This window comes from Ammospiza caudacuta, chromosome 2, assembly GCF_027887145.1.
Source record: "Ammospiza caudacuta isolate bAmmCau1 chromosome 2, bAmmCau1.pri, whole genome shotgun sequence".
NCBI lineage: Eukaryota > Metazoa > Chordata > Aves > Passeriformes > Passerellidae > Ammospiza > Ammospiza caudacuta.
In genome coordinates this window covers 87,994,657-88,136,600 of record NC_080594.1, presented here as the reverse complement: position 1 = coordinate 88,136,600, position 141,944 = coordinate 87,994,657, and the positions used below count along the sequence as shown (strand labels likewise).

Here is a 141,944-nt window from a genome sequence, read left to right as displayed (position 1 = left end):
CACTATTTACATCTCAAAAAGCTTTAGTGTAGACTGTCCCTTGTGTGGTCCGATGGACCCAGCAGTAGCGAGAGCACATCTCTTGGTTAAATCTCAGCTGCAAGTCAAGTTTGTGCACTCTGAGACTCTTCCTCCACACAAACAAAAGCACAGCACTGGGGGGGTGCTGTGGAGATTTGGTTCCGATAAACACTTCTAACCCACCTTCCAATGTGCACAGTAAGACTGGAACTGACATCCACTAGTCATATAAAATGGAGGAAAGGAAAATGTATGAAAGATTAGCACACACATCCCAAAGAGAAAAAACTACAAACTTGCAACACACAGCTAGTTAAGAACTCCTGAACAACTGTCCTCAAGGATGGATTGGAACAAGTCATCCTGTCCCCTCTGGCAGATGCAGATAAAACTGCCATAGATGGTGTGAAAAAGTTCACTGCTTAGTGGGTTTGGAGAGCCAACAAGGACAATGCACAGAAAATGTCAAGGACAAAAAGAAAATGCTTTACCATATGGTACTTTAAAAAACCCATATTAGATTATTCATTGATATCAAAGCTCATATTGTTCACTGAAATTACTCAGGCTCCTTCTTCAGAAGAAAAATGTTACAGAATTGTACAATGCTCAGGAGGAAAGGAATGCTCCTTAACAGGCTGACACGAAATGCCAACACATCAAAGGTCACCAAGGTTACAGGCATAGAGCAACAGCCCTTAGATTCTTAAAACAAATGAGAGTTCAAACTGTAAGTACTTGTGTATGTGTGATTGTTATATCTCTTTTTTCAAAGATGCTTCTCTGAGTCTAAATTCACATTTACTTGTTTTGAACTCCATGCATTTCCTGTTTTTTATTTTTACTCAGCTAGGAAAATTGCTTGGAGGCAGGAACAAGCATGATGCACTAGCTGCTGCCCAAACTTGCATATGAACTTAAAAGCCTGCAGCTGAACAAAACAACAAATACACAATGACACAAGAAGCTCTCCTTTCATTCCCTTCCTCTATTGAAGTATTTGCAAAAATATTTCTACTCCAAAACATGTACATTAGTAAGACAGTCATTAGGATACATGATCATGTGAGGATGTAATATGTGTAGGAAAAACCACAGCACTGCTGCCAAAATGCAGCGAGATTAAAGTTAAGGCACTACTCAGCAAATCTGCTCATAGGCATGCAATGCCATGCCTGGAGACTGTCCATCCCAAAACAGCTCATAGCTACATTCCCTCTGCCCTAAATCCCATATCCTGCCTTCCCCAGCCTACAGAGACTTGCAGCTCCTCAGCAGATAGCTTTGTTCTCCACAGCCCATTTGGACTTCCAGGGCACAAACACACCCAGACACCTGGTGAACCCATGAAAACACCAACCATCCACAACTTCCTGCTCCAAGGAGCTCCTGACCCATGACACTTCATTGCAATTGGTATTTTATTAGAACAAGGTTTTTCCTAGACAACTGCAAACTTTCTGGTTAAAAACAAACCAAAAGAGGGACTCTAAAGTTCCTCTTGGGACTTCTTTGGGAGACCATTTCTACTTGGAAATAGAGGGAAGTTGGGTTAAAATGTCTGGTCCAAAACTAGATTTGCATTTGAATGTCCCACCAGACCAACATTTGACTTGATGTTAGATAGTCTCCTGCTAATATGTACCACTACAAGCTGTTGGAACTACACCAGTTTCTGCAAACTGGTTGACCATACCAGTTTCTGTGTATGTCTTCTTTCAAAGAAAAGGGAACTTGTCAGCCAGTGGTCATGGCACTAATCCTGTGGGTAAAATGAAGCTTGAAGTTTCTTCCCTGGAACATCAGAAGCCATCTGAAGCCTCACTGTTGGGGAGGAAATAGAATCAAGAACAATCCAGACCGGAAGGACCTTTTCAGATTACCTAGTCCAGTCCCTGCTGAAACCAGCCCTGGCTTCAAAGTTAGCCAAGGCATATGACAGATCACAGTCCTGTCAGCTGGAGTACCCAAAACAGATCAATGTTTGGGCCAGACACTTCCTGAACATGTGAATCCAAGAGAAGGGAATGGGCTCCCAGTAGCCAGTACATTTCTGTCTCCTGGGAGACACAGATATGAAGTTTGTGTATCTTGAGGCCAAGTTCAACCATGAGAGTGTCACTTAGAGAATCTTCATGATGCCTCCTATTTCTGAAATCTTTATTCTTGACACCAAGACACCAATGGCAAATGTTTTTGAAGTGTCTCAGTGTCTAAGGACCAGGAACCTAATCCCCTCTCTCTAAGGGTTTAGGTCTCCTTATCAATTCACAAGGTCCTTATTTTATCAAGTGACTCATGAAAATTATTCTTCACGCCATCTCTGCAAGCCACCACCTGAAACTATAGCACAGGCATGGAGGGGAGGGCCAGACCCCCCCATCACACAGGAGAACAGCCAGAGCACTTGGCTGACTGACACTCAGCCCTCAGCTGACCAGCCAGACCGTTATGTAAAATTCCTCAGAGAGCAGTGAGGCATTCCTGGCCACACTCCAACAGTCTGAGGAGCAGCTGGATGCAATACCCGTTGTGGGAGGAGGTGGGGATCTACAAACAGATTCCTATTTCCCCACATGCTTCCTGAAACCCCCCCTGGTTCCCTGCTCTGCCAGAGCCTCCCTCAGGCTGCTGCATGAAGAGACATTTGTGGGCAGTGACTTGGTCCAGCTCAGATAAAAGATAACTGTCCACTACTGGCTATAGTTGAGCACTTTTTCTCCTGTGCTTCTGAGCTTCTTCATGTAACACTAAGGGTATACAAGCACAAGACTGCCAATTTTGGGAAAAAAAAAAAATAAATGTAGCAGTTATAAAAGTGAGTATGAAACACCAGCAAAAAAAAGCCAAAATCAAAAACAAACAAAAAACCAAAACCAAACAAAAATCCACCAACAAAAACAACAACAAAAAACAACAACAACAAAACCAAAAAAACAAAAACAACCACACCAAAACCTAAGGTGCTTTTTCTTTCAACAGACTGTAAGAGACTTAGCCTATTGTTGAAAAACTCAGGTCTTTGACTGAAACTTGAGCCATGTTTGAGGATATTTAGGGCTCTCCTCACAAATTGTCTTGTGCCTATTAGTAAGTGTGTTCAGCTGCCTCATTTTTTACAGAAGCAGTACTGAAGTATTTCTGCCTGTCCCCTCCTTGCCAATTTTCAGAAGCTTTAGCTTTGAGGTACTCAGCTCTCTGTCCATGTATATTCCAAGGCCTAATTTCACAAAATAAGTGAAATATCACTTTCCAATTGTAGTGATATTTTATCAAAGCTCTGTAATTAGCCCCTGGTCATTCACAACTGCCAGGTAAATTTCTTCCTGCTACTGGTGAGAGAGAGCAAGATTAATTACCTAATAAGGAAATTAGAAGACAACAGTGATTTACAAAGATACACTTTGTCCTTGAAAAGGTAAAAGAAAGTATATTGCTGGAGCTACCAAACACGTAGAAACTATTTTTTGCTCTAAACAGCCCCTTAACCACAAATCCTCCTGGATGCATTCCTAAATACAAATGACAAACATTCAAAAGTGCTTTGAATGAACATTGTTGATGATGACCATTGCTGATCAAAAGTGATACTGCTTTAACAGATATTTCTGCCTCCAGAACTCTGATTAGACTGATTAATGCAAATTTCCAAACTACTCATTTATCATGGGATCTCCACAGTTTTGTGGAGTTTATGACAGCTTTTATAGCATGAATTGTACTAGGAACTAAAACTAGAGGCCCAAATTAACAGACACAGTTTGTAAAGATAAAGCAGTACAGACAGGCATGCAAACACTAAAATGACTCTTTCATAATCATACATAATCATTGGATGATGTCTCTACAGATGAAGAAATATTACCTCAATTATGGTTATGCCTATAGACTGTGATTAATGTCTGAGTTAAGAGAGGATGTAGTTTAAGAGGAGTAGCAGCCTGTCAGCTAGATCCTGAACAGTTGTGACACCTCTCCAATTTATACATAGTGTATCTTTTGCTATTTATCACCTTGTCCCTGCACTGTTTCCAAGAAAATGGAAATACCTCAAATATTTGTTATGTTTGTGCTATGAACTAAATACGGTTTTCACAAAACAGTTTAACCAATCCAGCTGTTCTGATTAAAAAGCAAATAGCAAACTTGTAAAATGACAGTTATAACAAAAATGCATTTCTAGGACAAGCAAGTACAAAATGCTGTATTTCTTTACTTCTCTTTGAAAGAGAAGCACTTTCAGAGGAAAAATCACCCATAAATGCCCTTTGATGGTGTTCAAGAAAAAGAGTCTGGCACCAAATATCACACTTATATTTCTGCTTTGATTTAGTTTCAAACAAACCAGTAAACTTCCCAGCACTCCCACATGGTGCAGCTGGAGCTGTGCTTCAGTGCCCTCACTGTGCTGCTCCTCCTTTCAGAGCACAAAATACATCCCAGCTGTGCATCACACCCTATGGGATAGCTGCTTCCCTGTGCAGTAATTAACAAATCTATGATAATCACAAATCCAGAAATCAAAAAGTCATGCAACTGTATTGGCTTACTGACACTGGACTGGGATGAAAATATACATTTCAAGTCCTCCTGTTCTCATAACAGGTAAAAAAAAAGAGAATTTTAACAAATTATCCCATGAACAATAGAAAAGAAAATATTACACAATTAGATGCAAAGCCTGAGGGCAGAGCAAGCCTCTGTTTTTGGGTCAACCTGGGACTATCCCAGCATAAGAGAGCTCCCCTCTCCTTTATACTTGAGTAAACATTTCTCAAGAGTCATTATAGCAGTCAGGGAAAAGCAATGGCACCACTTCTAACCCTGCTGGTAGAGTGCCCTGTAGGGCACCCCTGTTAGGCTGCTGAGAGCTGCAGCCCAGCTGTGGCATTAGCTGAATAAGGCACTACCTCGTTTTCCAGATCCAAACCTCTGGTGGCTGAGCTGCAAGCTGCAACACCACAGCAATATTAACAGAAAGCAGTTTTGCTGGGGACAAGCAGAATTCAACATATGGAAACCAGTGGGGAAAAAAAAAACCAAAACACAATCCCTCCCCCCCCAAAAAAAAAACAAGAAAAAACCCCAATCCTATTGTCCCTTTGTGTGAAGCAACCAGAAAGACCAAAGACCAGTTTATTAAAAAAGAATAATCAATGTTGTTGTCAGTTTAGAAGCTGCAAGTTGTAAGACTCATCATGTCTAGATTCTTTATTTAATTCAAAAAGGAATGTAGCAGATGCATTGTCCATGTTACCATAAGCCAAAAATTGTAATTATATGTGTAAAAGCGGTGAAGTTTTCTGCTACAAGCATTTGATGTCAGAGGAGAGAAATGGTTAGAGAAGGCTTCAAGCATGGCATCCACAGGGTGTGCTGGCAGTGCCATAGATCAAATAAAAGCAACAATTACCTCCCTCCAACAAAAGAGTAAAAATTTGCATGAGTTTATGCAAATTAACAACAGCAATGAGCATCAAATGAGACCTCTACAGCGCTGAGCTGCTTTACGCTGCGAGGCTCTGAAGTGACATATCACCACAAAAGAAGATAAGGACATCTGCTGTCAAGGGATAGAGGGAGAGAGGGGTGGTAGAGATGGCTGGGGATTGCAAGCATACTGAAAAAAACCTATGGAGGACAGATGTCTCCATGCCCTACTTGGTCCTGTGCCATGTACCTAAAGAGAAACCTCAATAGCCCCTTGTCCTTTTGCACTTTCAGATGCTCTGTTTTAAAAGCCATCTTCTCTGACAGAGATGTCCAAAGCCCCAGAAAACCTCACTGTGGCTGTTGCTACCAGTTATCAAGGACTCCTCTTAAATACTTGTTTCACTTTTTTTATAGGTTCCTGAAATACCACAGACCTGGTACCTAAACCAACTGAATGCTGCAGAAGGATTTTGGCCAGCCTACACCTTCTTTTGATTGGTGCCATGAAGATGGCTTCAACACAAGCTGATGCATGCAAGAAAAAGTCATTCATAACCAGAAGATACTGTACCCTGCACAGAAGCATCCATTCATTTGGTGAACAGGAACACAACTTTTATTTTATTCCAGGCTATCTTTACTCATCCAAAAAGACACCCATTTTCTGCTCTTTTTTGATAGGAGAATGATGGGTGCAGTCATGTTTCTGCAGAAATCAAGACATTCAATCTTTTCAGCAAGATCACAAAATCAGGGCTAAAGCGTGGAAAATATGAAAACCCAGATGTTGATTTATGGTTGAACACATTTTTATGGTAATCATATCTGAGACTGAGTGGATGGTTTTGGCAAGAATTATATAGCTTTTTTAATGGTCGCAGAATGGTTTTCTTTCTCTCAGGAAAATTAAAATATCACTGGGTTCACTTCTCTTTCCTGTTTGATCTATTCCTAGCTGAACACACAGACTTTAAAGGAACTGATGATCCTACTATGATCACATTAAAAAAGTACATCTGCCAACCATTACCACCAAGCTTTCTGGGGCTTCTGAGATAATGTTCAATTTGTCCCTGCTCAGAGCAATGACACACAGAGTGTGCCTGTCAGAAACAGCAGAGTTATTGCAGTATTCTGTCTCCTTTGCCCAAAAATTGTAGGAAAGGTCATCTAAACTTTACCACACAGATTTCAGCAAGTTTGTTTTCTAAGTAGGGTTTTGTAAAGCTCTTGCAGAAGAAACCAGGTCATCACTGAATTGATAGGCAAACTTCATTGCACTATTAACACAATGTGCTCAGAGCAATATTTGCTCGTCTCAATTCCAATTTTTGCCCTTTGTTTTTAATTCAATGAAATTAGCATTAATTAATACAGTTCCTACCTTTTGCCTAAAAAATATACTGACTTTGTGGCTATCCTACAAAATGTACGAAAGCAATTTACCAAAATCCCAGCAGTTTAATCTATTATGTGAAAGAGCAATGGCCAAATCTTAACAGTAAGAGCCTGAAGGCTTTCTGCTGTAACAGGATTTAGCAATAACTTTTAATTGGCAGTTCAAAGTTAATCCACAGGGGAAAATGTTCTCTGGCAAAAGCATTCAGTCAAAGAATGAAGAAAAAAAAAAGAAAAATAAACAACCTACAAACTGTGGGATTTTTCTCTCAGTATTTTTGTAGATATTGTTATTGAGAAACATTATAGAAATAATTGCTGCATTGTCTCAGTCTAACAAGGTTCTTCTTCTGTGATACATTTTATCCCTTTTGTACTTTCCCAGTGAAAAAGTGGGCAAAATTTAACTTTTCAGTTCTCCTAGTATATATATCTATTTTTTTTATATATGTAGCTTTATTTAACGTACCTTCTGAATGAAAAATCATAGAAAAATCCCTTAGAATAATGCTCTCCTCTTCCCTATTTCTCCTTTGACATCAGGCCACGAGCCTGAATTTTTCTTGTTTCTACTCAAGCAGAACCCAAAATGTTTGCAGCGAGGAGCCATTTCTCCTCCTAGATTTAGCCTAGGAAAAGCCCATAACACAGACAATTTTTCTAGATTGTACTCACTAGGATCTGTTCAGCTCTAAATGTCAGCAGTTCTGCCATCCATGGTTCCTCTTCTTTGTTCCAGTGTTGTTTCAGACTAACTCATGGTGTCCTGCTTAACACAGAAGACAACACAAGGGTGCCTCAAGAGAAAACTGAGGAGGTCCAAACCAGCCCCCCACCATTAGACCAAATTCTGCATTGAAAGCTGAGTTTTGGCAGCTTATGGCAGTTGCCCTCATGGAAACGACCAGCTATTTTTGTGAGAGTTCAGAAAACAAGTGTCTGTGTTCCATCTATGAGTGCATTAAGAAACACAGAATGTTTCCTACATGTTAGCTGAGCAACTCTCAAAAGCTGCAGCTCTTCAACATCTATTTCACACGAGTTACAGATTATATTTTAAAAAATATATACATGTAAAAGTTGCCCTTATAAAAGGTTATAACTACATTTAAGTGACTGATCCCCTGACTTCTCACCTCAAGTCCCATTGAAAACCAAACATCCAATTTATAAAACCTCAAGCTCTTGGGAAGTGGGCAAGCTTTGCACTTTTACTCTTTCAGCAAAAGCAGGGCTGAGCAGAACAGACCAGCCCATTGTTGGTCTGCAGACTGCTTCCTTGCTGGCAAACTACTCCAGCAAGGTGACTGGAAAAATCACAACAGCTTGTTACAAATACAGCCAACATGAGTAAAATCCATTAAAAGGAATGCTTAAAAAAGTGATTCAATTTTCACTAAATCATTTTACCTGAGAGATATATTCAGTCCACATCAATGTGTTATCTCCAAACACAGAGATAAATAAACTTTTTTTAGCATGAGTTTATGCAAAAAATGCATTGTTTATGCACAAAGCTTCATGTTTTACAGAATACCACTCCAAAAATAAGCCTGAACTTCATCCCTTATACATAAATGGAGTAAGAAGGGCAACAATAAACTATACTAACAATAGCAAGAAGTGTGAGTCCTTGAAGAATCTACAATCTAAAATAAGTTAAAACAACATTTTAAATATAAATATACTAAGAAAGGTTCATTTTTGAGAAATTGAGTAATGGTAAATAGGAATACAACTAAAAAAATTTAATATTATAACATACACTCCATGTTTTAAAACACTCACTGATGTTTTAGAATGCTGAACACTCAGTTACACATAAATGCTGTCCAGAGACCTTTCACTAATTGCAAAGTTTGATCAGCTTTTAATATGAAATATTTTATTGCACATATTAAAAGTTATCCTCACAAAATAAGAGAACAGCATTAAACTATTCTAGGAAACATTTCTTGTAGAAAAATTGCATTTTACCTGCTCTTTTGAAGAATTCTTGAAGAGGTTCTTTTGTTTGGAAAGAAAAACCTAAAACAATTTTAAAAAAAGAAGATGCACAGATGTCAAAAGGCTTGGTTCAGCTGCAGGAGTCAAGAGATGCCCCTTGCTTTCTGAAGAGAGAGTTTATTTAGGTAAATAACTTTGTTGCTGTGGAATCCAGCTCAGTTCTTTGTAGTAAGCATCTCTGGATGGGGAGAGAGTGACATTGCACTCTCTGCACACTCATAAATGAAGCAGGAATTCCCAGATTTGCCATCATGTGATTTCAGTGAGGAACTAGCACTCGACTTTCTCCCAGCACCCGTTACTCCCTGCCCAAAGGCAGCCCTTCCAAAGCCTCCCACGGCTGCAACAGGCAGCAAAGAGAGAAAGAGCACACAGATCAGGATTAGCCTCACTGAGCAGACACTGAGACACTTTGGGCATGAAGCAGGAGGAGAACAGAGCAGAAGTGCCATTGTTAGACTGCCACAGAAATTAAAAAAGAACAAATTTAGCAATTTTTACTAGGAAAAACTGGGAATATTGGGGAGGGGTGGGTGGTGGGGTGAGATTTAAAGGTGGGGCAGAGGGGGAAATTCACTTTTTCAGCCATCAGAAATTACTAACAAGATTATCCTGACAAACACTCATTCTTGTTCTTTATACCAGAATTTCAGAGATTTACAAATGCCACTGCAGTGCTCAGTGGGATAATAATTAAGCACTACATCAGGCAAAAACTTTTTGTCTGTATCAGACAAAAGCTGATAAAAGATAATATAATCTACACTCTGCATATAGTATATGCCAACTGGAGGAACAGATGCTACGGTAATTTCATGGCTACAAGCAGAATAGAGCAAAGGAAAATAATGCAACATTTCTTCTTCATAAAGACAATGATGCTATTGACATTTTGCCTTGAATAGCTGCATGTTATTAAACATCAATTATGGTTTCTGCTAGCTGAGCCTTCCTAAAGAAGCAATTGTTACTGAAAGATGAATAACCATTTTTGACCTTCTAATATTTAAATATGAGATGAACACTTCCAGCTCCCTCAAGATTATCCATAAGGTCATCAATAGTTATCTCCAGTGTTCTCATTTGACGAGCATCAGGGATGTACATCCGTGGCCTGTCTCCCTGGCTTCTGGAGGGAGCAGCTTACTACAGGAGTCTGGTGAGAGGATGCAATAAGGTGAATGGACCATTGTGCAATTTCTGTTAGTGTTCCATTTGTGCTGGGGGTAGTTAATCATCAAAAAGTGTGTTTTTCAAAGCTTTTTCCATTCTTTTTTATATTTTCCCATAGGCTGTAGAGTACATGCAGCAGATGCAACACAAGTTCCAGTTTAATCTAGTTGTCTACAAACACCAAGGGGACAATAAGTCAAGATATAGAAATTTATTTATATTCCTGTAACTCAAGAAGTACCTGTTCATGTTTTGTGAAGGTGAATCTATTTATATCTATCCCCATTATCACAATTCAACTACCCCCTGCCTGCAGTAGTGGGGCAATAGATCTGCCAGCATGAGAAACATCTTTTTAATCACAGAAAATATAATTTCCATTATGTACAGGTGTCCTCCCATCCAATTTTAAGCAGACAAGTAAAACAACTTCTTCTTTCAAAGATTATTCTGATACCAAAAAAAAAAAAAATCCCTTTATTAAGATAAATTATTTACCTTCAACTTTATAATAATTCATTTGTGTTTCCATTGCTTGGGTGCTTCAGCCATGGATGAGGACCACAGAGCTGCAGATGCTGTAAAAACATTAAAAAAGGTGAAATGTCCCTCTTTAAAATCATGTAAAACACAGAAGACAGCACAGCAAAGAGCAAGTAAGACATCCTTGATTTGTATAGTAATTGCAGGGTTTCCAGAGGGCACTCATCCAAGGGATACAGACTGTTCTGTGTACTGTGAGAGTTCACCAAACAGACACCACCCCATTTAAACTACATTTTCATTAAGACTCATGCTACATCACCAAGTTAGCCATGATAACACTGAAGGCCAGGCAGAAATCCAGAGTTAGCTGGAGGATGCCACACACGATGGAGCTGGCAGAAACACTCCAGTTTACTGGCAGGTTATTGGCATGTGCAGTACTGTGGCCTTTATTACACTCATGGTAAACATTTGTGATATTCTCATTTATTCTGGGAATACACTGGAATTGTGAAAGCTGGGGACACAGTGTTGTTAGATGTCTTTGTATTGCTAGGAAAAAGTCTTCCCTAATTCTAATATTAAATTTTATATTCATACAAGACAAAGTGGTGCTTGCTGCTGATGTCCCAAATGGAAGGAACATGAGCCTTGCACTTGCAGAAGAATCTGCAATGGGAACAAAAAGATGCAAGAAATACTAGTTAATTATAAAATCATATTTAGAAAAGACTAGTGAAAGAAAGCAGTGATGCTACTCCTTTGATTAAAGATTTTAAGTCTGTAAATCTGTAGAGTGAAAGAGGAGCTAACTGGAGTCTGGACTCAAACAGATCATTTTTGTAATACCAAATTCTTACACGTCTTGGTTCCCACAGAACTCGCCAGAGCTGTGTGGCAAACCAGGGTTGGTCCTGGCTGTTTGTCTTTTCAGAGCAAAAATGGGGGTTCCAAACCTGTATCGAGGTTTTTATGGAGAAAATTCTGGGTTTGAAGCTGAGATGGATAGCCAGGTAAATAGATAGATTAGATAGATAGATAGATAGATAGATAGATAGATAGATAGATAGATAGATAGATAGATAGATAGATAGATAGATAGATAGATAGATATAGATAGATAGATAGATAGATAGATATAGATTAGATAGATAGATAGATAGATAGATAGATATAGATAATAGATAGATAGATAGATAGATAGATTAATAGATAGATAGATAATAGATAGATAGATAGATAGATAGATAGATAGATAGATAGATAGATAGATAGGATTATAGCCCATGCATTCTAAACAAGTGCCTGCTAGAAGTGAAGTTCGCACTCATTTCTCAGTAGGGAGCAAGTTCCTGAAAGCAGGACGGCTGTTGTGTGAAGCTGCAGAGCTCAGACCAGCGCAGAGGGGCTTTGGCATTCCTGCGGGGCTTTCCGGGGGCAGCTGTGCCCGCCCAGCCCGAGGGGCCGCAGGGCCGCCCGGCAGCGGCGCCTCCCTCCCCGGGCAGCGGCGGCTCCTCCGGCCCGGCCCCTTCGCTCCCGGCGGCGCCCCCGCCCTGTGACACCTGGGGGCGAGCAGCACGCCTCTCTCCTCGCCACACCGACACCTGGAACTCAGGAATTGTGCCAGCCTGCCGCTGGGAGGAGGCCGCCTTCTGGCAAACCTTGCACGGCTGCGCGAAAGTCACAGGTCTAAACTTCCCCTTGCAGTCCCTGGACATGAACGATCAATAGAGTCCAGAACTGCTCAGCAGAAGGATCAGCAGTTTAAGAAAAGACACCCTGACCACGGCTAGCTGTGGTCACCACTGCAGGATGAGAGTAAAAACTTTCCAGAATGTATCAGCTCTATTAAATAAGCCTCCACTCCCAAAATGTGGAAGATAGACCCTGAGTTCGCCTTCGGCTTGGACACCTGGCTTATTCCCCCTGGGTTGTGATGGTGGGAGTGTTGCCACTTTGGACTGTACCACCCAAGTCCTGCAGCCTAAAGCCTGCCTCACCAAGCTGCCCAGCCTGCTGCCAGAGATTCCTTTGCCTTTTCTAGACAGGTGGATACCACCACTCCGAATAGGCTGTAGTATTTCTGAGTAGCCAGTTGTAGTTCTTGAAAAAAAAATGTTTCAAGTGGTCAAAAAATGGGATTTGCTCTTAATGGGCTTTTAGGTGCAAATTCCTAGTCTGAGAAGCAAAAGGAATCAACCTTCCAAAACTACATTCAAACGCTGCTAAACAACCTTTGAATAAAGACAGAAGGTCATTGAGTCCCATCAGGGAGTTTAGGGGATGTGACCCATTTATAATCATGGTATATATTCCTTAACATATTAGTGAAAAAAATCTTCAGGCCAGTATATACTTGCTTCCCCTGCAAGCATCTTTATCAGCATATGTGGAAAAGTGAATCATGCAGTACTCTTCTAGAAAAAGCAAAAGCAGTGGATTCCAAAGATCTCATTGATAAAGCATTTTCCCTTTTTAAATCAAAGAAAATGTATAGATGTAGAGTTTCTTACAGATGTTGCATTTCAAGGCTAATCTCCCAGCAAACCTTTTTATTAAAAATTGTGGTGTTAACTAAAGCATGCTAACACAAGTTCTTTTACTCAACTGGAGTTGAAAGGTGTGGAATTGGTGGAAAAAATATTCATGGTGTCATGTTATTGTCCTAAGGGAAAACTGCAGCAGAGCAACACAACTGTGAATGTGACACAGAAACTATTTGTGAATTGATGCTCCTGATACTTGGAAAAGATTCTGCTGATCTGAGTATCCATCTCAAATGTGAATGCTACTGGTATATCTACAGGCACCACTCTTCTTTGCATTTAGTCATCTGACAGTCAGCGACTACGATTGGGCAAAGATTACTCCAAAAGACAGAGTAGAATTGTTTCAGTTGTTTCCTGACTCTGCTCATCTTTGATCAGCTCTCTCCATGGAGTTCACGTGTGGTGCACTAGCATCATATGTGAAAAAGCTTTCAGCATAAGCATTTTGAGAAATTTGTTTGGAGAACATGGATATACTGTAAAATACTCTAGGACTCTCTTCTGGAAATGGTCAGTGTTTGAAAAGAAACTTTAGTTTTACTGGGCACTTGCATGTACTTATTACTGGCAATTAGCCATAATTAGGGTGTGGTACACCACTTCTAGAAAATAAAGTCTAAGCTAGGAGTATAAACCTTCTTGTTTACCTGTGAAAACTTCATCAGTGTGTGGGGACAAAAAGTGCCAATGTGGTTTGCTGGTCAGCTGAGCTTTGTTAAGCTCTTTGGCAGCAACACATACGAGAAAAAAAGCAATAAAGTGTAACATCAAAATTTTGCAGGTAAAACTACAGGCAAAATGTGAAGGTTTCTCCTAAACTGGAAAGACCTTCTGAGCAAGACTCCTGCATATGTCCTTCCTGCTTCTGCTGCTTCTCATGTTTTTCATCAGTTTCCTCACATTGACCCAGCAACATCCTGGAGAACAGGGTTGATGCCCAAAATTAAGTTGATAGGAGAAGTGCTGTCTGACCTGAGCAATGCAGTAGTCAGTAGGTTATGAAGTGCTGTACATAGCAGGAGGAAGAAATGAAATGCATTTAATATCTGTGTGGGTATATGTAGTGAGATTTGGGCTGCCTTGGGTGAGTTGCTCTTCCTCCATGGTCCTGCAGAGGACAGGGATGCCTGGGCAAAAACTGGCTGGACAGAACCAGGAAAGAAATGAGCTTTGGAGTTCAAATCAGACACCTTCCTTCTTGTGATCCTGGCACTGTTGTCTCCTGGCAGAGACACTGACCAGGCTTCAGTCTTTGGTACTTGTGACCAGAGTTACCCATGTAGGGCACCACCTTTGGAATTTTTCAGTTTGGGACAAAGGAGTTAAAGACCCTCAACTGTTCCAGCAGTGATGCCAAGGCTTCACTTGTGCCAGCAGCTAGCACCACCTTTCCCACACAGATCTCACTGGTGTCTGGCATTCAGCCCTTGTGACTGAGTGTACACATGGGATAGAGAGTGCAGTCATGGCAGAGGGAGAGTTACTAAAAAATTTAAAAAGAAGATACAAGACGACAGGACAAACTGCCGGAAATTACTTTTGGCTTCAGACCTGGTTTTGCCTCTCAGTCTGGATTCCACAAAAAAAATACTGCCTTGTGTGCTGCAGGATGTCAGTACTGCGTTGGTGGTTGTTTCCAAGATGGTCTGGCTTGGTCTCAGGCAGTTTGCAGTGTGGACAAAATACCCGTGTATAGGGGAGGAAAGGCCCGTGGGAGATTTTCAAGCTTCCTATGTGGTTAAGGCACAGGACCAGGAGTCAGGAGATCAAAAGTTCCTGTTTTGTACAGAAAGGCTGTTTCATCACTTAGGCTGTGTTGATAAAAATTATCTGTACACACAATTCTTCGACTCAGCCAAGGCTTCATTCTTGCCATGCAGTATCGCCTTCTCATGCCGTATGGAGTGGTAACAGTTGCTGCTAAGGCCTCACAGGAGATGGTAAAACAACTCTTTGTGGCACTTGTGGGAGATTCAGTTATTTTATGGCCTTGATACAGCTTTGAGGCAGCAGCATTTGCAGGAATAGTCAGTGCCCCCTCTACCCATCTGAGCCTGCATTCACTTCTGCTGCTTTTGGGAAGGAGGTGAATTGAAACTACTGAGCACTCATTTACTGACATGGCTGGTCTTGTGGCAATTTCAGTTTTCAGAAACTTGTCTGTTTCTGATGAAGACAGCAGTTCTTAATAACATCATAACCCATAACCGTGGTCCTGCTGGGTGGGGAGGGTTTGCAAAGTATCTGCCCTGGGTTAAGCATCCACTAGCCTGAAAAGCCAACTTGGGAATGACAATCTGCTCTGAGAAGGGACTATTCTGTGTAGGGGTGCAATTTTGGCATGACAGGGGTCCTTCATCTGGTGAGCTATCCATGTTGTGAAGTGACATGATGCTTTCCTGCCCCTGAGATGGACTTTGCATTGCCAGGACTGAGCAGTCCTCAGCACCCTGTGTCATCAGATCCACCCTTCAGAGACGAACGTGTGTGCAGCTCAGAAATGCAAAGTTGGCCAAGGTCCCTGGAGGTCAATCCCTGGTGATGTTGCAGAGCTGTTTTCCTTTCAGTATGGCTTTCTGGTCTGATGGATTTACATCAGTGGAAAGTAAAGATCAGAAACAAAAAACTGTCAAGTTTTTTGAAAGTGAGTGTCTTGTGAAATATACCTCCTCTGTCCAAATCCAGCGTGGAGACAAGGATTTTATGGTGAGATGTTCTTACTGGTGAGCTTTTGGGAATCACCTCTTCTTTAAAGAATCTGGGAAAAAAATTCTTCTTACCAGTTTGGCAAATGCTGAGGTAGAGATGTTTCTGCTCAACAGAACTGACAGAATGGATTTTGTAAAACAGACTGGGACATGTTAAATATTATTTAATAATGTTATGACTTTCCTAGCAGAATCATATATAAAATAGGTGTGACTCATTAATTATCACAATGCATCGCTATTAATTATAGACATATTTTGAAAAAGGTGGTAGAGGAATATATAACTTTGAAGGGAGGGAAAAGCCTTGTTGATCACTATTAAACTTTACTGAAAAATCTTGGCAGTCAAGTAACTTCCTTCATGGAAAATTCAGAAAACTTCCCAGTTTAAGCAAATTAGTTTCACCTCTGCTAGAAGCATTATTTTCTGCTCTGCCCCACACACAGAAATAACGTCTCCATAACCCCATTCAAGACTAAGATTTGCCTCTGCATGGACACCAGTGTAACAGTCCTGGAGTAGTTATTTATCTTGCCCTATTCCACACCAGTGCAGAGTGGGAAAGTGGAGAGGGGGTGTATGTGGTTACTCTGGAATAGATGTGGAGACCAGCATAAGTGCAGTGAGATGCAGAATTTGAAGCCATTTCCTCTATATAAATAAGAGATCCACACAGAAAAAGGTTTATCTTTGTAATTGCCTCAGCTGATTTATGATTAATCCTAAGGACAAGGGATGACTTCTGGATATGAAGCTCCCCTTATGAAATAAGTACTGTCTCATGCTTCTTTTGACGTATGTGCTCGTGCACAAAAGGGCGTTCGCTCTTGTATCATCTTGTACAGAGAGTGATGTAGTGGTCCTTCCACTACAGTACTGCAGGAAGGTAGACCTTCCTGTATCACCTGGACACTGCTGTCCTGCCCTTGTGCTCCTGAGGCAAGGCATAAATGCCCAGCAGCTCCCTGGCCTGTGAAGACGGGCAGCATTTGGCCTGTGGAGCAGCTGCATGGCCAGGGGCTGTGGCCAGGAGCAGGAGGAGTGTCAGGCAAGCACTGAATGCCATGTTTCAGAGCCCAGAGCTGAAAGGGTACTCTTGTTATCTGCATTCCTTCCTGACCACATCCCATGACCTGCTGCATGGAGCCTTTCAGATCACATCCAGGCACAGTCAACAGGGCTGGGATGTGCGTCGGTGCCTTTGCCAGCGGCACACTGTGAGCAAAGATCAAAAGTTCATGGATGCTTTGCTTTTCCTGTGGCCACCCCACACATGCACCCTTGGTGCTGGCCTGAGCAGTGCAAATACAATCTTAGAATGATATGAAACACTCCGAGACCTCCAACAGCAGCAGAGTGCAGGGTAGGTTTCCTTAATATCACGAAGGATAGAATGAACCACTAGCTCTGTCTTAGCCTCATTCAGAAAACAAAAGTCATGGGATTGTCTGCCAGAGTTTTCTTCTCCTTCTCCTTGCTACGCCCCTGCCTGGAGGGGTTGTTTTTTCCCATGTTCTCTGGAAAGGTGAATCTTTCATTTAACTTTGTTGGCTCATAGAATAGTTTTGGGTTGGATGTTAGAACCCAAACCAACCCGAACCATCTAGCTCCAGACTCAAGCTGAGACAAATATTCCTCAGGACTAACCACCTCAAGTGTATGTATATCAATGCAAGCAGCCTAGGGAACAAGCACAAGGAATTGGGGCTCTGCACCCAGTCAGAAATTCATGCTGTCACAGGAATAATGGAAACATGGTGTGACAACTCACATGGCTGTAGGATCACACTAGATGGGTACAGGCTAGAGGAAAAGGGAATGAATACTCACTGAGAGCTACAAGGGCATTGTCAAGGTTTGCAGAGATGCAGTTAGAAAAACAAAAGCTCAGCTTGTCAGCTTGAATTGAAATTGGCCAGAGATGCAAAAAAAAAAAAAAAAAAAAAAGAAAAACACAGAAAAGGTTTCTTCAGGTACGTAAACAACCAGTAAAAACAGAAGGAAAACATGGACTTGCTGTGCAACAGGAAAGGTGAATTAGTCACCAGCAATGCTTAAAAGGCAAAAGTTCTCAACACTTTCTTCACCTTGGTCTTTACCAGCACTGTTAGGCCTCTGGCCTTTGGAACAAAAATCCAGGTTGATGCAAACATAGGCTCACTATCAGTGAAGAAGGAGTTGGTGTGTGAACTGCTGCAGGAGCTCAACCCCTACAAATTGATGGGTCCTGACATTATCCACCTGAGAGTGTTTGAGAGAGCTGGCTGACATAATTTTTGGCTTTCCACAACCTTGGAGAACTGTGGAGATCAGGGGATATCCCAGAAGGCAGCGAGAAGGCTAATGTGACTAACATGTAAAATAAGGTCTTAAAGGATGATCCAGGAAGTTCCAGGCTCATCAGACTTACTTAAGTCCCTGGGGAAATAATGGAACAAATCCTCCTGGGGGGCTATCACAAGTCAGATGAAGCCCATGACTGGGAAAAGCAAGCAGGGATTCATGAAGGATAAATCATGCTTGACAAACCTGCTCACCTTTTACAACACATTCACTGGCTTGGTTGGTGTGTGGCACGTGGTTGACATTGCCTGCTCAATATGAATGAACATATTGTGTGCTGCTGCAGCAAAGAAACCCAACCAGATACTGGCTTACATCAACATGGAGTCACCAGCACTGATAAAAGTAGTCTTTATCCCACTTGGCACTTACGAGACCACACCTGGAACACTGCACGGTTTTAGTTCCTACTGTGCAAAAAGATGCGTACAGGCTGCAGAGGATCCAGAGAAGGACCACAAAGGGGACCAGAGGATTGGAAGGCCTGTCATGTGAGGAAAGGCTGTAAGAACTGGGTTTGTTCAGCCTGGAGACCCTATCAACATGTTTCAATACAGAAAGGGTGCTTACAAAGATAGAGACTCCTTTTTTTACAAGGAGTGACACGGAAAAGGGATAATGGTACAAATTATTCTTGAGATTATTATTAGAAGAGAAAAAAGTTTCACAGCATAATCTCACCAGGGAGGTAGCAGACTTCCCCAGCATGGACACTTTTAAGATTCAGCTGGACAGAATGCTGAACTGTCTTGTCTAAACTGTGCTTTTGCCAATACAGGCTGGAACAGATGACTCTTGAAGCCCCTTCCAACCTGATAATCTATGAAATGCTGTAAGTCAGGCCACAGGTCACAAGCATCACAGTGTAAAAGTTGCTTGACACTCTTCTGTTAGGATGGGAAAGCAAAGAAGGCCTAAGAAACTTCTTTTACAGTTCAATGCAACTGTATGCAACAATACAATATTTAATGCAGCAATGCATGCAGATTCCTTTCCTTAAGCATGCTTCCTTTTTGCTTTTCTTGGATAGAAAACCCTGACATTGTTTTTCTTTTCCTACAGCAAGTTATAAACTCCATGTTACAGTAGTCCATTTGCTTCTGAAACGGGGCTTGAAATTCAAGAATGGCAATTGAACTAGGTCAAAGATCTTGTACTGAGATTTGGGCATGACTCATTCATCCCCTCTCCTGAAAAGCTGGCTATAGAATCTCTTTGATTGGGCTGGATGCCTACAGGGCTCTGGTTTTAGCCTGATGAGGGGCAGCAGACAACCACATGAGCACTTCTGTACTACTTCTTCACTCCTCACCCTCAGAAGAAATTAAATTCAGCAGCTAAGATAAAAGAGATTTAAGATTTTTGAGTTTTGCATCTTAGAGACTCAAAAAGACAGAGCATTTTTCAGCAGCAGACAGAGAAAATTTGGAGGACCAAGCACAGGCCTGAGTTCTGGAACCTCTGATGATACAGAAGATCAGGAAAGGGGCATTTATTGCACAAGATCTTTAGCATTAAACAGAGGACTCTAAAGGTAACATATTTCAAACCACTGACATCTGACTACCAGTAGTTTCACCACTATAATGAAATACCAAGTCTGTCTTATGAAAACTTAGTTCATGATCACAGTTAATATTTAATCTAGCTGGAACAGAAGTCAAATGCACTCACTAAAAAATAATGAATCCGCTCATAATTGTAAAATGTTAAATACTCACATATACCTATCCTAATAATTACAGAAGCAATGGTATGACATCACCTACTAATAGATTTTAAAGTAAAATATTAGTGCTTTGGCACATTAATCTTCTTCCATTTTGAAAAACTAGTGCATAAACTGTGTGGTCAGGAATGGGCCATGATCTGTGTGTCCTGTTCCAAGGTGTCATGACCAGGCGTCATAAGGGTAACTAAATTTTCTCAGTGGTAAGATGTTACATGAGTATCATCAGACTCTTCTCATGTTCAGGTACTTCATGACACCTCTCCCTTACACTTCCTCAATTTTCTTCCCCTAGTATCCAAGAATTCACCATTCACCATCCAGTAATTCACCATTACTGACAACAGCATCCTTGGGAACAACTGCATAAACAAGGTGTACCTAATCACTACAATGATGATGGTATCTAGACTTGCTCAAGTTTACTGTAGCTCACAAAATCTCTCTGGCAATGCACCTACTATTGGTGGAGCAGTTTGGTCAAAGGCTGTGCATTGCAGAAACATTTCTTAGCAGAGCTGTTTCAATGTTCATCCCATGTCCGAGCTGCATTACCACAAAAAAACACATCCTGGTTCTTAATGTGGCAGAACTTTTATTTAGAGGGAAATTATAACTTTTGCATTTACATGGCACCAATTATATACAGTACACTTTCCATGATAAGAATTATGATGCTGTTCACAGAAAGGTATCAAATTTGAGATAAATAATGCATAAGCTAAAATATACAAACCAGGGGGTGGAGGTGAAACTATTGGCCATTTTTAATTATCTATAGAAGAATTTCAAGGAATAATGTTTGTTCAATGTTCAAAAACTTTTAACAAACTTCTAGTAAAGTTAATTGAAATATTTATAATACTATTCCGTTGTTGCACAGTATTTCCAATATACAATCAAGAAGATGCACAGAACACAACACTTAATATGAAAAAAACCTATTGCACCCACAATTTAAAGGTTTCACTGCCTTTTGGACGCTGCACTACCATATTTATATAAACATTTACAACACTTCAGTAAACACAAAGGTTCTAAATGTAGTGCAGCATTATGGGGGGCCATTTTCAGCTCTTAAAATAAATGTTAAATGCCCATATACTGTGCCATTTATTTTAAGATGATGGATTAAGCTGTAATCCTTAAGTCCTACTGTGAGTAGCAAACACACTTTCCCCACGCTCAGAAGATTACCATCCCTCTGACTGTATAGTCTCTATTCTGAAACATAAACTGTCCTTGGCTTCATTATAATTTTGGCATTTTGCCTCAGTGTTTTTAACAACTATTCCTTATCCTACTTTTCAATGGCCTGTTAAGTAGTCCTGTGTAGAATCTGAAGCAAAAGAATCTGCATCCTCATTATCAGAGTCGTCGCTGCTGTCGTCGGCCGCCGGCTCCCCCGTCAGCGCAATGCGGGCGTAGTCATCCGTGTCGATGGACTTGCAGAAGTGGATGGCATACTTGAGCTTCTCCTCCAGCACCTGCTTACAGGAATACCTGGGCAGCTTCAGCAGAAAGAAGCATGTGTATGACTCAGGAAGGAAGTGGTCTGGAGGATTGTACTTATCCAATACCTGTTAACAAAAAAAAAAAAGAAAAAAAAAGCACTGTATTTTTGATTTTTGTTCACAGTCCAAAACACAAATAAGTATTGAAATAATAACTGCGATTGTTTTTTAGCACCTTGTGGTATTTTTTGATTCTGATGCTGAAGTTTCTTAAAAAAACCATGAAGATGCCAAATCCATTTTCCCTCCACCAAATCAATAAATAAACCCAGACATTTATGAGCTGCTTTGATTATGAATACGGGGTTGGGAGCAATCTAAAAAAGATCCTAATACTTCAGACAGTATCAAAAAGTGATTTGAAGATTGTGTGGTCTTAATTTAGCTGAAATTATTAACTGAACTGAATGAAATGCTAAATAAATGCCAGGAAAAACAGCTGCCTGACAGTGGAAAACTATCAAAATTCACAGAAACAAACAGCTGGAAAATTAAAGGAATATCCACTTGTCCAAGTCAAGAGAGAAGAAATAGTTCTATACATTATATAACTATCACAGACATCATTCAACTGTTGCACTGTTAAATCTACAATGTAAAGCTGCAGAACAGTTTAATGAAATCAGGCCTTTGTTATGCCACGCTGCTACTTCTCCACTACTAGCTTTTTAACTTCCCCATCCTACACAACAATACCTGAATTACCTGAATAACAAAGTCCCTCCCCCTGAAGTCTGCAATAGTCCTGGGCAGCCTCGTTCTGCCCCACACAAAACGCAGGAAGAGCGATCGCTCCGTGTTGGAGAAGGACTCCATCACTTCCCAGAACCACTGTATCAGGGAAGCTGTTGGTTCAATGCCTTTGTAAGTTGCTACAGATTTCAGGAGATGAAGTGGGATATCTGGGCTTCCACATACCTGAAAAATAAAACACAGTGATAGGCTAAAGAAGTCTGATCAAATAAATTACAGCTGATTTGTTCCCTGCCTTCCTTTAAAATATTTAATCAGCTTTTACACTGACAAACCTAGCATTCAGATCTTTGAGATGCCATGCATAGTCTCCTAGTACAAAAATAGTAAATATACATCTTCCCATCAGGCAACAGTAATGAACATTTTTCATACTCCTGAACTTAAAACAAGTATCTCCAATTTACTTTCTAGATCACTGGAATGAGATGACTGGCATGCGAGGTTTTTTTGGTTTTGCTTGTTTGTTTCTTCCTGTAATAATTATAATGAATTATTACATCACTGCTCAGCTATGTCAAAATAATTTTACTAGCACCAAGAGGGCAATTAAACATTTTCTGGTTCTTCCCTTGAACTGATGTTTTCAACCACACAGCAATCATTGTAAACAGCATGAAATGTGGGGTTTGTATTAGTAAAGCAAATGAATGAATAATATCACTCCAAGTTGATCTGTCAGAAGTAACAAAGCAGAAATTGATACCATAGTTTCCAGTTCATAGCCTGTAAAGAGTGAAAGTAGAGGAACTGGAACAACACGGGCCATCCCCTCACGAACTGCTGCAACTTGCTCATCAAACTCATGAAGCCTGTAAAGAAACATTTTCAGAGTTTCTGTGAATGTCATTTCTAGCAATTATTTATAGCAATTACTTTACTGTCTTATCAAAGCAACTTAAACCATTCTCCTCAAATGTCCAGCTATGTACCAAAGAACATTAACATTTTTTACACAATACTTGATTTACTACACCAATTCCTATTGCACAGCAAGCTCAATATGGAGGAGAGATCTCCCAATGTTTTAGATATTTTATTTCCAGCATTATTCATGTGCTATACTTGGCAAAAACAAAACAATATCCCATTTGGAACAATATACTCTTGGAAAAAAGAGCGCCTGTATCTTGAAATTCTAACTTCAAACATTCTCAGCACTAGACAGATCTTACAGTATAAAAACAAAAAAGGGTCTGAACTAAAATAGCATGTCTGAGGGGACAGTAGGTTTTTTTATTTCAAGACAGACACAGATAAGTAACAGATTTTGCTACTTCTGATGCCACACATGATTTGTGTTTGGCTTTTTTCTTACCCAGTCAAATAATTTCTGAGATGTTTTACAGAGCCCTCCAGAGCAGAGACATCTCTTACAAGTGCTGTCCTCAGGCTATTCATCATCAAAATAAACAAAGATGTCGGGACAAGTTTGATCTTTTGCGTCCACTTTTCAACATGGATTCTATTCAGGAGCTAGTTTTCCCTCTCAAGAGATTCATATAATTAAAAAAACTTGATACTTAACCTTTCAATGTTTCTCCAAAAGGGCTTTTAACTGTAAAATGCTTTAGAAATGCTTGGGTCCTCTGAGGACAGCCACAACTGGCAAGAGAGCAGACATTTCTTCAAAGGAATATCAGCTCCAAATGAAACCTCTCTCTTTTCTGTTAGAAACTGGTCTAAGAATTTTTCCCACTACTTAAAGTGGGAAAAAAAAGAAAAACTAAGGCTGTGATTTGTAATTGCTGGCAGACACTGTAACTATGAACTAATAAGCAAGCATATAAGACAGTGATGATACAGTCTTGCTCAAGCATTCTCTAAAGAAGAGGAATATGGGGGATTGAATAAAACAAGCCTGAACCAATTTCTTATCCAAATTACCTAAATTTACATATTTCAGTAGGCATTAGGCCCACTGCTTCAGAGACAAGATGCTTATGATTGTTTCTGAGATGCACTCATCTAGATAAGCTACCTGGCCACAGAAGCAACCAAAGGCCAGTCTTCTCAAACACTGAGCACCTCACTGATCTCTGTGGGGCACCCAGGGATGTGCATCAGTGTCCCACCCAAGGAATGAACATTTTGGTTTGTACATTGCAACTTGGAGTAAGAATTCAGCTGATACTGCCCTTGACTGCAGTTGATGATTTGAAAAAGTATGAATGCAGCAGTACTAGATCTAAGCTCTCTCCACAAGGAGCTTACTGATCAAGCCTATTACTTTAGCCCACAGGAAGAATTAGACACCTGGGACATTACTCCACCAATAAAACTGGCTGCCAAAACTGCTTAGTCAGGACAAATCTAGAGGCACATCTGCTCGTTCATTTTGCTTCCAAAAAATCAAGTTTAAGAATCTTCTCCTTGGATAAAATAAGTGAAACCAGAAAATCAACACTGTAATTACATGAAAATATTTATATACTTGTATGTAAAAGGCTAAAGTAGCATTGTTTAAAAGCTGATATATATATTTTAAATAAAATGCATATTCATATCAGTAGTTTTAATGATTTATTCAACAAACCTGTAGTTTATTGCCAGCCTCACATATTCTGCTCTGTTATCCAGTGTAATATGGGTGTACTTGGAACTCAACTGAATATCCTGACCACTTGCATTAGGCACAGTGAATGGGAGGCTCATAGCTTCAAATTCTTCTGAAGTAGCTTCATTGTCTCGAATGTACATAAGCCCAGGAATAAAATCTTTATCAACCTTTGAAAGCAAGAAACCCGGGTTAAAGGCAGTTTACTAGCACTATATAACAGCATCTCTTGCATACCAACAGCAGTGCATCATGTGTCACTTACCAAAAGCTTTGACCAGTGTCTGACCACAATTCATTTAACTTGAATTCAAAGCCATAAAATAGCCTAGTACTTTATAAAAAGCTTCATTATGTTGGATGGGGGAGAGTGCACATATTCTAGATGTCAATCTTTTTGGAGGGCATTTGCCAAGAAACTGTATCATACAAGAAAATTTATTTAAAGGCTTAAAAGCATAATCATCTCTCCCAGCACTGGATTTGGTACAAAAGGAATCCCCTCAATGACAAGTAAATGACTCAATGCTTTTATAGGAAATACATTTCTACATGACAGTATTTGAGAAGGAACTTTTCTTCATAATGAAGACCTAAGTCTGATTCCACATTTACCAAGCTCGGTAAGCAGAAACTGAAAGCTTGTGAAATTCAGTATGTGAGCACAAACTAGTAACAGACTGAACTGACTTTCTTGTACTTCAAATCAGTTATTGCATCTGGGTACAACAGACAGTAACAGCTACAGAAAGGTCTACTGGGAAGTAGGAACTGAATCACAAAGATTGTCTAGTCAAACCCATAGGAAGATTTGAGAATGCTCTAGAATTCAAACAGATTATTTAACTACTCTTGAACAACTTAATTTACAGTTTTAATAGTCAGTACAAATCACCCCTCTAAGGTGGCTCAAAATATAAAAGGCCAGTCAAAATACAAGGACATAAAAACCACAGAAACCAATCACTTGAGAAATTCATGCCAGAGTCTGCTTGTCTTCTCTAAGTTATATCCTACCCAGGAACTTTCTTCTCACCTCACTGAGATCAGCAATTGTGAGGTTCATTCCTGCAAGCTGTTTCCACACTGGCTCAGCCAGGTTGAGGCTCAGAGGGCTGCCCGTCCGGATAGCAATGCCCAGAAGTACACCTGTAAGTTTAAACACAGTCCATTGCTTTTGTTAGATTCCCAATATTCTGACTGCACATAAAGCACACAGAATGCCACAAAGTTGCTAAGAAATTACCAAGAAAGCGAAACATGTTCATATGCAGGAGTGACTTGGCAGCAGGATTTAACAGGAAACAATCTCTGTTTGCTCCAGATTCATCTCTTCCATTTGGAGTCACAATTAACAGAGGGGTCAGCCCATTCTGAAGTTCTTCACACATTTCTGCTATTGATTCACTATAACCTCCACCACAATCATCCACAGATTCACCTTGGAGAGGAAAAAAGACTAAAAGTTAAATATTCTTTCAAAAATAACTGAAACAAACTCTATTTCCTCTCTGGGGATAATTGTGTAAACAAAAGTTCAGTAAAAGCTACACTGTTGTATCCGTTCATATGAAAACCCAGAAGTCTGGCTCTGTATTTGATGCTTCCAGTTCACTGCAAAATGTGTCATTTAGATTATATGACATATCACAATGCCAAAAAATACTGTTTTAACAGAGTGTAGAAAATATTTTATGCCATATGCTAATCACAATAAAATAGAACAGAAATAGTATTGCTTTTTCATGAGTAGCAGTTTAAAGTAGGTATGTTTTATTTAGCCCATACACAATAGATAGAATGACTCTTCAATCAAAAGTATTTTTTATTAAAAAGCTCAGAGTGATACGTGAATTGTAAAAACTACCCTACCAGTAAAACTAGCTAGCCAGGATTATTTGCCAATTCAGACAGCTGAAAAATTAGGTTTATATTTTGCAGAATGTTTGTTGTAAGCAGAAGAGCTGCCCAAGACGCTGAAGAGAATTACAGACACGCTTCCATTAATCTTGAGGGGTTTTATAAAATTTATTTGAAAGGTTTTTTACTTCCCAGCATTTTAAACACCTTCCTCTGCCCACACACAAACACTGTTTTTCTGGACCCCTTTCTTCCTTCTATCAGGTTCTCCAAAAGAGTAAGCCCCAAGAAAACTGTCAAGTTAAGTGCCAAGTAGGAGGGGTGGAGTGTTGAGAATTTTCTTACCAACAAACTTGACTTTCCAAACACGATGAGGAAGCAGAAGGCTATCAGGGCTAAAGGAGCTCATTTTAGCACACATCTGTCCAAAGACTGACTTTGTACCATCAGGTCCAGCCAGTCCTCCTTTACTCCTGGAACGTTTTACCTATTGAGTAAGCACATTATAAAAGCCACTGTAAGACATATTTCAACTGGCATGACTGTGCAGATAAATAAGGAATTTTCAGTTCCCCCAGCCACCAACACCTTATCTTGAATTTCCAAGCATTCTTTGTTCATCTGTCATTAATCAGCACTATATCTGTTCAGCTTTAAAGGAAAATGGAAAAAGACAGAGGGATAGCAAAGATGAAGTCTGATGATAAAGACATCTCTTGTTTCTAAAGAAACAGCTGATTACTTGGCTAATTAGGTTTTTCTGATTTCAGTCCATTTAGTTAATTCATCCTATCTCTACTCTCAGATTCAACTGACAAATCTGGGTAAGTTTTTCACTCACAAGACAGATTAGAGACTGGGTTGTTGGCCAGAAATCTGAATGTGTTATTCTTATATTCATTAATAGTAACAGCTAAATATGCATCTATGATACTTACTAGAAGCCTCTAAAAGAGAGTAAATACTACTAAAAAACATCTGTATATAGATACACAAATAATGTTTTCTTACAGAAAAAGTGTATTTTAATATTTGATGGAGATCCCTAAGATTGGCATGAAAGAAAATTCCCATGGATTTTGCTGCAAGAGATGCACACAAAGAGGGTAAGAATACAAAAATCATTTCACCACTATTGAGAGGAAAGAAATGGAAAGTGAACAGAGAGCTGAAGAAACACAAGGCTTTTTTTTTTCACCATTTGGTGTTCTGCAATTTATCTTTTCAACCTGTTCTGACTGCAAATGGACTCCTACATGCACACAGATCATCAGTATCTGTGAGAAAATTCATTCAGAAATAGCTGAAACTTATCCCACTGTATTTAGTCACACTACAAGCTACAGTGCATCTCAAAATCCAGTTGTTCTCATGCTGTGTATTTCTGACAGCTCCAGATGAAACAACTACCAGATTTCTTTCAGGTTTTAGTGAAAGGCTGATACACCCAGATCCTCCTCATGTGTAAAATGCTCTATCAACAGCTGGTTTAAATTCAATGGATTTCTACGAAACTTGTATTCCCAAGAAGTTTTCAATTGAGAAACTTTTTATTAATCTTAAGCAGCTTGAAAAATACTGGCCATCCCATGAGACACTCTTCAACCCAGAAGAATTCTCTCCCCAGAGCAGAGAGAAATCTAGCACACAAAGCCATGCACTGAGACACTAACAAAAAAGGTTTACAAAAAGATGACAGCTTCTGAGTTGGAATCAGCTAAGGAAGAGGAATATATGTTAAGACAGATCTATGAAGGAAACACAATTCAAAGATGTCACAAAATCACCAGAAGTAGTAGAGAAGTATCACTGTAATAATTTCAAAAGTACACTGTTCTCACTTGTACCCTAAGTTCCATTTTTCTATGCTCAAACTTAAATGCTACAGAATAAATGACAGTATAAAAACATGAAGAGTACAGAAAAGACTATTCTACACAAGGAGATAAAAAAACCTTAGTCTGATCAGTGTACAAAAATTAAGGCTGTCATGAAATGAATGTTCTTTAAAGGGACATTTGATAAGGGAGGAGGCAATAACCAGGAAGGAGGGATGTTATTTAATTTGAAATAACACTCAAAAAGAACAAATCATTAATTTATTCATATGCTGTGCCTACTTTAAGATCAGACCATTTTTATTTATCCTGTTAGTGAGATTCCTATAACCTACATTGCATAAGAAGTCCTTGTAAGGAGGAAGAAACTCAAAGTGGTACTTCATATATCCATACATATCACATTCCTCCCTTCAGAGTGAAGAACATTAAACCATGAGATTCTTTGTCATACTACATTCATGAAAGTAGACATTCTCCTGAATAGCTGACATCTGCATCCTTTTGAGAAGGAAGAAATCCTTTTCCACTGCTGTGCAAAGATGTTTTAACACAGCATTATGAAAGTATCTGCTTAGAGGCCAAAACACACTGTCCAATTGACACTGCATGAACTACAGCACAACTTAAACACTAGGAAAATCTGATCTGAAGTAAGAGGGTGAGTAAGTAAACCTGAGCACTGTAACCCTGTCTAGTCATTTAACTGTTAGTTCACTTCTGGCTTAGTTTTTGACTATCCATATCACACATTTCCAGAAGCACAAAATATCAACACTGCATTTTATGTTACAGAAACACCAGGGTGGCACACAGTTAAGTTACAGTACAGCCACCACATTGTTTCTCACATACCCAGAGCAGAAAAACCACAGAAAACCACCATGTTGCACCATTACAAGGCTCCCAACAGAAAAGAGCCAGGGCCAAGAAGTATGTAAGGTGGATGTGATCTACCCTGAAGGAATCTGGTCCCTGTATCACTGGACCCCAGGAGAAAGGAATGTTGCTTTGTTGGGTTTACACTGCTGTTATGCTCAGTTCTGCTATTTCCAAAGAAACCACTAAACAGCAAGGGACACTGGAGAGTATTGTAAAAGACAAGTCAATACCTGGAAAACAAGTTTAAATTAAAAACTCATCTGGTTTTTTTTACAACAAGGAAGATGAAGAGAACTGACTGCACCATATAATCTATAAACTGCAAGAAGAGTCTTCTGAAAACCAAGGGGTCTTAAAGTCCAACTGCACTTCGACTTACAACTGCAAGGAAGATTTAACACTGACATTTAGCTTTTCTGAGACTACACAAAGCAGCCTTGAACCTTCAATTAAAGGATCAAACAGTTTCAGAATCCACATTTTCATTCTGAGCAAAAGCTAACTCAAGAAATTGTAAGCCATATTTGGTACAGTGTAATCAGGGCACATTATGAATATGACCTTTTTTAGCCTTCACTTGGCTACACTGAGAGAGTTAGTTACAGCAATATTTTATTTCCCCTAGAAGCTATGAAGAAGGGAAGCTGCCAATGCTTTCCTAGGGTTCAAGACAGATTTAAATAATAAACTGAAATGCAAGGGAAAGCCTGTCTCAATTAACAAAGGAGGACACTAGGAAACTATCCCAAAACCTACTCATCACTAGTTTCCTTCTTAAAATACCAGCAATATGTATTGGACTGTCTGAATTCACACACTTATAAAGTAATTTCAAAAATCTCTGCTACGCTCTTCAGCTTCCCAATTCATACAGTTGGACTCAATAAGTAAAGACTCAGCAATTCTAAGGTTCTAATAAACTAGAGCAACACAGTCACAGAACATTAGCACAAGAAATTTAACATGTCCACAGAAAATTGTAAAGAAGTAGAAACAGGGTCCAACCAAAACGGGATATATTTCTGTTCACTAACAAAAAATAACAAGTTTAAATTTTCACATTTTCTCCACTCTAACCTCACAAATGGTAATGGTTTTGCATATTAAGGGAAAAAAAAAAAAAAGAAAAAAGAACCCACCACAACAGGAAAGAAATGCATGCAGACTCTAAGATCAGGCTGCAGTCCATTTAAATGAAAACAGTGTTTTACTATTCTGTGTTACAGAAGTATCTATGGAAAAAAGGCACATCTGGCCTAAGGCACAACATTACATTTTCTAACATCAATGACAAAGAAAAAAGCCTTTTTGTATCAAAGACTTCTGCAATCAATATGACTACATGTGATGATCACCAAAGGACAAGAGTTTATCATCCTGAATTTTAATTATATTCAAGAGCTTTCTTTCCTTGCCTTTTTTTCCCCTCACCCTTCAGTTTTTTCTCCTTTTTTACCCTTCATTCAGCTGAGCATTAGGAAAGGTAAGAAAAGCATCAGAATCACTACTCTCTTAAACTGTGTAATGTAGTGAGCTCTGAAAAGGCAGTCTTTTATCAAGCATGACATACTTTGCTCCTTAAGAGCTTAAATCATTCACTTAACATTTCAACAAGTGCCACCCTCTCCCCAAACAACTGCAGTATGGATAAAAACATACTGAAAAGAATGTAAGCCGCCTTAAAACTGCAGTCACTTCTTTATTGCTTGATTCTCTGATAAAAATTCCACTCTTTAGCATTCAGATACCAAACAGCTGAAACAGAGAAAGGGCTTTGACCAACACAGCACTGTGGGCTAAACACACAGAGAGTGAATCAGAACTTCAGCTGAAGATACCTGTATCCTGTTGAGCTCCACGACTGGCCCATGCTGACGGTCTCTCACCATGGTAGCTTGCACAACTTTTCTGAAAGCTGCCTCCTAAGAAAAAAAAAAAAAACAAAAAAACAAAATAGCAAAACTGAAATCAAGCAAGAACCCTGCACATATTCTGCAGATTAACACATAGTTCAACCCAGGAAATAAAAAAGCACCAGAATATGAAGATGCAAGATGCAAGTCAATGATCATATTATTTGTGCTAATCTGTATCACGTCTAAAACAGCAGGGATGCTAAAAAAGTAAAGAAATCCCATCTGTATCACTTTAAACCATGGCTTGAAAGGTTGCACTGCACCCAAATACAGTTATAAAGCAACCAATGTATTGCTGAGTACAAGTATAAATTAGTTCATACCAGAAAAATGTAGGTATATAGAGGCTAATTAACATAGAGAACAGCAATAAAAAAAGCCAAATATGAGATCATCTTGCTATGGAAAGCAATAAATAAACAACAAATAATTTTTTTAAAAAGCAAATTCAAGTATCCAAGCATCCCACACTAAATATTTGGATATAACTTTGCAGTCAATTTCAAGCAAGATTAAGATGATTTTGAAGTATTTAGAATCTCTGAAGGTAATCTCGATTTAAATGCCTAGATATGAATATGGCATCACAACCTCTGATGCCTCGTGAATGTTTCTGGTGCATTTATGCCTGATATCCCACTTTTTCTTACATCTGAAGCATTTCTGCAGACTTGAAATCAAGGTCAATGTGCCTTCTGCACACACTTATATATAACATTATGCATGTAAGGACTTAGAATTAATAGCATTAACAAATAAAGGTCTCATGAACAGAACAGCAAGAATTTCCTTTCTAGTTTAGGTTTTGATGACTTCCCTTGGTCTGTGAAGTATGTACACAGCCTTGTTGTTCTACTACACAATTTTACTGGAGTCTAGAGAAAGAGACCCTGAGACAACAGATACTAAGTCGTCTAGTTACAGGCCATGTGTCTTATTTAAGGACACAGAACAGCACTGCAGGGGAAAGCTTCATCAATTCTCTTCTCAAACATATCTCTCAGCAATTCTCTCTGTATAATGTTTTCTTTTTCAGTTAGATGAATTATTGTGACAGTGAAAAAATTCAGACCCAAACCTCATGACTACACTGAAGGCAAACCAGGTTTTTATGGCTTATCCTGTCTGAAGTTCTGAATGAGTGTTGTGGCTTTGAAGCATTTTAGCAGTTATCTACATTTTCTCACGACTGACTTGACTTAACTACTAAAAACTCCTTTCACTACCACTTGGAATTGAACTCCTAAGTATTCTATTTTCACCTTTAGCTCAGTCTAAAACAAGTTTGTGTCTGCACAGAGCTTTGGTTTAACTAGTATATCACCTGAACTTGATAACTGAAATACAAACAGGTGTGAATTGATCATTGTCTACTATCTTACATTTTTTTCCAGGATATCACCCACTTAATACTCAAGAAGAATTCAGCTATACTACCAACTGAAGATTTACAGTGTAAAGCTATTTTCAAGATCAACACACAAAAGCACCATGATGAAGAACTGAGAAAAACACCGAAGAACGAACACAAATAAAGAAGTTTGCATCGCCAGATTGCAAATATCTGATACACAACTTACAGAACAAATTGAGCTATACAGCTCTTTTTTCTCCAGAAACAGCTTAAACAGCACTTCTCTGTTATAGTTACAAACCTCTCCCTTAGAGTTTGACACAATACCTTTCCCTGTGATATCAGTATTCCCCGTAATGTGTCAAACCCAACTGAGGGTCCTTGACCAGTCTCATCAAGTCTTCCTTCAAGATCAAACATTGGAATGCAAGGACAGAAGAGTTCTGAAATGTGATGCAGGAGCAGAAGCCTGTTTCTTAAGGAAATGATGGGAATTTCCTGCAGATGATTGTACTCCATAGGAACCTATGATAAGGCAATGATATCCAAATGTTAATTACAATTATTATACACTTTATTGTATTCAACAGAACAACAATCTTTAGATTTGTAGGTAAATTTGTATTAGAAATTCACATATTTGCTTATTCACACTGTTAAAACTTCATACATGGAGTTCAGTTGTTTATATAAAAGATACTAATAGTATCCATCTAAACTGAACCAATTATTTTATATATATGATGGCTAGAATACAAGTGGTGTTCCATATCTTAAAATTTCTCCATAAACAAATACATTTTACATCCTGTCATCAGTACTTCCAGGCATAGCTGAAATGCAGAATATTCAAAAAACAAGTCTTCTCAATATAAAGCAAGCAACAAAGAACTCCCTTGGAAGGCATAACATTTTCATAGCTGCAAGGCAGAACTAAATTCCTGCCAATTTTAAAACTGAGTTACTGTTCCACATTTGGATTAAAAACTGAATGAAGAGGCCTTTTCAGCTTAGAAAAATGGAATCCTTTGGAAATACAGAAGTAAAACAAAGTAACTGGCTCAAACCTGAAGTCAAACTAAAGCACACTGAGCTTATACAAGGATTTGTACATCTACTGATGTACAAGGAAGTACATCTACTGAAAGGTCAGCAATAAGCACACTAAGTATGCTTAACATCTGAATTCAATAAGCCAAAACCATTACCTGTGTAGGCAGCTTGCCAGCATTAGCAGGTTTACTGGTTGACCAAGCCAAAGTATGTGCTGAGCCACAGGCTACTCTGTTGATCTTTTTACCCTGAAGTGCAGCAACCAGGCGTGGTCTTTGGATGGCATTAGTTGTTCCATCTCCAAGCTGCCCTTCATCATTATCTCCCCATGTATACACTTCCCCTAAACCAATACAGATAATTTATTATCCAGAGGCTAATATACAACCTTTTATCAATTATTTGACCAGATAAGGCCTTGGGCTGTAAACAAGATTTCTGTGGCTGATGGCCATCCTGAAATCCACTATCTAGTGCAAGTAAATCTTGATTGACACAGTCAGATCCACAGTCTCTACAGAGCAGCTGCATAAGATGCATTTCTTTCCTCATAGTTTGTATAACAAAGGTTCTGGTCCAGAATAGGAGGAGATGGTAGAGCACTATACTCTGGAACAGAACATCAGGAACAGCCTCTATTTGACAGTTTCATAGCAAAATCAAAGCCAATATTAAAAAAAGGCTTAATAATTTATGAAAGACAAAAATCCTATAAAAAGCTCCATTACAAGACAAGATACTAAAATAGGTGCTTACTGTTGCAAGATAATTGGGAAACTTTAAAAGTAACAACCTCATTCCTGGGCATTTATTTTCTGCAGCTATATTCATTACTCACATTCATTTTCAGCTTGTATATTTCACTAGCACCTATAAAACACTCAGTTATTGCGCAGAGTTGTTAATTGTGGGAGCAAATCTCCTACAAAGAAGATTCACAAACTAAACCTGCTATACAAGAACCAATGTTGTTTGTGCAGTGCTTCATTTGGTACTTTAAACACTTCAACAAACCCACAGGACCCAAAAAAAGGCCAAGTCCATTCAATGCTACTGCTTGACCATTCTGTAATCACCTTCAGAGCTCTCTATTTTTCTTTGATCAGTGCTTATGCAACTTGAATTCTTTAATTTCCACTAATTTAGTTTTATGTGATCACTTTAATGTCATGCTTGCTGCTCAAGAAATATGCAGCATCTGCAAATACAAAATATGTCCATGCACACAGAATCAGCATTTTTAGCAAGGACAGCCTACCAAGAGTTGACTAAAAGACAAAGTTTTATTTTTTTCAAATTCAGTGCTAAGAACTAAGTAAATGATTGGATTTTTATACCATCTTCAGTGCAGCAAACACAGTGCAAAGACCCCGTAGCAATTGCAATGACTTTCTTTCCTTGCAGTCCCTGCACTTGGCGTGGTCTTCTAACGTGGTCATCAGATCCATGGCCTAAGCGATGGTAATCTCCCTTGCCCCTGCACAGAGAAGTAAACATTTAAAAACTGAGTTTTAACTGTGGAAAAAAAGTAATGACAGGCTATGTCTGACATTTGACCTTTAGATGTACTTATTAAGTCCAATACCAAAATATTCTCCAAACATTCCACATGAATCATCTCTACTTTGTATGGATGCAATTCTGCTGACTCAGTACAGATTCTTATAGCTCCAATACAATGTTTCTACTTAATCTGGGTAGTTCTAGTTCCTTTTATCACTTTCCCAGGGGGTGGTCTTTATTTTTAACGCTTAAAGGAGTCAAGTATTAGAAGCATTTATCTGCAAAAACAGTGTATTTACTATCTCAGAGACTGGAACTTCATACAGTTTAAGGATACCTAAATGTCATACAAACAAGGTAGCTGAGGGAAGTTGGGAAGGTATTTTGCTAAGTCTTTTTAAACATTTCAGTCTAGCAGTTTAAACTACAAAATTTGGAATGGTATAAGGATGATTAAAACAATGATTTCTAAAATCAAATTCTCAAACTACAGCCACAAGCTAGACCCAGTTTTGATAATACATGAGAACACTATTTATGTTACTACTTTCTGCCATGCATGACACTTCATGCTTATCCTACAGACCTCCTTGCATCTTGCAGTGGTCAGTGTCTGGATTGACAACCCTGTGCTTACGTTTCCAAGAAAAAATACCTGGATTTTTCATTCATGGCAGTAGAAAATGTTTCCCAGAGTGGGAAAATTTATTACTAATCAAGACTCAGGAACTCAATTTTTGAAAGAGAAGATCAAAACAGTGAAGGAAGTGTAATGCTTATATCTGTTAGAGATGAGGTGACTTCTAACACTGTCAAAATAACAAATATAGAACACTCACCATGTATACACAGCTCCAGATTTGGTAAGGGCCACAGAAAATTGTGATCCACACTCTACTTTAACCACTCCAAGACCTGTAAGTGAATCAATCTAGAAAAACAATATCAAAGTAAAATTAAATTAGTTTATTGAGGAGACTGTAGACTCAACTGCCTTAAGTAAAATATAACAACCTACTGTATGTCTATATGTATATTTACAAATTAAAATGTTTATGTAGATGATTTAGAAGAATTCCACTCCTGTCATCTTTCTATAATTTACTGAAAAGAAGCTCAAATTTCACAAACTGTTGAAAATCAGCTCTAGAATGTTTTGCCCACAGTTACTCTGCTATCATCCACAGCAGAAATGACAAGGTTTTGTCTACTAACACTCAATCATCCTTAGCTTGTAAGACATGGGTGTGATTCTGCTGACATAATAAAAATATTTCCATCTCCAGCAGACCCTTCCTATTTATTCTGTGTAGGACCTTATGCTGCTTTACCATCGGTCCTACAGGACTGACTGATGAAACATAAACAAGCTATTTTTACTTTGTTACACCATGCTGGAAATATTTGGAAACAGAATGGGGATACCTGTATCCAAGTAATTAAGTGTGATTATCTATTTAGGAGCTAAAATCCGCTGTGCACAGGTACACACAGTGACAGACACATTTCTCAAACACAAGCAACATTCACCTTCATAACAAATGCTTTTTGTTATGAAGGTGAATGTTGCTTATGTTTAAGAAAATTCAGTGGCTATGGGGATTTCATCCATAAGATGTGAAGAAATTCTAAGTCAACCATGCATTCACAGAAAGTGTTCAATATAAAACAACATTATTTTTCAATGAATTTATACCCCTTTCTGGACTGACCTTATGACTACTGTAAATTTATTAACACAAGGAAACATGAAGATTTCTTGACAAAACCTAATGTTTTGACTGGAACCAAAATTAAAATTAGCAGTTTTTACACCAACAATGCTTTCCAAAGTGCAACTTGGCAGTCCATTAAAGTGCAACTTTAACAGTCAGCACAAAGCTCACAAAGCTTAAAGTCCAGTTACTATAGTCTACATATAGTCTACTATATTCTTAACCACCAGAAGAATCCTGATGTTCCAGGATGGATGAAAGTTGGCACATATTGACAAATCTGTCTTCAGCATTCTCCGCCAACACCATAGCTTCTAAAGTGATGAGAAAATTACACAGAAATACCTTCATGGGTACTTTACAGCCATCACTGCCTCCTCTCCCAAGTTTTCCATAATCTCCATCACCCCAGGACCAGACTGTATCATCATCAGTGAGGCACAGTGTCTGTGCATCTCCACTGCCACAGGCTATATCAATCACACGGTAACCCTGGAGAGCTTCCACCTGGAACGACATCACCCAGTTTTGTTTACCTTAAAATACTCAGTTATTTAGTTTCACAAAAGATCACAAACTCAGCTTAGAGAGGTGATGACTGGAACTACAAGTTTGAAACAGCACAGGAACAAGGAAATAAAGGCAACTCTAAGAGCTTTGCTCTTTTCAAACAGCAAAATGAAAACTAACTATGTATTTTAAATACAGGATTTATTGTCTTTTAATTGGTGAACTAGTTGAATATTTTACCTCAGTGTCAGGGAGAACAATACAAAACACCTAAGGTTATTAAAGACTACATTCTGTTGAAATAATTTCAGGCACTCTGGGCTTGTACTGAATACGGTATGTGAAAAAAAAATCTTAATTTCAAGTAATCTTTTACTAGTTTACAATTTTTGGGCACTTGCATGATAATTTGAATTTAGTCGACATCTTTTGAGATGATGCCACCTAGTGATGAAGTATGGGATCTGGAATCACAAAGTAAAAGGTCGGTGACCCACACACATCACTCCTACCACACATCCTTCCTATCCTTGCCACTACTTGAAACAGATTCCAAATGGCACAATCCATCATTCAAAGCAGCATGAAACTTCACATATTTCTTTAAATCTTTAAAATAAATTCCTTGTAAGCTGTTTGGCGACCACAAGCAAAGTTTTGCAGCTCCTCTTTCATTTTATCCTTTCAATCACAGCAGCTTGTTCATTTCTTAAAAACACATGCCACTGTTTTGCCCTTTCATTCTTTGTACACAGAAATGCAAAAAGTTATAATCAGAAGATATTAACTGGACTGAGACTGCTGAGTGCTCCAAAGGTTTCTTACCAGTTTAGGCTTTAGCTGGTCCTCACTGTCTCCATGGCCAAGGCGTCCATACCGCCCCTTTCCCCACGTGAAAAGGTCTCCTGCAGCTGTAATGCAAGCGCTGTGTGCTCCCCCAGCAGCAATGTCAACCACTTCTATGCCTCTCAGAGACTCAATCACACGAGGGCGATCACAAGGGCTGAAAAGAAAACATCTGTCTGGACAAAACTTCTGAGATAGGCCATTCACATTCACCAGGGTATGGAGAACCCTCTCTTAAAATGAGAATGAGGACACCTAAAATCACTGAGTATCTGCTTTGCTCAGTTTAATATCCTAAGGATTTATTTTTGACTAGAAAAATTCATTAATATACATCAACTATAAGTATCCATTAATCACTTTTTTAAAGCAAATTTTCAAGTTAATCACTTTTTTAAAGTACATTTTGAAGTGTTACTTGCCTTCGGTTTCCATGACCAAGTTTGCCATCCTCTGCTTCACCCCAGGAATAAACTTCTCCTTCAAAAGACAATGCCAAACAGTGCTTTCCTCCTGAGTTCACTGCAACTTTCTTTATGAACACGTGCTGAATGGATTCCAGTAAAGTTGGAGTAGAAACTGATTCTGTTCCTCCAATTCCAAGTCTACCACCTGCTCCATATCCAGTGGCATACAGCTTTAAAGTAAAGAATAAAGTTTAGTTTTGTTTGTCTCATGCAGAACATTCCCTAGAAATGAACTCTAGAGAAGAATTCTTAATGTATAGGTGTCAGAATGCAGTTCAAGGGAAGTCTAAAAAAAACCAGTTTCTTACAGGCTTCTTATTTTCTCTTTTGGAAAATAAGGAAATAATTTTAAATACTTGACAAAAATATTTGGGAAAACATGGCTACATTCAAGTCAATAATAACTCTCACTGACTTAATGGATTTAGTGTGAAATATTAAAGCTTATTTTGTAAAACTATCAAGGGACCACAGCTTTGCTTGATAGCATTACAAAGTCACCTACTACCTGTAGCTCTCCTTCCAAGCAGCACTATTCTAGTTTTCTTTCTTTCTTCTGTAGAATATACATACCTAAACACAGTTGCTTCTCTCCCTTCCATCTCATAAGTAGTTTTAATTACTGTTTTTTACTCTTTTTGTCTCTCTGAAAATAATTTCTTTCAACAGAATAATGTCAAGAAATGCCACTAATCTGCTCTTTACCCTTCTGTGAATTATTAACAAGGATGATACTGACCCCAAGGAATAATTACAGTAACTCACTAGATGAAAGTAACTGTTACACAAAGCTATAGCCAAAATTCTCTATCATGTCCTTAACAGCTGCCATCTGCATAAAAATGAAAACTTTTCAAATTCATGTACTGATTTTTTTCTCCTACACCTTAGACTAAATTTCTGCACTGAGATTTTTTTTCACACAGTATTTCAGCACCAGGAAATTAGATCCTGCAATATCTAACTTACTTTTAGCCAACTGTGAACAATCTCACATTACACCTCTCCCCTGTTAGAGAGAAATAATCACCCCTGTTTTAGGGAACTCCGTGAGCATGCTGCTTGTACCCAACTTTGTTTGACAAAATCTGATCACATTTTTGAACTGAGAACTCAAATACATTTCTTGTTTCAACTCTTTAATGCAATAGTAACTGTAGTCCTAGAAAATACTGGTGGGGTTGGTACAGTTCCATTTCTTTAATAATAATAAAACAAAGTTACTACTATCAATAAAAATTAACCCTGTACTGTGCACACTATTTTTCATTTAGCCAAACCCATTCTGAGTGAGGGTGAAATATTTCAAGATAGTCAAATAAGCAATCATTTGTTATATCCTTACTTTCCCATCAGCAGTCACTGCAAACAGAGTCTGTTCGCCACCAATTAATTGCACTGGTCTAAGGGTGGCAAGAGCTTCACATGGAGTTGGGACTTTGACCTTTGCTCCTTCAATTCCACCAAGCTGTCCTCTGTGATTATGACCCCAACCATAAATGGTTCCACTGCCTCCAGCTGAAAGTGTCCAATCATCAGGTCGTCTGCAGGAAATGCAAAACAAAATCTTAAATGAGCTTTTTATAAGTCACAAAACCAGCAGTTTATCATTGTACAACAAAGTATCACAAGACCAAACCAGTAACAGGAGAAAGAAATTACCTATTCATCCACTGGACAAGCTGCTCATCCTGCTCTCTCTTAAAGACATCATGGCACTCATGAAGAACATCCATATTTTCATTATCTGCCATTAATTCTCGGATTTTCTTTGCCACCTGTGAAATATTGTGCATTAAACAACATTATTCATGTTATCAATTACTCCTATCACAGTTGGCATAAAATAACTCAAACTCATTGTATCTTTTTACATGAGACACTTTCACAGGTTCCATTAACCATGTGAAGTATTCCTGCAGTACCTCATCAAGGAACAGGCGAGGTAAGGGTGTCCTTTTATCAAGGGCCACAGCAACCCTGGATGCCATGCAGTATCTCCTGAACCAGGCCCATTTGTGTGTCTCTGCACAGCAAGGGAGTGTGTCCAACTCCAGATCACAAGCAAGAGCCACAAGCACCTACAGACAATTAAAAAATAAACATTTTAGAGAGGGATCAAAAATGCGCAATAAAAATCAGTAAGTGTTTGACATAGATGAACAGCTCATAGGCCAGTAGGGCCTGAAAAGTCTCAAAGACTTCAACAGCCTTAAAGTCACTAAGAACCATCTTCATTACCCTCATGGATGGGGTAACATCAAGTCTAGCCCCACTATCTCATATAGATAGGTATCTAATTTCCTCTTTCAATCCAAAAATTTTCATAACCTCCTTGTGAAAAACATTCCCAGATTAATTACCTTTTCCTCATCAAACCCCACATGCTTAACATTTTACCTTCCATTTCTAAACTAAGTCTCCTTTCTACAATTCAATTAATTTCCAATTGATTTTCAGTTTGACTCAATTTTAAATCAATGTTCCAGATTAATATTGTGAACAACATATTACTTCCTCCTTCTATAAACTTAAGATTTTCTTTCTGTTTAAATAGGTACACCCTCTTAGTTTCACTTTTATTACAAAGGAGGCTTTTTCACCTTTTGTTCTTCTTGTTCTTCTCTAGAATTCTTCAACTTGTGCATTTTTACTTTGAAGTACAAGGGTCCATTTAAGACATCTTCATTTTTTCCAACCGGATATTAAAAAAACCTTCAGAGTACTAAACTAACTGAATAGAAATATACAACACTCCTATTGGGAAAACTCAAAATCACTAACCAAAAAGTGTGCTTACAAGATGTTTTCCTGAGTTTCTCTGCCTAGCTAAGTAGTCTTTGTTTTTCATTTGTGTATTTGATTTTCCTTTTAGAAGCAGGATTCTGGTTTTGTGTATTTGATCCTCATTTTAGAAGCAGGATTCTGATTTTGTCAGTAAACATGACTGATATAGGAGTAAGTGAACTTAGCACATCTCAAAAAAATCCCACAACTATTTTAATGTGTTCTTTACTGATTGTCCTGCATTACCTTAAAGAAAGGGCTGTGGAGCAATTGTTTTCCACCTCTCACAATGGGGTCTTCATAATCAAACTGTCGCTGCAAAGCTTCTGGAAGACCTTTAACCAAAGCAGCTAAAGCACTCCCTGTGAAACTCTAGAGACACCACACAACAGGAAAGTTAAAGTTCATGTATTACAGGAAATACATTATTTACATGACTGTGACAAAACAAAAATAACTTCCCAACCTACAACTAGCTGTGTGAAATACCATTTCCATCCGTTTGATAAAAAAAAAAAATTATTTCTACCCTTTTTTTGGCAATTCAGAAAGCGCACCTGTTAAGTCTTGGAATTAGCCATTTTTTGCTTTCTAAACTGGAATACTTTTTACACACTTGCAGACCTGTACAAGAAGACTATTAATTTGCTCATTTCCTATATTGCCATGAACACAAAAAATGTTGTACATCCAGGCTAGCACTTGAATCTTAATGTGAAAATGTGGAGAGGAGAGCACTACTGCCTTCTCACCAAAGCTCGTGTTTCTCCCTCATTGTCCCCCAGGATGCGGTTGATGTTAATGGACTGGCCAAACTCCGTGGTGAGCAGCTTCCTCAGCCTCTGCAAGGCCCACATTCTGTGGCCAGCAGCTAAGGGAAAACAAGCACACAAAGAACATAATTATTTAAAACAAATCACCATAACTTCAAAAAAACAGACCTAATTTTAAGACTATACTCACCTAAGGCACTCAGCTGAGCACAAGCTGCAAGGGAAGCGGCCAAGCGAGGAACTATGCTCCTGTTGGAAGCAAAATTTAGGCGGAAATCCAACAAACACGTAACCAAATCCATTGAGGGACATGAAAGAATGCAACGATCTGAGAGAAGGTCTTTAGGGCCTGCAAGAAACAAAAAGGAACAACAGAAAAAAAAGCTGGGTAAGGTTTGTCCTCAGACTGAAATAAGAACAGAACACAGGCAGGACTCAGTTGACCAAACACAGCACTCTAGAGGGCTCATCTGCCTGAGTTATCTATTCTACTTCCCTTTGAAGAGATAGGAATAAAGATGCGCTATCATGACTTAATTTACATAATTTTCAAACCAGATGGATTTTAAAATATAAGGGCATTTCAGATGACTTGTGTCCCAGAGGTATCCTCTCTTCGCTTATGAAGAGGCAAACGAGAGTGGCTATAAAATATTTTTCTCTCTTCTCTATGTACAAGTGCACCTCTCAGGACTTAGTTGAAAATGCTTCCAAAGGATGAATGAAAATGTTTTGTTAGCATAAATGTAAATGAACTATTGAACTTTGGCACGTAAATACCATGCAGTGAGTGCAGTGTAAAAAGGAAACAAAGTAGTAGTAGTAAAATCTGCTCTTGGCCTCCTGCAAATGCTGTATGTGATACCTTACCTGCAGCTGGCATGATAGGATAAACTGTGAATCGCCATCCCCATCCATTCACAGACCCATCACTGATGAACTTCCACTTCAACTCATCCCCAGGAATTCGCAGCTCACTAGACCAATCTGACCACTCACGACCTGTCAGAGCAGGCAAGACAAACATACTCAGCTACACTGTCTGAGCCATACAGAGCCACTCACCAATAGCAACTGGTTAAAAAGTATAAACAGCACACAAAGGCAATAAATAAAAAAAGCTACGTAAAGTACATGAACATAAATGTAAAGATGTTACATTGAGTCTTAAGAAGTTCAAAACCAAGTCTTAAAAGGTTCAGTTAGCACTGCTAGCAGACAGCTGAGTACCACAAGCAGGAGGCAACTATAAGAGCTTACTAAAATCCCTTGTCCTATTTTCAAATTATCTTTCATATTAAAAAAAATATATAATAACCTGTACATTAAATAAAGCTTTACAGCTTCCAACCAGGAACCAACCAGAAATATCTCAGTAATGAAACACCTTCGAGGAAAAATGGGTCAACATGAAAAGCCTACATTATGACTGCACAGGCAATAGCTACTGAGAGCCTTGCACATAATGTAGTGTATGGGCAGGTTCAACACAAAATTCGGTGAGATTAAAAATATTCCTCTAAAATCTACTAGAAATTAGTAGTGCCTAAAAATTAAATCAGAGATATCAAGATTAAAGATGTGAAGAATTCATGTAGTGTCACATGCAAAAGCCAGAGCAGGAAACAGAAAAACCGAGCACCAAGTTATTATTTTGGACATTTGACAGCAGAAGAGCATTTTTCTTGACTGCATGAAAGCTGAAATTTCTTTAAGTACTACCTGAAAAAGGAGAAAGCTAGCAAAATAAATATCCTTTTCCAATTTTTTGATTATACTGAAATTCACACATGTTGGCAGGGGCGCTGAACACTGAATTTTACACTCCATCCACGCTTTGGAAGAACTGGACTACCTAACATGCACTTCCCAGAGATTCTCCATATCCAAAGACACAAGATCGAACTTTGTGTCTACATCCTGCAAGACTTTTTAGTTTAAAAAACACTACCAATTTACACAGGTTTCCTTTCTTTGACTAGTCTATCCCTAACAAGAGGTCAGTTAGCAGCAGGGGCACATTTCATTCAGCATTCAGGAGTGAATCCCACAGGACACTTTGGGAAGGCCTCTCTCTCCATCCCTACCTGATCGGACGGACACGATCCTGTTGACGCCGTCCATTATGGTGAGGGGATCGTGGCGCCGCTCGGTGGAACACTGCCGGTCAAACTCCACCCTCAGCCCCTCAGCACCTGAACAGAACAAAGAGTTCACACTTCTACAGCAATCAACAGCACAGACAAATGCAGTAGTTCACAAACCCACATGAAATCAAACAGTTATGTGGAAGCCATAGTGCCAATTAATAAAAGTAACTTCTTTTGATTTAATGACATTATTTGCCTGTAATTTCTTCTCATTCAAGGCTTAAATCACAGCAAGCTCATGTGAATGGGGCTAGCAGACAAAAGACCATACCAGAACATTCAAAACTAAAGTAGCAAAAGACAAAAAAATGCCTATTTACAGTTAAGGCAGATAGCTCTCTGTTGTCTGTAACTTTTGCTAAGTACTAGGTTATTGGTGATACTTTTGCCCAACATCCGGGAGCAATGATGTATCTGACTCCACTGATATCAGAAGGTTAATGAATTACTTTATTAAACTATACTATTCTATAGTATGTTACACTACATCTAAACTGAATCTGCACAAGCACTCAACTCAACTGCACAGAATCTCGTTACTGTCTGCTGACCAACAGTCTGCAGATGTTCTTGGCCCTGACAGGCCAAGGAAACAAACCACCATCACTTTGGGTAAACAATCTCCATATTGTGTTCCACTCTGGCACAACACACGAGCAGGGAATGAGATAAGAGTTGCTTTGATCATTCTTTTCTCTGCTTCTCTCAGGTTCAGAGAATGTGAATCCCACACTAGGTATATTACTGAAGGAAGCACTAAATAAAAGACAGCATTACAACAAAGAAGTATTTCCCTTGCTCAAGATTAGGAGATGAGTTTCCAATTACTAAATCTGAAAAAGACTCAGTCCTTCTCAGCTTCATAACTAAATGGAGAACAGAAATGATATGCAACTGGAATCACACCAGTGAACTCAGGAATACACACTGTACAGAATTGAGATCTTCATCAGCATGTAAGACATCAGCTTCAAGAAATACTTTTTTATAGCAACAGGATCATGGACATCAAGAGGACCATGCTACAGCAAAAGTCGTAACATGGCTTTAAAAGTTCAATACACATTTTTTTAAGCTAAAAAACAACTTAATGCAGGCAGGCTTCAAAATAATTGAATCTTAGCAACATAACTCTAAGAATTCTGTACCTGGTATTTTAACTGTGCCACTAGATGATGTATCATCAGTATATGGATGGCTGCTCTCTACCACAACTGGTTGTGAAGAGAGGCGACCACTTTGTGAATCAGTTGCTACATCTTCTAGTTCTGTGACACAAAGCTCCAACAACATATCAGCAACCTAGGAAAGGAAAAATACACATTTTATAAACTGTGTGTTGATTAACCCAAGAAATTTAAAATAAATAACTTGGTTTTGGAAATCTGATTCAAAACCATTATATTACCTCAAAAATACTCCTTTTGGTAGTGTAAGAGCTAGAAAAACTCCTAAAACTAAAGGCCAAAAAACTTCAGTTTTCAGTAAGTAAAGGACAACACAAATAATTGTTTTCCCTCACAGAAAAAGCAAACTATTAAATCTAAGCTATAGGGCATACACCAGCATGGAAAGGTATAAATATTTAACTAGTATGAACTATTGCAAAACCCTGTTTAGGAAGGAAATGCCAAAGGCATTAATCTTAAAGAGTTTCTAATAAAAACTCTAGCTCCAAAATGCTAAAAAGTCCACACAAACCCAAAGCTGTTCAGTTACTCACTATTAATGATAAAGAAAGCCAGAATTTATGTCTAAGTGCACATACAGCATGTACATAATTTGACTGGGAAAACTCAAGCCCAAAATAAAAATACATAGCTAATCACCACAAATTGAGCAGGAGGAGTAACAGTTTTAGAAATCTTAAAAAAAAAAAAAGTATTGTTACTCATTAGGAACATTATTAGTTGAAAGGTAAAGCTAGCAGAAATATTAAACAGCTTTCAGTTCATCACTGCACACACATATTCTAGAAATAATTTATGATTTGTTACATTCTGCCAGCTGTGTCAAAAAAAAACCCCAAATCCATGGATATTTTGTGAAAAATCAGAAGCTTCAATGCATGAAATGTACATCTTAACAGTTCAGAAGATTTATTGTATAGTTAACAATACAATATACTAACAGCATTTTTAGCTAGTAATAATGACTGCATCAATTTGAAAAATAAACTCAGATGCAAAAAAACTCCCATCATGGAAGTTTTTTAACTAACATTCTACAGATTAAGTGGATAGAACTTGGTTAATTTAGCTTCATTCCAATACCCACTGACACTTGGTCAATACGTAAATGCATTTTATCTTAATGTCTAATTGCAGCATAAAAAATGGAGAAATTAGTCTGTTACTGACATCTGCAGCACATGCATATATTCACATAGTATTTCCATTAAAACAGTTAAAGCTCACATGCATTTGAGCTCAGCTCAAATTTTCATGTGTAGCAAGTTTCTCAGGATGCCAAACTGCATTTCCATTTCAAGAAAGTATTCCAGCAAGCTAGTAATAAAAAGGGCACAGTTAAAATGCAACAGAAGCAAGAGCTGACCTGTGGGTAAGCTGTGCCCATGCCAGACAGCACAGCTGAGAGAACATCTCGTCCCTTCTCGCCCGCCCGGTTGGACACCGCAAGCTTCAGCAGGTCAACCATGACTCGCGTGTCATCTGGTACCAGGAGACTTGTAAACTCATCCAAGTACTGTGGCTCTGGGCCAGACACCTTACTCTGGCTTTCCACATCCTACAAAACAAACAATAAACATCCCTCTGTCTTTGCACAGATTTTTAAAATTGCAGTCATTTACAGAGTCATTTTTAAAGCGTAAAAAACAGAAAAACTGCTTGATAAAAGTATGGTAAGGACTTAAGTTTTGAGAAGAGTATTGACAACATTACTTCTTTGGTTTTTGTCATGGTTTCTGCAATAATACTGGCAGCTCCAGGATCATCTGTGACTGGAATGAAAGGACGGGAAGAGGCAGCAGCAGCTGAGGGAGTCACAGCAGATGGCGTCACAGCATCTTCTGAAGGAACAACCTAGCCAGAACAAATAATAACTTATGAAACCTTCAACAAGACACTGTAAAACCTTGAAGAGTTTAAATATTTATTAGAAGGTCTAGTGCTCAAAGACAGCAGCAATTTAAAACAGCCATAAGTTCAAAATGAACAGATTCACTGCCTGTATTTTTAGCTCCTATTTTTTTTCCTAGTGTGCATAAACCAGCAAACACTCCCCTCAGTGCCAGCTGCTACAAAAACATAAAAAAAAAATCAATGCCTGCAGAAAAGTCAACAAAGCAGAAGGCAAGCCCTGAAAATACACCCAGTTCACAGTTTATAAATGCAGAAGACCTGTTCAGTAGCAAGCCTTTTCTTTTTTCTGCTCTGTTAGCAGTTAGGAATCAATATAGTACAATTTCATTCAGGGCTTCATGTCTACATCAGTTATCTAAGTTTACAACTATATTTCATTCATTAATGGTCAAATATTCTGCTATTCTTGACTTTTTAAAAATATCACTCCTGCAAAATGAATTCAATACCTCTACAATATTGCTAGAAATCATCATGATTGCCTTTAAATGACACAATGCTTTCTCAAAGTTCAAAACTGATCTTACACTAAAAGTTTAGTTTTTTCAAATCTGACATGTGCAGAGAACCTAGTCCTGAAATTAGAGCATGAAGGCATTTTTTATTCTCTGCTACTATCAGACTAATTGAGATATTTGTCAGCTTTACAGTTAAAAACTACTGAAAACAAAATAAAGTGACACTTTACCTCCCCTCTCCTGTCCTGCCACGGGTTTGGGCTCAGCCTCTCCTCGATATCTCCCACAAGCACACACTCATCTCCATTTGCAGGGCTTCCTGCAGAAGTGGCATCTGATGGGGGGGCTGGTGATGAAGAGGGACATTCTACTGGTGCAATCATACTTGCAGGCATCAATGCTCCAACAACTGCATCCCTGAAATCATTTAGGATGGATTAACATAAACCTCATTATACTCCCTTGTTGAACTTAAAAACTTATTATTAGCTTGTCTTAACAAAATAAGGTAAGTTTTCCAAGCTGTAGAATCTAGATGGTAGTTCATTGATATTCTCCCTTGGGCCTGATGCTTCAATGTTTAATATGAGTTTCTCTTTATAAATTTTAGCACAAATACTCTGTTCTCTACTAACAATGATGGTACTGCAAAGTTTTATTGTTATTTCCACTCTGCCCTCTACTGCTTCCTCCATATCATCCATCATGATTTTCTTACACGGCTTCTACATTATTTACTTGAGCATTTCTGAATGAAAGATTTTTTTCTCCAGGCAATAAAAACTTCTTTAAACATAACAACATAAAGCTAACATCAACATCAAAAGAAAAGTTAGATGAAGCTTAGGCCCATCCTGAGGAGTTAAAACAATTTATACCTGATTCAAAAGTCCCTAATAGATGGTAAGCTACATCATCCTTTGTTCAGCAACAGAAAGAATGTTCCCATGCCTACCTGGCATACATGATCTGTAATGCTATCAGTATGTGAGACAATGCCTGCTGTTTGGCAACGTTCCCATCAAGTGACAGGAGAATCTTAGCAAGGGAAGGGCGATTCGGCTTGGAACTGTTTGCGCCACTGATTTTGTTACTGGCAGCAGAAGAATCTGCATCTGAAGGAACACCTAAAAAGAGGCAGGAGGAAGGAGAAGGTAAGCACTTTTTAATGGTATAATACATAAAAGGACATGGTTTATCTAATTTCTTGTTAAATCAGAAGAGATGACTGAAACTAACCCTACAGGACATTCGTAAACAGCAGTACCTACAGTTACAATATTAAAGTTAATACTGTGGCTTTGCAACAAGGGCTTTCATAAAATAGTATTTGGTCTTGTTACTCACTTTTGAGGATTAAGGTAATAACAGATAGAAATATTTTAGTGATCAGCATGTAAAACAAGTTTTACTAACACAAACATTCTGAAATAACAAGAATATTTATTAGGTACAAATTGCTTTGGTCATGAAAAGGCTTAATTTGCAAGATGCTTGATGCTTTCATACTCAACACAAACCACTGCTGTTTTGATTCCCTAATTCTTAACTCACTTACCTTAGAAACAAGAGGTAATGCATAAGATTAATACTAGTGTAACATTCATCTATCATTACCTCCATAAAGAGAAACTCCTTAGGGTGTTTGAGGAAGCATGTTGAATTTTAATCTAAAAATTCCGCTTCCATAAAGAGTTTTGGTTGACCACTTTTTTTTTACCAGAGACACATTTTGTTGTTTTGTGATTTTTTTTTTTTTCTAAACCTTTTTTTTTGCACTCTTCTATCACCTACTAAACCACACACAAAACAAACATACCAATGGCAGTAAAGGAAAAACAATGTAAGGAAACAAATACCAACCAAGATAAGAAGCACCTAAAGGGTCCCTGGCTGTCTGGAAAAGCACTGGCTCATGAACAGACGGTGTAGCTACATCCACCGTTGTCCACGCTACACTGTGGGAAGACCCACAGGCAACCCGAGTGATCTTCTGGCCTTCCAAGCCCTGGACAAGAGTGGGTTTTCTATTCACTGTGGTAGTTCCATTGCCTTGTTGCCCATGGTCATTGTCACCCCAAGCATAAACCTGCAAGGAAAAATGTCCATGTATTACTTGGCTTCACTGCTTATCTCAATTTAGTGCTTTCTTAAAAACTCCTAAAGAGAATGTTTGTGATTTGTGCTAGTAATCTAGGACACTTTGGACAGTCTATTGTCATTACATTTCCCCCCTCCATTAAATAATGCAGGCATTATCATACAGATCATACAGTAAAAAAAAAAAAAATCAAAGCAGCACTTTATCAGATAATTCATAAATTATCACCAAATTATAATTGATCAGTTGATTCCTAAATGACTCAATGTTCACAGTAAGTTAGAAGAATTAATTGCCTAGTAATTGCACTGGAGACCTGAAACAATATTATGATAAAGCTGAAAAATCTGTCCAGAATACTATGACTGCTGCTGCATTTCCAGAGTAAGAAGAAGAAAACTGATCATGCGATAATACAAGGAAAACACTACAAAAGCTACTATAACAAAAATATTTTAACTCCAGTACTAATATTTTAAATACCAATACATTTTAAATTACAATTGTGCTTATATTTATGCCGGACTTTTAAAAGCAAAGAATAAAATTAGGAATTTTTATTTCATTTAACCAATTCTGTTATAGTTCCCTTCCTAAACAGTTCCTTCCTTTCTGCATGGGGGAAAGGAGGGTGGCACACAACATACCTGTCCAGTGTCAGTCACTGCCAGACAGTGGAGGGCTCCCACAGCCACGTGCACAATCTTTTTGCCCCTCAGTCCTTCCACGACCTGCGGCTTTCGCACGTGCACATCTGTGCCATGGCCTAGCCTGAAGTAATCACCCTTACCCCTGCAACAGACAGCAAATGTAGCACTCAGAACAACGGGACTGTTCACACAATCCTCTTCAACACAGGTCCCAGCTGAATACACTTCATTTATCACTGCCTGAAACACACACACCCCAACTAGCAAATGCTTCAAAACTGAATTCCATAGGCATAAGAAGGAGAATAACTGCAGTTCTATAACACTGTAGCTTCTCACCTCAATACAGAAGAGCATGATTATGACTCTTTTTATATGCAAAGCAACTGGTATTACATTTAATTTCCTCTACTGCAATTGTAAACACTTCCAAAATTCACGTGGTTTGATAAGACTTGGGCATATTTAACTATGGAGGATAAACCTTAAAACAACATAACTTTTAACTTAAGTCTGCTCCCATGAAACTAAACTGCTCACAGGAAACTAAAATGTTTTGAGAATCGAGGGGTTTTTTCCCATTGTCGGAAGCCTCAATATAGATTCTGAAGTCTCCATAATTTAAATTTACCCAAAATTGTTATACACAAATGGCACTAAAAAAAAATAGCATACACAAAAGTAAACACCTTAAAATGCTTCCACCAAGAATATCAGTAAAGAATAAAAAAACCCTGATATTTCTTCCATTATGTTTTTAGTAACCACTCACTTGGTTCTTTTGCTTACCACCCATTTTTCTGAAGAAAGGTTATATTATGCTAGAGAGAAATATGCTATAGAGTACTGTTATTTACCTATAGACACAACCCAGAAGCTATGATTTTTTTCCTCAAACCATTAAAAAATTCAAGGAGAATAAAAGTTTAAAAGCAATTCAGCCATCCCCAGCTGAAACAGACCCAAAAATCTCCTTGTAGACCTGTAATGTCATGAAATAGCTGTGGATTTATGACTAGATGTAGCAAGCATTGAGAAAAAACTAGGGCAAGGAAGGAACAAACAAGAATTCTGGCATGAGTTCTTTAAAAAAAAAGATTGTCAAATTATCTTTCCTCTTGCTCCTTTTGTCACTACAAAAGAAATTTAGACAGAGAGCAAAGAAAAAAATACAATTTTCAGTGGCCACTCTAAAAACAACACCTCTGTTAAAAACTTCTCTTCCTTTTAACAGTAGTAGCAACTTATAAAAATGAAAGTTTTGAGGATTTCTCTTTATGTTATTCAGCAACTGCTGACAACACAACAAAAATGATTGGTTTAAGTCTGCTTAGTTTTGATATACATCAAATAGGTCACAGTCTTATTACACAAGGATGGGGTAAGACCTTGATCTGATTAGTGCCCTAAAGTTGACCTGCCATGCAGTAAGCTCTCAGATTTTACAAAAAGGTTTATAAATTCAAAAAGGCAGATTTGTGTTCAAAACAAAGCAGAAGCAAGCAGGCAAAGAGGAGAAAAATAAAACCATATCTGAGTAGCTCTCAGTGATCATCTCATAGCAATTCTTGCTCCAAGGCATCATTACTGACAATTCAGGGGCCTTCTGAGCAACAACAAGCTGTTGCTGTGCTCCTGTGCTCCCAAGGAAGTTCTTCCCATCTGCTCTGAATTTCAGCTTACTTCCTTACTCTCTGACATGCTTACTCTCTCAAGTCTCTGCTTTACCTGTAGGCTTCATAGTCCAGGCTATGGCTCTCAAGTTTTCTTTTTTCCTCTCCACTCTCAACATTCCTTTACATGTCTCACAGTGGCCAAGAGAAGAAATGATCTTCCCTTTCTGCCTCTAATTCAATAGGAGCCAGGCATTCTAACAGAGTACAGCACACAGGAAAGCATGCTACAATGTTAAAGTGATTGAATGGATGCAGCTCTCCTGGAAGAGCTGCCAGTTTAAAAGAAAAAGCACACAGGTAAGGCACAAATGGAGTTTAAAAAAGCATTAAATACAGCACAGAGCAACTGCTTGGAAGATACTTCCTGGCAAATTTAACATACCATGTCCACACCACTCCTGACTTGGTCAGTGCCAATGAGAACTGTGCACCACACTCGATCTGACAAACGCCTTGGCCGTTCAGCCTTTCAATGTTCTGAGGAATGTTGCATCCTTCACTTCCTCCTCGGCCCAGTTTTCCAAAATCACCATCACCCCAAGAAAACACCAAACCTAACAAACATCAAATTGCAGGTCAAACAACAATCACAGTATTCCCACATGCTAGAAAGCTTCTGGAACAAGATAATCCTACCTTCATCTGTCAAAGCAAGAGTCTGAGCATCTCTGCTTCCACATGCAACCTGAATGACTCGGTGGCCAAGGAGCACTTTAACCTACCAAACAGAAGGAGTAACAAAGAAGTTTTCAAAGAAATTATGTTTTAAAACCTTACAAACATATCCAAGGTCTTATGACTCATCTCAGTCACTGTGCCCAGCCTGAGCAAAGAAACACCCAGCCATGTCCAGAATCCAACACTGCTACATGGCAGCTTCCAGCTATGCATCAAAGTAGATGCAGGACATGAATGCTGAAAGCAGCAGTTGCCATTTTACAACACTTTACAAGAAAGAAACTGGATCTTTTTGATTTTTCTGAAATAGCTTAACTTTCACCAGAGGTATGGACACCAAAACCTAATTTAGATCACTCCAAAACAATGCCTTCATACAGCCTCCGTGGTTTTTGTTACTTTAGCTTCATGCTGCTTTCATTTATTTAACACGTTTGCATTTCATCAGAAACAGGAAACATCAATTTTACCATCTTAGGCTTCAGCTGTGTGGTATTATCTCCATGTCCTAGTCTTCCATACTCTCCAAGACCCCAGGTATACAGTTCCCCACTGGAGGTAATGGCAGCACTGTGGGAGCTGCCACAGGCAATATCACGGATGCGTTTGGTTTTCAACGCTTCGATCAGCCTGGGTTTATCACAGTTCCTGGAGAAAAGGAACAACAAACCCATTGTGTTAATCAAAAAATAGCCACACAATATACTCCAACTCTTGCAATACACATCTTGTAGTAACTAACAGCAATCTCAAGATAAAGTAATATGCAACATGATTCCAAGATATACTTTTTAGCAGCAGCATAAATCTAAATTTTATGCTGTCTTAATGTACTTCAAATTTTATTTAAAGAATATTTTATGTATATGCTGCCAAACTTAGGTGAGAAATTCAAAATCAATCAATTAAACAGCACATAACAGAAAGTGAAAACCCATTTCCTGTCACTGCCCAAAGCTCAGTGACTTATTAGCAGTGGACACACAGTAAAATTAGGAGATGACACTCCCATCCCAACTTTGCTCTTCACAACAGAGAAATCAAACTAGAATTTAGTGTTAGACTTCTATGTGAGTACTGCTAAGATTTATTCTTCATGTGGTTACAGTGTTCTCTTACTTCCACAAAAGGATTCAACTCAAGATTTCCTAATATTGGTGTACCAGAAGCACTAATAAGATCCTACAAAATTATGCAGGGCCTCTGGTAATATTTCTACTATGAAATGCCCATGAGTTCCAAATCTCACTTTCAATAAAATTACATAAAATATGAGTCACTTGAGCAATAAACAATAATACTGCTCTCATCTGGACTTCCCTTTCCATTAGTCTGACCAAGCCTTATAAAAATTTATTTCCTGTAACATATTAACTATCTGATTTAATTTTTAATGTATTATGGGCAGGTCCTCAAAATATATCAATGACAAAAGTATTTACCAATGGGCTTTTTTTTATCAGGGTTTTTTCTTTCAAAACATTGTTCTGTGCATACATATAAAGTAAAATCTTGTAAAATTCAAATTTTGTTAAAGCTGTCCTGTGGAAGGTTAAACTACCATTACTAAAAAGTGGAAGAAGTTAATTTCTGCCTAACAAGTTCACAGTCTGTGAACTGAAGTCTAAAGAAAGGGCTACAAAATGACAGCTTAAGTTATAAGCTGTTACAGCTCAGGAATACAAAATTGCTATGGTTTTACTCCTCAAGGTGCATCTGAAAACCATCCCTTAAAAAAGTAAACAAAAACTGTATGTCCAAAAGTATGGAATTTCATCAGTGAAATTTGAAAATACTAGTCAAGATTTTATCTATCTTTCTAAGTATTATATTAATTTAATGCCTCCTTTCTAAATGGCTGAAGCCTGCTACAAATGCTGCAGCATAAATTGGAATATACTGTGGGGGGGAAAAAAGTCTTCTTAAAAACCATTTTTTTATTTCTACTGTGTTTTTAATATGGTAGAAATTGTTGTTGTTTTCAATAGTGGTGGTCAGCTGTGCTGTAATAATCAACACAATACAGACAAATTTGGTGTCCTCACATTCTACTGAAGTGACCAAGTTTTCCATCATCTCCTTCACCCCACGAAAACACCTTTCCATCAACAGTCAATGCCATAGCATGCCGGCCACCTGAAATTGTAAACATACATTTACATTTTTGAGCTTTCAAGCAGGCAGCAGGTCTTAGCAACAATTTAACATTGCTGTTCTTCTACAATGCAACTGTATGAGCATTTCAGCTCCACAGACATTATTTATTTTCTTTGAAGCTTTCATATGATTTAATTTAAAATAAAAAATTTTTGTGACAGTAGGTCTCCTGGCACACTTAAAGACAAAAAACCACCAAACCAATAATCACTCAATTTACTATTTTCAGAGCTGCAAGAAAAAATAATGAGAAAAACAAACCCACCATCTGGAAATATTAAAAATGAAAACACCTTCTTTCAACCAAATGGAAACACCAAAGTTACCTTCCAGCAAATAAGAAAACTTGTATGGTCTAAATTCACAGAATTTAATAACAGAACCATTAGATTTAATCTGACATAGTATAAAACAGACAGAATTCAATCATCTGTATTTATTAAAAAAACAAAATCTGATATGCTAGGGCATCACAGCACCCAAGAAGACTGCAAAGGAACTATTTTCAGGTTTAATATGTCACATTTATGAATATAAGGACAGCAATAGTCAATACCTGAGTGAACAGCCACCTTCTTTACCACGTAGTTGCTGAGAGCTGTAATCTGGCGGGGAATAGGCACAGTTCCACTGGATATTCCCAAACCCAGCCTTCCATTTGTGGCTTCTCCACAGGCATACACTTTGCCCTCTACAGTCACTAAAATGAAGAAAAAAGTTTGAAACACCATTAGTGTTTCACAATTCAGAATCTGCTTCTGCCCTTAAATAATAACATTTATTTTAAACTTATGTTACCTGCAAAAAGGCTTTTGGATCCTCCAGCTACTTGCACAACATTCAAGGCAGACAGGGTTTCAGAAAAGGAAGGGACTTTTATCTAGAGCAGGCAGGAAATAGAAACCATTACAATTCACTTCAACATTTTACACTCTAAAAAGAAGAGCTCTTAAGTGATAAACCAGTTAATCTAACAGGTACTTTCAGATGCTTCACCCATGCCAATTAATATTACACCAGGCAAAGGACAAAAACCAATTAAAAAAATTTAATACTGAAACTATGATAAATATAAAACCTGATAAAAAATGAAAGGTTATATAAACAAGGATTTTCTTTTAGTAAAGTTTTCTTCAGAAAACTGAAGAATCCAGGAAAGGTTAACTTTTTGATTCTTCAAGGTACTCTACGGATACAATATTATACTTTGACAACATCAACTGAAGAAATGCTCTGAACATAATTTTTAGATGGATGAATGACATTTCAAATTGATAAGCATTTGGGATCTATCTCATCTTGTATTATATTAAAACTACATGTAAATGGCTGCACACTGGGCCTAAGTTCCTATTGTACAATTGCCAGATACAAGTAATACATAGGAAAGTTCACCGGAAGTTTTATTTTATGTGTGCAGACTCAATAGGAACAGAACATGTCAAGTGTTAGACAATTTTTAAACAATTAGTTCATTATGATCTAAAACACTGAGCGGCTGCTGAAAATCAAGCCAGATTTCAGACTACCAACCAAAATGCAAATTTTCTCCAATTTTCCACCCAGCAGACATCTACATGTCTTAACACTAAAAAGCTATCAAAACCTAATCTTTGTAGCTAATTTTAAGTTGTGTAACTCATACATTTTATTTTTCACTGTTTCTCTCGTACTTAAATGTGAAAATAACCTACCTTGGAACCTTTCAGCCCTCCCAATTGGTCTTTGTCATTCAGTCCCCAAACAAAAACTTTGGTTCTTATTGTAGCTGCTGATTCAAGCCCAGCTGCCTTCTTTCTAACAAGACTGAATATATTGAGAAAAGAAAACAGGGTCAGTTTAGTAAACAGCATGCTGTAGCACAGGCACCTTTTTATAGTATTTACTGGTTTTTACAGTTGGGAACAGTTTCAAGACTCAAACTGCACTACCACAGTTGGGAAAAAAAAAAAAAAGAAAACCAAGTATCAAATATAACCACATCAAGTTTTTAGCTCAGTTTCCAACCCTAAGTATCCACCAAAAGGGAATGAGTCATACAAAATGTTACACCTCACCAGTGTAATCATCTCAGAGAACTTATTTCTTGAGAAAGGATCTACTTACAACTCCAATAAACTAAGACACCGATTTCTCTTTACTACCATTCAACCTAATCAATGTGTTCTTCCTCCAATCATCTCCAGAATTATAGGAATATATAGACACTAAGGTTGTTTTCCATTTCCCCCTGCCTTCGCACCTGCAGTTACCTACCTCCCAGTGTTAGCTTTATCATCATCCTCTTCCTCATTATCTGAAGCCAGGAAAGGGACTGCAGCCAAATCTTCATCCTCAGCACGTACACGTCCCAGTATGCTGAGGCCGTGTATTTTGCAATCAATGCCAGAGCTTCTGCACTGCTTGATTGCAATCTCAATGTATCTGTGGTACTAACAAGAAAAATACTCTGTTAACATCTTTTGGGTTCTATGTAACGTCATAAAACATAGGAAAGAATTAGATCTTTTGCTTGACTTTGTCACTTTAAGAAAATGAATCTGTCAATTTAAATGCTTGTCACTTCAGCTCTAAATAATTCATGCTTTATCATTAGCATACGGCCTCATTCATATAAAAAATTTCACTCCCTATCTCAGAAAATTCATTATGCATTTCTCCTTGTTGTTAGAAAAGATCAGAACTGCTATCCAAAATTATCCCAAACATTTAAGTTTATTGGAATGTGTTACTGGTTCTCAGGTACATCAATTTACATAAACACCCCTAAAATATCTATTCTAGTGTTACTTTGTGATTATGGTAAAACTTTTTAGAATAATTAACTTGACTAGCTTGCCAGAAATACTGTTAAGAGTAAAAATAAAATATCAGGCTTTAATGATCACAACAATACTTTTCATTTATCTCTTGCAGCACAATATTTTTCTGCTGTACACAAGAGTAATTCTCACACAAACTTCACTTACTTCAGTACAATCACTGAGTAGAGGCACTGTGGTGTCTGTAGGATTTATATTGATTGTCTTTAGCTCTATAAGGTTATTTAAGGAATTACCCCCTAGAAAAGAAAGCACAGAATGAAAAACATTTTAGGATATAGTGTTTGTTTCACATACAGGCATCTGTGTAACAGATGACTGTCAACAAAAACCAGATAAATACCTGCTATTGGGTGCAAAAAAAAAAATTTGACTTCTTAGAGAACATACACATACCTGAAACTACAACTAAGGAGGGCATGTAGCTGCTGTCTGCAGGGTCCACTATCATCTTTAGTCTGTGAACAAGAACATCTGGAAAAATCTCCAAGCGAATCCAGTGCTAGTGGAAACACAGAATTTCATCTTTAAATAGTATTGTTATGACCACCATATGATTAACAAGAATATATATGTGATGTTTTTGAAGAAAGAATGGGAAACATCTCTGAATGGTACACAACAGCTGCAATATATGGCAGCTGGCCAAAGGGAAATGACCTTGTGAACTTCTTGTTTGTCCAATGTTCAATTACAAGAGAAACAGTTGTAGCAAACAATTTATTTCAGCCAAGACCAACACCACTGAGAACACAGAAAGCACAGTACCAATGGAGGTTAAGTAATGGGACATAATGTAACTACTAGGTTACAGTCTGTAGAAAACCTGGAGTAAGAGTACTTAGGCATACTCTCAGCATGGCCATCAACAGAGCATCAAAACACACTGGAGAGATGCCCAGCTGCACATCCTGGTGCCTAGGCTGGTCACAAAGCACTGCTGCAGGCCAATGAAACTGATAAACCATAAACTAAGGAACACCACATTTTTTAAGTTATCTGGCTGCAGGAGTCAAATGTACATTAAGTAACTTTGTCAAAGACACTAAACCACGAGAAGCTGTTGACTCCATCCAAGGCAGAGAGGCCTTGATAGACCAGAGGGCTGAGTAATCAACAATTGTATGAAATTTAACCAGGACAAGTGTGGCATTCTCCATCTGGGATGGGGTGATCCTGCTCATACTAACACTCTGGGGGATGAGGCTGGAGACTGGCCCCACTGAAAGACAGCTGGGGGTTCCAGTGGATGAACAGCTGCACACAGGTCACCAGTGTTCTCTCACAGTCCAGAAAGTCAACTGAATCCTGGGCTGCATCTAAAGAGCTGTGACCAGCAGGTCAAGGGAGGGGATTCTCTCTCTGCTCCTGTGAGACCCCAACTGGAGTGCTGCAACCAGCTCTGGGGTCCTCAGCACAAAACCCCTCATGGGCCTGACAGACGGGATCAGAAGAGGGTCACAAAAGCAATCAGAGATGGACCACCTCTCCTACAAAGACAGGCTGAGAGAGTTGGGGCTGCTCAGTCTGGAGAAGGGAAGGCTCTGGGGAGATCCTTTTAAGCATGAAGTATAAAAGCATTTAGAGCTTAAAGTTACCTTTCCTTGTGAACCAGAAGACTGCCAGCACTGCTCACTACCGTCAATGAGACGGGAAGCCTGATTCACAGAGGATGAGACATTCAAATTCTTGACTATCCTTGACCAATCATCCAGTAACATCCCCCGCTGGCTACTGTGCCGTCTCTTCAGCTGCTTTCCAGAACGCCCACTGAACACAGGAGACTGACCTGCAGGGTTAAGTGACACATTTAGCATGCCCCTCGCAAAGAAAATTGCTCCTTTGAAACCCATAAGCAGGTTGAAAGGCAATGTAAGAAATTTTGGAGATGTAGGGGTACCCATTTTGAGTATGTAGGCTGCATTTAGGACACAGGCACAGATCACATTAGCATGTTGATGCTCCTTTTTTTAAAGAAGTTTTAACTTTCCAAGTTCTTGACTAGACAGCTACTTGAAAAGGTCATTCCCTTTAAAACAAATCAGATCAAAACTTAGGATGATATGTAATTCAAAATACAGGCCACAGCACACCCATTTTTTACACCACTACAGCATATGAAAACCGCAACTAAACCTCAACAAAAATCCCCTACCAAAGAATAGAAAAAGAAAAGTTGGAACACTGGAAAATTCAAAGTTCCAGAAGAAGGTGGTTTAGTGAGATGTGGATTTCCTCCCTGCAAAAACCTTACTTCCACTACCCTTCACTGATTTTGTAGCATTTTGATGAAAAGAATATTTTAACTTCTCTGCCCTACAGCACAGGGCAAGGGGAAGGATTACATATTCACACCATTCTAGTTGCACAGCTCTATCAGCTGACTCATTAAATGAATGTCTTTCTTGCCCACACAACCCATGCTCACAATCTCTAGGTGGGAATCAGGTTTGTTCATTTTCCAAAACAATTACACTGGCAATGTGCAAATACAAAGAAATTTAGTCCAGAAGTCAGCATAATCCTGCAAATACCAGGGATAAGATTAATTGTTAGACAGGTGGATGAAAAAGAAGTAAAACAAAACATCAGGTAAGTTTTGCATAACAAAGCAAAGCCCCAAAATTTTGGAGCTAAAATGGCTGTACCTGTTCTTGCCCTAGAGAAAAAAAGTCTGATTATGAGTCTTTCAAAAGGCTTCCCTTTCCCTCTACACTCCTCTGCAGCCTCCACATCACAGAGGAACTGAGGCAACAGCCATCACACACCAACAGGCAAAACAGCTGAAGAGCAACTGAGGCATAAGAAGACATCTTAGGTATTTCCAGCTGCCCCTGGCAGTATGAGGATTCTATTCATCTACATCTAGGCTGACAGCAAAAGGCAGGAGGATTAGAAAATTACACAGTTTATTCTTGGTGTAAGTAAAAATGCCATTCTGACATGTAGAGTTACTGTCATATAGACATTTTTTAAACTTTTTAACACCACAGAAAAGGTTTAGGGGTTAATGCTTTGTTGAAGTCCATCACATGCAAGTGCAGCAATGCCATAAATGTTTCATTGTCCAGGGGGTCAATCTGAACACTAAGTTCATCATATTAAGGAGCTGAAATTTAAAACTGTGTTTTCCAAAACAACTTAAACACATTTTAAATTAATCTAAGAGACACACAGCAAAACTTACCTGGTTCATTTATTCTGCCAAAAGTATGCCGGGTGTTATGCTTCCTGGTTTTAAAACATGTTTCACAAAAGTCAAAATCATCACAATTTCTGCATTTGAATCTAGGCCCATTGATAGGAAACATCTGACAGCCATCACACCTGATTTGACAAGAGAAGAACAAGTCTATATAACTATGGTACAAATTACTTGTTAATGAGACAAGATAACAGAATCAAGACAATAAGATATAGAATAACCCTTATACACTAAGATAAAAGGAAATCATCACTTACGTGACTCCAGGATGAATGCTGGGAACCAATTCCATTTCTGACAACAAGCCAGTCCAGTGTGACTGCTGAGGGAAGTCTACAATAACATCTTTTCCATTGGCACTAAAGGCTGTGACAAAAGCATGGAGAAAACACAAGGTGTTGCAAATCTATATAAAATGAAGCCGAAAGTCCTTAGAGCAGTATTCCATTTCAATTCTTCTACTCTGATTTTTTTATTTGTTTTAGAAGCAGTTCCCAAGCAAGCACATAATTCTAAGCACAGATACAGTATGAGCAAAATCTGTACCTCCTCAAAGAACCTGTGTTCCACAGATTACTTTAATTACATCCATTACAGCCTGACACAAGTGCATCCCACTTTCTCCTGGCTTCCTTATGAAGCTCTCAAGCTACAACTACTTCTTAAAGGAAAATCATTTGTGGTTCATCCAAAGTGTAAATGAGAACTATAACTAGAAGCTGCGCAAATGCTCAAAGACTTTTACTGTGTGCAAATAAAGTGGCTCAAAAGCAGATGGACGCGCTAACAAAATGGGTTGCCACAGAGCACGTCTATGAACTCACCACAGACTTCAAATGCATTCTATATTCTCTATCATCATACAACACTCCACAAAACAGTGGGATTTTTAAGTGTTTCTAGAAGAAAGCATGCATGCTCTTGAGCTTCTTACCCCTCCATGCCCCATGCTGAATATATACTGGATACACATTACCTTTGACAATGCCCACACTTCGGTGAGTGACTGATCCCCACTTGTATTTGGGTGTGGTGACAGAGCTTTTCACACGCACTTTGTCACCTATCTTGATATGGGAGGCAGAGCTCTGGGGCGGGAATCCTAGCAGATGCAAAAATAAATGGATTGTGAGTGGGGTTTCCCCCTCCAAAACTACATCTACCTTAGTCTACCATTCACTTTTTCAGTTAGAAAGCAGTCAGAAGTGAACTCACCTAAAAGCTCAACGTGGATATATCTGACCCAGTAAGTACCACCCTTTTGTTGCCAATCACACTGCACATTCAGGTCATGCAATCCATCTCGATCCAATTTAATAACTTTGCCTACATCTCCTTCACAAACTTCCTCATAGGTTCTGCAGCACCTAACCATCATCCCCACCTAGGGAAAAGGGACAACAGAATGCAATAGATCTGTAAAGGCTTTAGTACCAAGAGAAAAGCAGTTTCTATGTTGCTTTTGATCATCATACTTACCTGAATATTCTCCCTAACATAGACAGCATAGTCATCATTGCTTAAGAAATCAGCTCGTTTCTTATAGGTCTGGCTCTCTGTTACAACAGCACCACTTGACTGGAAAAAAAGTCCAAAATAAATATGAAACAATTACACAATTTGTTTTCAACTCAGATAAATAAAATTGTTGGCAAAGACTGAAGATAACCCAACAAAAATAAGCCCTTACAATATCCCAGCTCCATGCCAGAATGGGAAAAAACTTCAACAGGTTCAACTCACAGTAAGGATAACATTTACAATCTACTTGATTTTAAATTAAAATTTACTTTCCAAAATTACTTATCAAGGAACATAGATGCAAATTTTCAAAATGTTTGAAGGAAGCTGCAAATTGCTTTTATGAAACATGATTGCCAAGGAAAATCAGAACAGAGAGGATTTGTCACAACTTGAATTAGCCTTGAAGACACACATTCACATTCCCCTTCTTAGGACGTTTGTTGGGAGAGGAAAAAAAAAAAGTGGTAAATGGTAATGTCTAACCTAAAGTTTAGTAACTTTTCTTTAGATAGAACAATGAGATTTAAAGTACTCCTTTAGAAAAATAAGCTAAAAAATTAAATTGTATTTGTTAAAAATTATTATTTTCCAGATTTGATTAGCTTAATTTCTTTTAAGAGAACTACTAAATTCCACCTGTAAGGACAATTTTCAGAAAATTTTGTTCTGTTTTGAGGATTAAATGTTTTTTTTCATAAAAGGCAATATATAGCAGTTTTTCACTGCAATCCTGATAAAGATAGCAAAAGTTTTCAAGTTAATCTCCTTCAAAATATAATGCATTAATTTAAATTACAAAATCTCACATGTGAATGAAAACTCAATACGAGTCCTTCAAGGATAAACAGAAATACGAAACCCACTTAATTTTATTGACAAATCCTTTTTTGAAACAGTTCATGAAAGTCAACATAAGACTAACACAAATTCACATTAAAGCTATCACACTTATTAGGCACTGTAATGGTAATTTTATCATCAGTAAGAAGGAAAAGGCTAAGTTATTTAATAGACTTTTTGCCATTCATTCACCAGTTCTTAAGTTCTTTCTTGTAGGTAACATATGTTGGTTTTTCAGACCAAGGGAAAGGAGAAGGGAGAACTCCTTCACCAATATTACACTATAACATCAACTATTTTTATAGAAACTAAGACCATCTATCAGGGATACTTGGAACTACCACCTGCATGGTGAAACATTTAGCTGCATTCTACTCTCCCCTGTGCTAACTCACAAACTGTTTATGGATTATCCTCAATTGTTTTACGTCATGTATTAGAAACATAGGGCAAGCATGATCCTTGTTACTGTTCTGAAAGCATGGGACAGCAGGTTGTCCTTGTACTCACACCATTTTCCCAAAAAGGGAAGAACTACAAAATTTGCAGCTAGCTAGCATAACTTAGGTTTACTAAGTTAATACTCACAACAGGACAAGCAGCTTCCGCTTCTTCCACTTCTTCTGCTATTTCCTCATCTGAATATTCATCAGAGATAGTATCAGCATCAGAAAGATCCGTGATTTGAACATCAGGGTGATCCAACAACCAGCCAACTAGGGCTTCCACTCCTACCACAGAAAGCAAACTCAGCTTATCTCCAAGGGATTCTCTGATATTGTTAAGATTGTATTCTAAAAAAAGATAACTTCTTCATCCTAAGTACTCTTTTAATCAGCTTACAACTCTTCTTTTCCTTCTAATATTATTGATTTTACTAAACAAAATACCTGGTAATCCAGAAGCACTTCCAGAGGTTCCCGACAGAGATTTTAGTGCAAATTCTATGTTTTTCCTAGGAAATCCCATTTCCATAAGCTGAACTACAATGGGGAGGGGTGGAATTGGAGACTGCTTGCGTTTCTTCACTTTTGTGGGTCGGATATGTTGCACTGTGATGGGTGTTGTAGCTTCACTAGAGCTGCAGTCTTCAAACAGTGGAGTTGAAGGATGTGTAGACTCTACAGCCAGATACTGGCACACTGCCAAAGCAGCAGCCTAGAGGAGAAAAAAAACCAATCAGTCCAAGCAAACCAAGAATATTTAGTATGTTTGTGTGTGTGAACATGCATGCCTTAAACATTATTTGCCCAAAAGGGTTCAGAGTAACTTCTTTTTTAAACCTATAGTTTAATAAGCTTCAACTGGAATGCAGATTACACAGTTATTTCTCAGGTTACTTAGCAGAAAACACAGACTCTACCTCAAGCTCCTGTTTGTCAAATATGGCTTTCACAGGTGATGGCTGCGTAGCAGCTGACAAAAGCTGCTGCAAAAGGATCATGGGAGGCTGAGGTCCTTCAGGAGACATATCTCCTATGTCTGGAGAGGCAGCTGCTCCATCCTCTTAAAGAAAAACATTATTTTAACCAAAACCATGTAACACAGTTAATCAATCAAAAGATTTATTCTAGGGTTTATTGTTATTTCTCATATATTTCTTCTCTAAAGATACAATGCATTTAAGATTAAGACATTTGTACCATAATCTCTGGACAAAAAAACAAAGTACATACAAAATTTATAAATAAACAATATATTTATTAAAATACACCTAAGACAGGTCTAACAGAAACTACTCAGTGGACAGTGAATTTACACCTTGTATCTTTTGACACCTTTTTTTCACAATAAGACTATTAGCTAGAGATACTTCCATGATAAACCACTTGATACAGACAACCAAGAACTTTAGTGATCCCAAAAGCATGCTTTCTGGATTTCTTTCAAAATATAATGCATTAATTATAGGAGTTATTTTCCGTATTATGTACCTCTTGGGAAGAGATCCCTTTAGGTATCTTTGTACCTTCAAAATAGGCTAATTTTATTGAACCAACTTGATCACAATTCTGCACCTTTCATATTTAATTTTGTATTCCTGCTGGCATAAACATTCATGTTTCCTAATTCTTTACAGTGACTACCACGTGAAAATGTTCTCTTGTCATTAAGCAATAATAAAACAGTTAATAGTCCTCAACATATGTTGTTCGGGTTAAAAAGAAGTGTTACTTTTTTTCCCCCCTTTAAAAATGATGGTAAGAGTGAAACGCTGTTCCATTCCTAAAAAACCCCTGTAGATTCTGTTGACTTAAAATCTGGCTGGTGACAAAAATATGGATATTTTTTCTGGGATTTAAGACAAATATATTATTATATTTAAAGATATTGCATATTCACAAATACCCAAGGAATTAATACATACTCCAAAGGCATTAATAACTATCTCAAAAGCTGATACAGTTATTGTATTTATTTTTATATGTAGAATGCAGGTAGAAGAAACTACAGCTCTTTCAACTCCTTTAATATTATGATTAAGAAATTATATTTCTATACTTGTTTCACTGGAAGCTGAAAGATATTTGAAGTAAAATCAATAGCCAATTTTAACTTTTGAAGCAGAAAAATAAAACCACTGCAAAAAGTATTAAGTATTTTAAAATTACTTACAAAGTTTACCAACTATAGAAGACCTACAAATTTAGCCAACTCCAGTACTTAGAGCTTCAAACACTTGATAATGTTCTTGATTTTCAAAACTTAAGTTAAAAAGTCAAAATCTTTTTAACATAGAAGCTTAAAACTTGCAAGAATTTTAATTTTTCATCTTTACAGAGCAAACTGAATTTCTACCATCCAACTGCCACTAGCAAGGGTTATGGTCACATACTCTATCTACCATCTAAACCAAGACCAGCAGAGTCAGGTAGCACTCCAGAATACCTGCAGGATTTGATGCACACTCCTGAACAGCTGGCTGAGATAAGATCTGCCTGAGTGTATCCTGGTGAGAGAGCAGAGCTCGTCCAGCTTTTAGTATGTACAGCTTCAACTGCTGGCACCGCAGCAGATCCAGATCAACTTGACCTAGCAGAAACATTAAGCAGCCATTAGTGCTAGAAATCTCTGGTATTAGGGAAGATTATCATTCATACAACCTCAGTCCAAACATCAGTTTACATCTTAACTCACTGTGTACTGCTCACATGAGTCAGTTTAAACAGCACATGGATCAAAAGTCTGCACACATTGTACGACTCATGGTGTTAAAAATACTGCCTTCCTACTTTTCACAACCTGGACAATCATACAGCTGATTTATAACACAGTCAGTGCAGATAGAGATGTTACTTGGATCTGGTATTTTAAACAACTCAGCAGAGTAAGATCAGCCCCAAACTTTATTTACAATTTTCCATCAAAGATATTTCACTTAAAGCACAGAGCAATTCACCATCTAGCTAAATTTGTCTTTTAAGTGCCTGTTATCCAGTGCTGAATAACAAAACAGGTGAGGTTCCAGGACACCCTTTTCCTTATCTATGTTTGCTGATACTAGTATTTTTCTCAGAACATATTCATCTACTTCCAAAGAAAACAAACAGCAAAAAAGTCCCCAGCTGTACCTGAAAGACCTTGATTGGGAGACTTCATTCTTTGTTTTTCTATTTTACTTCCAGCCAAATTCACTAGCTGAGCCCAAATGGATAGCATAGGTTCAGTGAAAGGCAAGTTGTTCACATTAAAAGCCACAACTGGAAGCTAGACAGTGGGAGAAGAATCAGACAAAAAACTAACAAAAAGAACAGGTAAGCATTTTCCTAAAATCTCACTGAGTCACTAAACAATTTCAACGGTTATTAACTGTGAAAGACGAAAAGTTGCATTTGTCTTACTGCTCTTGACCAGGAAAAGCTACAGGGGATTTCTATTCCCTACACAGCTCCTAAGCCTGTATTTGTACCACACAATTGCAGGCCTTCTTGGTGAAAAAGCAGAACAGAGTGAGAACAAGAAAGAACTCCAGACTCTGAAGCAGAACCAAGCACTTGGCCGGTGCTTTCACTAAAGTCGTATCAACCAAATCAAGATTCAATTGCGAATACCCAAGACTTTCTAAGATGAATTAGCAAATCAAGTTAAATAGAAAGCTCCTCTCATCTAAGAGCTATAAAACACATGACAACAACTTGGGACTTTACATCAAATCAAACAACTCCAGCTTAAATCCCTCTTCTTTTCACCTTCCCAGCAAATGAGGATGGGATTTAAAGGTCCTAAGAGGTTTGCATGAGGACCATCTTAGACATCCATCCAGAGCATTGTGTGTACTGAATGTCAGTGTATTTAGCCAATGAAGAACTAATGTTTTCTTTGGTCCATATCAGAGTTTTACACCTTCCCAGTGCTGAAGCTTTAGTAAAACAAACTCACTGGTTTCAGTTGATTCAGAGGGCACACTCTGCACGTCCGCATGTCATAGAACTGCACAGTGATTTTCCCTTTTGGGGTGATGCGTGTCACCGTGCCTTCTCCAAATTCATCGTGAACTACTTGTCCACCCAGTCTCAAGCGACTGTCTATGCCACCAATCACAGCCAAGACTGCCATCAGAGCTCCCACCTCTGGATTCTCAGTGTCAGGGAAGTAGTCATCCAACACAGCCTAACAAAGAACAATAAAATTTAACTGTAGGGAGAAAACACACCCTTCCATCTGCTTTAAAATACAAAGTAAATCACACATATTTCAACTTAAAAATTACAACACAAATATATATAAAAGTAGAAAAATGGTTTCAATATTAAGCTTAATATTGTTTATAAAGATTTAGTATTTATAATTTCAAAATAAATATTGCTATAAAAATGAGCTTATTTTAAAACGTGGAAACTACCCCTTCTGACTGTTTTCCTGCAAAGATGTGGGTGATGGAGGTTAGCTGAGAGTTGATGTACTTGTTTATGAGTCCATTCCACTGGCTGAGCGAATGCAGCGTCCTCAGCAGTGCCACTATCTCTTCTGCTAAAGTACTACTATGAGTGGCAGTTAGAGATGCTTGGGGCCTGGCCTTTCTCCTCCTCAGAGTAGATTCTGCAAAGACAAAGCAGTGGCAGAACAGTCAGGAGTTTAATGCACACACTTCCCATACAGAAAAACAAGCCACTGAGGGAAAATTCCTCTACCTCTGAGTAGTGGGATATCCGAAGAACAAGTAGTAAGCAGGCTCCCTAAAAATCCAAACAGTTTTTCCACAAGAAATTTCATGTCTCTTGACCTTTCATTTTTATCCCAGGATGGAAGTACTGCTTTCAATAAATGTACAGCAAGGATCTAAAAAGAGAACAAAATTAGTGTTATTCTAGTCTATGTTACCAAATACTAAAGAAGCTCTCAAGAAGAATGATGTTTTTAAAAATCTGCTTTCCTTTGTAGTTGTTTTTACAATGCTGATTTCTTTTGTGCTGCAGAAATTACAGAGCTACTGATCTTGAGTTTGCTAAGGGATATTTTAAAATAAGTGGATACAGTTCAGAGCCAGTAACAATTTTACTGGCACATTATATTAGTGAACAAATCTCCTAGGACATGAGACACACACACTGACAAAAAAACAAATAGGAAAAATAGGAATACAGAATGGGAAAGCGTTCAGGCTGCAGAGTCAGAAATTAGTACTAAGATGTATTTCAGAAAGAAAGTGTTCTGCAAAGAAGCTGTAATAGTTAACACTCATGAGATATAAAGCTGAATGGTGGAAGGCAGGCAACAGCAGCCACAGTGACACTCAGAAGTAGGCACTGTGAAACCAGGGCCTCCAACACGGTACAGAAGGAACAGGCTGGCATCTCTGAACCCAGACACCCAGTGCAGGACTGACAAGGAACAGGGGAAGGTGCAGCACTGCAGTATCAAAGAACAGAGGGGATTGCATATTTTGAGTAGGAGCCCTTCAGGTTTTGAGCTTCCTCATCTTCCACCCAGAAGACCAATACAAGTGACTAACAGCAAAGATAACTCTCCTCTTGCCAACTTCTGCCAATAACATGTCTTTATAGAACTTCAAGGTCTCATCTTTTTGCTGTTCTTCAGTTGGTACATGAAGTACATGAGGAATGGTCATTTCTCTTGAGTATTCCCTGGACAGCACAGATTACTCTACTGCACTAAGTCGAGGATGATAACAGAAATCTCAGCATATTAAAAATACTGGTAAGAATTACTGCAAGATCACACAAAAAAGAACAGGCCTTTATGATACAAGGCTTTAGTCAACAAATGTTGATTAGCTTATCAAGGAAAAGAATAAGATGATCTTTTGATCCCCAAGCCTTAAAATTTGGCAGTTATTCCATAAAAAATTTTCTTTTCAGTCTCATGTAAAAGGCACTAATAACATGCTAAGGAACAGCAGAAGAGGAAAAAAAGAGATAAAAAATAAAAGAAGAAATTAGAAAAGGGGAAAGATGCCAAGGGAAATACAATACCAAAATAAGATGCAAAGATGCAGCTTCTTAAGAGAGACTGTAATTTAAATAATATTAACAGTTTCCGATGGAAATAGGGGCAGTACACAATACATAATTTGGAAACTTTAAAGGAAATGTAACTTTTTCCTAACCATATACTTGTTATTCTTTCATTTATTCAACTTGTAGGAAATATTATATGGGAGTTTCTGAAGCACAGTTCTGGAACACTATTTTGACCTTTCTTTCAATAGAACAAGGGAGTCCATAGTATCCTGAAGGCTCAAAACTCAAGAGATGTAAATTTAAAACAGTAATTCCTAAATATGAAGAAAAGGTTATCTTTTTCCCTAACTAAAATCTGATTTATGGACACCTCACAGCTGTTTTGTAAAATATACCTTTCTTTTTAAGAAAACTAAAGTCTACTAATTTTATTGGCTATTGAAGTAATTTGGAAATGCACACATTACCTGTCTCTGTAGTGAAGCAGCAGTGAAAGATTCATGCCCCTCAACAATTTTCATTAGCAAAGTTATCCACTGAGAGGTACTCAGAGTGCTGCACATCTGAGGCATGAGTGCTATACTTCGAATGAATCCCAACGTGCACCAACTCCTATGCTGTTCTTTATAAACTAATTTATTTGGCAAGGAAGCTAAAAACAAAAAGATATATATATGTAACAGTTGACTTTTTCACCAGCTATGTAGCTATATGCTACACTGGACATTTTTGGACAAATCAGAACACCAAGCTGTTTCACTGTCTTTATGTGAACTGTTAATTTCAATTTTAGAGCCTGTAATTAATTTTATAAAATAAACCTTTAAAACAATTCTCATCATTACACTGTTTCCTCATTTCAAAGTAGTTAACAGCATTACTTCTGAATTTACACAAAAGCTACAAAAAGGAGTATGACACACCTAGTCATACTGTTGTTGCCAAACACAAAAAGATTGCTAATAAATTGTCTAAGTCAACAATTCACATCTCATGCATTTTTTCTGCTTTTACTGTTTATATTCTAAGAATGCACAGGATCACTTACATTACCTTTAAAAATTAAGATTTTAAAAGCTCTGAAAATGCATTTTCCAGCCATTGGCCATAAAAGGATTAAAAACAGTAATAAAATATTTACAAACTTACAAGACAAGCAACTGCTCAGTCAGATTGCTGCTATGTAATATACCTGATTTATCTATTGTTCCACTCTCCACAAGCATGCGGAGCAGCCCACACAAAGTCCGAGTAGCATCACTCTGCATGACTTCAGCATGGACACCAGCAGAGAGACACAGTGTCTGCAACAGGTTCACAGTGCTGGTCAGCATCATGGAAGTAGGGTGGAGATTCCTTTCAACTTGCTCTCCTTCTGAAGGGGGACACAAAAGGCACAGGAATACATTAATACTGAGTTACTTTATTTCAAAAAGGTTCTCAAACAAACATTTTGTGAATGATTTGCCATAAATAGTTTCTCTGAGATGGTCTGATATGAAGAAGATTCCTTACTGCCAACTCCTAAGCAGTGCAAAATATAAACAAGGTATTTTGCACATATATTTTCAAGTTTTTTTCTAGCAGTACCCAGCAGAAAGGCATTCCAAAGTATTGCCAAGAATAGGGAAACACTCTAACTAAATGTATAAGTAGACCATATATAAAGCCCCCTTCAGAATGCTATTAACATATGTTAAAATATATACCTCCAAGTATCTGTAACTATTTCAACCAAATAATATTATTTCCTCTGACCCATGAATGTGCAACAATGGGACACCATCCTGTCTATCTTCCTTTCTCTCAGTAAAGTTACATTAAGAAGATTCTGGTCAGAAGTGCACACCTATTAAATGAATCTTCTTTGATGAAGCACTTGCTCCTGTGAAAAAACTATTTTATATTACAAGATATCAATTGTAAAATTCAACTACAACTGTGCCTCTACTTTTATAATTTGTTTTTTTTACCAGAATCATCCTCAGTGTCTGAATCCTCTGTTGTGGGCTGCGTTGCAGGTGGTGGCTCAGCTAGTTTGAGATCGTATTTTCCCTCCTTTCCCATTCTGTAAGAATTTGTACTTCCAGTATCCCACTGCACTCTAATCCAGCCATCTTCTCCCAGTTCTCCAATCACACGACCCAAACCTGGTGTGGGTCCATCCTGACAGAAGAGACAGGTTCAAGTTACTCAATCAACAACATTAATTCATACCAAAAGCTCATAAAATAATAATGCAATTGCTCCTTTTTGCTGCTAACCCAATGATTGGGCAGTAAACATGCAATGGGGTTTTAAAAAGCAAACATGAACTTAAAAAGCATTTCACAATTTTCAAAAGAATCACCTCAGCAAGCTGCATATTTGGACACTCATTAGATCTCTTTTAATATGTCTTACCATAAGTAGAAGCTATGTCCTATATAGTTGGAAATGGACACTATTATAGCATAGTTTTAAATTCAGTTCCTTCAGGAGATAAGGATGCACACCAAGACCCTCTGATGAAGGCCAGAGAGCCCCTACTGTTGCCTCAGTACATGGAGGAGGACCAAAGTGTTTATTCTACCTCTTCTGTCAACTATAAATTCTGACAGAAGGTAACTGAGACCCTCATTGAGCCCTATTATTGACTTAGGCACCCCTCAGGATACAGATGAAGGGAAACATGGGATGTGCAATAATGACATATGGCCAAAGTGACCAAACCCCACCTACAACATGATTGTTACATCCCGTGGGGACAAAATTTACAGTATAAAAAAGAGTGGCTTTGGGAAAATTCTGCCTGCTCAAGATCTGTTAGCAGACTACATCTCTTTTCTTTTCCCAAAGAGAAGCCTTTATGTGAACTTTGCATCTCCAACAGCACTGGGAATATTAATTTACATACATACATATATATGTGTGTGTGTGTGTGTGCATATATATATAGTTCTATTAGATCTCTTGCTATACTTTGTGTCACAACACATGCTAACACTCTGTAGTTAGTGCAATTAACAATCCTGAGCCTGCTTTTCTGGTGCTTCAATTAACCACACTACTTGTGAATTGGGATGATGCAAGTCCTTACTGAATCCATCAGACCTACAGAACTGCACTGGGAAGCTGCACTGTTTGTGCTTCTGTGCTCATGCAAGTTCTCCTCCAAACTCAGACTTACAATGCTAGACTGGGCTACAATCAGAATTCAAGCCCAGCTGCAATCAGCTCCTCTGATTTCTGAGGACCAGCTGGAATGCAAGGTTTATTTTCTGTTAAATTCCCATATCCTTAAATCAACATTTTTGGAGTGTAAAATGCCCTTAAGTTTGATGGACCAGAAACTTCACAGACAGTCCACTGAACAGAGACTTTAGATATTAACACACCCAACACCTGTATGAAAGAAGTTGTACCTGATCACCCCATTTCCAGTCTACGCCTCTGACCACTCTGGTACCAATTTTCATCATGGCTGCCAGCTCTGGTCCAGAAACAGGGAGCTGAACAGGTGTAGTTTCCTTTCTTGACTCCTCCAGGACTGTGGCAGAAGCCCCATGAGAAGAGGCAATCATATCCTCTTCAATATTATCAGAACTGGGTCCTAACAAGGAAAAAAACACAAAAGAGGTTTTATCCAGCAACACATGTATATATGTACCTTTGTCACATGTAAACTTACAGGCACATAAACTTTGTAATATAAAAGCAGCAACAAACAGGAAAGCTGACTAGCAGGTGATAAGTCAAATGACCTTTTAGAAGACTGGGGTGTAATGGTTTTGAATGCACAGAAATTGAAATACTTAATTTTGAATGAAAAAACAAGTGACAAGTAAAAGACATTAATAATGATGACTCAATTAGCTCAGTGAGTCTACAAACAGATTTTTTTTAAAAACTTTCGGTGCACACTTCAGTTAAACACAAGTTACAGGTACAAGTGCTTGCTATTATATAAGAAAACAGAGAAAAAACACAGCAATTTGAATCATAGCAAAACACACCAGAGAACTTGTATAACAGAACAAAGAAAGCTTCAAGCTTAAATATGCAGACTGGGAACATTTTTCATATATAGAATAAATGAAATAGAGAGTAGAGAGTAGGCAGTTTTTACTACTTTAATTTTAAATTTTCTGCTTTTAATTTAGTTGCAACAGTTCCACCAAAACTACACATTAACTGAAATTTTAAAAGCGGATGGCCAAAGCAAACACCTAATAATAAAAAAAAAGATTTAATATAGACTGCAATTAAATAAACCTCCTTCTCAATCACGCTTGCAGATGTGGTTTCTGTATCAGGGTAAAGGTAAATAGCATTAAGCACTATCTTCAAGTAGCACAGTGATTCTGTAATTTGGGTACACCAACAGGCAGAAAACACAAGGGATTTGTAAAGCAAATGCTTTCTCCAAGTAAGAAAGAAGAACTGTACCTATCAGCCGCAGTGTGGTTTGTGTCAAGGCCAGCATGCCAGAATTGAGGAGCAGGCTCAGGGTATTTGCACCATGCTGCAGGGTCAACATGTTCAGCATGACCAGCAGAAAACGTGCTTGGGGAATGGTTCCAAGACTTGGTCCTGCTGGATTCTCATTAGTAATTGTTTGAAGAGGAACAGGCTGCAGACCTAGTTCAAACATAACATAAACAACAAAGTCAGCTGGCATTTGGGAGCTACAATAAAATAGGCTATAGATTTGTTTGATTGATGGTTTAAATTATTTTTTATTCCCTGCTTGGCTTTGAGAACTTAAAAGCAGAAGTTCCAAGAAACTGACTAATTTGTATTATAATGCTAAAATGTTACTAATGAGTAATCAATCACCTGTTGCTGGGAAATCAGCAATATACTCAAATACTGAGAAGTGAGTTAACACATCACGGTGGGAAGGTAGGAACAACACACAGAAACAAACACAAAGTAATTCTCAACACAAATCAAGGGAACTGATTTCAACAGCCCAATTATTTGGAACTTAAAACAAATGCAATAATATTAATGTAAAACAGTTCTCTCCACAGAAAACAACAAGGAGATGAGATTCACCTAGCTCTTTAAACTTTGCATTAGCATCCAGCAGGATGTTCCGGACATTCTGAATGGCCCAGGCATACAACTTCCCAAAAGTCACTTCCAGCAGCATCCTGTTAAACGGCGGGATCAGATCAACGTCCTTCAGGCAGTCGGTGAGAGGCTCCCTTCAAAGAAAAACAACAAAAATAAATATTGTTCTCTCATTAAAGAATTGTGGAAGCAAAAGCAACAAGAAGTTTTACCCTATATTGGCTCCTTCTGGGATAAGCCTCTGCCATCCACAGAACATGGCATACTGCACAGATGGGAGCAAGAAATTTTTAGCTGACAATTTCAGAATAGTGTCTATTCCCTCCAGACGAACTTCTGCTCTTTCCAACTGTCAAAGGGAAAAAAAAATTGTCATGCTTATGTAAATTGCTAATAACTGTCAGAATTATGTAATTGGCACATTTTTGTTCATGTCACCTGTTTCAATAAACATTTTCTCATTTTTTCTACATCCACTGGCTCTTCTTTAAGTGCAAATTCAACAATGGTGTTAAGGAGGGCAGACTGTGGATACAAGCCTTGAACATTTTGCTTCAGCCATTTGTATTTGTGGACACCTGTAACTGTACTCAAAATTGGCTGCCACTTATCCTGCAAAACAAGAAGGTAGTACGCTAAAATTTTTTAAACAACTTGAAATTACTGAAAATGTACGTTATTTCATGCAAAACGATTTCCAAATTTAAAATACAGGGGGGACCTGGGGGAAAATGAAAACTTCTCAAAAGTCAGGAAAGAACTTAGTATTATTTTAATCATTATCACTTTTACTATTACTACATAAAATTTCAAATGCCTTAATGTTCAAAAGAAGAGGAAGTAACCAACCACAACATTTTATTTTGAAATGAAGCTTTAGCTAAGATTATCAATAATTTAAAAATCAGGGAAGGTATATTCACATATGCTAAATACACAGTACAACCTTATCTTTAAAAATCATTCCAGGCTCCACTGAAACAACTTGTCACACTTAATTATACATACCAAACACCATTATCAGAACATTAAATGTCAAGTTATAGTAATCATGCTTTAGCTTATTCTTTTCTCTTTTGTTATTTTTATTGACAAGGTTGATTCAGAATCTAATATCCTACCTTGGGTGATTTGATTGGTATGGGCTTTTTATCTATAGGTACAGGACTGTGAGGTACCACACAAGATTCTTCTAAATCACTCTCTTCATTTCCTATTTTGGATTCTTCTACATCAGCAGATTCAGATTTTTTTGGCACTTTAAAAAAAAAAGTATTATTTTTTCATACAGTACAGTTGGATTTTATGGGTCATATTTTTAGATTTGCATGATAATCTAAGCACACACAATGCTCAAGATCTGTCTGTAATAAAATGGAAATGCATTCTTGGTGAAGTCTATGTCCAACTATTACCAAGTTAACTCTGGTATTACCTGCAGCATGCTTTTACCTTTAAAGACAAACCTGAAAAACTCTTTAGTGTCTGTTCACCACATTAATTTATTTCCAGTTATATCACTGTTTGACTACACTTTAATAAAACCCAATTTCTAAAAAGGTGCCACTTCCAGTGGAATGCTACAAAAACCAATTCAGAGGGTCTGATATTGAAGGATCATTTTTAAAACACTGGAAGAAATACCTCTCAACTAAACCTGACACTTTATTTTGCCAGTTGTTGCTGTAGGATCTGACGTGCAACCACTGGTTTAGAAAACTTTAAAAAGCAGCAGAAACAAATGGCTTTGATGCTTTATCTAAGGAGAGTCTCATATAGCAGCAAATCTTGAAATAAGATGGAGTCCCATTGTATCAAAGAGAATACAACACTAATTCTGCCTTACCTCTTTTTTTCCTTTTTTCTCGAATGATTTTCTGAGCTACCCTTCTCCATCGGGGCAAGGAACTAAGAAGTTTAAATTTGGACATTATAGAGAGATCATTGCACACTGCAGGACGCAGCTCATTGAATAAGAATCTCAAGCGCTCAATGACAGGAGCACAAACTTCCTTGTAAGAACGCCCTTGTTCCTGATGTGTCTACAAAAGACAATGAAAGATTAAATTATTGCATAATGCACATTAAAATGAACAATATATAACTTTTTAATAAAACACTTCAAATGAAAATTAATCTTAACATCAGCAGCTTAGAGGCTTACCTTAATCAGTGAGCATTTTGCTTGGTAGACAACACGACACACATCCACTACAGATTTTGGTAAGGTTTTGTGCTTTACCTGGTCAACTCCAAGGGTACCAGGATGAACAAGAGACAGTGCTACATGACCTTAATGGGAAAAGACAATGTTTGAACATACATTTCCAAAGCCATCCATAGCAGAGTTTAAACTGATCAAAGCAATCAAAACAATCACACCACAAGCCTACCTACCCAAATCTTCATGCTTCAGAAGACAGCACAGTAACAGACGTCCTACTTCTTCCACAGGATGCTCAGGGGGGAATGTGATTGGTGTTGTTAAGTGACACTGTTTACAGTACCTCTCTATTTGACACAAGAAGTCCTAAGAAAACACACAACAGCTTCTGTTTAACTTCATTTTCAAATACAATGTAAGCACTCAAAACACCAATGGCAGCATTTAAGTAACACTGAATAAACTCCACAATCTGAACTAACATTCCTGAGATACAATAGGCAGTATGTGCAATTTAACACACAGCAACTACAACCCAATCCTATAAAACCCTACATCCTTCCTCAGGAGAAACATGACTCAAGGAATAAAGCTTCTACTGCTTTGATTTCCTCATGAGATAGTCAGGTCAGCTAACAAAATTTTCAATTGTCTTCTGATAAATCATGATTGATCATTATCACTATTCCCAAAGACTTATTTAGGGGTATTTTCATAAAGGAGGTGAACTCAGAGGGTTAGAAAATCTGAATGTACTACAAAATATAGTGATCAATGTAAATCACAGGGTTTTTCATAATATTCACAATTCCAACCTTGTGAAACCTGAACCTCAAGGCTCAAAGGGATTTTAAGACAAAGGCATAAGTGAATCTGAAACATAAAATACACTTGCATATTGACAAAAAAACTACATTTTAGTTCCACTGAAGGTGAGCAGAATCTCTCAATGTTACTGAAACTTGACATTAGAAGTAATGCATTACCATTTTTTTGTAAGAATATTCAAATTTTTTAGTTCCCACACTCAAAAATTCTGAAGAAATAACATACTATTATGCTATTAAGGGAAATTAACACATTTTATCCACTAGTAGTACTCAACTATTCCTTTCACAAATAGTAATTCTGAAATAACTTTTTCGATTGTTTTGCTATAACTTTCGGAGAATTTTCATCATCACTACCACCCTTCAGAAACAGTATTTGTGCACAGAACTACTGAGGGCTTACCTTCACAGTGTGATCCTGAATATTATTATCAGCAATAGCTTGGAGAAAGGGCTGTGAATGGTCACTCAGAGTTAATCGATGTGTATATAGTTTTGATTTATTTGGGGTAGTGTTACCAGGTGAACTGCAATGGTCTTCATCTTTTTCCTCATTGTAACTGTAATGAATCTGACTAGTTTGCAAGCCTCCAGAAAAGATTGATGACTTCAACCATTCTAAAATAAAGGAAACATGAGTGAATCTTCTGATCAAAGACTAAGCTATCAAGACTCGATTTCCTCTAATAAAATGCATTCACAGGCTTCAACAACATTTAGCAACTTTCTCATTTGCTGGAACTTTATCACAGGGAAAAAAAAAGGTTCTGTAATCAAGAAACAATTAACTAACAGGGCAGCCATCATATATTTAGAGATATAGGGTCTTAGAAATTTTTCTGCTATTAATGCTGAATTATACCTTCTATTCACCAAACCAAGACACCGAATAAGAAAACATCCAATACCACATGATTGACTCTTAACTGACAAGAAATTGGTGAGATAGGAGACTGTGCAGCATCATTTGCTATTTTATGTTGCATACGAAGAAATTCTAAATTCTACTGCTCAAAATCATCTAATCCCCATTTAAATCTTGTTAAATTATTGGGATCTTGATGAGTGTGGTAGCTAATGCTAAGACTAAAGAACGCCTATGGAAGATATCAAGATTAGCGAAGTGCTAAATTTTTGGTTAACTTATTTGTCCTTTGTCTTTTCCTTGCATGCTTTGACAAGTATTTATCACTTAATAAAGCTCAAAATGACATCCTGCTTACTGGCACATTCAATTTCCAGAGGAGAAAGTGGTGTGCTCATTGCCAGGTAGGAAGCGTGCAGGCCGAGGAGAAGACCCAAATTCCGTTCAGTGTCTATCAGTGGCGATGACAATGTGCTGAGATCTGGTGTTGTAATCACCTCCTGGTCAGGCTGCACAAAAGAAACAGCAACTGTAAGCTTGAACTGAGCTGCAACAAGAAATCTGATAGTAAATCAATGCAGTAACATTTTTACCTCTATATATTGGCCAACACAGAAGGCGTGCATTGATTCCCGTGTGTCCTCAAACTGCAAAGCAGCTTCCAAAGCAACAACTGGGTCCTCACCAGCAAACTGAGCTAATGAGACAATGAGGGAGTCAATACAGTATCTAAAATTCTGTTAATTCCACCTGGCTTTGAAACAAAGGTAATTTGTGTCTTTAAGTCAAATGAAAATTCTCACCAAGTATGCTACTGCCAGTTAAAGACTGGGTTTGGAAGTCCTTTATATCATACACTTTGCCATCGATCACTGTCCAAAATCCTCCATCTTTGTTGTGGTTCTCTAGATCAGCCTTACGTATAAGGGTCACCTCCTCATTATTTCTGCAACTCTGGCCAGTAAAAAATGAACCTGTCCATATAAAACAGAAAAGAGAATTTATCAACAGAAAATCAGAAAGTCAGGGGGTTTTCATGAACATTCTTTTAATAACTGCCTAATCCAATTTTTCATATCTGTTCAAAAGTTGCTTATTTTTTTATATGCTCAAAAGTAAAAGTGGCTATTAGTATGTTCCTGTCTACGTATTGTGCAATTAAATTGTCTGAATACTGTGTTCCAATGCACTAATATTTAATGTCACCTAGCATTGCCCAGCTATATGGCTGTTTTGTGTGGAGGTGGAGCAGATAATCAGTTTGCTGGTAAATCACTGCTCTAATCCTTCTTCCTCCAAATTACTTTGGTTTTATTATTCACTTGCCTGCAAGGAATTTGCTGTATATTTAATTTCAACTTAAATTCAGATTTTTTAAATATAAAAGAAGTCTCTCTTTTGTCACAGACACAACGCATATTACAAAGTGCCCTGAGAAAATAAGAATTCTTTATTTCAAAGCTTTCATATTACTCATTCTTTGTATAACAGACAATTTAGTAGCAAAATGCCTAGATGTACTACTCAAGTTTTCACTGCAAGTTTTCATACTCAAAATGCAAAATTATGTGAACTACTTCTTGAAAAAGCAGCATCTGTATTCTCCTTAATTATACCTCTATATTTAACTTCCTTAAGAACTTACTGACAGAAATAAATACTGCCTTATGACTGCCATATAATTTGGTTAATAAAACTTTGTACTGTTAAGTAGGATTCCCTTCCTGAGAGTAGTTCATGAACAGCCACCACTTTTATACAGCTACTTTATGAAAGCAGTCAAGATGCTGCTAAGTTCATACCCATTATTCCTGGCCATGCTAAATCCTCATTGTCATCCCTTTCCTTTCCAGGGGCTAAGTGGTTAAATCTGTCTAGATGTTCCAGCAAGCCAGCCAACAGAGGGATAGCACCAGCTTCCTGCATTAATCCAGCATTTTTACTGAGGAGCAGCACTATAGAAACCACCAGTTCTGGAAGAAGAATGCCTAAAACAAAAAACAAACACAGAAGATACAATTAGTTCAAGTTCTACATTCATTGCATTGCAGAAGTAAATCACCATTAATATATTCTGCCTTTGACTAGTGTTGAGTACAAAGCTCTTGCCTTCCTCATTGAATTTTCCCTCCTTCTCTCCCATTAACCAATACAATTAAACTGACTCCTTCTTATTCATTTAGAACTTTCAAGAAGGTCTTAAAATTCTGTGGAAGGACTAGAAAAGAGGAAGTAAAAACCTACCTGTTAAATCTCCATCCACAACACAAGATACTTCTGCAAAATGCCTATGACTAGTACAAGCAATGCTGGTTGCCACAGGAAGTATATCACTAATGTGTGTGCACAGAAGAGCAGTGTATTTCTTCAGTAAAGAACCAACACCTAAGAGGTCAGGACCTGTGTAAAAACAAAGAGCACAGAAAGCCATCACATAGTCACATTTAAGAAACAGACTTCAAAAGCTGACAAACTCTTCTGAAATTTTGCCACTGGATATTAGCACTAATTTAGGAAATTACATATTTTTAAAAATTTATAAAAAGTTTATTATCTAGATCAAAAATAATTCACTTACAGAAAACAATGTAAATAAACTACTTTCAAACACTGTTCAGACAGCAACTAGGCTGATAAATGAGACAAGAAGATAAACTAAAATAAGAAACTACTATCCTGTAAAAGCTATTACAGAAATACTTGGGGAGGAGCCAGATGTTATTTGCTTTTAATTTTAAAACTACAACTTACTGTATGTGTTAGGGACCTGACCAACACAATCTGCTGGGTAAAGTTTGCTAACAAGCAGCCGCTGAAAACGGAGCAACAGGTCCAGAGAAGCAGATCTCTCCTTGCTATAAAGCTCCTGGTCCATGCAGGAAGAAATCCGACGAGCAACATCTTTTAGTTTGGCTATGGTCTGGGAAGCGATGTTCCTAAGTGGTACAAAAGTATCACTTAAGGGGAGCTCAGAGTGAAGACAGTCCATGGGTTAAGTTTTTGCTACAATTTTGCATAAATATCTAAGAAGCCTCTGCAAATTTTCTGCTCAGAACTTGCACTCCTCTGCACTGTAGTGCTCAAGAAGTCAATGGTTTTGTAGATACATTCTGGTTAACAGGATTTTTAAAATACCTCCAGCTTGTGCTTTTTGTCATCACTCACTACAAAACACAATTTGACAATCTTCACTGAGAGCCTGCAGTGAAAGCCATGACACTATGTAGCTCAAAAGAGTCTCAGTATTGATTAATTTACATGGTTGCCATCACAATGAAGTGAAAAAGCAAACTCATAATTATTTCCTGCTATACATCCTCTATGTTAAGAATTCCTTTAGCTCCTCTGGCTGATATAAAGCAGCTTTGTTTTCAGCACCTTAATTGGTCATGCACTCAAAACTCTCTGTCAAGAAGTTAAAATGGAGGTTTCTTCCCCACTGACTGTCTCCTTGAGGCAGTTCTAAACAAATAGCACAAAATAATCAGTTCTAAACAGATTTGTGGTGATTCTCACACTTTGTAAGGACAATCTTTTAAACATTTGTCCTGTATCTGGTACAAAAACTTTCAGTACATCTTTCAGACACTTCTTTCAGAGAAGAAGTATCAAAGTCCATAAAACCAAGGCAATCTTTCTAAAATTGAGTAATTTAGTGTAGAACATTGTTCCTTGGCAAACAGAACAGAACTACAGACAAGCTACAAGAATGTTTAATATTTTGAATTCTGAAGAGCTAAAAATGCTAGCAAGAGACTTTATTTACTAAGCAAAATTAACCGTTTAGCTGACTAGTTTACAGAACATCTAAATACATATTCTGGACAAAAGTAAAAGACAAATTCAAAACAATTACCTTAGTAATTGCTGAATTAACTGAACTAATGGTAAACTTTGTTTTCCTGCAGATTCATAGATTCCAGTGTTAATAAGGTCTTTGTCCAATGGAGTTCTGCTCCTATGAAGTGTTGATGCATTTGCTTCTTGTTCATCAATTTCTTTTTCTTTCTGTGCCTCTTTTTTTGCTTCAATATCCTAAAAAAGAAAATCAAGTTAAAGAAAACACATGAACTTCCACTATGATTATGAAACATTTTGCTAACAAGCACTCATGGTAATAAGATCAAGTTACTTTAACCTACAGAAAAAATGAAACAGATATATGATACAATACCAGATAGAACACGTATTGTATATTCTGCAACAACTACATGGGCACACTTTTAAGAAAACAATTATAATTGGTTTTGATATAAATGTACAATTACAACAATTATAAAAAGAAAGGCAAAGTGAGGGATGAAGGTGGTGAAGATAAAAAAGTGTAGAGGAACTCCACAAAACCAGGGTGGACACATGCCAGCAGCTGCTGCACAGTTCACAACTGAAGGCACATTTACTCTTGTATTTATATAAGTAACAAATCCAGTCTCCAGTCCCCTGCAGAAGAACCTGAACTGCAAAGCTGATGAACCATACCTGGATTTCTGCAGTAATAGCAGCATTCAGTGCAGACTCTAAACCTCCATCAGCCATCAAGCTGCCCACCAAGAGGTCAATCATAAATCTACGTCCTGGGCTGACATTCATTTCATTCCCTGAAACTAAGAACGGAAGAAGCCATGAATGGAGTCAAAACACAAGGGCCAAACAAGGAGGCTTCAGTGTGAGGACCGACCTGCGCTGGGCAGGAGCGCTGAGAGCGCCCTGGCGCGCTCCTCGGCCGTGGGCAGCAGCACGGACCAGCCGCTCTGCAGCACCGCCTGCGCCGCCGACTGCACCGTGTTCAGAACCCCAGCGTTGCTGGCCAGTGTCACCACTGTCTGCTTCAGGCTGTTGAGCAGGATGCTGCCCAAACCTAAGCCAAGGCATTCTGGATCCACCTGATGACTAATGGCAGCATGAAGCTGAAAAAAAAAAAAAAAAAAAGGTAAATTTTAATTAATAAGTGATATAAACTTGTTGGGGTTGCCAGGAAGTCATTCCTGGAGCAAGAAACTTCAGTGACCAAGATACGAACTTACACCTGCAAATCTGTAAAATTAAAGGGAAATGCTGGCTTGCCTACATCCTGAATTTACACCAATACTCAAAGATGACGAATGGTAGCTATAAGCCCCAAAGATCTGAAGTAAACCTAAAGAATAACTTAAACTGTTTCTGCATCACTACATTATGCTAGAAAAAACAGCACATTTTTAGTGACTGTCAGACTCCAATTAAAGAGGTACTTCACTTTTAAATATGCTATTTAAAAAATCATAAAAATGCTCAGAATCTCTGACTATACCAGGCTTAATCCATTTAGATATTGTTGTTATAGTTCATTCTTAATGAAACTCAGAAGCTGTCAAGAAGAACAAAAAACAACCACTAGATGCCAAATTTCAAAGACCATAAAATGATAGTGTAGTTATTTCACTTTTTAAAATCAATAGAAGTGCTCTAAGGCACATTAAAGGTCATGGTTTTCATCCACGCAACTTAGTGAAAACATTCGGCTCAATGACTGCTCGAAGTGTAAGAAATCGAAGGTACCTGAAGCCTTAGAAGATTTAATGTTGCCACAGCCATACACTCCTTTTCCTGAGGAGGGGGCCAGTCAGAGGATCCATCCATTCCCTCAGTCACTTGTCTCAGTAACAGATCCAGCTGCTCAAATGTCATGGGGCAAACATCCACCACAAAAGGTACCCGCAAGCCTATTGACCACTCTGAACATGATGACCAAGCAAAACTCTATAAATGGAAACAACACACAAAGTTCCACAGTTTTTTATTTTCTAAATATGACACTGACTACAGACAGGAGTGTAAAGCTAAATCTGCCTTCAAACAGTAATAGATGATTTGGAAATAATACCAACACAACTATCAAAGAGAATGCTTGACTTGCATCCTTGTAAACATAGATAAATCCATACAGATCCAGAACTCTCTTATCACATTTTCCAATGTGTTGTCAAACCCAATCCAGATACCTCACTACTTCTGCCACAGGAAACCTTCTGCTGACAACTCTTCAACTGCTGTATTGCACAACACAAAACAGGTAAATTGCTGCTTCTCAGAACACCCAACAGAGGGAAAGCTGATCACCCCTTTTTGGCCGAACAACTGTGCAAGATTTGTTTTTTTCAAAGCCTTCATTTACTCAGAATAAGGAAGAATACAAAAAGTCACGCAAGCACAGAAAGAAGGACCAGGATTATAATACAGGACAGTAACCTCAGTGGGAAGTAAAACCAAAGAATTCAAAATTAAAACCTACCTGAGCAGGTCCACAAGCAATTCCAACTATGTGCTTTGTGTCTAATCCTGGTAGAGCTGCGGGCTCTGGTTTAGTGATACGCAAAGTATCAAAATGCTGGCACTGATCATTGCTTCCCCAGCTGTGCACTTCACTGTCTTCAGTCAGTGCTAAACAATGGGTAGATCCAGCTGCCACATCTATCACTTTCTTTCCTGATAAGAAAGTGAGATATGGAAAATATAACTTAGGTACAACAATCATTGACAGAAAAACAGCTGACGTAAGGAAAACTATGCTAATTACAACCATGCTTAATTAGGAACGTGTGATGGATGCCATGAGCCTCATTTCTGCCTCAGTAGTGGATTGGAAGAGTACAGCAAAGCATAAACCAAGAGACAGATAAGTACAGAAGTTTACAAGTTTAAAAAAATTATTCTGCTTTGTGTCCCTTCAACTTAGAAACTTTTTTGGGAAAGAGTTATTTAAAGATCTCCCCATCTATGATGAGAGACTGTAAAATTATTCTCATTTAGATCATTCAACATATATGAGTAACAATTTAAAGGAAAGACAGAGCAATAAAAGAGGTTTCTTCCTCATCTTCCCCGACAGAACCTCAGGTCTTCTCTCAAATGAAGGAAGTAATTTTCTCTCCATTACAAACTGGTCAGAAGTCAAACATATATTTAGTGCCATTTTTCGTTGTCTGTTATTCTCATTTATTCTACTCACCTGCCTTAATCTAAGCATATATTATATATATTTATTTGCATGGCAATGCAAACATACTTGCTTTAAAGAAGCATTTTTGTGAATCTAATAAAAGAAAAGCAGTAAGAACACAGAGAACACAAGACATGCAGCATTTAAAGTGGCCATAATATAGTGCCTTTAAGCCTGCTAAAATCTTGTAGGTGTAAAGAAGTAAAAATATGACAGAGTACACAGTACCATCACTCAAAGCAGAGTTCATTTGTGTCAGGTAAAAAGCTCCAACAACACAAAGAGCTCTGGAGCATTTCCAACTCTGATAATTACCTTTCAAGCCTTCCAGCAGTTTGGGATATCGAACGTGCTCTTCTGTCCCATGCCCAAGTCTCTGATTGTCACCTTTCCCCCAGGTGTAGACCTGGCCATCTTTGGTTAAAGCAATAGAGAACTGACTCCCACAGCGCACTTTCACAATGTCCAGATCTTGAAGCTTTTCTATCAACTTGGGAGTTTTGCAACCATCACTGCCTCCTCTTCCCAGTTTTCCATAGTCTCCATCACCCCAAGACCACACTTGGCCTTTAAATCAGAAGAAAGAAAACAAAAAATAATTGAACTGCTTTTTTTTAAGGAACGAAGCCATCCATTTAAACAAATAAATTCTTCATAATCTGAGATTCTACAACAAGCACAAATTTTAAACTGTATTTTAAGGAAAGCAGTTCCAAAATAATGTCTAATTGTTTGCGACAATAATAAAGAACAGTATTTGAAAAACAGTCATGATGACACAACTAAACATAAAAAGTGCAATATATAACATTCATGGAAAATCTATCAGTGTACAGAAAGGCCTTCTAAAAATAAATTAAGTATAGAATTTACTGTAAATCAAGCAAGTTAAAAACTGCTTTCTTTAATTATTTATAAGAACTTGCAAAATGTTTTCTACATCCAATGGCCAAATTTTCTGTTAAACCTATATTAATTTTCAGTTTACATCATTCAAGTGTTCCTCAAAATGAAATGAAATCATCACGTTTATCATGTTCTTTTGAAATACACTACAAAATCTAAGTCTTGATGTAGAAACTTAGAAACAGTCAAGTCATTGTGCATCTGTAGTAAATAAAATTATGGTTCAAGGATGGTGACCCATGCATGCCCAAACAGAAAGTCTTGTTTTATGTTCTGATGCATTTTTGTTCCCTACCCGCATCAACAGAGTCCCTAAGGTACTCTGATAAGCAATAGAAGCATGCAAAGCAGAGACCAGGAAAGAGGAAAAAAATTGATAAAATCTGGGTTTCCATTTCCTGTATGAGCAAACATTTCAGTTTTTAAATAATGCACATCATATAACCAGCTGTATTTCAAAGGAACAACTAGCCTCCAAGAACTATCTGCTTTCTAAGAGATGACTTTGGGGTTTGACCTTACAATGACATGGAAGTTTTTAATCTGTCTCACCCTAGGCACCTTGGTCAGGGATGTTGGAAAGATAAATTTCCATGCAGCTTCTCTTTTGCACTTCCAACGGGTTAAGAGAGACAGCTCTCCTACTCTGAATTCTGACTTTTGTAACAACATGAGATATTTGCACTTATATAGCAACAAATAAAATTCAGACACTTGCACATATATGGGGTTTTTTGTGGGTCCATTATACATTTATATTAAATATACATACACCATAACTCAATATATTTACATATTCATAAGGAAGATACTGCATATCTATGAATGGAAATACTGCTGCAACATTATCTACAAAATGTATAAATGTACATATTTTTTCCCCAGAAGGAATTTCAGCTTCAAATTCTTACAGAATTCAAGCTGCTAGAAATAAGAATATCTTCAGTACAAATATCTTCACAGTAAAAGGAAGGACAGGTAACCTTACTTAAAATTTTAACTTTTGTTTTGCTACTAACCATTTTCAGTAACTGCAAGAGTCTGAGCATCTCCACTCCCACACGACACATCAATAACTTTGAGTCCTTTCAGCCCCGTGACCAGCATTGGGATGGTCTGATCTTCACTGGAACCTTCAAAACAAAGTGGTTCTGTGAGAAGCAAAACCCAGAAGGCCTTACAAGCTCTTTTGTTTGGATTTTTTGCTTCTTTGCTTTTGGATGTTTTATTGTGAGGGTGCAGGGTAGCATTGTTTAGTTTTGTTTTCAGATTTGAGTGTAATGACTAAGCTCCTGCATGGTTTTTGAGAGACACCCAACAAGGATTTAACCCACTAAATAGTCTTAGCTTCATGAGGAAAGGAACAGAGAATATTGTGCAGATTTTTCTTCTCCATCCAATTGCTTATTTCCAGATAACTCAGGGAATTTAATGGGTTTGAGACAATCCCTCCCATAATTATTTCAATTCACATGAAACCAGATAATGTTCACAAATCAGCTTTAGGTGGGATGCAAGATCATTTGCAACAGGCACTAAATTCTTCAACAACTTATCTGAAGCTATCAACTAACTCACCATGCCCAAGCCTGCCGTAGTTTCCTCGTCCCCACGTATAGAGCTCTCCCTCAGCAGTAATGGCTGCACTGTAGGTGCTCCCACATGCAATATGAACAACATGTTTGCCAGCTTGCTTCCCAGATAAAGCAGATATCATCTTAGGCTCCTCCAGAGGGCTATTTAAAGAGAAGGTGACATATTTCACAAAAAGTGATTTGATGAATAGGTGATAAAAGGTGCTAGACATACTTGCTAGAATTGCTGCAATTTTACCTGCAAGCCTTATTATTAGACTGAAGTAACAAAATACAAATAGAACTAAAAGCCAAAATTAAGTTCAAATTGTTCAACAATACTACACTAACCACTGAAGGAATGTCTAACAACTGCAACTTCTGTTTTCAACTGGGTTCATGCAATGTTCTTAAAAAATATTTGTCTATTGTTAAAAATACTACCTTTAAGTACTGTATCTGACCAATTAACTTCATGACACTGATAACCTTTCTGTAGTCTCTCTTGTCTCAGAGGGAATTCTGCACTGGGGGAAGACACAAAATCTCTAAAATTAAACAAAACTAAACAATCTATTGACACACACCCCCTATACAATACCATTGTAGAAGACTGCTTCTACACAAAAGCAGGACAGTAATGTCCCAGAAAAATGGAGTAACGTACAACATGACTGCATAAAAAATAATGACCCTGCTCCAACATGTGAGTCAACGTTTCAGAGAAAATGTGCTCTGGATTCATAAAACCATTGATAAAAGGCCTGATAACAGTGCTCACTACTACACCTTCCACCTATGAGAACTTCAGAAAGTAACATCAATAGACAACTAGGAATATTCCAGACAGAGAAAACAAGCAGGGAGAATGCAACTTTTGTTCAATAACAGAGTCAAATGTCAAATGCTGAGCATTGCTTATATACACAACAAAAGAATTTTTACTAAGAATCCAGAATACTTGCAAATAAATGTTATGATTATTTTTAATACATACACTGTATCCCCATGACCTAGTCTTCCACCATCTCCACAACCCCAAGAGAAAACTTCACCATTTGCTGACAAAGCCAGATAGTGATGCCCATCTGAATGTGCTGCTATCTTCACAATATTTCTGGAAGCTAGACTCTGCACCAGCTGTGGTCCCTGAAAATCAAGCAAAAGCAATATGCTTACAAAATCTGCTGACATTTTCCATCACATAACTAGGTACAGTTTTCCTATTTCCAGTTTTATCAAAACTTGGCTCTCAAATTAATGAGTGAAGGCATGAAGAAAAAAATGGTCAAGCATGACAAAAGCAATGCTTTGAAGATTTGTTGCCAATCTTACAGGTCTTCAGTACATATGAAAATGGTGTTTATCTCAACATTACAGGCTATCTTAGTGACAAAGGCTTCTATTTGCAGTGTATTTTTCTCTGAGAAACTACACAGCTTGGACACAGTTATATCTCTAAAGTAAAATCCATTTCATATCTTCCAATTTCTGAAGTTACCAAGGCCAGCATAGCAATAAAAGCAACTATCATAGTATCCTTAACCTCTAGCATAATCAAAGCTACAGAATCAATATGCTTTTCATCTAATCAACCCAGGAGACAAACCCCACTATTTCTGAAAGTTCAAATACAACACTACAGAAAGCTCACAAAAAATCAGCATGCCTCCATCTACTCTCCTAAGAAATTGTAAATATTTAGCAGAGGAAACTTATGAAGTAATACAGAACAAATTTTTAAAAACACGTAAAAAACTCTCACCAGAGTGTCGCTGTTATATGCTTGTGTATAAACTCTTCCATTTCTAGATAATATCAGAAAACGTTTCTCTGCACAAGCAACCTGCACAACACCAAGGTTGGCCAGTCCTTCACACTGAATTGGACCACTCACATTAGCATAGTACTTCCAACCTATTAATCCCCAAGCAATGACCTCTTGCAGTGATCCCTAGGAAATAAGAAATTCTGTCAGTACTAAATTTTGAAACCAACAGCTTAGTAAAATCCACAGAGCAAATTATTTTTTAAAACTTATTATACCAATTGTGTCCAAATCTGAGACTGTCATTCTTTCCAATAGTCAATAAAACCTACCTAATTAGAAGATACCAAAAATAAAGACTTGCATTCATCATATTCAGTTCAGACTGGTACTAAATGAGCAATAAGTGGCTATGGTAAGAGATTCAGAGATTTTCAGGTTGGAAAGTTTGGCGTTTATCTTTTTCTTTCTTTTATTTTTCTAGTAAGTCAGACCCCCAACATTTATAAAGTCTGGTCTTGAGAATTTAATCTAAGAAACACAACAACAGCTCAAAATATGACAGAATTAGCCACAGTGTGGTAAGAAAGAATGGTTCATAAACCATAAAACTGCACTCCAAGGCTCACGCAAAAAGGGCTGATAAAAGTTAAAGGCAATAAAAGTTACCCAAGTAAGACAAATTTCAGAACTCAAGGTTATGTGGTGAAAATCAGAAAGGATCTTAGGAGCTGTTTTCCTTGCATTCTGAAATTCAGTGCTGCTTTTAGGGAAAACATCTTACTGTATTTGATATTGCAAAAATTACCTTATGAGATGTAGGAGAGCTACACTGTGGAGGCATACAAGGGGTGGCAAGGCGGTCCAAATGGGCCATGATCACCACAGCTGTTTGTCTCAGATCAATGGCCAGCTCATTGTCCTGTGGCAAAATCAGATACCGCAGAAAACTTTCATTGGGACTTAGAGGGTAAGTCAGGAGCTGGAAAAGAGAAACATTCAGAATGTCAGAAAAACATTCAAGGTATATCTGAGACCACACGATAAAGTTGACACAAGATGACTATCTGCAGAAGTGTAAGAGAAAAAGAATTAACTCTGCACATCCTTTCTTCACATTAGAGAAAAATGTGAAACATGAATGCTGACAAAATAGTCAGATCGTGTATATAATAGAAAGCTACAAGCATAATAAAATTGATTGTTTTATCAACCTCAGTTAATAGCTATGACAAAGAGTCATAGTTCAATTAATTTTAAACACAAAATAAAAGCAATCCAAATATGAGAAAAGTTAGCCACATCTAAGTTCATTATCACATCATCATTAACTACAAAACACAATGCTTACCTCTAATCATGCTGTAACATTCTTCCCCCTACCTCAAGAAACTCAAGTGTTCACATGAAAACCAAACAACCATGGTGTATATGCACCTTACATGGAAAACACTACCACCAACTTTGTTTGGATAACTTTGATTATTTTAGGTAGGCAAATGAACTTTCATTCCATCATAATGACCCTTTTAAATAAACCAAGAATACGTACCTGAATCTCTTCCTCAGTATTGGGCATGTCTTTATTACATATTATACTCTGAAACCTTTGTAGCAAAGGTAGAAGGGGTGCACTTGTTCCCTGTGCAGATCGCTCATTATCCGTTTCCCTCGTTCCGTTATCCCACAGTTGAAGCAGCAACATAACTGCAGACAACATTTGGCTGAAAGAGGCAATCAACATTTTCTATTAATAAGCATTCCTAAAACCATTGGGTTAGGTTATCCATACAATTCAATCTCTACATTTTGAAATTTAGCAAAATTGGATGTCAGGGCTTTCTGTTTTAAACAGATCATTAACATAAAAAATCGATTTTGCAGTCTAGATAACATTAGGTCTCAATCACCATTGCTTTAGTAAAAAAGTGCATATGAACTACAATTATTACATTAAACCTAAATTCATGAAAACTGAAGCCTGTCAGCCCTTTCCAACAGTGATGGCTAAAAATCAGAGTGCTCATGCTTCTCACCTTAGTGTACCCCTCTGCACTGCCAGTTCAAGCAATATGGCAAGTGCCAAGTGCTGGTCTTGCAAAGGAATGTTTCCTGGCCCCTTGGTACTGGGAGCTCCATGCACATCTCTATTTAAAAGTCAAACAATATACATTAACCAATAGGAAATAATACACAATTGCTTACCAAAAGCATCTACAGCACCCAAGAACCACTACAGAACTTACAGGAAAATATCAAAAGGGTGATGAAAACAGCTGGGAAGAAAAGCCCACACATTCCAAACTAGATCAAATTTTAAAGGGACAGCTAGGCTTTAAAAACACCCCAAGCTTCACTATCTATCTACAGTTCTATTAAACGTGCTAAGAATATGAAAAACATTTTTCACAGGTGAAATTCAAATGTGTTTTATGATATTCACCTTAAGGACTTAGTTCCAGTATTGAAAAGACATAGTAACTTCTAGTAACTACTGTAAAAAGGTAATAACTTGAAGCCTACTTAAATAACAGGGAAAAGCAGAGGACTGTTCCAAGTCCAACATGAGTGCATTTTCCCTCAAGCACAAAAATCTGTATTATTTTACTATACTTGAAAGGCACAGTTAAGAGTGCACATACATGGCATTACCAAAGCATTCTTCTGCAGATGTATTTACATTAGTAAAACACAATTGTTTTGCTAAATTTTATGCAGTCATTCAGAATATACAAATTCAGATTTTTCTTAAGCAGCTAAAATCATTAAATCATGTTTACAGAGCAGCATTTCAATAGTTCATTAATTTTTTGCTTGCTGGTATAACTACATTGTAAAAGGAAGGAAATCTCTCAAATTTTCTATAAATCACTATGTTTATACCCCCAGCTTCTGAGAGATGCAAGCTTGCCACTTAACAGCTCAAAAAAAGGAACTTACCCAGTCACAACAGACCTTAGGAATTTAGTAGCTCTTTCTACCACTTCCAGCCACACAGAAGACACAGTCCCTTCATCAAAAAGGGATGCCTCTGGTAGAGCTCGCAGTGCATCAAGTGATTCCTGTAACAATTCACTGCACAAGTCTGCATCTTCACCTAAGGAACACAGCAAGAGCAGTTACATTCCCACCTTCACAGAAGTTAGAGAAATGGCTGTACACCATATTTTATGGAGCTTTTTTCAATACAACTTACTTCCTACACACAAAGTTCTCAATTTTCACATGAACATTTGACTGCAAGATTCTGAAGAAATTTTCACCAAAGAAAAAAGAATTCAGGAAGGTAGAAACCCAAACCAGCTGATTTCACTATGCAGCCACTGAGAAAAGAGGAGAACTAGGGCTGGCTGAAGTAAGCCATCACCTGCCATCTGACCAAATGGTGCAGACTGAGGCAGGCAGGTTTAGTGGCACAGGTGACAATTCTGCCAACCTCTGCAATTTGACAATAGCTGACAAGTACACCAACTAAACACAAGCTTCACATTCAAAGCTTTTTCTAAGCTGCTGCTATCATGTAATAATACAGTGGCTTGACCTTGTCTGAAGAATAAATCTAACTTTTCTGAAATCTAGCACTAAAAACCCATGTTTTTCATGAAATCCCAACTTACTTTCCTCAGCATAAAACAGCCCAGAAAAACCCAACATTTATACTGGCTTGTGTGGCTTTGATCAACAACAACATTGCTGGGCATAACACCACATTAGTGCAATTATGCAAATCCATCATTCACAAATTCATAGTTCTATGCCAATATTTAACACAGATATAGACACTTTAATGAGTCACATGGCTTCAAATGAAATATATATGCAAAATGCTCAAGAGCAGACCTACCTGATCTCCAGGCTCTACGAAGAAAAGCAAATGCAAATGAAAGTGCTGCTCGGGATCCAACACGTGCAAGTCCTTCCACACCTTTGCCCACAGGTCTTGAGCTAAATAAAATTATGTATGAATAGTTTCAATAAACTTGTATTACAATAATATATATTTATGCTATGATTATTTTTATAACATATATTCAATGATTTTATAATTTAGCCATATACATGCATATACAATGATACAATTTTTATTTGTAGAGAATCATAGCTGTGCCTTGAGAAACAAGGTGAACAACATCAAAATGTCAGCAACCAAAATTCAACTTCAACCACTTCAAAGAAACAATTCAATGTCCAAATCAAAAAGCGTCACAGAAGAAAATATAAACCAGACCAGCATAATGGACTGCCACCAAAAAAATGCCCATACTTACTCAAAGTGAAATGATGATGCTTTACTCAAAATACACAAACATAAGGCACTTCATGTACTAATTATCTACTTGGGAAGTGTATATTGTTAGTTAGTTTGGACTGCATAATCTAAGCTTACAGACTTCTTAAAATTAATCTTTAATTATTGATAATTAGTTCCACCCATTTTGCCACTGCTTATCTTTCTATTCAAGTCTCAATGCCAAAAATCTCTTTGCAGTTTCTGTACTTGTGTGTGTAAGGAAGAGAGATCACTTCAACTTTTGGTAATATTCACTGGACTCACATTCACTTTGTTAACTTCTCACACAGACAATCAAACTAATTTAAGCAAGCTCCCCTTTGTAGCCAGCAACAAGAGATTCCCCACCACTTCCAACACTGAACCACCAAGTCTAGTTTGTTTTGTTTTGAGATAACAACAAAAGTGAACAGCCTAGGACTTTTTCAAAACCTATACTTGCATTTTTAGCAATCTAATAACTTAAACATATCAGTACTCTTTTTAATCAGAGATGAAAAAAAATTCAAGGGAACAGTCTATTCAAAGATATCCTTGTCAGAACTCCAATTCCATAATAACTAGTTGTGATATCTACTTACATTCCCCTTTCATATCTGAATCTAGAGATTCAATCTAACAAAAATTTCTCTAGACAAATTGCTTGTTCTGTCAGACAGCTACTGAACACTTTATTTAATGCCTTATCTGATAGATTTTTCTATTTTTAGGTCTAGACAGCTATCCAGACATGAAAAGTAATCAGATGGTTCCTCACTCAGTTACTTCTCTTGAAACAGTTGCATATAAAATGTATAATTACATCATTTCTCACTCAAACTAAGGAAAACTGCGTTCAGCCTTTTTTGTATTTGTATTAAATAGTTGCATATAAAATGCACAATTACATCCTTTCTCACCCAAGCTAAGGTTTTATGTTCTGCTTTTAGGTATTTGTATTTTTTAATTTATGTGAGCTGAGCAACTATTTAACTGAGCAACTATTGACAAAAAATATATTGTTATTCAAACAATGTAATTTCCATTAGCACCATTTCTGAAACAGGCTTCTCCATACTTTCTAGCTGAGCAGAACAAAAGAAATACTTCAATAAATGTATTCTTATAGCTCAAAGTTTAATATCTACAGCAATGTATTACAATAAAAACCTACTAGCACAAAGAGACAGACTGTAAGAAAGCACCAGGCAAGAAGGAGGACTGATGGCAGGGAACACCACATAGTATGGTAAAGCCATCTTAAGAAATAAGAAGTTTCTTGACCATTAATGTTTCACAAGAAGGAATAAATCACATTAAGCCCCCACAGACAGGTTGATAACCTTTCTATGGCTTTTCTAATGGATCAACTTGTTCATGCACGTGTTATTACCTTTTCTTATCCACAGCAGGCAGAGGAACACTACTGCTTTTCCACTTCACTTTGATGTTCTCCTGAAGAACTGCTCTGTTCAGAGCAATGAAATATCGTTCCAGGATGACCAGCCTCTGCTTTAGCCTCATAGCTGAGAGAGCTGTTGTTGCAGACTGTGTGGCTAGAGTCTGCTGTTCCTTTACTAGTACCTGGAGGCATTCCTTCAGTTCATTCACATCTGAGAATCAGAGAGAAATATCATCTTTGTTATATACAGTTTCAGGAAAAATAAAGACAAACTGAAAATTGTAAATTGACCAGAAGTCTGAACACAGTGGAACTCCCCATTTCTATATTTAATGCACATGGTATGACATAAATAAAACAGGTGTTTAAACACAGGTTATCATCAAAACTAAACATATCTAAACCTTCATATTTCATGTCTGAAATTAAAACATCAGGAAATGTTTTACGCCTTTCAAAAAAACAAGTTAGACAACAACTTCTTATCATCATGCAACCTCAGAGTCAGACTTCTCTTAAGTGCAGGCAAGTCCCTTTCAAGTCCCCACAAGAATATGCTTTCATTTTACATATTATCTAAAGTTTCCCAGAAGTTATAGAACTGCTCTCAGAAGCTCTAGGATCATTGCCAAGACCTGCTATGCTTCTGAAACAACATCATTAATAACATAAGATGCTTTCAATTGCAATTAGCAAATAAAATATCTCACTTAGGTACCAATGCTATAATATTAATTATTCTTTCTCTTCACCACAGCAAGTATGCAACAGCCCAAAGTCTTATTAATCTAATAACTGATGGTGGCAAGTACAGTGTCAAAAACAACTACAACAAAAAACCACTCTAAAATAAAAATTTGGAAACTGTATTTTTATATACTCTGTAGCTTTAATTCCTAAGACAAACACCAACAATGTACATTCCTAAAGGAGTTCTTTTCTGTCCCTTCATTAACAGTCTGGTCACTGAGCAACCCCACTCTGCTCTGCACTGCATTACTATACTTGTCCCTAAGCCAACCACATTTGTTGCCTGGCAGCTACACAGAAGTATCTTTGTTTTAAATGACACCTGACTAGGGGTATGAAAAAAACCCATATGTCTGCATATATGTAACAATGTGAGAAGACGGACACATTTCAAAATAATTATAAAAAAACCAAACCCAAAACCATACAAAATCAACATTGTTTTTGGAACAAGTGCCTCCTAACTATAGAAATTTAGACACTTTTATGGTAGTCTCTATGGTTAAAGGCTTTAATCTAAGGAGGTATAAAACTTCTTTTGCAACTGCAGCTGTAAAAAGTATTGCAAAATTTTGTCCCCCATCTTTGTGTACCCAGGAAAGAATTCAAGCAACTCTTCCTGCCACTGGATCACACTGCACAGACACTTAGGGTTTGCTGTCAGGCAGCATCCCAGCCTGTTTTCAACATTGCTACTCACCTTTCACCATTTCATAATGTGTTAGATTCCTTCCCTTAGGCAGTTCATATCTTTCCACCTGACTATGAGGGACTTATTTTTTTCAGCAGGAAAGAAAGATTAAAAAAAATTCCTTGCAGTCTAGACCTCTCAGATAGAAGTGACAGCAACAATTATACATCCTGACTCAAACAACAAGAAATATGACAAAATCAACAAGAAATTTTATAAAAAGCCACATCACACTTAATTTTCGCTCTACAAAATTTCCCAAACAACTGTGTAGCACAGAGCAAAAACACACAAAAAAACCATCTCACAGTGTACCACAACAGAACATAGTCAATGCTGACATCCCATTTTCATGATCCCTCTAGGCAAGCCACTCAAAGACATAAGTCAGGACTTTTTTCTTCTCTTCCTGAACACTGAAGACCTATCACCTTCTAAAATATTAGCAGGCTATAACACCAAAGTACAAAATGACCATGCTCTCCTCTTCACAAAGAGACTTTGATTAACACTGTTTCAACAAATAAATTTATCCTGCCTGGATATTCAATTATTATTTATTATATAATATTATTCAATTCCCAAATTATGGTCTCATATCCATACGAAAAGTAAAGAAATAGTCAATGAAGAAAAAAGAAGGCACTTTAACAGTTGTGTTTGAGGAAAAGACTCTAGCTTTGGTGCTACAGAAAACAAGCACTGGGTGATAGATTCAGCAGTCTGTCAAGTAATACAGAGCTACAGCATTCGTCCTTCATTCCTGCCTGGCAAGTTACCTAATTGTGGAAACTCTCTAAAATTGCTCCTGAAGTTGAAGACTAAAGTGAAAAAGCACTTTGTTTCAAAACAACACACTAATGAAAAATCCATCATGAGGACTACTAGAAAGAAATACTTAGGACAAGCACAGACCACCTACTCTCCAATCCTCCAGCAATTACTTCACAAGGAACTTTCCCTGAAAGCCTGCAACTGCAAACCTTTCCAACCACTTTCACTCAGCCACAATGACATCCAGGTATTACATAAATGAACAAAGATACATTTCTTGCCAGCAGAATTGCCTTGTTAAGGTTTAGAATTTGACATGTTTCAATGATCTCAGACCCAGGCAAGGTTAAGAAAGCTGGGGGAGAAGGATGTGTCTTCACAGTTAAAAATGGCTACAATTTTAGGAAGGCTTTCTACCAAAATTAAAATATTCTGCTCACAAATACTTTATAAACACTTTCTTTAGTATTTCAAGAATGCAAAACAAAGTTCATATACAAAGTGTAGTAAAGGCTGGAACAGGTAATAGTATCCTTATAACTCAGACATCTAAAAACTGAACCAAGGACTGTCTTGTTTTATTAAAAGCAACACTATTTTAAGTGAGATATATCTATACACTTCCGTACTTTAAATCTTCTCTTTTTCCACAATAAGTAAATTTATCTTTACAAAAAAATTAGTTAAGCTTTCAAAAGATTTAAACATATCTGGGAATCAAAGCAGTGAAACTCATTTCAAAAAACCTTCAAATGTGAGCAACACTTGTTACTGATGAACTGAACAGTCAAATGAGAGAATAGCTTATTAATAGTAACGATTCAGATTTCATCTGAGAAGGTTACAGGGAACTCTTAAAACAAAACTGTTCCTATGTCACTACACCAGCCCTTGATGCCAGCCATCCTATGCTTTGTCAGTTATTCTGTGAAAGGCAGACACATTATTTACCTATTCTGCACCTGCACTGTAGGAGCTGGAGTCATACCACACCAGTTTAATTTCTCAAACCACCATTAGCAGAATACTTGTTAACTGGAAGCTACAGTCAGGTATGTTGCTGGCTGCAGTAGAGCTAGGCAAGGGTTTTACCCTCTTCTGTTAAAATTCATCACATCTCTCCCTCCTCTCAGCAAACAACACAACTACACATTTTCACTTCCTAATTCCTCCTGCCCAAAGTTCCCTGCATTAGAAGGAAAAACACAGGAATTGTTCAACCCAGCCTATCTGACAGAAGAGTTAAGAAGTGGTGCTATTCAGATATTAGAACAAAACAAACAGCTGAAGAGAGCAGCTTCTCAAGCCACGTCTGACACTAGCCCTAAGACAGGCAGCAAGTCCAAAGGCAGTATTCTCCTGTTTGAGTAGAACAAACAGATAACTTAACATGCTAGGTGGTTTTTAACACTCATTTCATTAGCTCTTTTGGGAACACTACATGCTTGTGACAGATAAATTAGGCATCTTAAAAATGCCAATATCAGGCTGAAATGTTTCCAGGTTGACTCACAAACTTCAGTAACAGCAAATATAGATGTTACAATGTGGGAGATTTCAGACTTGGAAACACATTTCAAGCAGATTTTGGCATGAATCTACTGTTATAATGAGTACACATTCCTGTCACCAGCAGAACTAATGTGCTCTAATTTCCTAGAGAATTTCATATTTTGTCTTCTCTTTCCCCTTCCACTACAAACTATTTCCAATGGACAAAGAGGAGATAAAGGATGCAGTTGGCTTGGCTTAACAGGCTTCTAACAACCCTTCAAACCTCTAGAATGAGCAAATTCAGAAGTTAGAGGGAAGGACAAAAATGCCATCACATACACACAATTTCCTTCAGAAACAAAACCAAAATAGGCTTTCAAAGTTATTTTGTACCAACAAAGACTAAAATGCCTAAAGGTCATTTAGCTTTTAGCTTTCTGCTCCCCTCTTCAAAAGATGAACAACATAAAAGTTCACCTTATTAGTATTCAATAGGAGAAAGAAAGTGAAGTGTCTGAAGCCTTATGAGAAGGATCTGAGAACATCTGGTTTGTTAAGCCTGGAGGAGAATGAGGGGAGACCTCATTGTGATCTTCAATATCTTTGTTAGGGGAAGTGAAGGGGTAGGTACCTGTCCTTCACTCTTGTGACCAGTGACAGGACTCAAGGATATGGCACAAAGCTGAGGCAGGGGAGGTTTGGGTTGGATTTCAGGAAAAAGTTTTTCACTCAGAGGGTGGTTGGGCACTGCAGTTCCTCAGGGAAGTGGTCACAGTGAGTAGCAGTGTTTGGACAATGCTCTCAGGCACATAGTGTGACTTATTGGGGTGACTTGGAGAGGGCCAAGAGTTGGACTCAATGATCCTCGTGGGTCCCTTCCAACTCAGCATATTCTACAATTCTATGATTTTCAAAGTTTTACAGCAAAACTTGTTTAAATTTATGCTCTAATACTCATGCACAGAATTTAAATTCCTGTCTGTGTGTAAAAAATACTAACACATTTGTAAATCAATTGTAAAGCATCTACACTTGAAAGTATGAACCAAGAAATTTGATAAAAGCCAAAAGTATCTCAATAAAGAAGGCTACAAGAAGGGTTTTTTTCAATGTCATGACTACTTTTTAATTACTTCTGAACACAGTGTAAATTTAGATTTCATTGTGTAACTAAAAGCCCCTTACAGGATGGAAGTCCTGCCTATCTCCTTCTCTCACAACACAAATGCAGGAACACAAGTGCACTGGGTAATGACAAGTATCTCAACAGGCTCACTGAAGTCACATGGTTAATTTTAACCTTGCCTCTTCAGTAGTGCCCATAAAGCATTTCCTGGTGCAATCTTGGGGATATTGTACTAACAATATCAGAACAGTAAGGTGCAACACTGAAAAAAGTATGCTCAATATAGCCAACCTTAAGCATATTATGACTAAGAAAAAGAAGCCCAAGAAGATGAAATACTGCTCTATTTTCTGCAGGCTTTGAACAACCACTTCAAAGAGTTTCCTCTTTTTTTTTCCCCATACCTAGGGCTGAACACCTGGACCTCAGATCATGTAAGATGTTAAAACCTGAAAGATCTTCAGAAAAGAAAACTGAAAAAAGAAGAAAGTAGTAAACAAGGATTTTTAGGAAGAATCAGAGGAACTTCTTTATGAATGTACTCAACCTGGTATGAATACAACAGGCAGAAGATATTTCAAGGGAGCATTCATCTAAAAAAGGAATAGTTTAACAGTGGTATCACAAAAGAGCTGCATATGAAATAGAAGAACACTAAGATGCAAAAGAGAGAGAAAAAACCCACCTTAAAAGTAAAAAAATGACTTACACATGTATTTATTATTATCTTATGTATTCTTACAGTTCTTGGAATAGTAGGATTGTCACCAAAAATAAGAAAAAAAGAAAACCACTGTGATATCTTTGCCCTGTACTGACAGCACAGTGATCTCAGCATAAATGAGACCTAGAGAAAGCATTTTGTTTCTCTGAACTTGTGCCAGGATGACAAAACAAGCACGGAGTTGAGGGGCACATGAAGTACTGCTCCTCAGCACATTTCATGAGCAGGTTTCCATCTGTGCTCCCACAACCTCCCAGCCCTCATGGGGAGGGTGTCACAAGGCCCACTGACCTAGATTAGCCTGCTCAAGTTCAACACCAAGATACCCCACACTTGGCAAAATGAGATTGCATTACAGCACCTCTCAAACATACAGTGTCCAATATCTAGTTACTATTTTCATAATGTAAGGCTGTAATTCAACTCAGCAGAAACACTGCCTTTAAATGCCTCTTCAGTTCTTTTTGTAACATAACTTTAAATCTCCACCTCTGAGTTATACCTTACTTGTAAAGGAATATAAAACTGTAAATGAAGACATAGTAAGTCTTTAATTCTTACTTGATCAGCAATGATATATTTAAGAAATAACTCTCCTTTTAAGAAGTTCCCTCATGGATTTGACAAGGAAATGTTTAGAAGTTCATTTTTCAAAGGATAATAGAAGAAATGCTTAAAACAGTTCTCACTTTATGAAACATTAACAGGAAGAATCAAAATGGAACGGATGCTGTAGCTTTTTCAAAAATAATTACCAAGCCACAATTAGGATGGCTCTAAAGGCAGCTATTAGCTATATTTCTGACAAATGCAAAACAAAAATTTACAAGTTAACCTCCAGTCATGAACAAAAGCCCCACTTGTGGTTTACTTATACAATAAATGTGTTTATTGTATAAATAAACCACAAGTGTGCCCCTAACACTGTTTAAGGATTTTTATCACAGCTAGGTGATACAAACTTCAAGCACAAATGGTAACTTGTGCTTGAAGTCAAGGAATACAAATTTATTTCTGACAAATTATAACATCTTCACATGTTATTTCTAGAACAAGAATCCATACATGTGGCAAACCATACTATATATAAGTATTAAAAGTAACTACAAGACAGAAAGCTGTTTCTTTCTGAAAGCTCCAAACACACAAATATCCTTTTTATTTTGAAAAACCGCTTCTTCACTTTTTTAAAAAATAATTGGAGGGTGAGCTTAAAGACCAAATTGGAGGGTGAATTTAAAGACTTTGGTCAGCTGGAAGAAATTTGTTAAGATCTTTGACATTTAGCTTACTATTCTGTAAAACAGTTTTATTTTACTTTTCAGCAACACGCATTAAATAAGAATATAAGACATAAAAAATGTGACCTTCAGCTCACATCTCTACAGCACCTTCAATTCTCACTCCCTCTTCCACTGTAGTGGCAATTCTTGTCATTCCTGATATACTGCAAGATTCTGTCCTACTACCAGAGTGACAGCAAATCCATCTGTCCTCCTGTCCTCAAGGAAAGGGAGCAAGCAGGCTGGCACAGAGCAGAGGACAGCAGCCTGGCAGCTGACCTGTGGCTCATCAGAAACAAGTATATCTCCCCCAGCAAACACAGCTACACAGATGCAGATTCTGGCACTGAAGAGATAATACTTTTCCCAGGGATCCTCAAGTGCTTCTGGGTAAGGGGAAAGGACAAGTGACACAACAGATGTCTCTGAAGTTTGTACATGCCAACATCAGAATCAGGCAATATCATGTACCAGGAACTGTAAAATAAACTACTGAACTGAGGCTTCTTCTGATCTGCTATTTTTAAACATGGACAATTTTAGACAATAAACTGCTGCTCTAGAGTAGCAAACAGCCACAAACCTCAAATGGCTTCAGTATCAAAAGCAGTATTTTTTGGACCTCCACACGAAGATGTGAACACACAAACTGCTGTTCCACTGGCACCACAGGTGCAATTACTGTCAGCAAAGGTCAGGACAAACAGTTAACTGAACTAACCATTTCAGCCTTCCTCCCATGATTCACACAAAACTATCTACCAGACCATGAAACCAAAGAGAAAAATCGCCCATTAAACCATTAAACTGCCTGCAGAAAATTCAGGCTTCAGAAACAAAGCAATTTCTTTATAATATCTGCAACTGAAAAGAAATATTCTGAAGACATTGGAACTTTTCACTGGGTTACTTCATTTATTTCAAGCTGGTCTATCACTCCTTCAAGCAGCCTGAAAGGGACAAATTGACTCTTCAAGTCAAGAGTCTAATTAAACTTGAAATTAATTACAGCAAATGTTTAATTTCAGTCACAGTTAAACCATGTATCCAACTTACTTCACTAACCTAACAGATGTAGATGTCAGCAAGAACATTTGATACAAACACTTCCTGATGTATACAGAATACATGATGGCAGTGAAAATGACCAAAACAGCTGTGATACCTGGTTGTTTACCCCACACCCAACTCTCAACAATCGATTTGGCCCTGTAGGTGGGCAGTGGAGTCTCTTCTTCATCTTTCTTTTCTTTGTCGTTCTGCTCTTCTTTCTTTGATGCAGTTTGGCATTCAGTGCTATCATCTAAAGAAAACAAAAGGGAGGGGGGAAAAAAGACCAGTTAAGCTACCTTCAAGTCAGGTTGGAATTCAGGTCTAGATTAGAAATATAGAGGTGAAATCCCCAGTCCACAAGCTTATAGAAATGTTGTCTACCATTAAGAGAACATGGCGGGGGAAGTTGAAGTTATATTTTACCAGGTTAGCTGTCACAGGTGCTGGGTCTCATGTTGCATTTCATAAGACAGTGACCTTGCAATCCAGAAATCACCTCTGTAACCTCCTCAGCATGATGGACATTTAATATAGGTACCATCATGTAAGAATTGCAGAGGATTTGCAATACACAGTACTGCAAAGAAGGCACTTGAAGTCAGACTGTGCTCCCAGCTATCTGTATTGCTGTAGCATTTACTTGGTTTTATATTCTGTTTCCAAGAATAAAAAAAAAGACAGCAATAGCCTATATTTCAAAATCAAGGAGAGCTACACATTGGCATTTACACTACTTTTATGCAGCAGTATGTCAACATCTGTAAAACATCTAGCATCTTAGTAATTACTGGCAAGTACTGAAAATAATACCACCATTTTCTGCCCAAGCAACAAAACATCATGTGCAATCTTTTTGAGACTACTTTCACAAAGTCAGAACACAGACATTAGTCACTTATCTCTGTAATCAAAGGCTGCCTGAAAGTCACAATTTTCTAAATGGAGTAGAACTAGACAGCTGGAAGTTTCTCTTTATTTATACTGGGACATGGGATTTCCATATCCATACCTTCAGTCAGCTCAATGCATAGGATTGCCTTGCAACTGAGGGACAAATGGCCAGCCACTTTCCTCACCCTGACATTCTTTTCAAACCATACTGCTCAAAATTTCTCAAGTCCAGCATTTGAAATTTGCCTATGAAGAGTTTAGTTCCAGCCTTTTTTACCTGGCTCCTAGAACTGATCCATCCTTCATTCCTATCTGCCAGTCTAGTCCAGAGACTCCCTCCCTAAATGTCCCAGCCACAACATGACTGATAATCACTATTATTTTGTCTTTTTTCCTTTCTCATCCCACATACCCCACCAAAATAATACATTTGTACCAGCATATATCAGAAGAAAATAATAGGCAAGAAGTTTACATCAGTAGCCAGACATGGAACATCTGCCTGCAGCCTGCCTCACACTCATGGAGTGAGATCAAAGGCTCTCATTACCTCAGAATGTACAAAATGCACCTATCACAATGTACAAGAACATTCAACTATTCTTTCCATCTGGCCTAACAGAAAATTAATGCCTAATCTGGTTGGAACTGGATCTGTGATTGCCTCTTTGTGGTTTTTTTTTGTTTTTTTTTTTTGTTTTTTTTTTTTAACTGGAGACAATAAGACCTCCCAAAATAAAGTTCTTTTGTGCCACCTTAATTACCCAAATTTTAAATTAAAGCTGTTTCCTGACCTGTAACTGACAGGTGTTTAGGAGGTGGAAGATGAAGACTGAAGGGCAGGAAAAAAGGAAAGGAAGCATAATTGCAGTACCCATGAGGGAGCTGAGATTGTGGGCCAAGGAAGAGATAGCAAAGTCACTTGAGAACAGGAAAATGCAATTTGGATATACTTCTTCTAAGTGGCAAACAGAGAATCCAACCGTGTCCCTCAAACAGAACAGCCTGTGAGTCACCAGTTTGATAACAATGTCCAAAATGTGATTCAATGCAGCTGTTTCTTTTCAGAGGCACAGGAGAATAACATGAAAAGTACTGAACCCATTATAGACCAAGGACCCTGCTCAGCCCCAGTGGCTCAGAATACTTCCACAGTAACACCATAAATCTCACTGTTTCTCCACTCACCCACACGTCTAGGGACACACTTCGCAGGGTCTGGAATTTTAGTTAGTGGGTAGAAGGATGCTGTGCCAAGACACAATTTACAGGCAGATGTAGGAGAACTTGTTATGCTTTTCAACAGATCCTTGGCAAAGGATGACAACCAAGGGCTACAAACTTAGTCATTTAACCAAACTCCTCATTGCAAATAGAGAAGATCCCAATCCAGGTGGGAACTCAATCTTTGTATGGAATAAAAACAACCCTGGCACATAAATCCACAGGAGGATTTCTTTCTCAATTGTCTGTATGAACCAGGAAGAGGAGCAATGAGAGAAAAAGTGGGAAGGAAATGAGCTAAAAATCACATTAAAAGACCTTGTCAAATTGTTCCACAAAGACAGTTCACTAAACTTGCAAAAAAACTACTTGCCACATAACAGACAAAGCTGGTATCAGTCTAGACTGAAACCAGCAACACAGACATCATAATTATGGAAGTTCTGTTATGCTTCATTAAAGATTTTTAAACAGGAAGACCCAAAGATTTTTCAGAAAGAGGGGCAGGGAGGAGAAATATCTTGAGCAAAACCAGAACAGACCAAAGTAACAAGACAATTTTGCACACAATGCATTCAAAAATACAGTGCAGTGTGTCAGTATGATTTAACTTAATTTTGTGAATATTGTGGTGGGGGAAGCAACATAACATCTCTCTGAAAGACTTTTCCCTTTATTATGTTTTAGTATACAGCCTTATACCTCTAAAGTGAGGCAGGCAGGCACAGCCAGCAGTCAGAACTGAGCAACTGAAGTAACCCTCCTCAGCTAGAAATGAGCTCCCAAACCAAAGCACAGCAGCTCACCATGTGTGCACTATCTTGCACAGCCATGGCCTAATCTGGTATAAACAGAGCATAAAAAGGAAGCACTAAAAATGGAACTTACATTTCATAATCAATGAGGGAAAAAACCTGACACTGCATAGCGGCCTCCACCACCTGTTCTAGTATGGTCTTGTGCTGCTCTGAAATGCCAATGAACTCATGTAGTTGGGAATCCCTCCGTGGCAAGAGAAAGCCTGCAACAGTTCCCCTACAGATGTTGACAGGGCAAAAAGTCACACAGAGTGCTTTAGAAAAGGGCTGTGTTCTATAACCATCCTAAACCACTATTTGGTAATCCCAGATCCAGGAAATGTTTCAGCTGCAATGTATTTTCTGTCAAAAATCCTTGATGTTTTACACACACACCCATATATATATACACATCTACATACACAAAATTGATACTTGTTATTTGTGAGGGAAAGATCTGCTTTACCATTTGCAAACCATATTTATACAGCCTTCTAGGTCAGATGATAAGATTTGATCTCCTAGTCCTAATTAGAAATAAAGTTTCTTTTCTTCCCTGTACACTATTTTTGAATGCATTAAATTATTGTTTGAATTGACAATAGAGCATTCTACACTTCTGAAGTCAAGCTGTCCAACAGAGTGATTACAGACTTCCCTATCCTGCAGAGTATGAAAATCCACAGCTGAGCACTGAATTCTTGAGTCTCTGTGTACAGCCCACAGCTGGCTCAGGGGAAGCAGAAGAGAAAAGTGCCACTTCTCACTTTTAACAAGTTCTCCCTTGCACAAAAAAAAAGAAGGCTCAAAGCAAGAGCCAGCCCACATCCCTACACACTGCTAGTTTGATTTATAACGTGGTTTGCACAGCAGCCACCATAACCAATTCCCACATGCTGTTATTCTTGTCATAAATATTTTGTTCCTGCCAGCCTCTCTGGAATTGCTTGTGGCATTTGGACTTCATTTAACCTGCCTGCAGGTGCAACACTGCATGAGGTTTGTGTATTTAGAGGCAACAGGCAGAGAAAGTCCAACTTTCAGGAAAGGGGGAACAGAAGAGGAAGCCCACAGTGTTTACCAAAAAGCAGGACAGATGTATGAAGCTGACAATTTTCTATTTTTGTTCTGGAACTGAAAACACCTAATTGAAACAGAATCTTCCACCTATGAAGCCTGAGGAATCAAAAATAACTAAAAAATAGCAAGCCACAAAAGAGACTTGTGTGTCTTAAAGAGACTGCTATGTCTTAAAATTTTACAGTAACAGTTCTCTAACTTGAAAATTTAGTGAGAATAATATTATTTGATACTTTTTATTATTTTCAGAACACAGATTGAAGTATACAAGGTATTAATCTAATCCAAATATCCTGAGGGCAGCCTGATTGTCTTTGAAATACAGGCCATGCTAAAAGTGCACCTGTATTTGGACATCACTACTGTCACAGCTGTGTCCTCAGATGGTACTTGGAAACACACAAACACATTCTGCTGAACACATTTATCAAACGTGTTTTTTTTAAAGTGCCACGAATTCAAAACAAAGACCTTATTCCTAACCAAACATTCTTGCTAACAGGAGAAAAAAAAAAATGCACTACTTTTATATTCTTCCTAGAGGGAAAAGGAATGGTTTTTGCCATCAATAGCATGTTCTTCCAGTCTGCTGCCACTGCTAATAACCACTGACAGCATGAAGTGCCTCTTCTGAACAGTCCAGTCAGCATCAACAGAGAGCTATAGCACTAGTGAAGAAATATATTTATATATATATGTGTGTGTGTGTGTGTGTATGGGCTTAAATCAAAACTTCTTTAAAAAGACTGAATAGAAGGGACTACATACAGCAATCTCTCTTGTTCATCTCCAGATTAGTCAATTTAGCAGCAAACTCTGAATATTGACATTACTCTATATTGCTTTTAATATGAAACCACTGGGTTTTATACAAATTTCATTACTTGTGTGTACTTTTCCCTCTCGTCTTGAATTATATTTGCAGATCATTTATGCAGAAAAGTAAGTACCAACTAAACAGTTGTAAATACTTTAGATTTTTAATTTCATTAAACTCAAGATGCAAGTTCAGAGGTGCAAACTGACCATCAATTTTTCTGCTTCCATGATCAAACATACAACCTGATTGACAGTGACCTAAAATAGCCCTTTTTTTCCCCTCAAGCCTGGTAAGCAAGATAGCTGTATTTTAGAATCCTGTAAGCCAACACAACAGCATTTATGAAGACTAACTTCACTGAAACACAGTTCATACATTAATCCTAAGAGCTAAAATCCTACAAAAAGCTGTTATTTAAATCTCCAAACTACTGCAGTGTTTCAAGAGATATGTAGAAGGACATACACCCTCCAGCTGTGGAAAGGAACAGGTGTGATCTGTGCTGTGTAATACCTACACTTAACTCCTCCAGAAGCAAAGACAAGTGGAAGGTGGCATTTTAGTTTTTACCTTTGTTACTCACCATACAATTTTAGTGTTTATTTTAGTTGGCACTATCTTAATTGGCACTAAAATAAACTAAATTAATTTTTCCCACAACAGTAACAGGTAAGTGATCTCCCTGGCTTTATCTCAACTCCCAAGCTTTTATATTTTTATTTTTATATTTATTTTAATATTTTATTTCCACCTCTCATGGAGGAGGGGCAGCAGGCAAGGAGCTGGAAGGGTGAGCACCTGGCTAAGGTCAACCCACCACATTACAGTACTGGAAACAAGAAGTGGCAGTCTGTCTTCACCACTATGTACATGAAGAAGCTTTCAAAAGCCTCATCACAGCTTGGACATTTTAGCATAACATAAAAGCCTTATTTATACAGTGAAGTGTCAGAAACTCTGTATTTTTAAATAACAGTGTTCTACAATTTTTCTCTCAATCAACACTTTTTGAACTTTCTGAGATGTGTACACACAGCTGGCATTAAAAAATAAATTCTCATCATTGTTCAGAACAAGTGTCCTAAGGGTGGACAAACATGAAGTCACAGACGATTGACTTAGCACTTCTGGATTTTTATTTTATACTGCTGTCTATATTTTGCATCAGAAGTGACAGATTGCATTTTCCTAGCTGATATTTCAAGGATTACCCTGAAAATTAAAAACAATTATACTTCAACATCTCTCTATAAGCTTTCTCAGAATTACTAAAAGCACTAAAGCACCATAAGTAACTAAAAATCTCAATTCTCTGCAGCTACTTAGCTATAAAGATATTGGAAGAACAGTTTTCTGTCAAGGACTAGCACAGGTACAACTCTAAAAAGCAATGTGTAAGTATCCAGCACAAAAAGATAATTTTGCTAAGCAAGAAAAAATATATACATCATATAATTTATATGGCTAATAAAATCTAGATTATGTATATTTTAATGTATATATTAAAACATATATAAATAAATAAATAACTATAAATATATATAGATATATAAATATATAAATAATACCCTTCAGTACTACAGATGTTTGTTATCCTCCTTCTAGATGAAAGCACAGTGTGTTGAATTGTTTTCCCACAACCACCACAACACTTCTATCACGAGCTGTCAGTAAACAGGAAAGCATTTCCTACAATTCCTTTAGGAGGTAATACTTCCCTTTATTGCAAAAAGTTTACAATGCCTTTTGTTACTACACATGGCAGTAGCCAACCCAAAGAACAAACCATTACTCTACCTCCACTCATTTCATGAGCAGCTTTGTAGTAGCCTCCCTGATAAGATCAGCTGTATTTTCACCCAGTGGCAACAATACTCCAAAGGACCAGCAGCATAGGGAAGACAAAAGTTTTCTAACTCTGAAACAGTTAGGAGCATAACCTGATTTTTACTACAGCATGCAGCCACTAACAACCTACAAAGCTCATACTCTTGATAAGTAAACGTATAATTCATTCTTCTTTCATAAATTATTTACTGTATCTTACTTCCTGTAAAAATTACTACCTCCTCCAGTCAAAAACACATCCATTCCTCCTATTTTTAAAGGAGGCATACTATAGGTATGAAAAAATTGTCTACATGAGTAATTGAGCATTACTGGTTTGAAATATCATGTCTATCCCACAGTACAATTCAGGAAGTAACAGATGCCAAAAAAATAGTTCACTGTTACCAAAGGCAGTATTTCTACACATCTCCTCATTTATCTGGGAATTTTACAAATTACTGACAAAACTTATCTGACCACTTGGTGAGTCCATTTCAGCCAGATCAGGAAACAAATATTTTAGTTTTTGACCAGTTTAATTTTCTGTTCAGTACGGAGTTAAAAGAGCACCACTTTTGTGGTGAAAATGAAAAAAAGGCATGAGCAGAATCACTCCATTCCAGTATACCCCATCACAAAACAAAATCCACCCCCACCAAAGTAATCTCTCTAAGCAGATGCATTATTCTGCCATTTGCAATATTTGCAGTGTTATAACTGCTCTCAAGTATATTGGAAAAGTTAAAAAAAAAGCAAAAAAAAACCCCAAAAAACCCCACACACTACATTCTCAGGCAGACTGTGGACAGTTCTTAAGCTGACCTTTCAGTTATTTGCTGAAGACCATAAACAAAATTAGAAATAGCAGTATCAGCTTTATCCCATTCCTCAGAGCACTTCCTTTAAACAAAGGCTACAGCTGTAAACACACCAAGCATACCAAACAAAAAGACACTGCCAAGCCTCTCTCATAGTAACATGCCTAGCTATGAAGTTAAATTTCACAAGGCTGTAACAGATTTAAGTCTTCATTTGGAGGCCTGGACATTACCTTTTCATACATTTTTTAGAAATCACTTTCAAACATATTTCATTCAAAACATTAACACCTGCAAATTGTACAGACAGGCGATGATAAACAAAAGTTTTGTGACAGTATGAAAACTGAACTCCATTTTCAACACCACACTGAAAGAGAAAAATGAACAAATTAAAAGAAGTTAAAAATTCATACCTTTTCTTGGAGGTAGTTCACCACTCTGTATTAATTCTGTTCCAGGATATACAATCTCTCCATCTTTTACCATTTCATTCCACAAGCCACACAATCCATCTCGTGTAAAAGCAAGCTGTTAAAAATAATACATTGCATACAGTTACACACACTTTTCTCTCAAGGTGACTCAAGCTAACACTTAAAACACATCTGACTTTATACATCATCCCAGAAGAAAGAAAACACATGTACCATCTCATTGGAAATGAGATTGTGTGTGTGTGTGTGTGTGTGTGTGTGTGTGTGTGTGTGTGTGTGTATCAAGGATTTAAAACAATATTCAGAATCTCTGATTGTCTAGCTATGCTATTTTCAGGTTAAAAGTGCAAAATGGTAAATTTTAGGTTCAAGTCCAGAAAAATGAACTTTTTTTTGGTGACAAGTTTTCATTAAAGGCATGGAATTGGTCACCCCAGAACTATCCACCCATTCAAGATGACACTGGCTGGGGGGCAGGGAGAGGGTGTGGGGAGTCCTTTTTCTCTTTTTCTCTTCAAGAAAAGCTATTCAAATAAAGTCATAAAACCCCAAGACACAGAAGCTCACAGTCCCCTCGCCAACCAGCAGCTGAAGAGCTGGGCATCTTAACCAGAATGATGACATCAAGGCACAGATTTGTAAATGAATTCAGCCAGTTCAATCTGGTCCTGCTGTGCAAAGCATCTCTCACCACCCTCCCTCCTCCTTCCAACTGCTCCAATGCCTCCTCTCCCAGGAAGAGGCAGATTATGGAATGGATCAGCCTAAAACCAGCAACACCCAGAGCAAGAGCAAAGGGCTGCCTGAGCCCAGGTCAGCTCCCAACACACTCTGTGCTCAAGAGCACAAATACTGGCAACAGAACATAGACTCTGCTAGCTGGAACCACTCACAAAAGCACTGGCTGTAACACAAGTCTCCTAATGATTTAGGAATTTGGATGTCCCTTGGAGAATCCTAATGAGCAGGACAACTTCTCTTCTATGGATGTTGTTGTTTGCTTTATAAAATGCTGCAGAACAGGTATCTACATCCCAAGGGAATGCCATAATAACCAGGCTGTAGCTGTTATTCACAACTGTATAGCATAAGGGAGGAGGGCAGGACACAAAACTGAAAAACAGAATATTTTCTGCATACCACAGTGGTGCAGTGGACCACATTAAAAAAAACCAAAAAACCACCAACAATACCATAAAAAAAATTAAAAAAAAAAAACACCACCTGCTGAAGGCTCATTCAGAAGCATCTTTGTGTGATGTAACTAACATCCAAATTCAAAGTGTTTTAACTGAGAGGTAATACAAAGATGTGGCTTACACCAACTGCCATAAAATATTTACTACTACACAAAAGTCCACTTGTCTCTAGAAAATAGCTCAAAATAAAATCATTACATTGTAATGATTAAGGATTACAGGTTTTAAGAGACTCATCCACCAGCAGGGCAGAGATTTGCTGATCCAGCTCATCCCAGTTAACAGGAATTAAAACAAAGGTTGCATGCTTTCACACCACTGTAACACATTAAATGCCCATAGTAATTCCTTGACTTCATATTGCATACTTCAGCAATACACTCCAACATGTATCAATGATTTCCATAATTCCTCTTTCAGCATAAAATATGAGTTGACACATTGTACTTGTCTGTCACTTACTATTGCCTGATCAAGGGCAGAATCATGCAGTGTGAGCTGGATGTTATTCATCTTATCTATCAATTGAACAGCACCAGAATCAAACTCTGACCATGCCTTACTGAAAGGTAGAGTCCCTGTTCCTCAGTGTTACACAGGACAAGGAGATTTTGCAAAGATCTGCTTTGTGTTTTGCTAAGAACTTTACATTTGGCTTCATTTTTAAAAAATTGGAATAATCTGAAGCTGCATTTCAACTATGAAAAAAATCATCAAAAAATCACCATTAATTGATTTCCTTGATTGTTCCCAGTTTATGAATATTTCAACAATAAATTGTTGAAATATTTGGTTTCCACTTTCTCCTTCTTTAGATGTGATCATATATTTTAGTGGGACACCTAGGGAATTTCTTTTCATAGTTTTTTTCCCGTGTAAAAAAAGTAAAGCAGTTGTTTCACTGATTTTGGTTCATATTGTGGTGATACATTATTTTTTTATCTTTCACCTGTTAAATGCTAACCTATGGTAAAATACAAGATTGAAAAATATTAAGTGAGGCGACCCTCCAGATGGACTGCATAATAAATTACAGTTTTCACAAATTAAAGATCTTTTTCTAATAAACTGTCTTTTCCACACATTTTATTTTACATTCTCAGATCACCTTGGTATGGAAAATCATTCTAACAGCTCATAGCATCTAAATGTCTCCAGGATTTGAATGCTAGATTTTTCATAATGCAGCACTGTTCTATTTCAGAAAACTTATTAATTTGAAAGCATTCATATAAAGCAGAATCTGGAACTGTTTTCTCCTTCAACTTCAACCTCTAATTCTTTTACAGAGCACAAAGTTCACTCAACTCTTTCATGCAACTAAAAACTGTAAAAGTAAACAAAATTTCTTTGGCCTTGGGTTTGGTTCAAAGTCTTATCAAAGTAATTTTTTCTTGGTATGTTGCAAAAAGATAGAGGAAGCACCAAGACTACGGGTCACAGAGTTCCACCTCCCTCTCCAAATACCACAAGCAGCCTTCAGATAAACAATTTTGCTCAGGTTGTAGTTCACATTTTGTCAGTAGTATCTGGGTCAGGGGAAGGGAAAAATGAGACAAGTTCGAAAGTAAAAAAACACTGGACTGACTTTACAGCAATAATCAAAGCAACCAACTGAACAGATAATTAAGAAATTGTATTTACAACCAATTCACCTGTCATAACATGGCAACTTAATTTCAGCTGTGACAAAATGACTATTAATCTACTCGCCATTCAGCAGATATCTAGGATTTGCTATATATATTAGCCAAAAGTGAAAGAAAAGTCTGAGTTTTTAAGTGATAAATTATTTAAGCAAGTTTATTTTCATGATCTCAAAATTGCATAATCATGATAGAAAATTTACAGCTCCCTTAAGGGAAATATTTCTTTTAGCCAAGAGAAATGGGGCAGAGTGGCTGATACAAAAGAGGGTGGTGCTGACATCCAGAGGGTCCTTGTCAAGCTGGAGAAATGGATTGACCTCATGAACCTAAACCTCAAGTCCCACAGCTGGGGAGGAACAGCCTCAGGCATCAGTACAGGTCCAGTGTAGGCTCAGTGTAAGAGACATGGACAAAAAGGAGAGAGCCCAGCAAAGAGCCATGAAAATTTTTAAGGGACTGGAACTCCCCTTTTTATGAGGAAAGGCAGGGAGAAAGGGTTTGTGAGGAAAGCTCATCTATATATATGTATAAAATCTGAAGGGAAGGTGTAAAAAAGATGGATCCAGGCTTTGCTCAGTGGTACCCGGGGACAGGACCAAAAGGAATGGGTGTAAACTGAAATGCAGAGCTTCCCTCTGACCACCAGGAAACACATTTTCCTTGTGAGAGAGAGACCAAGCACTGGCACAAGGTGCCCAGGGAGGTTGTAGATTCCCAAGTTGTGAAGATATTCAGAAGACATTCAAACACAGACCTGGGCACCAGACTCTAGGTGGCTCTCTTCAACAGGGGAGTTGGACCAGATGACTTCCAAAGGTCCCTTCCAATCTCAAACATCTGTGACCCTGTGAAACTTGCAGCTGAAGATAACACCCTTCTGTGTAGTGGAAAAGTGTCTGCTTTAACTTCCCAATCCTGCATTTTTTTCTTCCTACAGTATTTTATGACTTTCTTCCTTTGCTCCCACCAATACCTCTGACATTCAGTCATTCATAACGAGTCTACCACACATCTACCTCACTGTTCAAACTAGAGACCTAAAACTTTGTACAGAACAAAAAAAAAAAAAAAAAAAACAGGTACTTCCCTCCACTAAATTATTTGAAGAATGTTCACAAGGCAATTGGTGGTACAGAGCAAGACAAGAAAAACACACTTGGTGTCTTCATTGTTTCTGACATACTGGACATCCAAACACAATAGCAGCCACTGGTGTTTTATAAAGTCTCTCTCATTAGATTGCTTGATTCATATGAATATCTTTCCCTCTAATAATTTGGCAATTTAATTTGTAAATGTTTAAAGGGATGAATTTGAACTCAGTAAGTTAATAAATTAAGAATAATGAAGTTTGCACTAAACTTCTGCAACTGACAACAGTACCAGAGATGTGCCCACTGTACATGTCCCCCAAGGCCCTGCTTGCCCATCACTTACACACTTCCTTCCAAAGACCAGGACAACAGCAGCTCTGTACTCCATGACTACTATCCACTGCCTTGCAACTTTGGCCCGTGTTCGTAGTCCTCCTACTCATTCCCCACGCTAAAAATCTCCCTTGTCCTTTCCCATGACATCTACTGACCTCTTCTCAATCCCCATCTCCTACGCATCTCACCTTCGGAAACCCCAAGCCTCTTCCATCATTTGTCACACTTTCTCATCCCCAGACCATGTCTTGATCACTTGAAAGCCATATATCTCAACAAATCCACACTTCCCACACAGACCTAAGGCTCAGCCCTGCTCACTCATCCCAAACTAAAAACACAAGGGTCTTGGGAGACTTTAAAGTGCACTTCTACTGTAAACTGGGCTGCCTCCACTTTAATCTTTAGCTAATCTTATCTCTGCAGTAGAACTGTAATTTATTCTGTCTGGTACAACATCTGATTAAGTCCAAGGGGTATCTAGTTTGGTTGCTGACATATGCTGCTGCCAACCTCCAACAGGGCTGACAGTGAAATTCCCATCCATCCCTATCACCTTTAGACAATAAGACCCTGGCATTAACATTTCCTTCCATTTCAAGAAAATTAAATCTTGCAACCATAACTGGGTAAGCTCCTGAGAATTCTCAAAGCACTGCTAAAATTTTGCTTTCAGTAAGTTATTTTAAGAATAATCAGCAGCTCTGATTTTGCTTTGAAGTCAACTATTTTAATTAGACAAACTCTATGTAGTACATTAGATTATGTTATCAAGGTGGTTTCATAAACTCCCCTGCAAAAAGCATAGAAGCCTTCATAAAAGTTAACTTGAACTCAAGAAAAATGTAGCCAGGAAAAGGACAAAGGATTGACTTAGGTAGGATTCTTGGTTATATAATTGCACTGGAAATTTAAGAAACTGACTTCATAACCACAGAACATCAATATGGATTTAAAATATAAGCTACTTAAATAATCTTAAGCTCAGAATTGCCAAGGGTAGTGGAGAATCTGTTCTGCTATTCACTTATTTTTGCATTAGCCACTGGCTGTATTTCAAAGACTACATGAAAAACTTTTCTCACTAGAAAAATACTTAAGTGAAAAAAACTTTCAGCCCAGTAGTAGTGAAGAAAATCACAGAAGAATAAGTCCTTTACTAAGTCTCTTTTGTTTTTGCTTTTTTGAATCCATTCAATTTGTGTTTCCTTTCTCATTGTTGTCTTGGTATTTTGTCCTAGCTTCCTTCCTCCCCTGCAGAAGGAGGCATGCCCTGAGAGCACAGCTGCTTATCACACCTATGCAGAGCACAGTGCAACATCACTACCCCTAAACACAGTGCTCGAGAGCTCAGAGAGCAAAATTGGAAAGTTCAGCAGCCCCACTTTACTTCAACAGATTTGGGGTTAAACTAGAAACATCCCCGTAAGAGCAGGGTGCTGGTTTTCCACTTGCTGGAAAATTAACAGTTAATAGTCACACACACAAAAAACTAAGTAATTCCCTGTCTTTCAGCATCTGAAGAATAGCTCTGTCTGAACTCAAATATTTGAACCTATGTGTTAAATCTAATTTCTCTAACCTATCACACCACATATAGTGTTTTTCCCTCCATCTGGAAATCACTTATTTAGGAGAGACAGCACTACTTCACTTTTAAAATAACTTTTAAAAATTGGTATCACAAGGTTCATTTCCTTTAATTCCAAAGGAGTCCTCATTTGCAGTTTACTGTAAGAGCTTCCAAATAAGCCCTTTATTTTTTTCATCAGAAAACCAAAGCAAAGAAGATTAACCGGAAACAACAAAATAGAGAAGGCAACTTTCACCAACTTCTTGCTTTTAATAGCCAAGACATCATTTCTTTACATAATTTTCTCCCAAGTTAATACACTCATCTGAATGTTGGAAGGTAGGATTTTCAAGATAATAAAAATGATGAATGTAACTTCAAAGGAAAGATAAAAATGTTTCAAACTAATGCAACTCTTAAAGGTGGCTATTTAATTTAAAAAAAAATACTTTCATCTCTGTGACAAAAGATAATGACAGAAATAGTCTGCCAAGCATGAACTCAATCAAAACTGATGGAAATAACTTCCTTTTCCTATTGCAGACAGCTCCTATACCTTGACTGTTGCCTAAAGTTTTTCTCCACACTACAGGAAAATGAAAGTTTTTCCCTCTAACTCTTGCTATTAAGGACAACAGTTCTCCACAGGAACCAGAATAAGCAGCCCAATTAAACTCCATTTGAACACACACATGCATCCCATTAGCTCACAGCAATTCTAGTTTTTAGTTATTCATCCATCACTAATTAAAGGACTCTGCATAAGATTCTAATTTACTTGTACAGTACATCTATTTAATCAAAATTATTTTAAGCACAGTTTGATTCCACAAACTGGGTACCTACCTAGGTTTAAGTAAACAATTTTAATCTTCTCTTTTTATAATAAAGCATGTCTCCCTTAGGAACAGTCATTGAAACACAATCTCCCATGACACACAAAGTTTGCTATAAATGTTTCTACTAGTAATAGTCAACAATGGGTAGGCCTTTTCAATGCATTAATTCAAATCTAAAGAAATAACTTATAAATTCAAGCAACTGTATTAAGAATGATACACGAAAAAGTGGCCTACACTAAAATCCACCTATTTCATAACTTCACAAGACTATTTTATTAATGGTGATGTTATACACATCCTGTTGATACATGTCATAGAAGAACATACTACATATTATGTACTGATGTTCTCATATTCAGCTGTACTACCCTGATATTTCAGCTGTTGTAACAGTCTGTTTTTACAGATAACACAGAATATCCTATTTTGCTCCACCAGGAAATTTAGATTTTTTTAAGTACAAGAAATGTTTCTGAGCACTTCAAAATTACACTAGTAGCCATAAATCATACAAATAATTACAAAGTTTTAAAAAAGACAGGTTGCATTTGGATCTTTGTGGAGCACTTTGGCCTCCTAAAATAGCCTTGCTCAGTTTCAGAAAAATTAATGTAAGCAAAAAACATTGTGAAGATTCAGTTCCATTAACATTTCACAGCATGTCAGGTAATTGTGCAGGCCAGAAGGTCACTGCTACTACAGAAGGACTTGTGCCTTTGATATTCACTTAAGAGCAGTAATAACATGCTACATCCCACTGCCCTTATCTCACAGCAGTAACATCCCAAAACTGAGGAAGAACATTTCAATTTGGCCTGGACACCAGCTGCAACAGTGACGCACACAGGTGATTAAACACAAGCCATGCTACAATCCACATGTCATTCTTTTCTTATTGTATTAACACCACACATAATACTTATTAATGCAAATGGTACTAGAATATTGAGTATTGCACTATTCATGCAACATCTTCTTGAGCTAATACCAAAAAGAATACAATCATTTTCAGAGAGATTTCATTGGCCTAATCATCAATAACTGCCAGTTACCAAGTCTATAAAACAAACTCCCTGGCAATAGCCACAAAGTAAAAAAAGTAAAACAAAAAGGTACTTTGAAGCTACTAGGCCACCAAATGACCAAATGAAACCATTTTACTTCCAATCTTAGCTATACATCCCAAATTTTGTAGTCTTTGTGTGCCTCCTAAGGTAATTCCCCAGAATAATTCTGTTTCTACAAGGACTGTCACCTACTCATTCTTGGACTGCTGTACAATGAGAAGTTAAAAATGTAGCTACAAATTGAAGAGTTCCAGGGTCCAATTCCAAACAATTTGTAGTCATCTTAATCCTTCCACATAAATTTAGTGTGTCTTCTTCAGACCTCTCATAGTACTGTTTCAATTCCTGACAGTCCCTTGAGCACCAACGGGGTTCTTCTACAGCTGAGCCAGTAAAAACAAGCACATTAAGAAATCTACATATTCAGTACACATAGAACTTAAAGGATTAAGACACAGGATTTATACTTATTAAAAAAATAACCACATGCTGCTAGGTCATGCTAGCCAACCAGTAGCTAAAACAATCATTCATGTAGTAGAAAAATTCTCCAGAGGCCAGAACCCCTGTCCTTTACAGAAGGCATCTGCCATTTAATACATTAAAAGATGCTACTCAATATTCACAGGCTCAATTTTTCAAAATACTGAACACACACATCCAATTAAGTATTCTGTGATGAGGACTTGTGTAATACCAAGAACAGGTAACCTAATAAGAAAATTATATTATACCCAGGAGGCCTGGCTTGTCTTCAGATTCCAGAGAAGTGATGTTGCATTCAGCACATGACAAATCATTACTGTTCTCTTATTTCATTATTCTCATTATTCTGACTACAGCTTGATTGGAAGAAAGAAAAAAAAAGGGTACTCTGGCAATTAAGAGTTTAACTTGTTATTACACATAAAGAACTTGTGTAAGTAAGAGCATTTATTAATAGAAATATGCTGCAAATGAAGATTTTTATTATTAAAAGGAAGTCTTGTAACATATCAACTAAGCTACAGTCTCATAAATCACAAATAATATCATTGCATTTAGACACACAACTGAAAATAACCCATAAAACTTAGGATGGCAACTGAAACCTCCTATAAAAGTTTAAATAAATAGGAAGAAAAAGGGATGTAGGAAAAAAGGCACTACGAAAAAGGAAAATCTGATAAATCACATGAACAGTCACATTTTTCACCCCATATAATAGAGAAGTAAAAAAAGACAATGCATAATCAGCAGGTGTTACAAACAAAGGTTGCCACTTTTTCAGATAAATTTCCCCGTATTCAACAATCATTATATACAATATACTTGTAATCTAAAAGCCACTCTTCTGAAAACAAAAAGTATTTCTCTATTTCTTAATATGCTTACCTCCAAAATGTTGTACAGCATCTTTATTTATTTTAGAGAAAACCTCTGACTTTGACTGAAATTTTACTTTGGTAGGAACGAAAGATGAAAATAAAATTAATCTAACCAAATCAAGAGCAAGTCCTGTCATTTCATAGCATTTACATTCAAGACCTACTAAATAATGGAACCTCTTAGGCTATATCTGTCACTTCTGATTCCAATTTATCGTGTTTGATGTAAAATACTGGAGAAAGGCTGCTTTCAAATCACAACTGCATGGGGAAAAACCCTTGTCTAACCATAAGAACAACTCAAGCATGTAGACTATCAGCAGCTAATCTGGAATAAAGTCACAAAGATGGAATTTTTAAGAGTTTTTCAGGAGCATTATCATTAACAGTAACAAAAGAATAACACTGGCTGGCCCATCCCAAAAAGAATTTCACAGTTTTGAGTTGAAACGTGGAAAGGTTATTCAGACTAAGAGATCCATATGCAATATCTGGGTAGAGGAAGGTGAAGAGACAAGGACTTAATCTAGTTATTCATTTCATCTACAACAAACATAACTGGTCCAAACTACTCTATTTCTCTGTATTTTCCACTTATTCACAAAATCTGAATTGAGAAAACATATTAATATCCTCCTCCTCCCCATATCACACAACTTTGCTAAATGAAGAAATCTTCTAAGACAAAAGAAAACTTCCACCAAATACTGGTATCTTTCAATGAAGACCATTTCCATTTACACCTTGTACCTTTGACAAAAAACTCAAAAAGACATAATTTAAAGGAACCCTCTATTCATAATGCAAACAACTACAGCAAAATCTAATTGGAATCCTTCACAATATAAATTACATTTGCATCGCCTTTTGCTTCAGTTCTCCTGTGCATTAAAACTGCCAGCTCATATGCAGGCAAGACATTTAGCAACAGCCTAAATAAGAATTTATAGTTCTAGGAGACATACTCTGCTAGGAGCTTTGACACTCAGCAAAGATAACACACATATGTAGCCCAGCTTGTTTCAAAGCAGAAGGGACTGGACTGAAAACGCAGATCTATTTGCAGATCAAAATAACCTGCTGTTTCTTCAAAGCCACTTATAAATCAGCATACTTGGGAAAACCTATACATATCTCAAGAGCTGCAATCTTCTACTTGTCAGCTTTTTGGACTAAAAGCATCCTTGAACAGCACCTGAAAGGTCAGAATGCAATATGACCAAAGTCCTTACCTGCAAGTCTGTCTTCAACCATTTGGAGTCAAACCTTGCTTGAGCAGACAGACAAAAAGAATCAGAAGACATGTTTCCTTCTTCAGCCTTCTCTCCAGGCTGGCTGAGCAGCCCAACCTGCTACAGAATGAGCGGAGAGAAGGAAAAAATAAAAAAAAAGGACAATCTAGCACATGAAGTAAACCACACAAGGTTATTTTTGTTCAGACTAGGACGACTTCCACTTGATCTTCAAAAATATATCACGAAGAAGGACCTCGCTCGCTCACATCCCCCGAATTCGCACGGGGAGAGGAACACGCATCAGGAATACTACCTGAACCCAGAAAAAAGCCTGCACATCCCCTCCCTATCACACCCGTGGGAAGGAAGCCTCCCTTCTGCTGCACTGAGCCACACCAAAGGCCTGAACGCTGCCCCTCAGCCCCGCAAGTGGTGCATGAAATAAATAATTGATCGCAGATTACGCAAGCCGCAGGCCAACATAAAGCGATTATCAGGGTCACCCGCACCCCCTCCTCCCCGAGGCGGGGGCTCCCCCTCTCCCGAGCATCCCACCCCCGCGCTCCCGCCCCGCTGTCACCGCCCTGACGGCGCCCACCCGCCGGGCAGCCCGGGGCCGGCCCGGGGGCGCGGGGAGCGTGGGCAGAGCCAGAGCCGGAGCCCCGCCCGGGCAGGGGGCGCCGCGGGGGCCGGCCCTGCCCTGCCCTGCCCCGCCTGCCCCTCCCGCGGCGCCCCCGGGATGCGGAGCGGAGGCCGCGCTCCCCCCGCCGCCCCACGGCGCTGCCGCCCCTGCCTCCCGCCGCCCCCGAGCCCGCCGGGGCTCCCACACTCACCGAGCAGCCGCAGCAGCGACGGCGGCTCCGGCTCCCGCTGCACCGCCGCCCGCTCGGCCCCGGGTAATCCTCGCCCCTCCTTCCCTCGCCCGCCCACCCCCCACCCCTCCGCCGGCGGAGCCGCCGGCCGATCCCTCCCTCGCTCCGCCGCTACTGGAGACGGGCAAAGCTCGGCCCCCCGTACGCCAGCGGAGCTCCCTGCCAATGGGGAGAGCGGCGGGAGGCGGGACATCCTGTCCCGCAGCGGGGCGGGCAGCGCCGCGGGCAGGCGGGCGGAGCCGCGCCGGCAGTAACGGGCATCCGAGCATCCTTACCGCCGGGATGTAGAGATTAAAGTTAAAAAAAACGAAAAGGGTTGTTTAAGTCATTGAAGGGCCATCTGCAAACTGTGCTGTTGATTTCTTAATAAAGTAGCTTTTAAGTGTTTCAGATGAGAAAGGTTAGTAATGAGTAGCTCGGAGGCAAACAGAATCTCAGAGTGGGAAAGGTTGGAAGGGACCACCCTGGGGCATCTGGTGCAGCCTCCCTGCTCAGGCAGGGCCATCCTGGAGCACGGGCTCAGCACGCTGTGTCTCTCTGGAGACATCCGGAGCCCACCTTGCTGCGTTCCTGTGCAGCCTGCTCTAGGTGACCCTGCCTTGGCAGAGGGGTTGGACTGGATGACCTCCAAAGGCTTTGCCAACCCTAATAATACTGTGACTCTGATTGTCCTCATGCTTCTTGAATATCTCCAACGAACGGGACTCCACAACCCCTCTGCACAATCTGTTCCAGTGCAAGGTCAGTCACATGCTAAAGAAACTCATATTCAGCTGGACCTTCCTGTGCATCAATTTCTGCCCATTGCTGGTCGTGTAAGTAAAGACCAATGCAAAGAAGACATCAGTAACTCTGCCTCCTCTGCATCTTCTGTAACCAGGGAAGGAACAGAGGCTGGGAACAGTGAAGTGACACCACTACACATGAAGGAATAAGGATGCTGGGGAATAAAGTGTGAACTTGCTAATGGCAGGCAATGACAGGAGTCTGGAGGCAACTATGACTGATTGCTCAAGGGAAAAGCTGCTCTGAGGCAAATAATCATCCTTCAGCATAAGTTTGTTGGGGATGTATATTACTAGTTTGAAATTCAAATAAACCAAAAGTCAAGTTTCTCACAATACTTAGACTCCTGTTCCCTGGCAGCTAAGGAATTAGGAATGTAGAGCAAGACTTGGCAGATGGGACTATTATTGGCTTTGGCCAGCATGAAGCCACAGACTGAATGTCAATGAAATGCTAACAGAACTGAGACCATTTGCTGGCATTTAGGCAAAGGTACACAACATTTAGTTGTAGTTATTATGTAAGAAGCATTGTAATAAAACAGGGAATTTTATTCTCCAGGCTTCTTTTCAAAGTAAAATATGAAACCATGACCTAACTGGTTAGTGTGTCATTTATCACAGACCTCTCTTGAATCAAGATGTAGTAGGCACTTGAAGCAAAACACTCTACAAAACTTCTAAAATGCCTCAAAATTTATATGAAAATATAGAAATACTCCATTTCCCCATGTTACTCATAGAAATTTTAAAATATAAGCCTTCAAAACCAAAAGTAGTTTCCTTTGAAAAACCTTCCCAAATGCCTACAATGTTAGTGCAGCAGGATGGGAAATACTTTACTCTTGTCTTACCTGGCAGACTGAAAATGTAAGAGAGTAGTCATATTGACATAATTCAGAAAGGGATAAAAAACTGCTTTGAAAGATAAGGATTAAGGGACAGACAAATAAAGCGGATGTCATCGTCTGAGTTTAATATAGGTCACCCAGCCAGGACAGCAACACTGATGAATTATTCTTTAAAGAATGAAGGGACACCTCTAAATCAATCACCCTTGAAATCCACCATCCTTATGGCGGATTTCAACTTGCCAGATGTTAACAGGGTTAACACAGCTGGTACAAGCAGGCCCAGAAGTTTCCTAAAACACCCAGCCAATAACTTCTTGATACAGATGTTAAGGCAGCTGACTAGGAAGGGTGCCCTCCTTGATTTTTCAGTTTGCTAACTGAGAGGGTGTCAGGATGAGGTGGTGATTTATGACTGTATTTGCCACAACAGTCCCAAAGCAACTCAGTTTAAATTCTCTGTTGGCAAGAGGCAAAGTGCCATCAAAACTTCACCTCTGGATATGAGGAGAGCAGACTTCAGGCTGCTCAGGGAACTAGTTAGCATGGTCCCCTGTGAAAATGCTTTTGAAGGCACCGGAGCCCATCAGTGTTATCCCAATTTTCAAGCAGGGCAAGAGGGATAGCCCTGGTAACTCCAGGCCCATCAGTTTCATTGCTGTGCCGGCTCATCATTCAGATGGATAAACACATGCAATGGGTGAGCAACTGGCTCATGGGTCAGACACAAAGGGTTATAGTAAGTGGTGTTACATCAGGCTGGTGACCTGGCACTAGTGCAGTTTGGTAGGGCTCCATTTTAGGGTCAGTGCTCTTCAATATTTTCATAAATTACTTTGGATACTAAATAAGTTTGCCAGTGATACTAATTGGAAGGAGTTGTGGACTCCCCCAAAACCAGAGAGACCTTGCAGAGATATCTTGACAGATCAGAGGGCTGGGCAATGAGTTTCAGCAAGGACAAGTGCCAGATTCTACACCTGAGATGGGGCATCCCTGGATGTGCATCCCAACTGAGGAACGAGGTGCTGGAGAGCAGCAGAAGATCTGTGGGTCCTGGTTGATGGCAAGTTGAACATGAGTCAGCAGTGCCCTGGCAGCCAGGATGGCCAGCCATGCCCTGGGGTGCATCAGGCACATCATGGCCAGCTGGGCAAGGGAGGGAATTGTCCTGCTCTTCTCTGCACTGGGACAGCCTCACCTTAAATATTGTGTGCAGTTTTGGGCACTGCAATATAGAAAAGATGTCAAGCTCTTAGAGAGTGTCCAAAGGAGGGACACAACGATAGTGAAGGACCTTGAAGGGAAGTTGTATGAGTAGGACCTGAGGTCACTTTGTCTGTTTAGCTAGGAGAAGAGGAGACTGAGGGGTGACCCCATCACAGCATACAACTCCCTCGTGAGAGAAAGAGGAGGGGCAGACACAGCTCTTTGTGTTGGCTAGTGACAAGACCCAATGAAATGGCCTGAAGTTGCCAGGGGAGGCTTATGCTGGCTACTAAGAAAGTGATTTTCACCCAGAGGGTGGTTGGGCAACAGAACAGGCTTCCCAGGAAAGTGGTCACAGCACCAGCCTGACAGAGTTCAAGAAGCATTTGGACAACATTCTCAGGAATATGGTGTGATTCTTGGAAGTGTCCTATGCAGGGCCAGGAGTCGGACTCGATGCATGTGGGTCCCTTCCAAGTCAGGATATTTTTATGATTCTATATTTTATGTATGGAGCCCAATCTAAAAGGAATTATAAAAACTTGCTTGAAACCACAGTGCCCACTGCTTGTTCCTACTGCTTGTTTAAATGATTTGCAAGTCATATCTAAATAACATAATTTGTATATGCAACATTCACTGCTACTTTTGGTTTGGCTTTTCGAGATTATCGTCTTTAGACAGTCTACATTGATGTCCAGAAGTTTTCTTTTATTAAATAAAAAATTGCAATAGCCTTTACTGTAGCTCCTGATGTGAAGAATTTGAAAAATGCTCAATGATCCAATTTGTTAGATTTGAATCACTGGTCCAATTAGCAGGTACACACTCACTTCAACAAAAATTGTATTTGGGTGCAGTAACCATGGAAATTCAAAGCCAGAGATACTTATGAAGAATTTATGGGTTATTTTGTATACCCAGATTTAGACTTCACTTCTGATGAACATTTTTTTCCATTTGAAATGCACTATAATAGCATGGGGCAATATCAAATGGCATTCTCAATTATAAAAATATGCACCCGCCACATTTTCCAGACAGTAAGTATGTCTGGTACAACTACATGAATAATTAATTTGATAACATTATTAAAAACAATTTTATTTTTCAAATAATCAGAAAATTTGAAGTCTCAGAAGCCTGAAGTTTGACTTTATACAGAGCATTTGCAGTATTAAGACCACCAATAGCTGTTATTCTGATGTTATTTACATAGCAATGGCGAGCTGTATCACTTTAGACTGGCCAACATAATGAAGATCTGACAGACTTCAGAAGGCAAGTTCAAAAGAAAGTGTTGAAATGTTACCAGTCTAAGCCTTGTGTTTCACTCTCCTGATGCATATTTCCATCTTAAAGCAGGGTTATATGATCCTGCAAATCAGTTCTCCAGGCATCATTCTTAGTGCTGCAGCTTGCTCAAAAATTGAGGCAATTGCATTCTCAAATAACGAAATGCAAAACCATAAGAGCCAATGAACAAATGGTGAGAGCAATTTTTACTTTTTTTTTTTTCATGAAGAGGGACAAAAATAAGCAAGTATGTGTTTACTTAAAAAGAGCATCTAGTCCTACCTGCAGGTCTTCTCAGTGTCAGCATGAAATCTTTTCTAATTAATAATAATTTTAAATGTGTGCGCTCTAGGGAATCCATTCTAGTGATAACAGCAGTGGAATATGGGGTGGTTTTGTCTCTCATTAGTGAATATCAAGAAGTGTTATGCATGTGAATGGGACACAAAACCATCTCTGTAAGAGCAGTGCCTAGCTCCTCACTGCGAGACAATGCCTGTTTTGTTTGTCATTTTTTTTGTCAAGAGCCATTTGTGTTGAGCTGTCCCACTGAGTTTGGAAGCCTTTGTGTATTATTACACACAAAACACAAAATCCAGTCCACTTCAGGCTTAAAACAAGTCCCAGAGAATTCCCTGCCTTACTTCTGAAGTATGGAGGCTTTCCCAAAGAAAGGGGAAAATTTCTACAATTAGCCTTTATTTTTTCAGTACTCTCTGAACTGAGCAGTTGGCCAAAATTTCAGTTTTATACAATTAAAAGCTCATGGTAAGGCCCATTGTTTCTTTACTGTGTTATTTGCAAAGAATGCCCTCAGTTCAAATTGGTCAATACATGTTATTATGCCACACCAGTGCTTTCTACAGGGAGAAAACAGAACAGTAAGGATACAAGAGGATTCTCCTCCTTTCCCATATTCACTAATATTTCTAAACAGTCACAATAGCACTTTCTACTAACCATTTTCATTACTGAATAAATATTATTTACATAAGTAAAAGAATAACCAAACAAAGGAAGCAGCTTCCATGTTCAGAAACCCAAGCCTCCTGCAATCAGTATACTGTCTTTCCTCACACTCCTCAGAACAATGAAACAAGATCTTCCATCTGTGGGCATGGATTTCTGTCCCTTTCTCATTTTCAGCAGTAACAGCCCTGCTACATCTCTTCCATTTGTCTAATGGATCTCCCTTCCAACCTATATCCTTTGCATTATTACTTCCAAGGTGATTTCACTCCTACCTTTACTAGGCAGTCATGTAAGTTCTAGTGTGGAAACTGTGTTGTTTCTCCATTGAACAGAACTAGGTTAACCCTTCCCTGTCTTTTATTATTCCAGTTCAAAATGACAAATATTGCTTACAGTCAAAATTTTAACAAGTTCTTCTCCTGTGACAACTTTTCTTTGTGAGAACACTGTTGTGTGAATCACAGTATACTGCACAGCTGACACAGCTCAGTTGCAGAGGTGGTGTTGGAAAAGCAATTCACAGTACAGAGGAGTGGGAAAAAAAAGAAAAAGGAAAACTGTGACAGTAAAGGCACAATTTCCACAGGTAGCTAATTAGAATTCATTGTTAATTACATTTTGCATAGTTAATTATTTTTAATATTCTAGTGAATCCTGTCCTTGTTAAAGCATGCAGTAACATTTTCCTCAGCTTCATTAAGCTCAGAAATTCAGCCTGGTATAACCTTCCTCATCCATACAGCCTCACTCACACAATGCTAACCATGATAGTTTTCAGTCTTCCAGAAAAACACAGGCCCAGAAGCTTGCTTTCCAGGTTACGTCTTCCATTAGAGAAGAACAGTTGTTTTTCTTCCCCCAGGCCAGACCCAGTGTTTCTATCAGGAAGTCTCTTGCTTTACAGCCCAAACCAGTCTGATCAGATTTCATCCTACATCTCTAAATGCATCAACAGCAATGAATTCTCTGTGGCTCTTCTTGTTATTTCTTTAAATTATCAATTCAAAATAATCACTCCATAAAATATTTGAGATGCATGCTGTTCTCTGACTTGCAAAGTAGCTTTGGAAATGCCAGCTTGAGTATGCCCACTAGACAGATCTTCATAAGACTTTGGAAGCATACATCACACATCTGTAATAGATATCTGAATATCACACAGATATTCAGATATCTATTACAGATCTGTTGAAATTAAAAACATTTGACATACAGTAATGGATATGTCAGCAATTCAGATGGAAAAAAAAATATATATATTCCAAATACTAAAAAATAGCATCCTCCATATACTAGAAAATAGCAATTTCCATAGGCTGTCTATCATTTTCAAATTAAATACAATTCTCAACTGAGAGCCAAGAAGAAAATGCTTGCATTTAAAAGGCCTTTTCAATTACAAGAACATTCTCTATAAGGTTAGGTAATAATGCCATCTAAAGATTTATTATAGTGCTAAAGTATATTCATAAAACTGTTCAGCTACAAACACTAGATTTGCAAACTGGTCAAGATGTAATTTAAAAATCCCCCCAAACAACAAGGAAACACTAAGGGTGGTAAAAATCAACATGGTATTACACTGAAAATTGAAATCTATCATTGTTATACTAACCTATCTCTTGAGGGCAGAATTGTCCTAATACCATGGAAATACATTATCAGTATTCAAATTTGCAAATTAACCCTTCAATGGCCAAGGCAACACAAGTGCTTCACAATCATTTAAAATGATGGAGGGATGTTCAGTAGGCACTTTCGGCAGCAAAACCATTTTGAATTTTGAGTTTAAACACAAATGTTGCAACTTTTTCCTAATTCATTAGGCAAAGCTAGGTCGTTGCAGAAAACTTAGAACAAAAATGAAAGTTATTTGCCAAAATGAGAAAAAGCATTACATCTATTTGATCTCAAAAATAAAAAAATCTCATGTCCTTTATTTAGGGTGGGTGGCTGCAGCAGAAGGAAATTTTACTAGATAGAGATGAGAACAGTAACCTTTAGCCAATAATCAGTGCATAAGGAAAATCTCCCAGTACATGAGAAGGAAGTGGGATGCTAATTTTACTTCTTCCCATTTAGAAGCTACTGAGTATTGTATTTCTCCTAATGCCTGGAAGGTGGCCAAGACTACTTTAGCTTTTATACATTGCTCAATATATAGGGAAATCCTTTGTGAATGTTGATAGGGAACCTTTACTCATTTAAGCAGGAAAGGAAGTGGTATTTCTATAAAGGATTTGTTAACCTAGAGCCATATGGTATCCTCTCATACCAAAATGCTTCATAAGGAAAAAAGAACAGATTTACTTTAAAACAAGAAAATGTTAGGACAAGTTCATCTTTTGCCATGGATTGTCCTGGCTACAGGATGTTGGGAGGGGCACCAGCAGTGGAATAGAAAGGTGAGGGGCAGGTGGGTCAAAACACAACCCTGGGTATAATGGCCAGGGTGGGGGAGGAGGGAAGAAAATAAAGACAAATTGTTAGGTCTGTCCTTTAATATTTTAAATAAATCCAAGCCCAAGATAACATCAGGCTACTCATCTTAATGAATCAGGCAAGTGTCCACAGCTCTGATTACAGAGAGGTGTAAAAACTGTTGTGGAGAATCTGTGCTGGGCTTCTCCAGCATGCCCTTTCATAAACAGAGTTTCTAGCAGCTCTTCTGTTTTACCAACCTCACATATTACAATTTCAGGAACTTGTTTTATCCTCAAGGGAGAAAGGCATGATATTTCAGATATGTTGATAATGTAAATTGCACCATAAAGTTTGGGGTTGGGATGCCAACAATGTTAGTGATCTAAAATTAAATGAGCTCAAACAGGAAGGAAAACAATCTACTGGGACAATGTGTGCTTCAGCTTGTTCCAGTACTAGGTCTTCTATGGATACGTTGGCTGCAAGCACAATAAACTGTTGCAACCAACAGCATTTGCACCTGTTGTCTTTTCTGCTTTCAGTACAGAAGTATTTACACCACTGAACACTGCACAGGACCTGGGCCCATTATTAATGCTTTCTTCAGAGCCATAGTTTTGCATGCCCTTTCAACCAGATCAGAGATTTGTCCCTGACACATCATTTCAACATTTTTTGAACAGTTTTTTGAAAAATCAGACTTCTAATAACATGCCAGTTATTAGTATTTTTGAAAAATCAGACTTCTATTATCTTTTCTGCCTTATTCATATTCCTTTGAAGAAAATTAGAGCCTGGCAAACTGCTGCTATGAATCTTCTCATCCGTATCAATTTCAAATTACTGCACTATTTGCAGACAATATAGAAGATTCCAACAAACATTTATGAAAACTTTGCTTTAAGGTTGACTGAATGCTCCTCTGTGATAGCCATGCTGTGGGAGGACTCCTGCTTTATCATAAAACTCAGAACCCTTCCTCTACAGCTTCCCTGCCACTCACACAAATGACCCCAGTAATTGTGTGCACTTCTGGCTCTGTACACATATGCATTTCAAAACACCAAATACTCATCTTCCACCACCTGAAGAGTCTGATTCCTGCTCCTACTTCTTTCCAGAGGGACTCCATCTTTCACCATAATCCATTAAAGAGTGATTTTCAGATTTTTTTCCTTTATCACTCATACAATGAACCCTTTCCATTACTGATGGCATTTTAAATTCTTTTCAGTTGCCTGACAATTTGCTTTTGTCTTTGATACTATTATTTATTACCACAGCATCAAGAGAACCTGAGAAAATTAAAACTGGCTTTGAAGGTAACCTACTGCATTTGAAAGCAAAGCCAAAAGGTAAATCTTGTTTTACAGCCTGTCACATTAATATTGAAATAGTTCTGATTCTGGTATTAGTGATGTTTGTTAATATCTTACTAATTTACAATATGTCATAGGTAAAAAGATCACTTTACTTTTATGAGTTACTCAAATTGTGACCATCTTCCTTCCTGTTTTCAGGAAAAACAGCTGAAATCCCATCTGAAATATGCAGTTGTATTTTCTTCTTGTCTGAGAAATACAACTACAGACACAAAGTTTGACCCGGAGTAAACCAGTCAGAACTGATTTACATGGGTCTAAACTAGATATAATTGGAGGTATGCCACTAAGATTATGCACATAAAGTACAGAAATATCAGATATAATACTCCAGAAGCATATAATTTTATTATAATCAGTGCCCATCAATTCTCCTCCCACATACACTCTAATGTACAGGTAGGATTGATTTTTGCTAGCATTATCCATTCTGAGATAGTCCTTTGGACTACTTCCAGTGTCAGTGACCAGGGATAGACACCTCAAATGTAATTCATTCTACCCCAAAGTGAGATGGAGGAATTGAGAAGTACAGGCATCTTTCTGCTCACTACACAAGAAAGACAGTGAAGTGCAATCTGAAGCAAGATTGTAAGGCTGGAAGAATGGACATATACAGATGGTGCTCAGAGTAAATTCTTGTCATGGTTCTTTCTGTGACATTTAAGAAAAAATTGGAATATTTTTCTCTTTTTTTTAATTAAGAAGAGAGGTCACAGGACTCTCATCTCATTTCTAAAATCAATTCTGATAATAAGTTAAATGCAGTCACTCCAGTTATGTTAGTCCTGTTACATTACATTACAGCTGGCTTACTACCAGGAAATTACAAACTAGATTTGGTTAGCAGTTCATGTGTTAACTGTAAAGTTCTCTATTCAGAAAATGCTAGATCAAAATTGTCATTACAGCTTCTCTTCGCTATCAGAATACTTTTTAGCAGAGTATTATGATGGCCAAATTTAAATCAAATTTATTAGCCTTAGTCACCTCAACAAAAATATCACTACAAACACAATGCTTCTTGTCATATTAACAAGCTATGATGATGTATTTCTCATGTACATAATAATTAGGAAAATAGTTTAATTCCAAAATATAAGATGACCATATATTTAACAAAACAGTTAATCTACTTAGGGACTTGGTAAGCCAAAAAACATATCCTTTAATAGAATATGAAGATATTTTATGTTATTCTAAAGTTGGAAGGGATGCATAAAGATAATTCCAACTCGCTGCTTCTCACAAGATTACCTAACACTTAGCCATATGACTTCTTGGACCCTGACAGGCTTGGTGCCATCAGCACACCCCTGGGGATCTGGGCATTCCAGTGGACAACCACTTGTGGTGAGCCTCCAGTGAAGAACATTTTCCTGGTATCCAACCTAAACCTCCCCTGAGAGCGCTTCATTCCATTTCCTTGTGTGCTGTCACTGGTCACCAGAGAGACTCACACCCATCCCTCTGCTGCCCCAATGTCATCTCTTGTCTGAGACCTGCAAGCCAACATGAGTTTCACTAGGAGATGCTTTTTATTGAAGACTCTTCTACAGTGAGATTTTTCTCTAATGCTCCAGCCCTGAGGAAGAGCTCCAGAAAACCTATTTTTTGAAAATTACTTTAGAATATTAATTTAGGCGGTATGGTCTATTTTTATTGTTCACTAACTGGTTAATTAATAGTAATTTGCTTGTATCCTTCCTTTTGGGTACCAAATACAGGAGTTATTCAGAGCACAGTCCAAAAGAAGTTCAGGCAGTTTCTCCACCACTTATTGCAGTTATGTCACAAGAACACTTCACTGAGTAGATGAGAGAGCACTCTGCTATCATAGAGTGAAATGGAAACAAAAGGGAGGAGCTAAAAGGGCCTCCCCATAAAAATATTATTGCACATCAGCCCACTCATGCCATAATTTTTCACTTTTTACCAATTGTTCACAGTATTAAATACAATGCTGAGGTAACAGCCTCACTACTATGTCAATCCCCTGCCGATAAGCAGAGTAATGTAGGAGATGCTGAAACGTACATGGCTGTATGTATGCTGGAAGATTTTCCATATGCTAAGAAATCAGTGTAAGTTTTAATTATCTTCAACACTTTGGAAAACATAAGTTACGTCTGATTTTAGCATCTTTTGCTGTTCTGTGGAAGAGTTTCACAAAGTCTTAGCTGTAAATTATCTTCCCTGACAAAGTCCAGCAGGGGCAAAAGTAGACAATGCCTTGGTTCTTTATAAGATAAGCAACAAACAGATCTCCAACTACTTTACATAGCTGTCATAAGTGGCTTTGTGGGTGATGCTTTGAATGCTCAGAACTACATAAGGACAGAAGTTTTGCATTCATGCAAACTGCTCTCATTTCAGTAGCTAACATGGCACTAACTCCTCTGCATGTAACAAAGGCTTGCTGGCTGCTGGCTCTGGTCAAGTGGCATTGCAGTAGCAATGAGGACATCCAATACAGCTTTAATATTTCACTACTCTAATTCAAAAACTAAATCAGTCATAGTGCTTTTACAGCTGCTTGGATGTTTTGTAGATTAATCATCACATAGACAGACAGCTTTGATGGACTGACTCTAAGTGATGCTTTGCCTTACTTCATTGGTATATAGTACCCGCTATTAAATCTATATGGCACTCTTGCTAACTTAGTTTAGCTGGAAAGAGCAACTACTGGGCTAAATAAAGTTAAAGGTTGAACCTTAAAGCATTAAAAAAGGTTTGGATGTACTAGAATTAGTGACATGTTAATTGCTACTGTCCATTTTGATGGACAATAGCAATTAACATGTCACTAATTCTAGTACATCCAAAATATTATTGCAACAAAGTAAAGAATGATAATAATGGGAAAAGTGCAAAATAAATAGCCCTGTAAATGAAAATTACTTTGCATGTATTAATTGAGCTTTGCTGTTCATCTTTTCAGAGTCTTGTTTCAATATTGTGCTGGTGATACAGAGTAAATATGATTTTGCACTGTAAGACATTTTTGCCTGTTATGCAAATATTACATTCAAATTTAGCTCTTGGGAGCATCCCATGTATTTTCTTAACACATCCATCCTGGACATGAGAAGAAATGAAAAATGGTCTCCAGTTAGTCTTCATTAACAACCCAACTGGTAACTAAAATAACAAACAATCCATTTGTTCAGTGATCAGCACCTTTTGTAATGAAGGCATCTTGCAGAGCCATCTTCAGTATTAAAAAAAATTAATACTCTAACTAAAGATTGCAACCCTTGAGTAGTCCTGATTTTCCACAAGACTATTAGAAAGCCATACAGACCACACAAGTTCTATTTTCATCACTATAATGTATAGATATTTGTTATGGACATCAATAAAAATGTATCAACCAATTTTTCGTTCAATTTTTTGTATTTGGCACTATTCTGGACTAATATTTTATTCCCAGAGTTCTCCAATTTTGAAATATATGCAAAAGCCAGTGTATTACCAGAGAGCACCAACAAGGCTAAGTACAGAAGAGATTGTATGGAAGAGAAAGTACTTGGATGAGATGTTATAGTCTCAAAAGTCATATCATTCAAACTCTGCAAACATTTTCTGTCCTACAGCAATGCTATGTCATGGATAAGTCTGGAAAAATTTTATTGTTGCTTCTTTTGATTAGAACTTCTCATAAATTACTTCATTTGCTAAAAATATTCACCAGGGTTTACAGTATGCTGCACAAGCAGGTGAATGACCTCCAGAGTACTTTGCAAGAAAACAACTACAAATTTCTGAGTGGCAGCAACCAAATGGCTGCTGCTGAGACCACCTCTGGACTGCCAAAATTTTAAGCAAAGCCTATAATCTCAGTGTGTAAAAAAACATTTCAAGAAAAACCTCAGACTATCTCAATGAACTTGAAAATCCCTTCCTCTTTGGTTCTAGAACAGGTTTATTTGAGTTCAGAATCAATGTCTGGGAGAAGAGCCAGATATTTATGCAGCCGTTGCATTTGAAACTGTACAACAATTAGGTTTAACAGTTTTGCGTATTTTGGAACTCATCCACTTCACAATGGTGACATTGTAGAGATCAAGGACAGGAGAGGGTGGTTTTTACCCACCGTGACATTACTGGAGAGAAGAAACATTTTAGGAGCTGCAGCACTGGCTGCATGCCTTACAGATAAACAGATTTTTATTGCCAGTACTCTACCCTCATATTTAGAGGTGGAATTACACTGCATCAGTTTTTAAAAAATTGCACTGACTAAATATACATTGCAAAACACCTGTTAATTTCTAGAATACTTTGAATGAAACAAAGAAATTCCTTCTGTAATTACCAAGGAATTACAGTCCTTATTATCAAGAAGGTAAGAGGTATGGTGACTAGAACCCCTAGTAAGTGGTTAATAATTCAGTGTCTGCCTTTACAAGAGGCCTTCCACCTCTCCATGAAAAAAGAGCAGCTGAAGTGCTAACCTTGTGGTTTTTTTATTAGAAAGGGTCACAGCATAAATTTCCTGGAGTTCAAGAATAGCCATTTTTGCCTCTCTGTCCAAGGCCTGCTTATACAATTTAAGGGAGGCTGGATAGGCCCAAGCCCTGGCTCAGAGACTGTGTCACATGCTGCATGTGAATGTGTTCAGAGCAAGGACCCAATGGCCTGGAGCACGGCCAGCAGGCTGAATAAATGTCACCTGAAAGCAGCCTGGGAGACACATTCTGGGGTCTGAGTGCTCATTCACACAGGGGGAGAGGCTTGGGGGCAGTGACCTTCACTGCAGGACGGGCAGGAGGGAGAAATGCTTGCCAGCATTTCAGGCCAGAACACTGGGAGCTGAGATCAAGTGACTCAGGTGCTCCAGTTCATGAGAGCAAAGCTACTGAAAACAGTGGAGTGGGAAGGAACAACATGAAACAAGAAATGGCAATAACTACAGACCGTAGAACCAGAAAAGTTCTAAGCAGAAAAGTCTAATGTTGCAGATTGTAAAACTGCATCATTAAAACACTTCAGGGCAACTAAGGATCAGAAGGAGACTGTGGCTGTAATTATTGTACTACCCATTTGCAGAGGTGAACAAGAAAAAACTGGCAAGATACAAGGGTTCCTCTTCACTGAATATTTTCTGATCAATTCCCACAGTTTTACACTGTTACCTTCCACATCTTAAATTAGTCTAACTTCTATGATTATATCATGCATACAACTGTAAACCTTAATTTCAGAATTATTACATCATCAGTTCATTTTTTTCAACATAGCATTGATTGTAAAACTTTATGCTTTCAGGATCAAAAGCAATTGGCATAAAATATGTACCTAGTCTAGATATGAAGCCATCTGGAATCAAATATGCATCAGGGGCTGAGTATATCCAGTCAAACCACTTCCCAGGGGTTTGACTGCTTGGGCCCCAGGCTGTGCAGCTGTCCAGCCTTGAACCAGAACTGTAAGAAGCCTCATTGGTGGGACAATTCTTTTCTCTAGAGATGCTTTCAAGGTGACACCCCTGTCCTTGGTCTCTGCCTAAGCTACATGGCAGCTCTACCAAACCTAGTGTTTACCAGTGATCCAGACTCTGACTTGCTGTCTTGATTTCCAGACCTGATTCATCATTTCAGTCTTGTACAGTGATCTGGGCTGTTGGATGAGCCTGGTTACCCTCACCCCTTGTCACTGCCCCTACGTGCCCTGCTGCCACAGCTCTCTCCCTTCCTTTGCTGGGCAGCTCACGGTTGGACCAGATCTTCCGTTACTTCCCTTGGGAGTTCTCTCCAGCAGGTCATCTCCTCCACAAAACAAAATCAAAGAAATAAATCTTTTTAAACCACTAACTACTTATTCTTGCTGGTTTTCCCATAGAACTGAAGAACATCAATGCCTCCTTACCATAAGGAAGGGATTACATGTTTTGATCAAATCACTGTTTGATTTCCCATAGGGATGTAAAGGAAGCTCTTGAAGTTGTTCAGTCTCAGACATTTCCTTTTATCTCTCAAATAATTTACAAGCCCTTTTCTACATTATTGGCTTTTCAACATGCTTATGAAACATTATGAGCAGAGCAGCATCTCCTATTTCTTTATGTTACATAAAGCACATCATACAGAGATCCTGTTCTGTGTCACATTGCCTATTTCTGGAAGTCCTCTTAGCTCTGCCGTATCAAGATTGCACATTCAGATGCTTGTTCACTGAGGTGCTCCATCCTACTCACAGCAAACTGCTTCTGACAATGCACTTACCCTTCCTCTTCTTTCTCAGCTCCCAGATCCTTCATTGCCTCTTTTTTGTTCTTGGGTCAAATTTGATGAAACCTCAATTATGCAACAGTGTGGGGTTCTCTGCCCCATGAGAGCAGGGCACTTGTGCTGTCCTTCTGCATGGCAAATGGTCAGAACAGCAGGGTTGCTTTAAGGTGGTGAAGAATTGGTGAGGCTGGTTGGGAAAACAAGCCTTGTCATAAATCTGGTTTGTTGAGAAGATAAAGATGCACACAAAGACACTCTGATAAAGGTCAGAGGGCCCTACTGCTGCCTCAGTACATAGAGGAAGAGGATCAAAGTGTTTATTCTACCTCTTTTTTCGACTATAAATTTTGACCAAAAGTACCTGAGACCCTCATTAAGCTACATTAACATATTAACTTACCTCTTGAGATGCAAGTGAAAGAGAACATGGGACGTGTAACGCACATATGACCAAATAATACGTGATTGTTCTATCCTACTGGGACAGACCAAAAATTATCATATAAAAGGGGAGCTTCAGGTAGGAAGAGTTGAAGGGGAAAAACATCTTTGCCTGCTCAAGGTCAGTCAACAGACCATGTCTCTCCTCTTCTCCCAGAGGGAAGCCTTTGCATGAGCTTTGCACCTCCATCTGCATTGAAACACAGCTGGGAATATTAATTTATAAATATATAGCATGATTATATAATCTATAGCATGATTAGAGCTTACTAATCTTTCTATGGCAACACATATGAACACTGTAGTTGGTGCATTTACCACTCACTAGCCTGAACTTGCTTGCCTGATGCTTCAATAAATTTATGAATCTGCAACATTCCTAGTTCTTACTGAATTGATCAGACCTTCAGTAATGCTACAGTAGTTTTTTTCCCCTGTAATTTGCCAAACATCAACGTAAATCCAACACACCTAGTTATCCAAAAACGGGTAGATAAGACATCCTAAGGCCAGAGAAACATTAACATCTCATTCTTCCTATAATTTCCAAAGTGTTTCCAGATGTATTTCTATAACCAATGCAGAGATTGTCTCAAATAACTTTGTGAGAATTAACTTAGTGTTGTCACTATATTACAAAGGTTCCATATTGTTGTCTCCTTACTGCTAGAGCTTCATACCTCCTTGATGTTTCTCACAGACAGCTCCTTTAGGCACTGACTCTTCCTTATCCTCACAGCAGCCAATTGACTCCAGTTTCCCCTCCCAACCAACCAATCCACTCTTTTATAGCACTCTTCTTATTAGCTACAGCTGTGGCCTGTTAAAGTCAGGCCTGTTCTTACTCTCTAATAATTGGCTCAGCTGCAACTCCTTAGGGGTAAGATTACTTTCTGTACTACCTTTATTTTTCTTATATTATATCCCCCTGCAACTTAGACCTGCTAATTCCAGAAAATTCATGGAAAGGTGATTCTGAAGGAATCATAATTGTACATCTTTTGACTTCTGGAAGAAAAGAACAGAGATTTCAATGGTACCATGAGGTCAGAGGCACACTGAGGGATACACACAGCTATTGAATGAACCGCTCACATAGGTTCTATGGAATTGACATACAGGAATTTAAGTCTGCAGCCCCAAAGGGCTGACCTTATGAAACCTGTAAGACAATTCAGATAACCATTATACACCTAGGTCTGCACCACTGACAGGTTGGCACTACAAGGTTTGGGCACAAAGTCTTCAAAAGTTATAGGCAGGAGACTTCCAGAGCATGTCCTCCCTTTCCTACACACATTATGGCCTTTTTACACAAGGATAACTTGTGAAGTATGCTACACAGGAGATAGTGGGACAGCTCTGAAGAGTTTCTTCTTCTTTGTGTCAGAGAGGATGGAAATGGTACTGCTGCACCAGCCCCCCATCCATGGCACAGCAGGAAAGTACCTTACATACTGGATAGAGACAGGGCTAATAGAGTTATCTAAACTCATTGCCCAATTTGGCTTAGAGTTTTTGGTTTCAATCATAATGAAAAATCATTGAAATTTTTCTTTAAAATAAAGAAGTTCAGCCTATTTCTCTCAACCATCATCTTTCCACAATCCCTTCCACTTTGTCAAAACATCCACACAATTATCCTTCAGACTGGTTTATTTCTTAATATTTCTTTCAGCCTCTTTAAGCTACATTTCTGGATCAATGCCCATCCTAGCTGTCTTTCTAAGGAAATGAATTTGAGTCATATATCTTAGACTCCTGCTTTTATTTCTCTATCATGCTTCTCAGAGATATATATTTGTTTGTGACTGTTTTGAGAGCTCAGTTCTCTCTTAATTTAAATCTAACTATCATTCATCTGTCCCAGGGTGACTTTATGATGCTGAATTGTATCCCCATTTGTCTGTTTAGCCCAGAAATAAGTTTTGCACCTTTAAAACTAGATCTGATAGTGAAGGGGGGAAGAAGGAGAAGTGGTGGAATGTCTGAGGCAGTTGTATTCAAAAACATTGGAGATAACAGCTTTCCTTCTCACAGCCTGTGTTGTCTGCAGTACGGACATGTGGGAGAGAGCTCTCCTTTGCTTTTTAGTTAGTTTTATTTTTAGATAGCTGAGGCAGAGAAGTTCTCTGGACTGTGGTTTTTCTTTTTCTTGGTGCTGTTCAAACCTGCTCTGGACTGAAACCCCAGAAAAGCACCAGGAGCTCACACCTGTGGCCCTCCAGGGCCCGGGACGCAGCATTTTCCAGTGCAGGAGGGACTGAAGAGAGACTAAGTGAGCCAAGCTACACCCCATGGAAAGGACTTTTTGAATTTCCCCTCTCTTCAGAACAGCAAGAGGTTCCATTGTTCAATATTATTCATTTTTTATGCTTGAATATTTTGTGTGACTATTTTGCTTGTTAAATAAAAGGGTTTTTAGGGGCCATCTGAATCTGCCTTCTAGAGAGACCCCTTTTGGAGTTTCATCCCAAATTCATCCCTAAACCAGGACATCATCTTTCACTAGTCTTGTAACTGCAGCTGTTCCTGCAACAGCCTTTAAGAGTTAATCGAAAAAGAACAGCCATTTGTAATTGCAAAATTCACATTGAACATTATCCTAGTAGCCTCAGCCTAAAATTTTATGCTAGATTTAGCACATGGCCTGCATTAATCCCAGCCCAGCTGCTGCTCTGGGCACCTCTTGTGCTGAGTTTCTCCTCCTTCACGCTACAGTTGTACTGCAGCACATTTTCAGCAGCCTCAGATATTGCTCCTGCTTCATTACAGAAAGACTGAGCCAAGAAATGTAATTATTGATTTATATGTAAGATACCACTACGAGCAGGAAAACAAGTGATTCAGTGCCTCTGCCAGCATCAGTCTTACTAAAATTGTGGCATGAGTTAATTTTTTACCTCCATCCTCTCAGAGATAACCAGGTTCTTTTCTAGTCCAAAAAGGAGATAATTGTTCTAAGTTGGAAAAAAAATCAGCTTCAGTCTGTACTTGAAATTTGAGGAGAAAAAGGGAAAAAAAGGAATTATGCAAATGGAAAAAGCATTTTTTCCTTCAAATAGGTCTCATTTTCATGTCATTTACTCATATAACAATGTTACATGAACTGAATTTTGGGATGAAAGACTATTTGTGAGGAACAGGGAAAGAACGCTTGTCTGTGTTATTAGCAATTATCCTCAAGTTTTATTTTGGGAGGAAGAGGCTATTAGAGACGTGTTCACCTATGAGAAAGAAGCAGCAAGGGCTGTACCTGGCTGCCCTTCTGGGCACCCTTGTTCTCCCACATTGTGCTACCAGGGACTCACCTGCCTGTGCTGGTTTTATCTTGTGCTGTAGATAGACCCAGCCTCACAAAGGCACATCCCTTCTCCTCAGCACCATCCACTCATTTACTAAAAGCAAACCTCCTGCAAACCCTGCTCCTCAAAGGCAAGTGAGTGCTCCAGAAGAGAATTCAGCTTCAACATTTACGGACAGCTATTGTATTTGTAGGGAATGCCCTGATGAAGGCAGGAATGATGCATCTGACTCCATG

General features: G+C 38.2%; 1 protein-coding gene across 1 annotated transcript; it reads right to left on the bottom strand.

The window, feature by feature from the left end:
* Window positions 1-20,439: 20,439 nt before the first annotated feature.
* On the bottom strand, window positions 20,440-122,836 carry HERC2 (HECT and RLD domain containing E3 ubiquitin protein ligase 2). Its single transcript, XM_058800473.1, has 93 exons — window positions 122,769-122,836; window positions 121,933-122,052; window positions 111,553-111,667; window positions 103,789-103,926; window positions 95,773-95,992; window positions 93,954-94,054; window positions 93,050-93,206; window positions 92,146-92,256; window positions 91,662-91,833; window positions 90,918-91,091; window positions 90,107-90,295; window positions 89,339-89,490; window positions 88,346-88,503; window positions 87,787-87,900; window positions 86,177-86,428; window positions 85,154-85,347; window positions 84,421-84,621; window positions 83,561-83,789; window positions 83,362-83,486; window positions 82,739-82,917; window positions 81,634-81,818; window positions 81,127-81,282; window positions 80,685-80,870; window positions 79,686-79,856; window positions 79,476-79,579; window positions 79,241-79,391; window positions 78,421-78,635; window positions 77,421-77,553; window positions 77,188-77,315; window positions 76,870-77,065; window positions 76,145-76,281; window positions 75,462-75,635; window positions 75,236-75,372; window positions 75,006-75,157; window positions 74,394-74,585; window positions 73,370-73,557; window positions 71,939-72,131; window positions 71,158-71,340; window positions 70,433-70,617; window positions 68,676-68,823; window positions 68,387-68,583; window positions 67,924-68,154; window positions 67,116-67,251; window positions 66,433-66,576; window positions 64,907-65,049; window positions 64,434-64,701; window positions 64,132-64,274; window positions 62,659-62,757; window positions 62,395-62,563; window positions 62,156-62,281; window positions 61,437-61,545; window positions 61,162-61,301; window positions 59,573-59,763; window positions 58,371-58,476; window positions 58,122-58,213; window positions 57,409-57,584; window positions 56,847-56,958; window positions 55,951-56,032; window positions 55,709-55,852; window positions 55,041-55,131; window positions 53,466-53,643; window positions 52,954-53,035; window positions 52,700-52,871; window positions 50,639-50,783; window positions 49,754-49,979; window positions 48,846-49,017; window positions 48,121-48,307; window positions 47,232-47,372; window positions 46,885-47,076; window positions 45,477-45,630; window positions 44,266-44,373; window positions 43,049-43,180; window positions 42,369-42,527; window positions 42,158-42,276; window positions 41,652-41,777; window positions 40,544-40,699; window positions 40,281-40,396; window positions 39,964-40,162; window positions 38,574-38,788; window positions 38,131-38,308; window positions 37,141-37,302; window positions 35,920-36,011; window positions 34,915-35,054; window positions 33,733-33,920; window positions 32,852-33,049; window positions 31,093-31,176; window positions 26,880-27,021; window positions 25,921-26,115; window positions 25,711-25,823; window positions 24,654-24,844; window positions 22,824-22,929; window positions 22,070-22,282; window positions 20,440-21,430 (listed from the first exon to the last, which is right to left on the bottom strand). The coding sequence occupies exons 2-93, from the start codon at window positions 122,002-122,004 to the stop codon at window positions 21,158-21,160; spliced, it is 14,520 nt and encodes a 4,839-aa protein (XP_058656456.1). The 5' UTR covers window positions 122,005-122,052; window positions 122,769-122,836; the 3' UTR covers window positions 20,440-21,157.
* Between the last annotated feature and the right edge of the window lie 19,108 nt (window positions 122,837-141,944).

Excerpts from the sequence above, each read along its gene's own strand:
- HERC2 (XM_058800473.1), bottom strand. The coding sequence starts at position 122,004 with ATGTCTTCTGATTCTTTTTGTCTGTCTGCTCAAGCAAGGTTTGACTCC. Across the intron at positions 83,487-83,560 it reads AGCGCTCCTGCCCAGCGCAG|TTTCAGGGAATGAAATGAAT; the intron begins GTCGGTCCTCAC and ends TTCCGTTCTTAG. Across the intron at positions 80,871-81,126 it reads TGTGGATGGAGATTTAACAG|GCATTCTTCTTCCAGAACTG; the intron begins GTAGGTTTTTAC and ends TTTTTGTTTTAG.